The sequence below is a fragment of the Helianthus annuus genome, chromosome 7 (genome assembly GCF_002127325.2).
Source record: "Helianthus annuus cultivar XRQ/B chromosome 7, HanXRQr2.0-SUNRISE, whole genome shotgun sequence".
NCBI lineage: Eukaryota > Viridiplantae > Streptophyta > Magnoliopsida > Asterales > Asteraceae > Helianthus > Helianthus annuus.
In genome coordinates, this window is record NC_035439.2 from 48,961,513 (window position 1) to 49,105,691 (window position 144,179).

At 38.6% G+C, this 144,179-nt stretch overlaps 3 protein-coding genes and 2 long non-coding RNA genes across 35 annotated transcripts; 4 read left to right on the top strand and 1 right to left on the bottom strand.

The window, feature by feature from the left end:
- Positions 1-33,985: 33,985 nt before the first annotated feature.
- On the top strand, positions 33,986-34,921 carry LOC110919037. Its single transcript, XM_022163316.1, has one exon. The coding sequence runs from the start codon at positions 33,986-33,988 to the stop codon at positions 34,919-34,921; it is 936 nt and encodes a 311-aa protein (XP_022019008.1).
- Positions 34,922-35,585: 664 nt separating this feature from the next.
- On the bottom strand, positions 35,586-37,223 carry LOC110919036. Its single transcript, XM_022163315.1, has 2 exons — positions 36,867-37,223; positions 35,586-36,677 (listed from the first exon to the last, which is right to left on the bottom strand). The coding sequence occupies exons 1-2, from the start codon at positions 37,221-37,223 to the stop codon at positions 35,586-35,588; spliced, it is 1,449 nt and encodes a 482-aa protein (XP_022019007.1).
- Positions 37,224-56,863: 19,640 nt separating this feature from the next.
- Positions 56,864-61,677, top strand: LOC110917713. Of its 28 annotated transcripts, none has more exons than XR_004863417.1 (15): positions 56,864-57,325; positions 57,471-57,542; positions 57,630-57,701; positions 57,792-57,904; positions 57,992-58,055; positions 58,143-58,235; positions 58,483-58,634; positions 58,814-58,838; positions 59,000-59,305; positions 59,749-59,803; positions 59,944-60,091; positions 60,348-60,388; positions 60,477-60,609; positions 61,359-61,453; positions 61,549-61,677. It is a non-coding gene; the product is annotated as an uncharacterized LOC110917713 (long non-coding RNA). The 28 variants fall into 28 exon arrangements; XR_004863418.1 differs by having other exon boundaries at positions 60,355-60,388; XR_004863419.1 differs by having other exon boundaries at positions 60,355-60,388; positions 60,483-60,609.
- Positions 61,678-62,887: 1,210 nt separating this feature from the next.
- Positions 62,888-68,742, top strand: LOC110918038. 4 transcript variants are annotated; one of them, XR_004863425.1, is made up of 10 exons: positions 62,888-62,964; positions 63,068-63,152; positions 63,227-63,291; positions 63,359-63,484; positions 63,715-63,790; positions 64,599-64,788; positions 65,947-66,451; positions 66,534-66,761; positions 67,387-67,482; positions 67,953-68,234. It is a non-coding gene; the product is annotated as an uncharacterized LOC110918038 (long non-coding RNA). The 4 variants fall into 4 exon arrangements; XR_004863426.1 differs by lacking the exon at positions 63,227-63,291 and adding an exon at positions 68,407-68,742 and having other exon boundaries at positions 62,890-62,964; positions 67,953-68,037; XR_004863424.1 differs by lacking the exon at positions 63,227-63,291 and having other exon boundaries at positions 62,890-62,964.
- Positions 68,743-99,379: 30,637 nt separating this feature from the next.
- On the top strand, positions 99,380-100,282 carry LOC110919034. The gene has a single exon (XM_022163314.1). It carries the CDS (start codon positions 99,380-99,382, stop codon positions 100,280-100,282), a length of 903 nt encoding a protein of 300 aa, XP_022019006.1.
- The last annotated feature ends 43,897 nt before the right edge of the window (positions 100,283-144,179 follow it).

Below are 144,179 nucleotides of genomic sequence, written 5' to 3' on the forward strand. Positions count from 1 at the left end.
AGGTGACACATGGCTAGGTCTTGTCCTTTTTAGATTTTGCCATTTTATTATAATGGTAGATCTTATAATAGGAATGTTATTTTATTTATTTCACATTTTATGCTTATGCATATAATTAATAAAATTAAAATTTAAATCAACCATTCCATTAAAATTAAACAAGTAAAATTTTGCCCTAAACGGGACTTCTAAAGAAATAACACGCCGACGCAGGGGCTAAACAAACAAACATACCCACACAGGGACAACAGAAAGACATGCCCACGCAGGGGCAGAATACAGAAACAAAAGTCAACGCAGGGACTTGATTATAACAAATTAAAATAAATAAGGATTTTCAAAAATCCCTCTTCTTGCTCTTCCCCTTGATCAGGTCTGCCAAACCTTTGAAGAAGCCTCGGTTGTTCCTGCGCTCTGCTTGGACTTAACGCTCAACTTGGTCCAATATATCGAGAACCTCCTGTTGGCGTTCTGGCGGGATCAGTTGCAGCTGCGGCGGCTGCTGATGTAGAAGTTGAGGAAGTGGCGGTCGTTAGTACCCATAAGCTGGGTATCCAACTCCCCAAGGTGCTCCATAAGGTCCCTCCGGGTGGAGAGCATTGTAATCCCATGCCGCTTGGTAAGGATCAACCTCTACATAGTTGTCGTTGGTGTGGGCCGGCTGCTCAAAGGGATTATACGCCGCTGAGCCGGCGTATGTAGGAATTGGGTTACGAAAACCCAATGGTGGTGGCGCTACAGGCGTAGAGTCTATCTCCGAGATGGGGTTTGAAGGCCCTCCCGTATGCGGGTCTTCATGAAGCGGCGGGTAGTGGCTGCCACTTGATGGTTGAGGGGTGCTGATACGCACTCCTCCTTGCACGGACATCCGTGCGTTTGATCTTCGTCACCTCGGTGGCTTCGGAGGCGGCTGCTGTACTGGTGGTGGTGGTGGTGGAGTGACTGCCACAAAGCGAGAATCCTTAGAAGGATCCTGCTGCTGCTGCTGATGGGGCGAGGAGTGGTAAGAAGGTGTAAACACCCAATCATACTGGGTGAATCTCGCCTGATAACTATCTGGACCACGATAAGGTGATCCATGAAAAGAGGACCCATCAGAGAACTCGATGGGGTGGTTAGGGGTCCCGGTTGCAGGCTCGGCGGGATCCGTGTCCATTGCATGGTCTCCCGAGAAGTGGTCTTCAGGTCCGAGTGGGTTAAAATCCACTGGTTCTTCAATATAGTTTGCCGGGTTTAACCGGCTCTGAAAGAAATGTGTGGGGTCATTGAAGGAATGGTGCGAACTGGATCGCTGTAAAGGTATGAACGAGGGCTGCGGGTTCTTGGGCTCATTTTCTGATTGAGGCCCAAATGAATGGTGGTACGAGGGTGATGAACTGAGCGAGACGGATCGCCTCGCAGGCTCTACATAAGTCCTCCAGTGTTCCTGGGGACTGGTGCTCATCGTGATGGACGGCGTTTGTTTGTGGGAAGGTCCGGCCTCGTGGTCAAGCCCAGTGACGGGAGCCTTGCCCCTTCCCCTTCTAAACCTCGGCGGCATGATTAAATCTATCAACAAAAACAAAGATAACAACCAGAAATATATATAAAATAAAAGACAAAAATAAAACAAAACAGATTTTGTCCTATGTTCTTTGTCTAGACATGGAAATCGAGGAATGTGCAATTGTATAACTGAGATTAAACACAAAAGGCTAGTGTTTAATTCACTCAGTGTTGGCTCTGATACCAACCTGTCACATCCCGATATTTCCACGTATTACCGGTGGACCCGGTTGGGAGTATCGTGACGTAGTTGATATCATCATAATCAAACAACACAATATTAAATGCACAGCGGAAGCAAAAGATAGATTTATTTCAACCGAATAAAGTGTAATATTAAGTATCACAAAATGGCTGAAAAAGATCCACAGGCGGATCAAATAAAAAGGAAACTTTGTTCAACAGATTTAAAGGCATCTAAGCTTGCAAGACTTCTATTTGATGCTAGGAGAGGCCAATCTATTCCGATTAGTACCTGCACTTAGCCTTTTTGGGAAAATACGTCAGTTTACACTGGTAAATACAATTAACTGACTCATTTTGAAAACATTTATGAAAATTGATTTGAATGCACATGGAACAAAACTTTTATAACTTGGGATAATTATTTATATATAAACTTGTAAAAGAATTACATGTTTCTTATACGTTCAGTAGCCCGGGTTGACACTGGGTTAAAGATTAATAGACACACCACATGATATAGTCCCGCGGCGAGTTATTCTCGTAACCGGCGGTTATACCTTATTATTTATATATGCATTGGCGGGTGTATGCCTACACCCCGTGCTTAGGTCGTGGCCATTTCTGTCAATGATGCCAAGGATATCCGGGACATGGTCATTAACCCCCCAAAGGCTTTAAGCAAACAAAACAATTTAAACGGGTCATATCAATAAATTAACCTTCATACGATCAAAAATTCAATGCCCGACCAAGCGGTATTTTATATACCGTACCCAAGGCCCATATAAGGGAAAATAAGTTAAAAGTATTTACCTAAGCAAGTAAGATTAACAAATAGCAAATGCAAGTAGCTTTTACCGGGTCTCCTAATCTAGAACGAAGGTTTTTAATAACCTATTAGATTCCTAACGGGTCTTTAATTAAGCCTAAACATAGACCGGTTAGTTTTAAAGGAAGATGCGGTTTAAAACGCATGATTAAGTGAGGACCGGAATAGAATGTGATTTAGACCCGACAAGTTTGAAGACTTGTATAATATGGGTAAACTAAACACATTCTGGACTTTGAGACAAAAATGATAAGGTTTGACCCGTTTCGGTCAATTTATGCAAACTAATCACATAAACCAAATCGAACGCGAAATATGCATAACGGGTAACCATAAGAGTCATATACAGGTTTCCTAAGTTAATATGCTTTAAATATGTTGTGACATCAGTAAGATATCTTCTATTATGCCCAAAATGAATTTAAACTCAAACTATGCCCCGTATGGGCATTTTGGTCATTTTAAAGGTTATAAAAGAGTTTAAATATCAAACTGACTTACAGGTCTGATATAATCAGTAAAAATACTTAATTTAATAAGTTATAACAGTAGGGTATTACATATATGTGAAATTTATCATTTATAACTAAACTATGAACCTTAGGGGCATTTTGATAATTTCACATAAGCTTAAAAGGTCAAAACTGGAAATCTGAGTTTAAAACTTTTGCTTACTGTTAAAATATAAAAATTTACTGAAAATATTAGTAGGCATCAAATCTTATATGTTTAAAATAGTTTTAATACATACTATGCGTTAAAAACGCGTAAAAAGCGGTTTTAAGCGAATTTCCGGGTTTTATAAGAAAAACTGATATTTTTATTATTCCAGAAGGCTTAAAATAATTTATTTATGATATAAGATCAGTAGAAAAAGGTTTGGTATCAAAATGATTTATAAAACTCATTTTATAGGCCAAAAGGGAAAACCGGCAATTACCGAATCAAGCTTAGAACCCTATGTTATGCTCAGCCTAAAAATAAATAAAAAACTTCAAAAATCCCAAAATATTATTTTACATCAGTAGGTAAAAAGTTTGGTATCAAAAATTGGGTTTAGATAGGCTATATGCTAATTATGCCGTTTAATTACTAAAAAGCTTTTTATTTACGCTAATGAGCATAACTCTTAATCTAGACCTCAAACTTATGTCAAATTTTAGGGACAAGTCTATAAATCAGTAATGAAGGTTTCCATTCTTTTACTTTTTCAAAAATCACCTTTTAAAGGGCATAATAGTCAACATTTAAGCATTTAACGGAAACATGCATATGAATCGGATAACTAATGTACCAAGTTGTATAATCACAGAGGGTTATACTAACATGTAACCTGGTCCTAATAAAGCTCTAATGCATTTCTAAACTATGCTCTAATGGGTCAGAACTGAAAGTGAAAGAAAAAGTCAAATTATGCGACTTTCGGTTCCGAACCGAGCCTAAACTGAAAATTGTCGGGTTGAACATGTTTAGACATGTTCTTACATTAATTACCAAATTATATTAATGATAAAACAGGTTGCATGGCTTCTACATTGCTAATTATGCATTTATTTGAAAATAAGCTTTCTGTTGACTTTTTATAATTAGCTTTGACCCGACAATTGACCTACTTAGAATGGGAATCAGAGAGAACCCTTTTAAGGGTTTATTACCTACATAATTACCAACTCATAAGTACTTTCAATTTGAGATTTGACTGGACAATTTATGAGTAATTACGAAGTCAAACCTTAATTATGACGGTTTGACTTTAAGCTAATTAACAAAGCAAAACTAAATTAAGGAAGGTTAAGGACACTTACAAAGGTCCTAAGCACGACTAATGACTTTTAGAAATTGTCCTTGAGCTCCAGCAATCTCCAGAAGTTGAGTTGTGAAGGTTTTGAAATGCAAGTGTCCAAGGTTGCAAGTTTGGAGCTCTTATCTAGGAGATTTGATGCAAGTAGATCATGCCAAGCAAGTCTACAGATGTTATGGGATCATTACAGGTGCCCCTATTGCATGAAAACTGGTTGGTGCAGCTCCTGGTATGTAAAAACAAGCTTTTAAGTCGGTTAACAGGCCTGAACTGGCAGCTGTGTTGATTTTTGTTGCTGGCAGGTCGGACGCGGCCCGCGTAAGACCCATACATGTCTTACGCGGCCGGTATGAGTGTCCGGCTTCAGGTCAGCAAGTTTCATTTATTACATTTTGGCCCCTGATCCTTTTCAAACGTGGTTTTAACTATTTTTCTTGCATTTTTACCCCTTTAAGTTGATTTTTAAGGGCTCCAAAGCATAACCAAACACCGTTAAGTCCTCGGTTATCTTTTTGATCACCCGTAAGGCCCTAGATTTCAACGTTGACGCTTTTAACCCCTCGTATACGAATGTCATCATAACTTTCTCATACTTTATCGAAACCTTGTGAAATTTTTATCACTTATTCTAGTGAGTATAATTAACCGTTACAAAGCTTCGGGTTCGCTAGAAGGTCACTCAGAGCTATACTTTAAACATGTTGACACATTTAACCCCTGTAGTTTGTAAACTCTCACTTTCTTTCACAATTAGCTTCGTATGATCCATGATTCATTCGTTTAAGGGTATAAACATCGTGTAGGGTTATTTAAGGGTACATTTATCCATCGTTGACACTTTGAATCCTTTTACACACGTAGATTCTTTGTTTGTCAATATTAGTCCCTCTAAATCAATTCTTTACACGTTTAAAGTCCATGACACGTGTCGATATAATATTGGACATGAATTTTCGAGGTGTTACACAATCCTACACGTAATTCATTCTTATTTAGATCATAGTTCTTACATCCATAACGCTACTTTCAAATATCAATGCTAGTTCATATAACAATTGACAATACATTAATTTCGTCATGCAAAACCATTCGTTCATATTTCATCCAAAGCTACTTAAAATTATCATTGTGGCATTTCATCAAACACATAGAGTGCATACAACATATCAAGCATTGTGTACATGTATCTTATGCATAATTCCACTAGATAACAACATAATTCACATAATCAACTAGATTCACATGTCATATTCATTCTATATCATAATAATTTATCAATTATCCTATTACACATACATTCATTAATCAAAATTACTAAATTTATTTTACTTCAAGAATATCATATTACTAAAACAAGTGGGTTTCCCTTCAGTCCTTCTATGTTGTCGTGACACTTTGGTTACGAAGGTAAGGAAGAAGAGCGGCTGAAAGCCAATCGAAAACCGGCATAGAATGGAATTGATGAACAAATTCAAGCATATAACATCTTCTAATGATAATTATAATGCATACACAAGCTTAATTTCATACTAATTCACTGATTGATCAAAACCCATCTTCACTAACTAGCATTTAATCACGAAATTTAACTTACCCTATGTAGGAAACTCTTAGATGATAGAGAATTTGGTCACATGCATTCAAATTAGGTCCAGAAACACATCCAATTGTTGAGATTTGATGAACTAGGGCAAGAAGGGGTTTTTCCTTCCCTGCTTGTTATCTGCGTCGCACACCCACACTTCCCCCATGTTCATATTTTAATTTCTTATTTATTTACAAATTTTACACATTTAGTCCCTTAAGTTCATTCATGTTATCATTCTAGTATATTTCCTAACCTTTTTAAACTTCCTTGTTTATTTTAAACTTACTTAATATATTTTTTTTGGGTAAAGGGTTACCCCGGTGATTCTATTAAAACAACCGCAATTAAGTACAAGTAGTGAGGATGATCCACACTAGTTCATATATGGGACATGCCCCATATATGTAAACCACTAGAAACAAAATACCAATGACACCATAAAACCTAGTCTACTTTACATCATGAAAAAAATGACCAGTAGACAAAAAAAAAAAGAAACCAACAAGCAACGTTATCCTCCATCATCAAAAACGAAGTTGCACCAGAACAGCATCCCCATGACACGAACCAAAAACTGACTAGCCATTTGAGAACTTTGTGGAAGAGGTGCTTCCCCTGCTGTTGAAAACAAGGGATGTGTACCCGACGTCATAAATTCATTTGTTTCATTATAGGCTTCCACAACCTCCTCATCATCCGAATCACCTATATCATCCCTCAACCCCTTACCCGTTTGATGGGCCGAACCCTGCTCCTCCCTTAGAACATCAAACGGGTTCTAGGACTCTACACTAGTCGACGGATCCAACTTTTTTACCCCTCCATTCGATTTGAACCCAACCGGCCTCAAATTTCGGCTTAGCTTTGTTAACATGAAAACCAGATCTCCTAGCTGCTTTTTTACCATCCACATCCATAAAACCATCTGCATCCACTTCTGGAGTCTTCACCGGACCACGAGATTGCTTACCAACGTTTTGTTTCGGCGGTTTAGGAACAACCTTAGGAGATTTCCTAGGCTGTTTCGGGTAAGACTCATCAGCATGACCAAAGACCTTACAATGGTCACACCTATATGGACGCCATTCATATTCCACATTCATCTTCACTTTAAAAAAACCCTCACCTTCAAGCTCAGGCACCGCAATAACTATTTCCTCTTTGAAGGCATTCTCGGCTGAAATTTCGATCAAGGCTCTTGCATAACTGCTCCTACCCCAAGCATCCGTGCACATTGAGGTGGTATACGAATCCAACAATTTCGGCTCACCAATAGCCATAGCAATCATACTCAAACCATCTTCCGTATAGGCAACTATTGGAACATCATGAATTTTAACCCATACTAGAATCTTTTTAACTTCCTTCTTCTCTAGTCTCGCAGTAGGCGACCACACACTAAGGAAGAGAGGTTGAGAACGAATAATCCAGGGTCCCTCTTTGAGAACATTCAACATACCTTCTTTGTCCGCAAATTTGAAAAAGAAAAACCCGTTTGCATTCATCATAGACTTTTGCAGACCAAACTTCTTCCAATTGTTTTTCACAAAATACTCAACCACCGGATAAGCCACACGATCCCCCAAGAAATACCCATACAATGTATTTGCTAACCTGTCTTGAATTATTTTAACAGATTCCCGGGGGAGCACCACATCACAGCCATCTTGCAACACCGGACTCGCAAGAGTTCTGAAGTTGACATGCTTGGTCTTGGCTGCCACAACCGACTCAGCATAAGACCTTGGTTTCAATGCACTTCCCATGTCAGTTCGGACCTGACAACTTGCCTTATCTTCCTTGTTTTCCGAAGCCCTCATGTTTGGCTGCTCATTTACCGCAGGAACCTGAACCGTAGACTTGAACAATTCATCAATGATGTTGATTTTCCTAGGTTCCATTTGAGAAGTCTGAACACTACCCCGACGTGGCAGCCATTTATTACCCTCAACATCCATAACACGGCTGTCTAGTGTTTCAAAAGAAAATAATGACTTAGTACGATCATCTTGAGGAGGCATACCATCGGTTTTACCTTCATCCATGGAAACCCTAATCTGAAAACGAGCAGATTTGATCTACAAACCAGCCGACAATAAGCAAGTTCTGGATACAACTCCAATAAGCAACGTAAACAGAACCTTAAACTCGGAAATCTGATCTCTACGAACAAAAGAGGCCGAAACCCTAGCAGAATAGGTATGACGGCTGAACCAGAAAAAAGTAACCTGCCAAACCCTAGCAGCCGCCAACACAAAATCTTTCAAGCGCAGATGAATCAGCAACGAACTATGCAGCAACCCTTGTACATGCAACGAACGAATCTCTCTGTGTATACCCAAAACCAGATTATCAACAACCCGAAAAAGAAAACAGCCAAGTGTATAGAAGAAAACCATAACCCTACTCTCTAAAAAACGAATCAAGGAATGATAATATTGAATTGTAAGGGTAAATCAGAAATCATGAGACTCTAATCACACGAACAATCCCTATGATCATCCAGGAACACGATTTTTGGATCAGGTTAGAGAGGGGGCGCTTTTCTCCATCAGAGAGAGAGAAAACTAGGGTCCTGTTGGAGGGTCAAATTCGTCAGTCTTATATATTTAGAACACTTAAACATTCAAATAATCTTTTACATAGATTTTGGGGTGTTACAAGTCTACCCCCCTTAAAAGATGTTTCGTCCCCGAAACCGTAATACTTACCAAATAAAGATGGGTAGTGCTGTCGCATTTCTTCCTCCGACTCCCATGTTAGATCCGATCCTTTTCGATGTTTCCGTTGAACTAAGACTTGTCGAATGGCCTTGTTTTGTAGATGCGTTATTTTGGAATCTTTAATAGCCACCGACCTTTTAACATAGTTCATTTTCTCGTCCAGTTCGATATCATCAAGGGGTACATACGCCGTTTCATCCGTGAGACATCTTCGTAATTGTGACACGTGAAAAGTGTTATGGATTCCATCTAATGCCGGAGGTAATTCTAACCGGATGCCACTTTACCAATACGGTCCATAATTCTGAACGGTCCAATGTACCGAGGACCCAATTTTCCCCGTTTACGGAACCGTATTATACCATTCCACGGCGAGACCTTTAGGAACACTCGATCCCCTTCTTGAAATTCAATAGGGCGCCTTCTCTTATCTGCATAAGATTTTTGTCTGTCTTGCGCTGCCTTCAAATGAACCCGTACTTGATCAATCTTTTCATTTGTTATTGCCACAACATCTTTAGGAGCGAGTTCTCGTTGCCCGATTTCTCACAACATACGGGAGTTCTACACTTTCTACCGTACAACATTTTGTATGGCGCCATTCAGATACTACTTTGATAACTGTTATTATACGCGAACTCTACCAACGACAAATGGTCGTCCCAGTTACCCCAAAGTCTATGACACAAGCCCTCAACATATCTACTAACGTTTGTATAGTTCTTTCCGACTGTGGATGGTACGCGGTACTTAGTCGCAAGTTTGTGCCCACATCTTCGTGAAATCTACGCCAAAATCGAGACGTGAATCTTGTGTCACGATCCGACACAATAGACACGGGTACTCCGTGACGAGCTATTATTTCATTCGTATAAATCCCCGCCAACTTTTCAGACGAAATAGTTTCTCGTATGGGCAAAAAGTGAGCACTCTTGGTAAGTCGGTCAACTATAACCCAAATAGCGTCGTGACCTCGTTTTGTTTTAGGAAGCTTTGTAACGAGATCCATGGTTATGTCTTCCCCCTTCCAACCTGGTATCTCTAAAGGTTGCAATTTACCATACGGTTTTTAGTGCTCCGCCTTCACTTGGGAACATGTCAAACACTTAGCCACGTACTTAACAATGTCGTGTTTCATTCCAGGCCACCAATATCATTTTTTCAAATCTTGATACATTTTTGTTGCTCCGGGGTGTACCGTATAGCGAGATTTGTGGGCATCTTCTAGAAACAGTGATTTCACCTCACATAACCAAGGTACCCAGATTCGGCCATACCTGGTCATGATGCCATCAGCATTCATTTTTAATTCTCCAACTAAGCCTTTCATTCTTTCCTTTCTCGGATCGCTAGCATTTAAGGATTTTGTTTGGGCCTCTTTGATCAACTCCAAAAGTTTGGAGGTGACATTCATTTTCATTGACTTAATTTGTATGGGTGATGGGTATTCCTTCCGGCTTAACGCATTTGCTACAATATTGGCCTTCCCTAGGTGATAAAGGATTTCACAATCATAATCCTTAATTAATTCTAGCCACCTTCGTTGTCTCATATTCAAATCTTTTTGTTCGAAGAAATACTTGAGACTTTTGTGATCAGAATATATCGTGCATTTTGTTCCATACAAATAATGTCACCACAGTTTAAACGCGAACACTACTGCTGCTAACTCTAGATTGTGTGTTGGGTAGTTGCTTTCGTGTGGTTTAAGCTGCCTTGAAGCATAGGCTATCACCTTACTTTGTTGCATTAAAACAGCTCCCAACCCATGATGTGAAGCATTGGTATATACCACCAAGTCTTCTGTTCCTTCGGGTAAGGTTAAAACTGGTGTGTCAGACAGCCTACTTTTTAACGTTTGGAATGCTTTCACTTGCTCAGGCCCCCAAACAAATCTCTCATGCTTCTTTTTCAGTTTGGTCAAAGGTAATGCTATTCTGGAAAAATCCTGTACAAACCTTCGATAATATCCAGCCAAACTGTGACACCCCAGGAAAAACCAGGAAACCACGCAACTTAACTAGCTTCCTCAGTAAACACGTGCTAAATTTCGGGACGAAATTTTCTTAACAGGGGGAGAATGTGACAACCCTCAAAATTACATGTATTCCGTATGATTCACTACTGTTAATTAAAGTCATGTATTCCGTACAATGTATCAATGTAATTAAAGTGCTTGATGACTGTGTTGAGTTACATAACTATTTTCTGATTACTGCATCATACTTACATGTGTTTGTTAACATACTAGTCTCGTGCAGAAAATTGACTAAATAGTCCTGAATGTTTTCCTAAGTGTTAGGAATTAAAAGTGTTACAAAAATATATATAAAAGACACTTTACGGAATAATTAAACACTTCAACGGAACGGTATCCAACCGAACAACCAGACATTACCTGGGACACCAAATTTTTGCCAAACACATTGTTTAAATATTTCTTGGCTAGTCATGATCCCCGAACACTCTAACACCCACTAAATATCAAGTAACTAACATATGTAAGTATACACTTGAGATTTAACTAACCTTTACCAACTTAGTTGCAAAATTTGCATCCAACCCTGTTGGTGCATTCATCTGTTGTCTACGTCTTATCTCGAGTCTCGGTTTACTAACTTGAAGCTGAAAGTTTGAAGCTGAAAGTTTGAAGCTGAAAGTTTGAAGCTGAAAGTTTGAAACTGCTGAAAGTTTGAAACAGCTGAAAGTTTGAAATGTCCTGTCCGTTTGAAAGTTCCTGTCCGTTTGAAAGTTCCTGTCCGTTTGAAAGTGTTTCAAACGGAAGGGTCTTGTAGTATAAATAGGTTTCAAACTTTCACATTTGTAACTTTTCGGCTAGAGCAACGAAGTGCTGCCGAAGTGTTGTCAGGAATTATTGTACGAGGTGATTCAAGGTGATTTGTGTACCAGCTCATTTGAAAACATGGACGAAGATTTCTACAACGCGTTTGCTACTCCGTCTACTCCAACTGTCCTTGCTAAAAACATGAATCTAGAAAACGAAACGGGGACTGCACAAAAACCACCTAAACTCATGGATATTGATGATTATAATGTGTGGTCTGAACGTTTTGGAAACTGGGTTGAGGCTTATCACCTAGATGCGTGGGAACACACTGAGGAACAATATGTTAGGCCCACAAGAAACAATGTCGAAAATGGTGTGCCGTTAACACTTAGAGAAATGAGTTCGGAAGACAAAAAGAAATATCGAGATGAGAAACTCATGGTGAGTCTGCTTCAGCAAGCTATAAAAGAAGATATCTTGATACTGCTTCAACATGATGGAATTGCGTATTCAATATGGACAGAATTGGAAGCAAAGTTTATTGGAAGCGATGACATGCTCAAGAATCTTTTCAATACTCATGCTTTCATTGCTAATGCTTATGATTTGAAATGTGCAGAAAGAAACAGGAAAGTCATAGAAGCTGAAGTCGAAGCGATTGATGCTGAAGCAAGACGAAGAAAGCTTGAAGAAGAGGAAGAAGAGGAAGAGAGATTAAAAGCTGAGGCTAAAGCTGAGAAAAAGAGGAGAGCTGAGTTTTTGCAACCAAACAGGACAGTCAAAGAGGTTCCTGAATTTGAAGTGAAACTTGATGCAGAACCAGTTCAAGTTCCAGAAAAGTGCATGAACTGTGATTCGCTTATCAAGCAGAATAATGAGTTGTTGCACAATATAAACAGATTGAAAGAATCCTATGATACAATGAAGAGAGAAATCAACAAATATACGGATTCAGATGGTGAACAAGCTGTGGTAATGAATACATTGAAGATAGCGTACCTGAGACAGCTTGATGATGCAAATTTTCATATAAAGAAATGTGCTGATCTGGAGTTGGAGTTAGCAACACAAAAGATAGAAACTAAGAAAGTTAAAAAGCTATTAGAAAGCTACTCATGTTCTACTTTTGTTGTTGACAGGATTTATCCGGTTGTAGAAAATTTGAAGACGTTTGGAGAAGTGAAGACGTCCGAAGAAAAGAAATTTGTGACAAAAGACGAAGAAAAAGTGAAGACTTCTGGTAAGAAATCAAGTGTGGTCTACAATAGATGTCCGCCCTCGGTCGAAAATGGATATTCACCTCGAAATCCAAATTCCGAAAGAGTCAATAAGGCTATCAATTTACAATGGGAGTCTGGGCCGTCGGATAACTTGCCAGAAAGTATTGATGTCACGTACACGTCATCTGACACTGATCATGAGTCAAAGTTGATAAAAAGTGTGGTTGATCAGGTGTTGGATAAAGATGAGAGTGAGGAGTCAAATCCGGAGTCCAAACCAGAGTCAAAATCTGTGTCTAATACGTCAAAGCCGACAAATAAAAAGGACAAACGGGTTTATGATAAAGAGTTTTTACTTTCGAAATCTAATTTGAATGATGAATCATTCAAAGTGGCATATACTTTGAAAGATTCTGACAAATTATATTCTGATGAAAGTTTTCCAATAAGAAGTGTCAGATTTGAAATGATTCAAAAGGTTTTCAAAATAACAGAAATTAATATTTCTGAAATAAAAGATTTAAATCTTTAACAATACACTTCAAGAGTTCAACAAAGAATTAACAAGAAACTGGGTTACAATTGTGGTTATAGTTTCCAAAAGAAACCAAACCATAATCGTAATTTCAAAAAGAAAGGTCTTGGTTTTGTTCCACCGAAAAACTATAAAAATGAAAAAATGTATAAATCAAAAACTATGTTTGTTTCAGGGAAAACGTCAGAAGCTGAAAAAGAACAATCATTTAGAAAGCAGACGAATCAGGAATTCCTTGCCCAGAAGCAAGAAGCGTTAAAGAAGAATGTTGTTCAGAAGAAGATAGAAACCAGAACCTGTTTTCAGTGTAAAGCTGTTGGTCATGTTGCTAAAGATTGTCCAAAGACATTCAAGCCAAAACAGGAAGTCTCTGGTAAAATGAAAGAGAAGATTGTCGAGAAGACTGAACTGTAAACCCGGAAGTTTACTGGCTTTGAAAATTCAACTTTTGAGAAAGGAGAATGTTCAAAGAGTGCTTCAAAAAGGAAAGATAATATGCCAAATCAAAAATGGGTTGTGAAAGGTTCAGGTAATAGTTCTGGTGATGAATCTGATTCCATAAAATCAGAGGAGCCACGTGTTGAGAAAAAAATTGAAAGATCAGTTCCAACTATGAATGATGAAAATTTTCCACCGTTGCGTGTTGAAAATTTTATGAAGAAAGTTGGAAAAGTTGAAATTTCAAATCAATTTTATTCTGACAAGAAAAAATTCGATGTTGAAAAGACTTTCAACGGCAATGTGAAACGTATCTTTGGACAAATGGTCAACGGTAAGGCCAAAAGTATCGAAGATTTTTATGCTTCCAAAGGACGTGTTTACAAGTCTGTTGAAAGAAAAGATGAAAAAGATGTTGTTACACCCAAGGAAGGTCAGGCTTGGGTGGATATATTTTTCAAAGAATAAAAACCTGACTTGCCGGAGCTCCCAAGTTGGTAATCGTGGAGCATGAATCGGCATCATTCTTTATCATTTTTGAAAAATGTGTTTGAGAAGTTTTGCAGGATTTGCCGGAACTCCCAGGTTTGTAAGCGTGGAGTAGGAATCGGCACCTTGAGAATTCAACCAGTAGATGGTAATTGGTTGAAAAACAGGTTTGAGTTGTATGTTTGTGATTGTTATAAATGGTTCAGAATTTGAACTAGGTTGATCTTACAAGTGGTTAAATCAAGGTCATTAAATTGAACTTGAGTTAACTGTCATTCATAAACTTGGCAAACAATGTGATGATTTAATCCCCAATTTTACAAGTGGTAAAATCAATAAAACTTATTTTCCGAAAAAACCATTCTGATTAAAACAAACTTGAGTGTTTTGAAATCATTATAGGAAAATAGTTTTGTTGTGAGGGGGAGTTCTGATTGTTTAAGCCAAACGGATGGAGAATTGAAGCGATTCGATATCAGTTGTCATGTTCTGTACAGTTTGTTTTCAATTTTCATTAGATGTATTTGAATTTTAGGGGGAGTAAGAATTTTCAGAAAATCCAAAAACATCAGAAAAATTGAAAAAGACAAAAACATGATAAAACTGAAAAATGAGTTTTTGTTGCATAACAGAGGAAATGATAGTACATCAGTGGTCTATCACGACACGCTAAAGAAATGTATAGTCAAAAATGTGATAAACAATCTTACTGTGGATGTGTCAGTAGGTTTTCGCACATTTAAACTGTAACGAGATATAAACCTAAAATCAAACTTGCTTATTCTGTGGGTTAATAAAACTGCTTGGATATATAGGTAACCCCTGAAATCTTGTTTGAAAGGTCCCGTATTCTGAGATACTAGGTCTTTATACTCAGTGATATCTGGGGTATTATCCCGGGACTTCTGCTGTATGGAAATACTGACCTAGTCCCCGGATAATGCTTTCTGCAAAAAGCTTTGAAATATAAGCTCGCCCTCAGCAAGCTGATGAAACAATAAAATTGATAGTCGCTGCTGTTGTAACAAAAGATCCTCTAAAGGGGACCCACCAAAAGTCGAAGCCGTCATCTCTCTGCGTATATGGTTACGAATAGTCTTAAAGCAAACACTTAAAATGGATTCATGACAAGTTTTTGTTAAACATTTTCTTAAACCTAGGTCATGAATCCTATTTTTCATAAAACCTATGTACTCGCCGGCATTTTTATGCTGATGTATTTTCACATGTGTTTCAGGTACGATAGTTGATGATATTTGATGATGATATTGATGCATGCTCACATAGGATTGGACGAGGCCTTAGTGACCTTAAAAGATGCAAGACTAGTTAATTTTTGTTATGTTTCTTTATTGTTAAGACATTGTAACTCATTTAATTCAATAAAACGAAATTTGTTTAATCCATGGTTGTGAAACAATGATTCTGTTACAACACTCCCTGACATTTCTGCCACGTTTTGTTGGTTTACGTGGTCGGGGTGTGACAAACAACTAGTTGAGCGAGTTCACAGTAAGTAAGTTCGTAATAGTAAGTCTGTTTCGTAACGTGTGGCTCTACTGGGACAATAGTATTATCTATTGGTGGGGGTTTCCCATAGTTGCATATACACTAGACTATTCGTAACCATATGTGTTCTTCTTAACCCGAGAACTGTAGTACGTACAAGCTTTAATACCAAACCTGTTTTCTAACTTTACTAAACGTGTTCTAGCATGTTTAGCTCGTCGCTTTTAGATTTTTGCTTGTTTAGAGTCGTAAAGGTAAGCGATCTAATCAATCGCTTATGCTTACGAACCCGACCCAATTGGTCGATCTTTAGGATCCGACCAAACACTTTAGGTGACCATAGTTGTATAGGGAATAACCTTCCGAGGTTGTACCTTATGGTCACGTCGTTTAAGTAGTTGTATGATAAGTAGCTCCTATGCCTTAGGTAAATTACCAAAATACCCTTTTTGCGCTAAAATTCATTTTAAGCCTATGTAACGTAAATTTTGGTATCTAAACTGATTTAACAACAATATAAAACATGTTAAGGCATATCTTGCTTGTCATAGGACTAGTTAGGCATTCCGAATGCGTTTTACGCAAACGACGCGTTAAAGTGGCATAAGCTACCTAAACGGGTCGTAATGGGTCAAAAGCACTTAGGATAGGTTTCGTTTTAGTATGTAGGCTTTGTTAAACCATATTACATAAGTTCCCATACTTATTTGGTTTACAAACCCTCGTACTACCCGATCCTCCGATAGGTCCGTTTATTAATGTAGTTATCAATACTAGGTGCCGTTTGATTCCGTGCTCCCTCTAGCTTGCTTGGTAGTTGTTCAAGACTCCTAAGCACTCTCAAGTGAGTACATAGACCCCTCTTTTACTGTTTTCCAAACATTTTGGGGTGAAACACATGTGCCTACTTGTTACTTTCATGATTTCATGCTTTTATATCATATACTTGCTATGTTCACTAGTACACTATTAGTACATAATTTCATTATGTTTTTGCTATATATGCCCATTGTGTGCATACTTAGTACATCGTTTTACATAACATTTCATGCTATGTATGTTCATCATACTTAGTACATTTTACATCACATGCTATGTATGCCCATTGTGTGCATACTTAGTACATGGGCAATTTACATTGGTGGTTTATGTGGGTAAGTGATTTGAGTAACGAGACGTGTGTAATGTGATACAAGCATGGTGGATAAGCCGCTGGTACTTCCTATATATAAGTGCTTGTATTATATTACATGGCGTAGCGTTATTTAAATCATTCATTTGGATTTATACATTTTTACACAAATAACATATTTTTCACAAGACATTGTTTTACAAAACAGTTTGTTTTATACAAACTCATTTTTAATTGGTTATTCATTTAACCTTACATCATTCTTTTTAACTATACATATCTATCATCGATTTTCAAACGTTTTATAAAAGCAAACACTTAAAATGGATTCATGACAAGTTTTTGTTAAACATTTTCTTAAACCTAGGTCATGAATCCTATTTTTCATAAAACCTATGTACTCGCCGGCATTTTTATGCTGATGTATTTTCACATGTGTTTCAGGTACGATAGTTGATGATATTTGATGATGATATTGATGCATGCTCACATAGGATTGGACGAGGCCTTAGTGACCTTAAAAGATGCAAGACTAGTTAATATTTGTTATGTTTTTTTATTGTTAAGACATAGTTGTATCTAGGAGCCATGCTTTAAAAGGACCTCTTTCAATATTTTGGTAACAAGATCAAGCAACAATCCAATATAATATTAGCATATAATCTAAGAACAAGATTGGGAGTATGGTGAGGATGATTTTGTGGGTCCTTGGGACCGAATCAATCGCTTATGCTTACGAACCCGACCCAATTGGTCGATCTTTAGGATCCGACCAAACACTTTAGGTGACCATAGTTGTATAGGGAATAACCTTCCGAGGTTGTACCTTATGGTCACGTCGTTTAAGTAGTTGTATGATAAGTAGCTCCTATGCCTTAGGTAAATTACCAAAATACCCTTTTTGCGCTAAAATTCATTTTAAGCCTATGTAACGTAAATTTTGGTATCTAAACTGATTTAACAACAATATAAAACATGTTAAGGCATATCTTGCTTGTCATAGGACTAGTTAGGCATTCCGAATGCGTTTTACGCAAACGACGCGTTAAAGTGGCATAAGCTACCTAAACGGGTCGTAATGGGTCAAAAGCACTTAGGATAGGTTTCGTTTTAGTATGTAGGCTTTGTTAAACCATATTACATAAGTTCCCATACTTATTTGGTTTACAAACCCTCGTACTACCCGATCCTCCGATAGGTCCGTTTATTAATGTAGTTATCAATACTAGGTGCCGTTTGATTCCGTGCTCCCTCTAGCTTGCTTGGTAGTTGTTCAAGACTCCTAAGCACTCTCAAGTGAGTACATAGACCCCTCTTTTACTGTTTTCCAAACATTTTGGGGTGAAACACATGTGCCTACTTGTTACTTTCATGATTTCATGCTTTTATATCATATACTTGCTATGTTCACTAGTACACTATTAGTACATAATTTCATTATGTTTTTGCTATATATGCCCATTGTGTGCATACTTAGTACATCGTTTTACATAACATTTCATGCTATGTATGTTCATCATACTTAGTACATTTTACATCACATGCTATGTATGCCCATTGTGTGCATACTTAGTACATCGTTTTACAAGACATCTTATACTTGGTATCATGCTATGTATGTCCATCCGTCGCATACTTAGTACATTGTTTGTGCATTCTTACCTATGGTTTGGTTATTACATAATTCACTTGCTATACATGACATTTTGTTTACACATTACTTCATTGAATACCATCCCATGGTTTTGCAAAACCATGGGTGAAAACCATTAACACTTCAAAATGGACTAGGTTCATTGAATCTGCCAGAAATTTCAAAAATGGTCCATGCACTTGTAAAACTTGATTTTTTTGCCACTTTTAAACCCCTTTAACCTCATTTCAAGGCTCTAAAATGATATTAAAGTATAGGGAACTTAAAATATGCTCAAAGACATCACGGATGTCGGTTCGTTTGGCCGTACGGTTGCGTTATTCGGTTAATTACGACGGAAGTCGTAACGAACGCAAAAACGATCCAAGTTAAGCGACGAATGGAATTTTATCATGCCAATCACTAAAATAAAATATTTTAATGATTACATAAATGTTTGGATGTCCGGATATATTCAGGACGTAAGATATGCGCAAAAATGCAAACTTATGCACTTTTGACGCTTTTAATCTTTAGTGATCAATACAGTTTATTTTAGCATACCGAACCCTTCAAAGCCTATTTCTAAGCTATGTAAAGAATATTTAGGGCATATTTAACTTATGATCAAGTTCCGGAAGGTCTGTTACAGTACAAATTGACATACTTTCGCAGTTTGTCCAATTTAGTCCCTATAAGAGAATAAACTTGATTTCGGCATACCAAACCATCCAAAACTTATTTCTAAGTTATGTAATGGTTATTTAAGGTATGTTACGCCTATTTCACTATTCCGGAGTGTTTGTTGCATTAAACTGGTTATATTTACGCATCAGATCGCGTATAACCTTGCAGAAAGCGATTTAAAGCCCGAAATCGAACAAGAATTGATACGTGCAAAAGATACACATATTTATACAGATCCAAAGTATGAAATACAATATTTCATTGGCTTGGTATTTATTTGATGGTGGTGGTGACACAGGTGTCACAGTCTCCTCTACTTTAGGAAATTTCGTCCCGAAATTTATTCGTAGGAGTCTATCTGTAACCTTGTGTCAAATAGCCACCAAAGATATGCAAGGCAATATCCTGTCATTTCCTTAACGGAGACTCTTCAGAAATGGAAATGAAGGAAAAATCAGGGATATTCATTTCCCTTCGAGGGAAAATTTTCAGAAATGAAAAATGCACAGAATGAGTCATTTTCCTTAATGGGTATCCTTCAGAAACGAAAATGAACGTAATGAGTCATTTTCCACAATTTCTTCAGATACGAAAATGAACGGAATGAGTCATTTTCCACAATTTCTTCAGAAATGAAAATGAACGGAATGAGTCATTTTCCATAATTTCTTCAGATACGAAAATGAACGGAATGAGTCATTTTCCACAATTTCTTCAGAAACGAAAATGAACGGAATGAGTCATTTTCCACAATTTCTTCAGATACGAAAATGAACGGAATGAGTCATCTTCCACAATTTCTTCAGATACGAAAATGAACGGAATGAGTCATTTTTCACAATTTCTTCAGAAACGAAAATGAACGGAATGAGTCATTTTCCACAATTTCTTCAGATACGAAAATGAACGGAATGAGTCATTTTCCACAATTTCTTCAGAAACGAAAATGAACGGAATGAGTCATTTTCCACAATTTCTTCAGATACGAAAATGAACGGAATGAGTCATTTTCAACAATTTCTTCAGATATGAAAATGAACAGGGTTAACTCTAGATACACGACAAAACTTGTTGTGGTTTCTGTGCACTAAATTCCATAATTATGTATGCATCCATAATTACGTAATTCCTTGCACAGTCCGCACAGTTTGTTTTGTAATGTTTTGGGGAAGAATATCAAACTTGTGATGAGGGTGACTAGACTACCATAGGGTCCTTTTAATTAGGTCGACAGATGATCTTTTTAACTAGGCCACCAAGGAGTCCTTTCAGCTATATCATCACATGATATATTCCTAACTAGATTTTTGGATCAATCTGTTTAACTAGACCACTCAAGGGGTCTAATTATGGAATAGTACAATATAATCCAAGGGTCTTTACTATCACGTAAAAGCCCATTGAGGATTTAATATAGTACCTTTGGATATCCTACTATGAATCCCTTATACGAATGATATGGAAGATTCTACAAGGAATTGGATAACAAAAACTTGGATTACACCGAAAACATAAAAGGGAACACATAAGCACATAATCACATAGTTGCTTAACTCAGTTATTAATTTGTTATCTTTGGACGCGGATACTTAAAGTACACCAGGAATCCAATCTGTGGATTTCATTTGGCACTTTAATCATTTTCAAGAATCTATCTATGAAGATAGAGAAATCTTAATAGGAATTCGGCTTTGTCCTTATTGAATTGTAATGTACGTATTGAATCATACAGAGAATTCAATTAAGGACTCCGATGAATGTTACTCACCCACAAGGATCTAATTATGAGGATAGAAAGATCCTATATGGATTTTGGAGTTTGTGTAACGAGAGGTGTTCCGACACCTTGCACTAGGCGTGCTTACGTCGATACACAAGGTAGAAAGTTCATGAGGTTGAGGCGCTAGATATTCCAAGGCAACATATGAAGAAGAAATTGAAGGTTAAGCAGCAGCAGGGTTTGTAATAGCTTTGCTTTGGATTGCAAAGCGGCACATGTTAACCAAATGTCCCCATCGTCTACTGTGGGTACATTTGAAACAGGGTATTCGATTCGGATGATGACGGTGGCATTGGTTGCACCAAGGAGCAGTTCCCTTATACAGCTTCATCCCTGAGGCGAGTCATGGTGATAGCTAAATCAACGGTCCTCTAGAGTACGACGCCTATTCGCTGGGTAATTGCAGCACCAGGTTTAGACATTTGAGTATTGTTGCGATGAAAAGGCATCTAGAAGACAATGGAAGGCATAGGAGGAAACAAGCAAAAGATAGTCAAAAGAGAATGACAACGCATGAAGATTATGACCCTTTGTTTGTTACCAAAGGCAAACAAATGAGATAGTGACTAATCAAAGTAAGCAGGTCAATATAATGTATCGCGAAGACATGCTCGCCTATAAGTGGACACTCACCCCAAGAGTTCCCAGGTAAGAGTGACTGGTCCGATACTGCGGATTTGTACGAACACTCTAGCCTTAGACAGAAGACCCAGGGTACAGGCACCCACTCTTCCAGTTTGCACGTGTTCACATTATTTAGACCCAAACCTTGACGAGTTTGAAAACTCAAAAGGCACTAAGCCAAATATGAGTCAAACTGGAAGGGTTCAAAACCTTATAATAAATCATCCTAGAACAGATGATTAGTTTTCAAGGCAGATCAAATTTATGTTCTTGTTATGGTTGTCACCTAAGGATAAGTGACGGTATTGTTTTATGACTAAACGCAAGTAAACTCGCGTTAGGGTCCTAGGAAGGTTATAGTCTAGGTCAAAGCATTACTAATAACCTAATTCTCTATAACCATTGGCTCTGATACCAACTTTTCTGTCACACCCCGACCACGTAAAACAACAAAACGTGGCGGAAATGTCGGGGAGTGTTGTAACAGAATCATTGTTTCACAACCATGGATTAAACAAATTTCGTTTTATTGAATTAAATGAGTTACAATGTCTTAACAATAAAGAAACATAACAAAAATTAACTAGTCTTGCATCTTTTAAGGTCACTAAGGCCTCGTCCAATCCTATGTGAGCATGCATCAATATCATCATCAAATATCATCAACTATCGTACCTGAAACACATGTGAAAATACATCAGCATAAAAATGCCGGCGAGTACATAGGTTTTATGAAAAATAGGATTCATGACCTAGGTTTAAGAAAATGTTTAACAAAAACTTGTCATGAATCCATTTTAAGTGTTTGCTTTTATAAAACGTTTGAAAATCGATGATAGATATGTATAGTTAAAAAGAATGATATAAGGTTAAATGAATAACCAATTAAAAATGAGTTTGTATAAAACAAACTGTTTTGTAAAACAATGTATTGTGAAAAATATGTTATTTGTGTAAAAATGTATAAATCCAAATGAATGATTTAAATAACACTACGCCATGTAATATAATACAAGCACTTATATATAGGAAGTACCAGTGGCTTATCCACCATGCTTGTATCACATTACACACGTCTCGTTACTCAAATCACTTACCCACATAAACCACCAATGTAAATTGCCCATGTCTAAACCGTTGTCAAATGTCAATCAAGTAATGTGTAAACAAAATGTCATGTATGGCAAGTGAATTATGTAATAACCAAACCATAGGTAAGAATGCACAAACAATGTACTAAGTATGCGACGGATGAACATACATAGCATGATACCAAGTATAAGATGTCTTGTAAAACGATGTACTAAGTATGCACACAATGGGCATACATAGCATGTGATGTAAAATGTACTAAGTATGATGAACATACATAGCATGAAATGTTATGTAAAATGATGTACTAAGTATGCACACAATGGGCATATATAGCAAAAACATAATGAAATCATGTACTAATAGTGTACTAGTGAACATAGCAAGTATATGATATAAAAGCATGAAATCATTAAAGTAACAAGTAGGCACATGTGTTTCACCCCAAAATGTTTGGAAAACAGTAAAAGAGGGGTCTATGTACTCACTTGAGAGTGCTTAGGAGTCTTGAACAACTACCAAGCAAGCTAGAGGGAGCACGGAATCAAACGGCACCTAGTATTGATAACTACATTAATAAACGGACCTATCGGAGGATTGGGTAGTACGAGGGTTCGTAAACCAAATAAGTATGGGAACTTATGTAATATGGTTTAACAAAGCCTACATACTAAAACGAAACCTATCCTAAGTGCTTTTGACCCATTACGACCCGTTTAGGTAGCTTATGCCACTTTAACGCGTCGTTTGCGTAAAACGCATTCGGAATGCCTAACTAGTCCTATGACAAGCAAGATATGCCTTAACATGTTTTATATTGTTGTTAAATCAGTTTAGATACCAAAATTTACGTTACATAGGCTTAAAATGAATTTTAGCGCAAAAAGGGTATTTTGGTAATTTACCTAAGGCATAGGAGCTACTTATCATACAACTACTTAAACGACATGACCATAAGGTACAACCTCGGAAGGTTATTCCCTATACAACTATGGTCACCTAAAGTGTTTGGTCGGATCCTAAAGATCGACCAATTGGGTCGGGTTCGTAAGCATAAGCGATTGATTAGATCGCTTACCTTTACGACTCTAAACAAGCACAAATCTAAAAGCGATGAGCTAAACATGATAGAACATGTTTAGTAAAGTTAGAAAACAGGTTTGGTATTAAAACAAACGGTTTTAATACTCTAGAGTAGTTTGGTTACAAAATACGCGAGAAAACACATTCTGGCCGAAACTACGACTCGTCACTGAGCCTAGATAACGTGGTAATCAGTAGGTATAGTCACTAGGGACTATAACCATCGTGATTACGCTCACGTTATGAAGTTCAAACGAACTTCGCATGGACCTCTATGCGTTGCGCATGAGGTTTGGGAGAGCATTCGGGTGCATGGAGAGGAGGTGGATTGGGTTAATTTGGTTTGGTTCGGTCAATGTATTCCGAGACATTCTTTCCACTTGTGGCTAGTAATTAAGAATAAGCTAAAAACGCAGGATCGAATGGGAATTTGGGATGCTGGAAGCGCAACTAATTTAAATCTGATGTGTTGCCCTCTATGCAATCAAGGTAAGGATTCCCGGGACCATTTATTTTTTCGGTGCTCTTATGCGTTGCAAGTGTGGAACCGGGTAAAGGATATGGCTTATATGGAGTTGGTTGATGATCAGTGGGACTCCATTATTGCTTGGCTTGCTCAAAACGCTATTAATAAATCAGCGGAAAGTATTGTCAGTAAGTTGGTGGTGGCTGCCTCGACGTATTTTATATGGCAAGAACGGAACAACAGGTTGTTTTCTTCAAACCAGCGAACCGCTAATATGATTGCAAACATAATTCTTCATACAGTTCGCCTAAAGCTGATGACTTTCAAGGCTGGTAAAGGTCTGAAACACCCGCTGATGCTGGAGAGATGGAAGTTCCAAGTCAAGGCGTTAAGTATAGACCCGGGCTAGAGCTTCGGTTTAGATTTTTTATTTTTTTAGTTGCCATTGTGTTTTTGGCTTCGGGTTGTGTTTGTCTTTGGTTCGTAGATTGGTTTTTTGTTTTAGTGGGTTTGTTGGTTGTGCTAGTCTTGGTATGCCAAGTCTAGTTCTAGTGTGCTATGTCTGGTACACTTGCGTTATTCTTTATTCATTTTAATAAAATTCTCCGGGGTAACCCTTTACCCAAAAAAAAAACTTCGCATGGACCATAAACTGGTCAATGCAGAAAGTCAAACGCAGTTTGACTTAAAGGCTAAAACGAACGAAAAACGCGAAAGAAAACTTACAGAAGGTCCCCGCAAGCTCTTGATCCGATTTACTCTCAGGTATGAAGCATAAACTTCAACTTAGAGAGCCAAAATCAGATTCAAGTATGCTTTGGGAGTGAAATGGGTTTGGGTATTTATTGGAATTCAAGTACCGTTAAGATCGTTCGTCAAAAAACGTGCTTTGATCTAGACCTTATATGTGGGCACATGGTTTTCAAAAACCATGGGAGCCCCTAATGTGGACTATGTTCATTGAATACCATCCCATGGTTTTGCAAAACCATGGGTGAAAACCATTAACACTTCAAAATGGACTAGGTTCATTGAATCTGCCAGAAATTTCAAAAATGGTCCATGCACTTGTAAAACTTGATTTTTTTGGCACTTTTAAACCCATTTAACCTCATTTCAAGGCTCTAAAATGATACTAAAGTATAGGGAACTTAAAATATGCTCAAAGACATCACGGATGTCGGTTCGTTTGGCCGTACGGTTGCGTTATTCGGTTAATTACGACGGAAGTCGTAACGAACGCAAAAACGATCCAAATTAAGCGACGAATGGAATTTTATCATGCCAATCACTAAAATAAAATATTTTAATGATCACATAAATTTTTGGATGTCCGGATATATTCAGGACGTAAGATATGCGCAAAAATGCAAACTTATGCACTTTTGACGCTTTTAGTCTTTATTGATCAATAAAGTTTATTTTAGCATACCAAACCCTTCAAAACCTATTTCTAAGCTATGTAAAGAATATTTAGGGCATATTTAACTTATGATCAAGTTCCGGAAGGTCTGTTACAGTACAAATTGACATACTTTCGCAGTTTGTCGAATTTAGTCCCTATAAGCGAATAAACTTGATTTCGGCAAACCAAACCATCCAAAACTTATTTCTAAGTTATGTAATGGTTATTTAAGGTATGTTAAGCCTATTTCACTATTCCGGAGTGTTTGTTGCATCAAATTGGTTATATTTACGCATCAGATCGCGTATAACCTTCCAGAAAGCGATTTAAAGCCCGAAATCGAACAAGAATTGATACGTGCAAAAGATACACATATTTATACAGATCCCAAGTATGAAATACAATATTTCATTGGCTTGGTATTTATTTGATGGTGGTGGTGACACAGGTGTCACATTGTTGACTCTCTGTTACATGCCTTGCAGGTCGTTAGGTATACTTGGAGCTTTCACCAGGAGGCGCGGTCGTTGTGGACAAGGATCGTGAATGCTTGATTTAAACATGTTGGGTCTAATTACATTTACTTCATGTTGGGCTTTTACTCATTTGCTTCCGCTAAACTTTGTTATTATACTTATGTTTTGGAACACCTTTCATACGGATTGGTTTGGTCTAATTACATTTACTTTTACTATTTACATTGTTCTATATGATTGGTGGCTTGATCCTGGTCAGTCACGCTCCCAAGCGGTGATACTCCGCAGGTGGATTTTGGGGGTGTGACATATATAAAAGACACTTTACGGAATAATTAAACACTTCAACGGAACGGTATCTAACTGAATAACCGGACATTACCCGGGACACCAAATTTTTGCCAAACACATTGTTTAAATATTTCTTGTCTACTCATGATCCCTGAACACTCTAACACCCATTAAATATCAAGTGACTAACATATGTAAGTATACACTTGAGATTTAACTAACCTTTACTAACTTAGTTGAAAAATTTGCATCCAACCCCCCCCCCCTTAACAGAATTCGGTCACAAGGACCCAGAAAATAATCCTCACCATACTCCCAATCTTGTTCTTAGATTATATGCTAATATTATATTGGATTGTTGCTTGATCTTGTTACCAAAATATTGAAAGAGATCCTTATAAAGCATGGCTCCTAGATACAACATTACTTCACAAAAATTCACCCCACTCACTCTCTCTTCCTCCCTCTCGGCTCACTTGTGACCGCCACCACCTCCACCATTTCACCACCACAATCTTCCATTTCCAAGTTTCATTCAAAGCTAGAAGTTGATTCGAGGAAGCTTGCAACTTGTAGATCATCAAGGAGCTTCATACATTGCTTTTCACCATCATTTCTCTTCATCTTTTTCTAGAGATTCTTCCCTAGCCTTTGTGCTAGTAGTAAGTTCTTGTTAAACTCTTATTCATCTTGTTTTACGGTTAAAAATTGTAGTATGATAAGTATGTTTAAAACACTAAAGAACAAGAACCAAGAAGATGAACATAAAGCTTTACATGAAGATTTACATGATGAAATGTTGTAGTAGGATGTTGTAGTGAACATGTTGTTGATTGTATGATGATTCTTGGATATGTGGTGTTAATCCCCATATGGATCTTGTTAAATGATGTTTAGGAATATGATTTAACAAGACTAGGAAGATGATTATGTGAAACATAAAATAATCATCTCCTAGTTAAATATGAACTTGATAAAAATAATTTTTCTTGAAGAATAAATAAACAAAGTGAGTTGGTGATCATGTAGATCCGGGTTTTACAAAAGGCTTTTCTAAATAAACCAAGTTCAAGAATAGATTTTAAAAAGATTATGACATCTACATACACTTACACCATTTTGGGAATGAAATAAGTGTAGAAATCTTTTATTTACAAGAAGAGTTCGAAAGATTAATTTTTGTAAAAATCGTTTACAAGTTGTAAACACTCAACTCTTTTAAGAAAACGATTTTTAAAGAAATGAATACACTTTGGAAGGTAACTAAGACCACTAAACACCTTACCAAGTTACTACATTTTCTTATGAAAACTCAAGTTCATGTTACTACATAGAGTGCATTGTTTTCACACTTGGTGAATGTAATATTGTTTAGTGAATGATTGATGATTGTTGAATAATTTTTGGAAAAGAAAATGATATGCTTAATAGCATGGACACCTCCATTTACAAAGGAAACTCTGGCGAAATTTTCTAAAAATTCCAACACATAGAAAATATTTTTCTAAACAAGCGTTACAAGTACATTTTATAACTTGTGTTTCGAATATAAACTTCTCCATAATTTTTGTAACAAAATACAAAGTGTCGGAGGTTGGTTTTTGTAAATAAAAATGGGTAAATATATATTTAGAATATACATCTTATACTAGAACACTTGTGTGGATACTTGTATATTTTGTGAGATAATTATATTACTTTAGGGTAAAATAATGTAACTTAACGATATAACTTGACATTTGAATTATGCGGTATGTGATGGAAGTAATGAATAGATAAACCATACGTAGGATACGTGTTATGCATGAGAAACTGATTGGTATCTGTACCTTATTAGGACATGCTTGATTTCCTGATTATTTGAGTAATTAATCTAACCGAGCAAACAAAGGTGAGTTCACACACTTTCTAAGGCATGGGATTCCCGGTGGTTTGGAATGGGTTAAAGAATTTAAAACGGAATCTACATATCCTCCTTGGGTAGGATATGTACGGCCATCCTCCATAGGTAGGATGCCAATATTAATCATGCGTATTCTCCTTGGGTAGAATACATACGTTCGTCCTCCTTGGGTAGGACAACAACCTTAAAACTTACTAGACAAAACTCTATCATGAAGTCCCTCATTTTATATCGACTTAATCGCCGAGGCCAATTGCGAGCGGGTCATTAGTTAATAGCGCTATTAGGTTTAACAAACCTCACACCGTGCCAGTCGGACGGGCGTTTACTAATGGGCTATGGCAAAGTGTCAGTGATGATACACACTGATGTTGGGCATAACTTATTTTCGTTAGTAGTCGATATGGTAACGGTCTAGTAGTTCTCATGGGGAAGCCCCCACTAATTATGGATATGGTTTGGGTAATAAAAAAGGAACTGGTTAATCATACTTTCAACTATGGGGTAACCCCCACGGCAAGTAAGCCAACGAAAGACAAACCACGTTTTCAGTAACAACTTAAAACTAAATAACCAACCGTGAATTCACTCAACTTTGTTGTTGACTCGTTGTTACATGCCTTACAGGTCGTTAGATGCTTATGGAGCTTGCACGAGAAGGAGGTCGTTGTGGGATGCGGACTGTTATGTCTCGTACTTAATAACTAAACTTTATGAACTTATGGAACTTATGTTTTGGATCTTTAAACTTATGAACTACGAACTTATGTTTTGGTTTCACGTTTTATGCTTCCGCTGTTTAATCTGAACTTGGTTAACTTAAAGTTGGTTACTCTCTTTGGTCACCAATTGTATTGTGGTTGGTTTTTATTTACTTAATTACGTCGTTCAATATGATTGGTGGCTCGATCCTAGTCACGTCACGCCTCCAAGCGGTGATACTCCGCAGGGTGGATTTTGGGGGTGTGACACAAACCCATAAAACTTCTTACTTCACTTTGGTTCTTTGGAGGAACCCAGTTCATAATGGCCTCCACTTTAGTTAGGTCCACTAAGACACCATCCTTATTGATGACATGGCCGAGAAATTACACTTCTGTAAGCCAGAAGGCACACTTCGAATACTTTACGTAAAGCTTTTCCCTCCGAAGAGCTTCTAATACTTCTCGCAAATGGTTTGCATGTTCGGCTCTACTACGAGAGTAAACCAAAATATCATCTATGAATACTATTACTGACTTATCCAACATGGGCCGGCATACTCTATTCATAAGATCCATAAATGCGGCCGGTGCGTTAGTTAGCCCAAATGACATTACTAGAAATGGCTTGTTTATTGCGGGTTTGTTCTTGTCGGCTGTTTAGGGTTTTTGCTGATTCTTTACGTTTGCATGCGTTAAGTTGACGTGTAATTCCTATTATAGATCCGAAAGATAATATTCCTAAAGATGATAGGGGTAAGCCGCCATTACCTGTTAAGAGCATTGCTGCGGAAAACCCTAGCAGAGATAATGGCTTGGAGGATTTAGGGTTTAAGTCTTTTTCTGAAAAAATGTATGGGGATGTGTTCATTAGCTTGAAGCCTTTGGGTGCTCAGGATCTGAGAGATAAATCTCCCATGTTTGCTAAACCTCTGAATATTGATGGGAACACGTTGCTGCCTAGACGTGGTGTTATACGGAATGAGAAAAGGGTAATTAACGTTATTGATGAATTGGAGAAGGTGACTGTGCCTTTGCAGACACCTGATGCTAAAGCTAGTTGCCAAGATGATCCGAGTGTGTTAGTGACAAAGATTGTCTCTTATGCTGATAAGGTTCAGTCTTCTGGCGGAATTAAAAGGGTGGTTAACTTTAGGCTGATCGAGGCTCAAGAGGTAATGGAGAATGCTGATATTGTCATCCCGAAAGAAGCGGTTCGGAAAGTGCAGGATAAGTTTACTAATGTCTTATATGGATATTTTTTGGGTAGTAGACTTCCGTTTCCTGTGGTAGAATATTATGCAAAAAATGTCTGGAACAAGTATGGATTTTCTAAGGCTATGATGAACTCCAATGGGTTCTTTTTTAAGTTTGATTCATCTGAAGGAATGAACAAGGTCCTTCAAGGTGGTCCTTGGCTTATCAGGAAAGTCCCGTTATTTCTCAATGTTTGGACCCCGGCAGTAACACTTAGAAAGGATGGGATCAAATCGGTCCCTGTGTGGGTCAAGTTTCATAATGTGCCTATTGCTGTCTACACTGATGATGGCCTGAGTCTTTTGGCATCGAAGATTGGGAACCCGAAGAGGTTAGACAACTACACTGCTGATATGTGTCTTGATAATTGGGGTAGAACGAGTTTTGCTCGTGCTATGATTGAAATTTCAGCTGATAAGGAATTGAAAGATCATGTAGTTGTAGCTGTTCCGAAATTGGTTGAAGAGGGTTATGTTATGGAGGAAGTCAAGGTTGAATACGAATGGAGACCAAAAAGATGTGCTACTTGCTGCCTATTTGGCCATGATGGTTCGTCGTGTCCGAAGGTACAACCGGAGATGCCCAAAAAGTTTCCATCGATCAGGATGGTTTTGTGACTGATAAAAGGAAAACGGCTAAACACGTTTTTCCACAGAGGAAGAAAAAGGCCAAATTTGTTTATAAGCAAAAATCTACTACTTCTGGGGCTGGCATGAGTAAGGGTGTAAATGGAGGTAATGGTATGTCTGGTGCTAGTACGTCTGGAACGAAACAAGATGAGGAGCTTCTCAATAGGGATGGCACGACTAAGGGTGTTAATGGAGGTAATGGTAGTAATAACAGTAGTTTAAAGATCCAAAACTCGTTTTCTGCGTTATCTAGCGACGATACTTTGGAGGGGGTTCCCTATATGAACCTGAGTTATAAGAATGAGCCGATACGGATTCCAAATGATGATGAAGGTGTTATAGATGACCTACATACTGAAATATCAGAGTTTTATGGCTGCCGATATGCATACTAAACCATCTGAGGGGGCAAGCACTCCCGGTCTAAAGGGTGTTAATGGGTAGCATAATGGTTTGGAATGTTAGGGGTTTGAACCACCCCCTGAAACAACGTGAGGTTCGCAAATTAATTTCTGAAAATCATCTTAATGTTTGTGCTGTTTTGGAGTCGCATGTTAACACCTCTAATCTGGATAGAGTTTGCAAAGGGGTGTTCAGGAGCTGGGATTGGTATTCTAATAGCAGTACTTGTTCGAGGGGAACTAGGATTATAGTGGGCTGGAATAAGGAGTTAGTGGACCTTATGGTGATCCATCAAACTGACCAGGTGATCCATGTGCAATCCCGTCTCAAGTCCGATGACAAGATCTTGTTTTGTTCGTTTGTTTATGCCGAGAATAAGTACCAAGACAGAAGAGAACTATGGGAAAACTTATGTATGCACAAAAACTTTGTTAGAGATAGGCCGTGGGTAGTGATGGGGGATTTTAACTCGGCGTTATCTATGGAAGATTGTATAGTTGGCTCTTCTACTATTACTATTGGAATGAGAGAGTTCTATGAGTGTGTCCAATGTAATGAGCTGGTTGATATCAAGAGCCATGGAATGCATTTTACCTGGAATCAAAAACCGAAACAAGGAATCGGTGTAGTTAAAAAGATTGATAGGATCATGGGGAACATCCAATTCTTGGATATGTATCCGGATGCTTATGCTCTTTTTCACCCTTTTCGTATCTCGGATCATACTCCTTGCATACTATTCCTATCCAGCTATAAACATAGTCGGCCAAAACCCTTTAAGTTTGCTAACTTCCTTGCAACTAAAGAGGGTTTTATCCAATGTGTTTCGAAGGAATGGAGTAACGAGGTTCAAGGGGTAACCATGTTTTCGGTTGTAAAAAAGCTCACATCTTTAAAATCTCCCCTAAGACGTCTTCTATACAAGCAAGGTAATCTCCATGAAAGGGTTAAGACTTTGAGGTTGAAGTTAGATGAAGTCCAAATGGCTATAGATGCTAATCCGTTTGATGCTGGCCTTAGAGAGGAAGAGTCTATCCGTCTTAAAGAGTTCCGTTCAGCTGCTTATGACGAAGAGTGCTTTCTAAAACAAAAAGCTAAAGCGGACTGGTTGGCGGCGGGTGATTCAAATTCTAAATTTTTCCACAACTGTGTGAAAACGAGGAACGCTTGCAATAAGATCCTCCAAATCAAAGATGTTCACGGAAATCAGTTCAAGGGAGATGATGTTTATGCTGTGTTGGTTAACCCTTATGCTGAGTTCTTGGGCACGGTCCATAACGTGGAAAAACTAGATGTTAATGGCTTATTCAGTACTAGGTTGGATTCCATGGTTGCAACCTATATGATTCGTCAGGTTACGCGGGAGGAGGTAAAAAGTGCAATGTTTTCTATTGGTGAGAATAAGGCCCCAGGTCCGGATGGGTACACTTCAGCGTTCTTTAAAAATTCATGGGAGATTGTTGGGGATGAGGTTACGAAAGCTATTTTGGAATTCTTTAACAATGGGAAGCTGCGGCAACAAATCAATCACACCATCATAGCGTTGGTCCCAAAAGTTACTACCCCTAATTCGGTAAGTGATTATCGGCCTATTTCGTGTTGCAACGTGCTTTATAAGTGTATCAGCAAAATAATTACTGATAGAATCAAAGGTAGTCTGGATTATTTGGTTAATATTAGCCAATCTGCATTTGTCCCTGGTAGGAAGATATCAGATAATATCCTTCTTACTCGGGAATTAATGCATAACTATCACCTGAATGTTGGGCCTCCTAGATGTGCGTTAAGATTGATATTTAGAAGGCTTATGATACGGTCAGCTGGTCCTTTCTGGAGGATATCCTGATTGCGTTTGGATTCCCTCCCATAATGGTTAGTTGGATTATGACATGTGTTAGTACTGTTTCATACTTTTTGAGTATTAATGGTAATCTTCACGGGTATTTCAAGGGCAAACGGGGGTTGAGACAGGGAGACCCGATATCTCCTTATCTGTTTACATTGGTTATGGAGGCTCTTTCGATTTTACTACATAATGTTGCTTCCTCGAGTAATGCATTTAGATACCATATCCACTGTAAAAAACAGAAGATTATAAATGTCACTTTTCTTGATGACCTGTTCATTTTTGTGAATGCTGATGCTGTATCTGCTAAGATATTGAGAGATGCTCTTAATCGGTTTTCTATGGTCTCGGGCCTGATCCCCAATATGATGAAAAGCACGGCTTTCTTTGGTAACGTTCCTCAATCTATTAAGAGAGATATCCTGAACATTATGCCATTCCAAGAGGGAGTACTTCCTGTCCGTTATTTGGGAGTGCCTCTAATTTCATCTAAGCTCTCGTATAAGGATTGTAAGGTTCTGGTAGAGAAAATGGAAAAGAAGATTGATAACTGGACGACCAAGTCTCTATCTTTTGCAGGAAGATTACAGTTGGTTAATTCGGTCCTTTCGGCGATGTATATTTACTGGGCTACGGTATTCTTATTACCTGCTAGAATTGTTACAGAATTGGAAAAACGTATGCGTGATTTTCTATGGTCTGGCAATTATCATAAGACTGTGAAGCCAAAGGTTGCTTGGAAGGTTGTTTTGTCTCCCGAAGGATGAGGGAGGTTTGGGTATTCGCAGCGTATCGGATGTAAACAAGGCCCTTTTATCTTCACATGTCTGGAGCATTCTTTCCAATCGGAAATCTTTATGGGTCCAATGGATTCATACTTATAAGCTTAAGGGTCGGAGCTTATGGGAGGTCCCGTGTAGAGGCCGTATGACATGGGGATGGCGTAAACTCCTTGCTAATCGGAGCCTCATCCGTCCTTTCATGTGGAAAACTATAGGGAATGGTGCTGAAACTAATGCTTGGAGTGATACCTGGAGCAACGTGGGTCCTCTTCGTGCTTTTATTACTCCTAGACTTATCGCTAATGCAGGCTTCAGCTTGCAATCGTCTATAGCTGATCTGGTGTCTCAAGATGGGCAGTGGTGTTGGCCGACTGCTTGGTTTAACCTGTTTCCAGTCTTAATTAACCTGGTGGTTCCTACTTTATGTGACAATTCTCGAGATCGGTTGGTTTGGAAAGACTTGGAAGGGAACAACCGTCCATTTTCTTCTTGGGAGGTTTGGAATAATATCCGGCATCATGCAAGTAAAGTGCAATGGGGGAATATGGTTTGCTTTAAACAATGCATTCCTAGACATGCGTTCCATGTATGGCTAGTTATTCAAAACAAATTGAAGACACAGGACCGGCTCTCTGTTTGGGAAGCGGGAAGTGAAACTAATTTGAACCTAATGTGCTGCCCTTTATGCTGTTACAACAGAGATTTGAGAGACCATCTCTTTTTTGAATGCTCTTTTGCTACGCAGGTTTGGAACAATGTTAGGTGTCTCACCAATATGGAAGATGTTAATGGAAGCTGGAACGATATTATGGCTTGGATAAATCACAATTCGTCCTTACAGAAGCCTGACAATGTTGTTAGTCGGTTGGTGGTTGCGGCTGCTACCTACTTTATATGGCAAGAACGTAACAGCAGGTTGTTTTCTCGGAACCATCGTACGGCTATGGTAGTGTCTCAGGAGATTATCAATACTGTTCGGCTGCGGCTTATCTCTCTCAAGTTTAAACGAAGATTTGATAATGGGAGCTTGGTGGAAAAGTGGAAGATTCCTAGAAACAATTTAGAGATTGATCCCGGCTAGATAGTTGTCTTTGTTTGTAGTTTGTTTTTGTTTTGGCAGTGCATGTTTGTTAGCTGGTTTGTGGCCTGTGAGCCTAGTTGTGTCTGGTTGGGATGTTTGTTCCTAGTGTTGGTATGCCTTCGCTAGTTTGGGTGTGGTAGCTCAGCCACACTTCTGTTTTTATTGTTTGATTTATAAAATTCACCGGGGTAACCCTTTACCCCGAAAAAAAAAATAGAAACTCGTAATGTCCATATCGGGTTCTAAACGCAGTTTTCGCAACATCTTCCTCTCGTACCCGTAGCTGGTGATATCCCGAGCGCATATCGATTTTCGAAAACCAGCTCGCGCCTTGTAGTTGGTCAAAAAGATCATCTATTCGGGGTAAAGGATATTTATTTTTCACTGTCAACTTATTCAACTCTCGATAGTCGATGCACATGCGCATCGTACCATCTTTCTTTTTTACAAAAAGTACCGGGGCTCCCCAGGGTGACACACTCGGGCGTATGAAGCCCTTATCGAGCAATTCTTTTATCTGTGTCATTAGCTCTCGCATCTCCGCGGGAGCTAACCTATAGGGAGCTCTAGCCACTGGCTTGGCGCCCGAATTTAGTTCAATTCGGAATTCCACCTCTCGCTCGGGTGGTAACCCCGATAATTCATCCGAAAACACATCTAGATATTAGTTCACAACTTCAACTTCTCCAATTTCAGGTACCATCTGTCTTGTATCTACAACGTAAGCCAAATACGCCTTACCCTCATTTCTTGCGTACTTAACCGCCTCGACAATAGTACACAGTTTTGTCTCTAACTTTCTTTCCCCACGGGTACTTATTCGAGCCCCATTAGGTGACAACACATGAATAACTTTCGCCTCGCATCGTATTTCCGTGTGATAACGGGATAACCAATCCATTCCTACTACTGCTTTAAATTCCCCCAAAGTCATAGGAATAAGATCTATTTCGAAATCTTCGTTTTCTATGGTGATCTTACAATTTTTACAAACTTTGCATAACAAATAACTTTTGCTATCCGCTACTTCTACTTCTAAGGGTACATGCATTCGTTCCTTTCTAAATGAGGGATACCACATAAGTTCGTCTGACAGGAAAGGTTTACTAGCACCAGAATCGAATAACACATTCACGGGTATCTGGTTGATTAAGAAAATAACTGATACAACATTCGGTGAAACCTTGGCTTCCTCGGTGGTAGTCTGAAACATCCTCCCTCGAGCCTTCTGATTTTCATTCTTCTTTTCATCCTCCTGCCCCTTTTGTTTAAGCTTTGGACATTCGGCTTTGACATGACCAGGAGTGAAGTAATTGAAACACGTCCTCCCGGGACTAGGGTACTTATAATAAGGATGCCCCTCTTGACCACAGTTATAGCATCCCTTCTTTCCCAATAGACATTCTCCGGTGTGAAGCTTTCCACAAGTTTTACATGGAGGAATACTACTTTTGGATCCTCCCTTATTTCTAGTGTCGTGCTGCTTAGGCTTCTTGGATGGACTCGTAGTCGCCAGCTTTTCAGCAGCTCTTTTTTCCCCCCTCTCCACTTGTCGCTTCAGCTCTATCTCTCTATCCCGGGCCAAATTGATAAGTTCACTCAAAGTTTCACACTTCGAGGGGGTAATGAAGTCCCTATACTCGGCCTTCAACATACCGTAATACCGGTTTATCTTCATCCTTTCATACTTGACAAAATCATCACAAAACTTTAGCTTATCAAAGAATATGTTGGTGATTTCATCAATGGATTCATTCTATTGGCGAAGATGCAAGAATTCATCTTGTATTCTATCAATTGTCGATTGCGGGCAATGATGCTTCAGGAACGACTCCTTGAATTCTGGCCAAGATAGTGTTTGGAGTCTTTCTTTACCTAACTCTTTACATTGGGTATCCCACCAATCTTTGGCTTGTTGCTGAAGCTAACCCGTAGCAAACATTACTTGATCTTCTTTCTCACATCGGCTACATATAAACACGGCTTTGATGTTTGCTATCCATCTTTGACACTTTATCGGATCCACCTCCCCATTATATGAAAAAGGATTACATGCCATAAAATCCTTATATGTACACCTTCGTTCCTTACTTTTAGTCCTAGACCCTTCAATCATTTCCTTTAACTCCTCAATCTTGCTAGTCATCATCTCATCAACAACCCCCAAGACACGACTTTCGACTTCTTGAGCTAACTTAGGAAGGTTGGCATTCATAACCTTTTCTACCGCCTGCATCATCTTATTATCGAATGCCTCTTGTCGTGCTACTTCAGCATCATCTATATTACTCGTGTCCGTCATCTACATAAAACATTCATTCTATATATTTTAGAATTCCTTTTCATACACCTCTTCGACACATACATACTCATTCTATCATACTTCATTCCATTTTGCAATTCATACTTTATACATTATCATCATCGATGATAATGTCGTATTTTTTAGATCATATTCATTGATCTTATCAATACATACTTTCTTTCTTAGTATAAAATTTTCTTCAACATTCTTGATACAAAATGACCTTAACAATGGATTACGGGGCCTTAGAAACTAATTAAAGGAAATCCCATAATCAAATCAGCAACATAAAAGAAATTTGCCAGCTTTTGGGTCCCTGGCGGGCCGCGTAGACCCACGCTTGATCTTAGGCGGGGCGCAAGATAGCCACTGTAAGCTACGGTGACCACCGTAGCTTATGGTGCTGACTGATTCGTTACGGTGTCCAGCTACTGTCTTACGACAGCCCCCTTTTTGCCCAGTACCTACCGTAGCTTACGGTGGCCAGTGCCCAGCTAAAATGACCCAAATATTCATATTTGCAACCGTTCCGAACCGTTTCCGAGCACGGTTTTAATTCCGTTAATCCCTGGAAATCCACGTACACCATTCATTACTATAACTACATTCAAAACTCTTTCTAACCTTTCTATTACTTTATAACTCGTAACATTAATTACTATAGAATTTTCTTAAAATTTTTACCTCTTTTTGCGTCTCGGAGCGAACACACCCATTCTTGCGAGCTTTCGGCTTGAGTCCGAGCACTACATTGTGTTCGAATCCCTTAAACCTAGGCTCTGATACCAACTTGAAACGCCCACTTTTCCCACATTTGAAAAAGATAACAATAACGTACTAATTTTAACAAAAATTGGGCATGACCCGTTTGTATCATGAGCAAATTCCCTGTTTACAATTTTTCAACCACTTAACTACGACACATTCCGTAAGACATAAAGAGACCATAACATTCCAAACTACCATTCAAAACATCAAGTTTAAGGTACTTAAAAATATTTACAACCAACGTGTTAAAGTTCGAAAGCTTCAAACATAAACTATTTTAACAAAAGCTTTTAACCATTAAAGATTCTACAAAAGTTGCTGAAGCGCAACAAGGGCGATCAAGGTGTGTTCGTATCCGAGCGAGGCAATGACATTTAAGATTGAGTTTTACCTACAATCATTACAACAAAGTACATTAGCGTACAATTCGTATATCAACTAATCATGTTAATAAACTTGGTGATCTAATAATCACCATTTAACTCTTGTTGCATACATGGCTAGTTATTCTTACCGATTCATTCTATCACAATCCGTTTTCACGGATCATCAAGATAACATTCCAATCATTCTTGTTCCAACTTTCCAATCCATTCAAGTCGGATAAACATAAACTATTTCTCATTCAATTCCATTAACCCATTTAGCACAGATTATTAAGAAAACTTCAACTTAATTTATTCTCATTCTAACCCAAACCGGCCATTTCACCACGGACCGTTACGGATTCCTACTTTCGCGTTCTCAATTAATACAATTACTTCGTTTAGGTAACGAATAATAATAGAAACCAACTACTAAGCAAATACTATTAATGATTGGATGAACATGTAAGTAACGAACTTACCTCGATCTTGAGCCTTTGTTTGTGAACCGGAACTAGCTCCTTCTTCTTTCAATCCTACACGTAATTCATTCTTATTTAGATCATAGTTCTTACATCCATAACGCTACTTTCAAATATCAATGCTAGTTCATATAACAATTGACAATACAATAATTTCGTCATGCAAAACCACTCGTTCATATTTCATCCAAAGCTACTTAAAATTATCATTGTGGCATTTCATCAAATACATAGAGTGCGTACAACATATCAAGCATTGTGTACATGTATCTTATGCATAATTCCACTAGATAACAACATAATTCACATAATCAACTAGATTCACATGTCATATTCATTCTATATCATAATAATTCATCAATTATCCTATTACACATACATTCATTATTCAAAATTACTAAATTTATTTTACTTCAAGAACATCATATTACTAAAACAAATGGGTTTCCCTTCAATCCTTCTATATGAACAAATTCAAGCATATAACATCTTCTAATGATAATTCTAATGCATACACAAGCTTAATTTCATACTAATTCACTGATTGATCAAAACCCATCTTCACTAAGTAGCATCAAATCACGAAATTTGACTTACCCTATGTAGGAAACTCTTAGATGAGAGAGAATTTGGTCACATGCATTCAAATTATGTCCAGAAACACATCCAATTGTTGAGATTTGATGAACTAGGGCAAGAAGAGGTTTTTCCTTCCCTGCTTGTTGTCTGCGTCGCACACCCACACTTCCCCATGTTCATATTTTAATTTCTTATTTATTTACAAATTTTACACATTTAGTCCCTTAAGTTCATTCATGTTATCATTCTAGTATATTTCCTAACCTTTTTAAACTTACTTGTTTATTCTAAACTTACTTAATATATTCAGAACACTTAAACATTCAAATAATCTTTTACATAGATTTTGGGGTGTTACACTGAAGAAAGAGAAGCTCTATGCAAAGTTCTCAAAATGCGAATTTTGGATTCGCGAGGTACAGTTCCTTGGTTATGTGGTGAACGAGAATGGTATCCATGTGGATCCAGCGAAGATCGAAGCGATAAAGAATTGGGAAGCTCCCAAAACACCGACTAAAGTTTGACAGTTTTTGGGATTAGCGGGCTATTACCGAATATTTATCGAGAATTTCTCCAAAATAGCTCAACCGCTAACTTCCCTTGCTCAGAAAGACAAGAAGTACGACTGGGGAGACAAGTAGGAAGAATTATAAATAGCTCAACCGCTAACATCATCGCTTATGCATCACGACAATTGAAAGTACATGAGAAGAATTATAACACCCAAGACCTGGAGCTAGGCGCGGTGGTATTTGCCTTGAAGATTTGGCGACATTATTTGTATGGTACTCGATGTACTATCTTCACAGATCACAAGAGTCTGCAGCACATATTTGATCAAAAGGAGTTAAATATGCGTCAGCAACGATGGGTTGAGTTGCTGAATGATTACGACTCTGAGATCAAGTGTCATCCTGGAAAGGCAAACGTGGTAGCAGACGTATTGAGTCGAAAGGAAAGGGTGAAGACCCTAAGGGTTCGAGCTTTAGAAATGACAATTCGGACGAATCTCACTTCACGCATACATGACGCACAACAAGAAGCCCTTAAGAAGGAAAATCTTAAGGTTGAATATCTCTAAGGCATGGAGAAGAAGCTGGTGCCAAATGAGAAAGGAACCTTATACTTTATGGGACGCATTTGGGTTCCGCTCTATGACGGTATTTGAGAGGTTATCTTTGACGAAGCTCACAAGTCGAGATACTCGATCCACCCACGATCGGAAAAAATGTACCAAGACTTGAAAGAGTATTATTGGTGGCCAAAACTCAAAAGCAACGTTGCCGTTTATGTTGGAAAATGCCTAACCTGTGCTAAGGTCAAGGCCGAATATCAGAAACCTTCCGGTCTATTGCAGCTACCTGAAATACCCGTATGGAAGTGTGAGCAAATTTCGATATACTTCATAATGAGATTACCCAGGACTCCTAGAGGGCATGATATGATATGGGTAATAGTGGATCGATTAACGAAGTCTTCACACTTCCTGCCAATTCGGGAGAAAGATAGCACTGGAAAGTTGGCTGAACTATACCTTAAGGAGATAGTTGCACGTCATGGAGTGCCTATCTTGATAATTTCAGACAGAGATGGACGATTGGTATCAAGGATCTGGAAATCCTTTCAAGAGGCACTTGGATCTCAATTAGATCTAAGCATGGCCTTCCACCTACAAACAAACGGTCAGAGCGAACGGACCATACAAACACTGGAAGATATGCTTCGCGCATGTGTTATGCATTTAGGCAGCAATTGGGATACTCAGCTACCTTTAGTTGAGTTTTCCTATAATAACAGCTACCATACGAGCATAAAAGCCACACCGTTTAGTTGTGATAAACGGTATTTTTGAAACCAAAGAATCGGTAAGATGTGAATTTTTATAACTATTACAAAACATATCATATTTTGTCAAATAGAAAATATATTATTTTTGAGTGGAGAAAAATATATATTTTCTTAAAGAATTCAAAAATATATTATTTTGGTGAAAACTAGAAATATATATATTTTCTAAGTTTAATCTTAAAAATATATTATTTTTGTGATAGATATGAAAGTATACTTTTTTTTTCCAAGTAGAGTTTATAAATATTTTTCTATAAAATTCTCTTAAAATATGTATATTTTAAGAATATAAAGTTGGTGATTTTTAGTTGTATAAAAATAATATTCTGGAAAATAATACACAAATTAAGTATAACATACTTAATAAATACAAGAAAATACGTATTCCTATACGTATAAATACATACCGGAATACACCACCAATACTTGGCAAAATACGCAAATACAAGTATACCTATACTTGGAAAATACATATGTTAGAAATACATGACAGAGCAAGTTAAAAATAAATATATTATTCTTAACAATATTCCAAATAATTGGATAAAAATAGTTTAAGTTAAAATATCCTTATTTTAACTAATAATTATATAATTTGGAAATATATAATGTACATCAAAACGTGTAACTCAAAGTATACCAAAATCCCAAAATTAAGTCTTAATAAACAACAAAGACTAGGAGTCGTTACACGACCTAGGCGTCTAATAAAAATGGCACGTGTGTAGGTAGTTGTACGACCCGAGGAAAGGATCTTTGAGTTTACAGAACACCAGATGCAAACCTGTGAGTTCATGTCCCCCTTTTCTTTTAACTGTTTACGGATTTATAACTTTCGGGGGTGAAATACATGTTTCAAATGTTTCAATGGTATGGTTTAGCTAAGGAATGAACTGTTAGATCACGTGGATGGTGTAGTATCTCTCCTAAGTGCCATTAATCTAGTATAGATCGAGGGGCATGAGTGGTAGATCTATCTGGGTGTAGCGAGCCCCACCCATGGGTCCTTGTGTGGTCGCATGTGGTGACTATGTTGTTCCCGCCGGATGGACCGGAGGAAATTCGCTAGGTTTGAGCACTTCCTACGCACCACACATATTAATGTCCTTGCAAAACATTAATGATCTGTTCATAGACGCTTTACATACCGGTTATCAAAGGAATTCTCTCAAATGTTTACAAGTTATTAGGTGCTCACATACAAAACACATTGTCACACCCTGTCTTTTGCGGAAGCGTGATTATGTGTGACTTGCTTAATATCATTGCATTCAACCATAACAAACATATATATGATAAAACTAACGATGTTCATCCATTAAAATAGTTTAAAACATCACAAACAACATTGTCTTAAAACGTAGACTTCAAATCCGAATTACAAACCATGCAACTTGTTTTAGAGTTCCATAAGGACTCGACAAAAGATACTACAAAAAAGAACAGGTTTAGGACCATGTATCCTGTCCAAGATAAGATACACAACCCCAAACCCTTAGAGACCGGAGGACATCTTTTATTCCAAACAACCCTTGAGAACATCCAAACGCCCGCCAGATCCACATTTAATTTCCGGAAATACATGTAGTTTGAATAAACTTTGTAACCATCATAAGTAAGTACATATTTGTAAAACTCTGGTATGAAAGCAACAAGGAACATATCGATTAATGATTTGCAAGGTCATTAATATGTGTGCAACGGCGTAGGAAGGCTCAGTCCTTTGCGTATTTTGTACCGGGCCTCCCGGCTGGAACGACATAGTCACCACATGCGGCCAACTTGCGGACCCATGGGTGGGGCTCGCAACACCCAAATAGATCTATCACTCATGCCCCTAGGTCTTTAACAAGGATTAATGGTCTCAAGATAACGCCTACCCATTCACATGATCTAACAGTATTTTCCTTACTAACCATACCATTTGTAATCATTGTATCATTTGTAACACGTATTTCACCCCCGACGTTATAAAACCGAAAACAGTTAAAAGAAAAGGGGGACATGAACTCACGGTTTTGCGTTCTTCGTAATCAAATGTAACTCAAAGCTCCTTCGGGTGTACACGACTACCTACAACGTACTAAGGTCTATCAGACGAGCGGGTCGTGCCTTGACTTAGTATTATTTAGTGTCTTCGAGTTACGTTTCATTGTGTCCTTAATATTATTCCAAATTGTATAATTATTTGTTAAAATAATAAATATTTTAACTTAAATTATATTTATTAACATTTTGGAATATTTTTTAAAATAATATATTTTAACTTGTTCTCTTCACGTATTTATACATGTATATCCTTCCCAAGGACGGGTGTATTTGTATTCGTATTCTTATACTTGTATATTTTTTCCATGTATTGGTGATGTATTCCGGAGTATATTTATACGTACGACAATACGTATTTTCTTGTAATTGTTAAGTATTCTTTATACTAAATTTTTTATTAATTTTTCCGAAATAATATCTTTAATAAAATTACATCAATATATATTTCCAAAATATATATTTTAAGAAATATTACTTAGAAAAAAAATATTTATAATTTTTCCCTTGGCAAAAGTATTTATAAATTTCATACAAGTCTCAAAAGTAATATATTTTCAAGTTTATTTAAGAAAATACATTTTCTTCCAAAAATAATGTATTTCATGTTTGTTTGAGAAATATATATTTTCTTCCAAAAAATAATACATCTTCTAATACTTCCAAGAAAAAATATATATATTTTTTTATTTGCCCAAAAATAATATATTTTCTCCTTGTAAAAAATATGATATATTTTGTAATCATTGTAAAAATCATATTTTTGTTTTCTTGGTGTCCAAAATACTTATTACCAAAATATACTTATGAATAAATTTCCGGAATATTTTGTAAGTTATATTCCATTGTTTGGTTTCACCAATATTTTCGATATTCTTTGTATATTCATTCTGATGGAATTTTGGTAATATTTTGGATTGTAATTTTTGGTATTTTGATGAGTTATATTATTTCAAGTCCTAAAATAATATAACTAATACACATAATATACAAATAATCACACACATGATGGCTTCTAAATATATATTTCCTAAACACATATTTAGTCACTTTTATTTATAAAAACCAACCTCCAATATTTATAATTTTTGTAACAAAAATTATGGCAAACTTTACATGAAAACTTATGGTTAAAAATATACTTGTAAATATTTGTTTAAAAATATTTTTCTAAGTGTTTAATTTTTAGAAAAATTTTGTCATAGTTTCCCCTAAAAATGGAGGTTTCCATACCTTCAAGGCATATCATTTTCTTTTGTAAATCAACACAATCAACCAACAAATCAATTTATACTTACCATCTTGCCAAAAAACAAGCATAAACTACTAATTCATGAACTTGAAAATTTAGAAAAATTTGTAGTAACTTACTAGTGTGTTTACTAAGTCTTGTTACCCTTTAAAGTGTGGTTGTTTCTTTAAAAACATCATTTTTAAAGAAGTTAGTTCTTTACAACTTATAATCACATTTTCTAAAAATGCTTCTTCTTGGATTTTTCTTGTTACATAAGTGTTTCTACACTTGTTTAACCTCTAAAAATATGGTTGATTTCTTTAAGAACCAAGATTAAGTAAAATTTGTATTTTTAACTTGATTTCTTGAAAAACCATCCTTGAAATCTTAGATCTACAAGACTTACATCTTACTTTAATCATCATTTAACAAGAAAACAATTTTTTCTTTCAAGTTCATGTCTTTCATGAGGATGATCTATTAATCTCTAACAATTTCATCCTCTCTTCTTGCTAGATTATGTTTTTAATCATCATCTAGCAAGATCATATGATGATCTACATCATTAACATAAACAATCAATCATCAAGTAGCACATTCAACACCAAACAACATGATTTCTTAAGATATTAAGCTTATGTTCATGTTTCATGTTCTTGTTTCTTAGTGTTCTTCAAGATTAACTTCATGTATCTTCTTTTAACCAACAAAATATGATGTAAAATGAAGAGTGTGATGTTTTTACCACTAGCTCAAGGCTAGGGATGATCAAGTGAAGAAAAGAAGTGGATTGTTGGGATTGAACCCTATCAGAGGATCATATAATTAAAGCCAAAACTGGATCAGAGCAGTGGATCCAAAATAAGCAGAAGTTATGTTTACATTCTGTCCCCTTGAAAGTGGTTTCAACATCTGATGACCTCCATCCACTGATCCTTTACAACAACTGCTGACCACGTTAAAGGCTGATGAAGACTAAAGCCCTGTTGATCAATATACTGCTATGGGTCAAGCACTGCTGAAGTTATCAAGTACTACTGGAGTCACAACAGTGGAAGGATAAAACAGTAGTTTAGTCTTTTCTTATGTAATGTATTGTAAACAGTAGATAGCATAGCAGTGTTTGTATTAGATCAGTTGCTAGAGTTTGTTAGGATGGGATTCATGTGGATCCATCCAAGGTCGACTCGATCAAGAACTGGCCTGCACCCCGTACACCAACAGAAATCCGCCAATTCTTGTGTTTGGCAGGATACTACAGAAGGTTCATCAAGGATTTCTCTAAGATTCCGCAACCTCTCACTTCGCTAACTCAGAAAGGTATCACCTATCGTTGGGGTGATGCACAGGAATCTGCTTTTCAGCACTTAAAAGACAGACTTTGTAGCGCGCCTATCCTCTCATTGCCTGAAGGCACAAATGATTTTGTGGTTTATTGCGACGCTTCCATCCAAGGACTTGGTTGCGTGTTGATGCAACGTGACAAGGTCATTGCCTACGCATCGCGCCAACTTAAAGTTCAAGAAAATAACTACACTACGCACGACTTAGAATTGGGAGAAGTTGTTTTCGTTCTTAAGATATGGAGACACTACCTGTACGGTACCAAGTGCACCATTTACACCGATCACAGGAGTCTCGAGCATATCTTCAAGCAAAAGGAGTTAAACATGCGACAACGTCGACGGGTTGAGCTCTTGAATGATTACGAATGTACGATCAAGTACCATCCAGGCAAAGCCAATGTTGTGGCCGACGCCCTCAGTCGAAAGGATACTATACCTAAGCATGTACGCACGTTACAGCTTACCATTCACTCTAGCCTTCCGGCTCAAATACGAGATGCTCAGGTTGAAGCATTGAAAGCAGAGAACATCAGGGCTGAGTCCTTACGAGGATCGAGGCAGCGGCTAGAACAAAAGGAAGACGGCGCCTACTACGTAACAGGTCGCATCTGGGTTCCACTCTATGGAAACCTACGCGAACTTGTGATGGATGAAGCGCACAAGTCTCGTTACTCAGTACATCCTGGTTCAGATAAGGTGTACCACGACCTAAAGACTACATACTGGTGGCCTGGTATGAAAGCCAACATAGCAACCTACGTCAGTAAATGCTTGGCTTGTGCTAGGGTCAAGGTCGAATATCAGAAACCATCAGGCCTACTTCAACAACCTGAGATACCTAAATGGAAAAGGGAGCAAATTTCCATGGATTTCGTTACTGGCCTGCCTAGATCTCAACGCGGAAATGATACCATTTGGGTGATCATGGATCGACTGACCAAGTCTGCACATTTTCTAGCTATCAAGGAAACGGATAAGTTTTCTACTCTAGCAGACATCTACCTAAAGGAAGTAGTATCAAGGCACGGAGTGCCAACCTCCATCATTTCTGATCGTGACTCACGTTTTACATCTGAATTGTGGCAAGCTATGCACAAGTCCTTTGGCTCTCGATTAGACATGAGCACGGCATATCATCCATAGACGGATGGGCAATCTGAACGCCCCATCCAAACCCTTGAAGACATGCTTAGGGCATGTGTAATCGACTTCGGTAATGGCTGGGAAAAACATCTTCCGTTAGTGGAGTTTTCGTATAACAACAGTTACCACACCAGTATCCAGGCCGCTCCATTCGAGGCATTGTACGGACGGAAGTGCCGATCACCTCTTTGTTTGGTAGAGATTGGCGACAGTCAAATCACAGGCCCAGAACTTGTAGTAGATACAACCGAGAGAATTACTCAGTTACGACAACGAATGGCGGCAGCTCGTGATCGTCAGAAAAGCTACGCTGATAAGCGAAGGAAACCACTCGAGTTCCAGGATGGGGATCGAGTGCTACTTAAAGTCTCACCTTGGAAAGGTTTAGTTCATTTTGGCAAACGAGGCAAACTCAACCCGCGATATGTTGGACCCTTCGAAATCATTGAGAAGATTGGCAAAGTGGCCTACAAGCTGAATCTACCGGCAGAACTCAGTGGAGTTCACAATGTTTTCCATGTGTCGAATCTGAAGAAGTGTCTGTCAGATGAGACCCTCATAGTTCCCTTAAAGGAGCTCACTCTCGACGACCAACTACGATTCGTCGAGGAACCAGGAAAAACCAGGAAACCACGCAACTTAACTAGCTTCCTCAGTAAACACGTGCTAAATTTCGGGACGAAATTTTCTTAACAGGGGGAGAATGTGACAACCCTCAAAATTACATGTTTTCCATATGATTCACTACTGTTAATTAAAATCATGTATTCCGTACGATGTATCAATGTAATTAAAGTGCTTGATGACTTTGTTGAATTACATAACTATTTTCTGATTACCCGGGACACCAAAATTTTTGCCAAACATATTGTTTAAATATTTCTTGGCTAGTCATGATCCCCGAACACTCTAACACCCACTAAATATCAAGTAAGTAACATATGTAAGTATACACTTGAGATTTAACTAACCTTTACCAACTTAGTTGCAAAATTTGCATCCAACCCCCCCCCCCTAACCGAATTCGGTCCCAAGGACCCACAAAATAATCCTCACCATACTCCCAATCTTGTTCTTAGATTATATGCTAATATTATGTTGGATTGTTGCTTGATCTTGTTACCAAAATATTGAAAGATATCCTTATAAAGCATGGGTCCTAGATACAACATCACTTCACAAAAATTCACACCACTCCCTCACTCTCTCTTCCTCCCTCTCGGCTCACTTGTGACCGCCAACACCTCCACCATTTCACCACCACAATCTTCCATTTGCAATTTTCATTCAAAGCTAGAAGTTGATTCGACGAAGCTTGCAACTTGTAGATCATCAAGGAGGTTCAAACATTGCTTTTCACCATCATTTTTCTTCATCTTTTTCTAGAGATTCTTCCCTAGCCTTTGTGCTAGTAGTAAGTTCTTGTTAAACTCTTGTTCATCTTGTTTTATGGTTAACAATTGTAGTATGATAAGTATGTTTAAAACACTAAAGAACAAGAACCAAGAAGATGAACATAAAGCTTTACATGAAGATTTACATGATGAAATGTTGTAGTAGGATGTTGTAGTGAAAATGTTGTTGATTGTATGATGATTCTTGGTTATGTGGTGTTAATCACCATATGGATCTTGTTAAATGATGTTTAGGAATATGATTTAACAAGACTAGGAAGATGATTATGTGAAACAAAAAATAATCATCTCCTAGTTAAATATGAACTTGATAAAAATAATCTTTCTTGAAGAATAAATAAACAAAGTAAATTGGTGATCATGTAGATCCGGGTTTTACAAAAGGCTGTTCTAAATAAACCAAGTTCAAGAATCGATTTTAAAAAGATTATGACATCTACATACACTTACACCATTTTGGGAATGAAATAAGTGTAGAAATCTTTTATTTACAAGAAGAGTTCGAAAGATTAATTTTTGTAAAAATCGTTTACAAGTTGTAAGCACTCAACTCTTTTAAGAAAACGATTTTTAAAGAAATGAATACACTTTGGAAGGTAACTAAGACCACTAAACACCTTACCAAGTTACTACGTATTTTTACGAAAACTCAAGTTCATGTTACTACGTAGAGTGCATTGTTTTCACACTTGGTGAATGTAATACGTCAATGATTGATGATTGTTGAATAATTTTTGGAAAAGAAAACGATATGCTTAATAGCATGGACACCTCCATTTACAAAGGAAACTCTGGCGAAATTTTCTAAAAATTCCAACACTTAGAAAATATTTTTCTAAACAAGCGTTACAAGTATATTTTATAACTTGTGTTTCGAATATAAACTTCGCCATAATTTTTGTAACAAAATACAAAGTGTCGGAGGTTGGTTTTGTAAATAAAAATGGGTAAATATATATTTAGAATATATATCTTATACTAGAACACTTGTGTGGATACTTGTTTATTTTGTGAGATAATTATATTACTTTAGGGTAAAATAATGTAACTTAACGATATAACTTGACCTTTGAATTGTGCGGTATGTGATGGAAGTAATGAATAGATAAACCGTACGTAGGATACGTGTTATGCATGAGAAACTTATTGTTATCTGTACCTTATTAGGACGTGCCAAATTTCCTAATTATTTGAGTAATTAATCTAACTGAGCAAACCAAGGTGAGTTCACACACTTTCTAAGGCATGGGATTCCCGGTGGTTGGGAATGGGTTAAAGAATTTAAAACGGAATCTACATATCCTCCTTGGGTAGGATATGTACGGCCATCCTCCATAGGTAGGATGCCAATATTAATCCTGCGTATTCTCCTTGGGTAGAATACGTACGTTCGTCCTCCTTGGGTAGGACAACAACCTTAAAATTTACTAGACAAAACTCTATCATGAAGTCCCTCATTTTATATCGACTTAATCGCCGAGGCCAATGGCGAGTGGGTCATTAGTTAATAGCGCTATTAGGTTTAACAAACCTCACACCGTGCCAGTTGGACGGGCGTGTACTAATGGACTATGGCAAACTGTCAGTGATGATAGACACTGATGTAGGGCACAACTTATTTTCGTTAGTAGTCGATATGGTAACGGTCTAGTAGTTCTCATGGGGAAGCCCCCACTAATTATGGATATGGTTTGGGTAATAAAGAAGGAACTGGTTAATCATACTTTCAACTATGGGGTAACCCCCACGGCAAGTAAGCCAACGAAAGACAAACCACGTTTTTGGAAACAACTTAAAACTAAACAACCAACCGTGAACTCACTCAACTTTGTTGTTGACTCGTTGTTACATGTCTTACAGGTCGTTAGATGCTTATGGAGCTTGCACAAGAAGGAGGTCGTTGTGGGATGCGGACTATTATGTCCCGTACTTAATAACTAAACTTTATAAACTTATGGAACTTATGTTTTGGATCTTTAAACTTATGAACTACAAACTTATGTTTTGGTTTCACGTTTTTTGCTTCCGCTGTTTAATCTGAACTTGGTTAGATTAAAGTTGGTTACTCTCTTTGGTCACCAATTGTATTGTGGTTGGTTTTTATTTACTTAATTACGTCGTTCAATATGATTGGTGGCTCGATCCTAGTCACGTCACGCCTCCAAGCGGTGATACTCCGCAGGGTGGATTTTGGGGGTGTGACAGTCCACATCACCCCACAATCCATTTCAGAAGTATTTGAACTCGATGATCAGCAAGGTAAAACTTTCTTTCCCAAATACGAGTATCAAATTGATTTTCTTGAGAGGGGGTATGCAGAAGAGATGAGGAGGGATACCTTACAAAAAGGTAACTTTCCTCCTGCAACAAGATTTTTATTCCATACCCTCTTGATGTGTGTTTCAAATAAAATAACTGCTTTTAATGAGATACCATTAAAGATTCAATACCTGGGATATGCTATTTTACAAGATGAAAAATTTAATTACTCTCAGGAAATCTTTGATGACTTGGTCAAAAATGTTTCTGGAAAATCATTTTTATTATTTCCAAGGTTCTTAAGTTATTACTTTCAAAAGAAATTTGGAAAGGATGATGCTCATGTGCTCATCCAAGGTGATTCTTTTCAAATAAATAGCTTAACTGCTGAAACATTTACAAGATTAGCAAAACCTTCCAAAACAAAAGCAGAGGTCCCTGAGCAGAATTTAGCAGCTACCACTGCTCCTCAGGTATCTGCTGCTGAGTCCACTGCTCTAGGTGATCACAGCAACAAACAACTGCTGTGAAACCCACATCTAAAATCACCAAAAAGCCAAGATAAAAGAAAACACAAAATCCCCCCAAACCTACAAAAAAGGCAACTCTGGAAGATGAGATCCCAGAGTAACTGCCAGTGACAACACAAAAGTCATAAGAAACCACTACTGCTACTTCCTCATAGCAGATTGTAGAAAGATCTCAACCCATTCCTGTAACTCCTCCTGCTTCTTCTCAAAAAGAACAGGTTGTAAGAATGGAGACACCACAATATGATGCTCTGGAATCACTTGCTTCCATCATCCACAGCCCACTGCCCGGGGCAAATTCCCTTTCTACACCCAACCTCACATCCACAATTCCCCCACAAACAAAGCTATTGTTGGATGCTCTTGATTTGAACCAGACACAAACCAGTCCTTCTCAATCACCTGTCAATGAGCACATACCTCAACAAGTGACTGGGTCTGATGTTTCAGTCATTGCTAACCCACCAACAACACCTGAGGAGGTTACACCCCTTGAGTTACAAATAACTCTTGGTGGTAGTCCAAGTGAAGCAGCCACTACAAGTGCTGAACCCACTGATTTGCATTTGGACAGTGGTTACATCAATAAGACTTCCTTGGAGACAATTTCTTCTCTGGGAACACTGGTGTATCCAGCCTTCACTGGTTCACTAAAAAGTGTTTCTCAGTTTGAAGGAAGAAGTCCCTAGTTCCAAGAAAAAGGGGCATCAGTGGATGACTTTTGGAATACATTCCCTGAGTCAACCACTGTCAACCACTGAATGTGGGAAATCAGATGATCCTATTATGTTGGGTGATGGGTTAATGTACCAAGAATTGACAGCTTGAGTTGATAAACTGGACACTTCTGTTGCAGAAATCAAAGACATGCTGCAACAATTGTTGAAAGTTCAAAAGGTACCCACTACTGCACCAACTCCAACAGCTGCTCCATCATCTGCTTCTTCAACAGATGAGTTGTGGAGTTTATTTCAACCACTGCTCCAACATTAAAGAGAATTAGTTGATCAACAGCATGAGATTCAAGTCCAAAAGATCAGAAATCTCACGCAGTCAAGGTTTAAAGACACCCAGGCTAACATCAAGGCTATAAAGGCCCATTTGCTGAACACCACTGGCACTGCACCTCCCACTGTTATCTTTGTGGATAACCCTCCTACTGATAATGCCAAAAAGGGGGAGAAATTAAAGCAGTTCAAGAAGAAAGCGTATGAAGATGGCCTCTACATTGAACCAGATAAGTTAAGTATGCTTACAGACATTCCCTTGCCAGATGGTAGTAAAAAGACTGTATGTGACCACAAATGCACTGACTGAAGCAAAAGCAAGTGTAAAAAGGGATAAAGAGGCTAAGGATAAATCCAGGTGGGAACAGGAGAAAAGAGTATTTATGGAGCTGAATGAGCAGGGTATTTCTGAGCCAAAGGATGATAAAAATCCCGAGCCAAAAGAAAGAATCCCACTAGAAAAGTGAGGAAACCCAAACACATACCATCCAGACCCACAAAGCAAACTCATAAACCTACCAAAAACATCACACATCAATCTTCCACCCAAACAGCTATTGTAACACCTACTGTATCAACAATTGTTGGTACTTCAGTGGTTTCAGCAGTTGTTGAACCAAAAACCACCACTTCAACTACAACAACTGCTCCCACTTCAACCACTGCCCCACCAAAAATTCCATCACCACCAAAAATAATCTCACCACCATCACCTCCTGACAAAAAGCAGAAGACAGCTGATGACATCATCAGTTGTAATGGCAACAGTGGTTGAAACACCAGTTGTTTCAACAATTGTTAGTCAACAACCTTCCACTACAATAACCACCACTCAAATCACCACCACTGAACCATCCAAAACATCATCAGCCTCTCCTCAACCAAAAAGGAGAAGGTTAATCCTGAAAGATGATGATCCTTCACCATCACCAACATCTTCACAACCTTTGTCACTTGTCACTATACCAAACCCAGTGCCTCTCTCTTCAGCTCAAGTTCAAAAGCCAATCACTGACATTACTCCTGCAGGTGTCCCATATCCTCAAGAGCTTATAGCAGTCAGAGAAGAGATCAAATCCTTCTACTTTGAGGATGATCCTGCTAAAAGGAGTTTGCCATCAGTTGAAGGATATCCCAGGCCTAACAACATTGAAGAATACTTGAAAGTTAAGGCTCAACAAGCAGAGGATATCTCCAAAAGAAATTCACAAGGAAAGTCTGACAAAGAAATTCAAAGGCATTATCAATTTCTGCTCACACAAGTCAGATCTTTGGAGCAGTTTGCAAAAAATGTATGTCAGCAAATATCAGAAAGAGCAGATGAATCTTTGAGAAAAGACTATATTGAAAACATCATGGCTTACAAGAAATACAAGGGAGAAAAATACATGTACAAAGAATGGACCATTCCTGAGCTTGAAAGTGAAACAGCCAGGATTCAAGACATGATCAAAAACAAGGTTAAACATACTCCTCCTGATTGGGCAGAATACAAGCAGAATGTACCTGATAAAGTACTGGAGCTGAAGAGAATGAAAGAGGAATTGATCACTGCTGATTTTGGGTCAAGAAACCAAGTGTTGAGGTGGAAAGAAGACAAAGTCAGGGCCACTTACAAAAAGTTGGAGGAACTAAGGAAGAAAAATCCAAAGGTTCCACAAAAACCTGACTATCCTAAAGCAGAGGTTTCAACAAGACTACCAAAGCTGCAAGTCAGGAAAGCCACTGCTCCACCTGGTGCCATTCTTTATCAAAGAAGAAGGCAAAACCAGATGGATGTCGAAATAGCAGAGGATAGAGCTGCTGGTAATGAAGTTATAAAAATGGTTATCAAACAAATGATGGCTTATATTCCTGAACTTGCTCAAGCTCAAAGCACTGCTCAATCAGTCATCACCAGGCCACCATCTCCCAATTCCTCATCTAATAAAAATCTCCCGAGAAAATGTGACAACTGTCAAAAATCCAGGTATCCGTACAATTAATTAATCTTGATTAATGCTTAATGACTGTGCTGAATTACAAATTAACTGCTTTCTGATTACTGCCATACACATACATGTGCATCATACATTATTTAATGTCATATCAATACATTATTTGATGCACAAAGCACAGTTAGCACACGTATCTAATAAATCAGGAATATGCTGACAGAATTCAGTACATAGACAGACGGTGTGTTGAGACACAGAATGAGCAAGAAACCAAGTGCTACACTAGTATAGAGTGTAGGGAAGTAAGGACCACAAAACTGCTTTTCTAGGTGATAGTTTAAGTGCCGGAAAGTGCCTAAAACTCACCCAAAGTGCTGAATTCAGCAAAATTCAGCATAAATCAGCATTTTAACACATTAATATTATGCAAAAACATGATAAAATGGCCCTGAATGCTTTCCTAAGTGTCGGGAATTAAAATTGTCACAAAAGGGTACATAAAGAACACTAAACTGTAAGTTTATCACTTTAACGAATCAGTATCCAATCGAACAACCGGACACTGCCCGAAACACCAAATTTACACTAGAAGCACTGTTTTAATGTTTCTAAACTAGTTATGATCCCCGAACATCATAACACCTCCTAAAAATATCAAATAACTGAAACACGTAACGAACACTTGGATTTGAACTAATTTGAAACTAAAGGGTTAAACCTACAACTAGACATCCCCCCCCCCACCTATGGACGGTCATGCTTGGCCCCATGCCTTCAAGATTTTATTTCTATATTATACTAGATCTTGTTGTGCTTTTTAGAACATATTACACATAAGATAAATGGAGAACATGGTTTATTTAAAGACATGAAAGGTTCATGATCATATTACTTCACACACTTCACACTTGATCTCTCTCCCTCTCTTGCTCCCACTCTCGGCCGAACACTAGCACAACCACCACCATCATCATCCAACTTTCTTCATCCATTCCAAGATCATACAAGGGTGTTAGAGTCCATACAAGGAAGCTTGGTGGCTTTGGATGTTGAAGGACCTTCTCTATTTGCTTTTATCCTCTTGATTTCTACTCTTGATCGTCCCTAGCCTTGTGCTAGTGGTAAGAATCTTAATCTTGCTAGTTTACTTCCCTTTTTAGTGGTTAATGATGAATCATGATAAAAAAATATCAAGAACACTAAAGAATCATATGAAGTAAACATGAATATAAGCTTGTTTAGTAAAGATATCTTCATGAATATAAGTTGTTATGCTTGTTGATCTTTGATTGTTTGTATAAGTGATGTTAATCATCATAAGGTCTTGCTAAATCATGATTAAAAACATAGTTTAGCAAGATGTGAAAGTATAAATTATTGTAGGATGATGGATCATCCACACTTAAAGCATGAACTTGAAAGAAGTAATGTTTTCTTGAAAAACCATGATTAAAGTGAGTTGTTGATCATATGGATCTAAATATTTGTAAATGATATATCAAAGAAACCAAGTTAAAAACATGAGTTTCATATAAACTTGGTTCTTACATAAACAAACACTATTTTTGGTGGTTAAACAAGTGTAGAAACACTTGTGTAACAAGAAAATTTCATAAAGAAACATTTTTGTAAAACATGATGACAAGTTGTAAACATCTAAGTCTTTCAAGACTGATGTTTTTAAATAAACAACCCCACTTTAAAGGGTAACTAAACTCACTACCAAGTTACTACAAATTTTCATAAACTTTCAAGATCATGAAGTGGTAGATTAAGCATGATTTTGGCAAAATTGGTAAGTATAAGTTATTTAGAGTTGATTGTAAATTGATTGTGATGATTTTACAAAAGAAAATGATATGCTTGAAAGCATGGAAACCACCATTTTTAGGGGAAACTATGTCAAAATTTTCTATAAATATTAAGACTTAGAAAAATATTTTTAAACAAATATTTATAAGTATATTTTCACCATGAGTTTTCCATATAAATCTTGCCATAATTTTTGTTACAAAAATATAAGTATTGGAGGTTGGTTTTTATAAATATAAGTGGCTAAATATATATTTAGAATATATATATATATATATATACATACAATAAAGACACAATGTGTGTGATTATTTATATACTTTGTGTAATAGTTATATTATTTTAGGGCATGAAATAATGTAACACATCAAAACACCAAGAGATACAATCCAAAACATTACCAAAATTTCAAGGAATAAATATATAAGTTACACACAAAATATTGGCGAAACCGAACAAGAAATGTAACTTACAAAATATTCCGGAACTTAATTCGCAAGTATATTTTGGTAAATAATATTTTGGACACAAGGAAACGAAAGTATGATTGTTATGATTATCACAAGAGTATATCATATTTTGACAAGAAGGAAATATACGATTTTTGGTGAATAAATATATATATATATATATATATATATATATATATATATATATATCTATACTACTTTAATAAACATATAGGAAGGGCAAGAATGGTCATTTGCCATTGTACAACCATTTCAAGCCCATTGTACAACCATTTAAGCATAAATATGTTGAAAAATTATTTAACACACGGTATGGATCCTAACCGGATCTCTTTGACCCGTTTCACTTTTATGGATCCAATATAAACTTTCTTTCACTCCTTTCTAAACCCTAAATTCATTTCATCCACATCCGCTCCTCCTTCTTTCTCTCTCTGGTGATTTTCAATTTAGGGTTTCACGAGATCTGTGGTATGAGATCTCACCAGATCCAACAATGGTGTGGTCTGTAAAAGTGGTCGAGTACGCTTCAAGATCAGTCGATTTGACCAGAGGTTGAACTGGATAATGTTGACCCATTTTCTTCTCTTCCTGATCGAATATGACCTTTTTTTCTCGAAACCCTACTCATTCATTCAGATTCCCATCTCCCTGCTTTCTCTCTCAAATGAGATCTAGGGTTTCTACATGTGATTCAAGATTTTGCTTTCACTGCTTTCTCTCTCAAACGAGATCTAGGGTTTCTACATGCGATATCAGATCTGGCTTTCACAGTTCGGTTCGACACTTCCATGGAACCAAAAACTCCGAGCCGAGAGCGTTGCAGATCTACAAGTTGGAGGTGGTTTTTGGTAGTTGGTAGGCTTCATTCTCTCTCTCAAATTCCTTTGTCTCAGATCTACATGAATTTTGATTATTTGTCTTAGATCTACATGGATTTTGGTGTGTTATGGTGTATATTATTTTACATCAGGTTCTTGATTTTTTTTTCTAAACAATTTAGGTACTAAAGATGTTCGGGTGGTTAAACACTTCTCAATCACCCGGTTGGAAACACAAGAATCATCAAGGAAGGGTTAGTTTAATTTTGTGTTCGGATATCAATGTCTGATAGTATAGCCTTACTTAATTGATTATCTGTTTTTTGGGGATTTTTACGCAGGTTACAAATTAGGGTCTGGATGTTATTCAGACTAATGTTTTCTGGAATGGGCATGAACCACAACCTGGTAAAGTAAGTAATTTTTTTATTTTTTTTTTAAAGTGTGTTTCTTTAAAGGAAAGTAGTTATTTTTTGTTTATTAACTTTCATGTTTTTTTTCAGTATTATTTTGAAGACAGGTATGATCTGGTTAAGTTCATTAACCTAATTAAGGAAGCTGGACTATGTGTTCATCTCAGAATAGGCCCATATGCTTGTGCTGAATGGAACTTTGGGTATTATTCATAGAACTTCATGAATTCTTTGCAGATTTATTTATTAAAAAAGACCCTAAATTACCATTTTTGCCATTGTGTTTACAGGGTATTTCTTGTGTGGTTGAAATATATGCCAGGAATAAGTTTTAGAACAGAATGCTCCTTCAAGGTCTCATTCTCAAATTGCAACAAAAATATAAAATTGTTTATGTTTTTCCAAATTATATGTTATGTTGATTTAGTTTATGCATTTTAGGCTGCAATGGAAAATTTTACAAGGCACATAGTGAATATGATGAAATCAGAACGCTTGTATGAGAATTAGGGCGGTCCGATTATTTTATCTCAGGTAGTCATAATCACTTATTTACTCTGTTTTTGTAGCATTAATAAGTGGTAGCAACATGAATAAACTGTGCAAGTAGTCAAACGGGTCACGTGAGCATTCCCATAATTTGATGTCCCTTTTGTAAAATTTATAAGGGTAAATCACGTTTTACGCTTTTAAGTTACATCGGATGTTCTTTATAATATTCACTGAAGTTTTTTGCAATTCATATTTACAAGAAAGTAAATATTGCTTTTGTTACTCACAGATCAACACTGGCAATGGTTTTTACTGTGACTACTTCCCTCCTAACAGTGATTCCAAACCGAAAATGTGGCCCGAAGCGTGGTCTGGATGGTAACGTGATATTTTACGCAGACCGGTCTCCGTCTTCAAAAGGTTACTCACAGTCTTGCTCAGGTATTCCGCCGTATGATTTTCTTCATCCCGGTTAACGCGATATTTGTCCAGTTTATTCTTTGATTCAAGAATATTATTATAACATAGACCCATTCTTTGCTTCTGCATTCTCACACAAACTCACATCAATGCTTTTTGGAGTTTGAGTTTATTCTGATGCATTTAATGTGTCAATACAGGTTGGGCCTTGTTGCAACAATAAAGGTATGCTTTTATTGGCAGTATCATATAAATGGAAATAATAATCAGTGGCGGTGTCTTGTTTTATTTTCCATTTAAAGTCATTCATTTAATGTTGTCGCTTATCCCCCCATGACATATATTCATTTGTGTGTTGTTGTTGGTCTTGTCTTTTGACTTTCTAGGAGCGTGCTAATGAGATATTTAAGAAGGTCAAAGACCAGAAGTCAAGTAGGGGAAGAAACCAAGACGCCATATAGGCGGCCTGTCTTTACACCGCTTGCCGTCAAGAAGACAAGCCACGCACTGTAAAGGGTATAAACAATCCACATTAGTTTAATCGGATGCTTACTGGTCTCTGTTTATATGAACTGGATTTTCATTGTCTTGAACCAGTGTTCAAATAGAAATCTGTTCGGTTGCCAACAGAGCCACCAAGAAAGAAATTGGACGTGCAAAAGAATACATTGCTAATTAAACTGAACTTTTAGGTGCATTCTGTTTATACCATTATATTGTCTTTTTTTTATTTGGGTAGTGTTTGCCTTAAATTAAGGGAGCTTAAGACCTTGGATGTCACACTTGGTGTAAGCTTCGGTTGGCCCCTATAGCTACCCTTAAGGGATCATTGTTCTATAACTGCCTATCATCTTGTTTTTATTTGCAGTAAGTTATGTAGGTTAAGTTACAGGATTATACTAAAAAGTAAGAAAATAACGCCTAAGAGGGAGTTATTTTTTATTTATTGATTTATTAAAAAAAATAGATCATTTCAATCATGATGATACATGTAGCCATGACCACTCGAGTTAGGTAAGATTGCTGTTATTAGAAAAAAACACCTATATCTATACTATATATATAATGCATATCTATACTATCAAATGATGTTGGATATTTGATTATCAGTTTCTTATTTGATGTTTGTTTGTAGGTACTGAAGACATTAATAAGTGATGAAGTGATATCTTGTGCGGGGATTCAACGAGGTATAGTTTTGATGTAAATTTTATGTTTTAACAATTATAGTTCCGTAGTGGTCTCTTTTTTTTTCTATTCAAGGGGTGTTTGGTGTTTGGATTTGGATTTTGTCTTATGAATTGATATTTTTTAATGTTTTGAAATACAGAATTTGGGGCAGTGAGTAGGCCTGGATCGAGATTGGGGAGGGAAAACGAAACGAAAAACCCTAATCGATTGCTGATTGTTTCTCCCCACGGTAACTCTGCGTCGTTGCTGATGGTTCTTGCTTTTCCGTCTATGCCACCTCACTCCTGGTATTCTTCATCCAGGTCTTTATATTTAAAGATTCATTGTCATTTGAAGTGGTATTCTCAATCCATGTCTTTATTATATGGGGCATTTAATTCATTTTTCTGCAATTTTGGGGAAATTTCAACTCTTTCATTTTGATTTCATCATTTCTTGTTGGAGAACTATGAATTTCGTGATTTCATTGCTCAATTCATTTTAAATATAGCATTATTCCCAATTTCAAGTAGGTTTTTGATCTGTTTTTGTGTTCCCTCTAAGTCTAAAGATACACATGCACTTAGACTCCTTGATGATCAAAGGTGAGTATTATGTTATTGATCAGAAACAACATGGATGAATTAAACAAAAAATAAACTTAATCTGATCTTTTTTGTTGTCATTACAAAGGGACAGCTGTAGATGAACTCATGAACGTGGTCTATATGCTCTTTGATGGATTGGAACCTGGAACATCAACTGTTTCAGTTGTCACAAGAAGAATATTATGACCATTGGAGCTCAAGACAGCTTGCTGCAGCTGGTTTGCTTCTATCTAAATCTTGCCTTGAATACTTGATGCATAAATTGTTTTATTTATCAGCATATATCGTCTTAACTTTGATGGGTCAAATTGGTAAATGAAAAAATATAGCGAAAAAGGAAGCAAGACATATAAATTGAAAGTGTCCTAAAGCATTATTCTTAATGCACACACGTGTACAGCCTATGAAAAATATGGCTTGCTATTCCAGTTTAGTTTTGCTTTTTATAGCGTTCGATGCTAATGTTCTCTTTCATATATGAAAAGTTATAAGCTTATTATTTTGATTGTGGTTAAATCATCACTATAGGTTTGTTTTTATTTTTTTAAACTAAATCCATAGATATACCTTTATGGCTTTATTTAATTTTAATTTTGGTAAATTATGAGGTGGGGTGTAATATTGGATTATACCGGTGTAACTAATTGTGGATAGATTGTTAGCTTCCCTGGGGTTAGAAACGTTGTTCGAGTTTAACTTCTTTGTGTTTTTTTAGAAGAAAAGTGAATTATTTGGGGTATGTCATATGCTAATAATTCTCTTTTATTAGTCCAGATTGTTTATTATATGAAAAATATTACGTCAAGAGATCCCCAAATGGTGCTTTAAGAAATGTATTATGTATGCGAGGAAACCAAAAGTTTGTGTTAAAACAATAGTTACAAACTTCCTTCCCACATTGTTTTCGTGCATGCTATTTTTAAAATTTTAATTAATATAATAGTTCTTTACTCTTTGATCCGTGAAGCGAGCCAAACTTATCGAAGCAAGGCATACTAAGAATCAGAGGACGAGAAGAAAGGAGAAAGAGGCGCAGGCGCAGGAGAGAGTATACCTTCTTTGGTCTTTGCCTATTCCGTTAACTATTGCTTTTGTTAGAACTGAAATATACATTATGCTCTTCAAGAACACTAATTAGGGGTCATGTGTAATTATAGGATCAACCAACATGACAAGACTGGGTCCTTTGAAATCAATTTGAAACTAAGTTTTTTTTTCTCTTTTGTATAATTATACTGTATAGCCTTGTACATATATGAAATCTTATAAAGTTGACTTTGTGATGATTTGGCATTTTGTGTTAGACGGTAATGTGATGATGTGTGTAGTTGTAATACATGGTTTAACAGTTATACCATTTGTTGACGTGGTAGAAGCTTTGAAAATTAGATTCTCACACCGGATTAATAAGCACAATTTATTAACTAGAACTTCACAAGTTTTTTTTTAACGGTATAGATCGACTGGTAAAAGATCCCCTACAGCCCTACTAAAGTTTGGAACCGCCCAAGTTCGAATCTCCTTCCCATCGGTGCGTACGGTTTGCTGGGCCGACACACATAGTGAAGGTCGAACCTGGTACCCCACAGAAGAAAGCCCTTGGGGGAAAACTCCTGATCGCTTCCAAGGTTTATAAGAACTTGATTTTCACAAAATGGTGGATGAGAACTTGATTCTATGGGGTAAAATATGAACATTCCACACAGTTTGTTTAGAGCATTCACATTTGTTTAATTTTTTAAATGATATGCCATGGATGCACATTGGCAGGACAACGCTATTCAGACCTTCCCTTAACCGAAAATTTAGATTTTAGTTATGACCCAACTGAATTGAACCTTCTCATACACGCCTTTAGAATTATTAACAAGTGTTGTGTTTTCCGTTGTATCGCGAATTTGGTTTGGTTATGGCTCAAAACTGAACCGCCCCGTACATAGCCCTAAGCTCATCAACCTAAGTGATATGTTTCCCGTCGCATCGCGCGGGTAAACGACTAGTATATATATATATATATATATATATACTACGTTAATAAGCATATAGGAAGGGCAAGAATGGTCATTTGCCATTGTACAACCATTTGAAGCCCATTGTACAAGCATTTAAGCATGGATGTGTTGAAAACTGGTTTTAACACGCGGCCAATAAAAGAACTGGGGTCATCGAAATTAGGGTTTGTTGGACAAAACAATCGCCGCTCCTCTTCTCATCTTCTCACTTTCTCCCTGGCGATTCTAGGGTTTCAACACCAGATCGACTTCTCTCTTCCTCATTATCATCACGTGAGGAACTCTCCGACACAAGACCGACTTCCTCATTATCATCACCACCATTTCCTCTCTTTCTCCGGGCGATTCTAGGTTGTACATGTAGCAATCGCTTCAAGATCTACGCTTCCTCAGTGATGAATCTCTCTAGATCCGACACCAGATTGGTACCATATCTTTTTTTTACCATATCTTTTTTTTTTGTTATTTGAATCGGATCTATGAAATATTTCAGATCTACGGTTTGGTTGTGGGTGGAAGATGATGAAGATATCATAGATCTACCGTTTGGTGGCCAGATTGGTACCGTTCTTTTTAACCTGATCTACCGTTTTTTTTTTGGTTTTTCTGTAGTTTATGTTCATACGCTGTTAGATTTTATGTTAGATCTGTGTAATACTATCAGATCTGTGTTGGAGGTTAAAGAATGGGTTCAAGCTCAGTTGGGTTGGATTGAAGAAGAAACCAGACGTTTAGCTTCCATTCAAGAGGTTTGATTTTTTCTTCAAGAATTTATTATCATATGGGTTTTTGTTTTAAGTTTGCTTGATTATGTATGTTTTAGACTTCATTTAAGCTGTTAGACAAAGCAATTGATTCTAGAATCAACTTCTTTGATTCGGCTGAAATGTAAGGGTTTTCTTTTTTATGTAAGTTTTTAGTAAATAATGAATAATATGGTTTGAGATTTGTTAAGGTATCCGGTGCCGCAGCGGGCGGAAAGTTATGGATGCAGTGAAGAGTATTTTGGATGGTGGATTAGAGAGAGGAAAATGGGTGTTTGAATCAATTATGAAATTGAAAAGCTCTGTTTGCCACAAAGGTTAATTTTATCTATTTAGTCCTTTGCTGTAAGAATATGATATGCAATGTGTTTTATAGATTTGTTCAACTGCAAGTAATTTGTAATTTATATAAACAAATGATATGTGTTGTTGGATATAAAAAGAAAATGGCTACGTCATCTGAGCTCATGTGTTACTTTTGTCCTGCCCCGTTCAATCAATTTCTAAGATAAAAGATAATTTGACCTAACCAAACTGTGTTTTGCAGGCTGCGTATTGCTTGTCAGCTGTTTCTACCGTGTTGCTTGGTTTCAGGCGTTATTGTGCAGAATGAAGTAAACCTGGTAACTTTACTCTTTTAATGTTGTATGATAATTGATGCCTAAATGTACAATGTTGGGCGTTTGTAGGGTATTCGCTTACTCTGATGTTACTCCTTTAATCTAGAAGATAGTCTTAGAAGAGTTGAAGATATAGTCCCACAAACTATTAGTTCTCAAGTAGCAACAAAAACTTCAGTTACTGCACCTTTTGAAGGCAAAATTTGTTTTGAAATATTGATTTGGCTAGATACTTGGGTTGGATAACGGGTCAAAACAGGTTCTGTTTTGAGACGGGCTGTATTAGGTTGGATTGAGTGAGATGGCAGGTTAAATTGGGTAATGGGTCAGACGGATTGAGTGAATCGCAACAAATCACTTTCAATACGGGTCAAAACGAGTCGGTGGGTCGTCTCACCTCGCAAACACCTTTATTATATATTTCATAATAATTAATGCTCAAACACGAATAAATACATCTTTGTATAAATTGATTAAGAAACTGTATGCACTAAACTTACACTTTCGTGTACTTTCAAGTTTCAACCCATTTGACAATTTGACTCATTTGACCCATTCCCTTTTTGCACGTTTATGTATTATTTTGGCTTATTTGACATGTTTGTGAGTAAACATAACTCAAATATAACACTTTCATAAGTTAATTTAGTCTAAATTGCCACTTCTAGATTTTGTTCCAGTAGATTAAAAATTGGTTTGGTTTAATATGAAAATTTGTTAATTTGACCTCAAAAGTCAAAATTTATGTTTTTTTTCCTTCGACTCTCTGTTTGCATGTTTAATTGTTCTAACAAAAAACATCCTTTTACAGTTGGGATCTGCGGAATTCTTTATGAAGGAATCAAAGTTTTTAATACACGGAAGCGGTAAAGACAATCCCTAGGCGGTACCTCACCGCCGACTAGCGCCTAGCGCCTTCTACAACATTGAATCCTCCAACGGGATTCGTGTTTGAAAAGCAACAAATGCGAGGATTATATTTCAATCAATCTCCCGCAAAGGTATAGACGTGCTTATTTTTCTATGTTGTTCATGTAAGTTTGTAAATATAAAAATAATCTCACAGAAAATGATAAAGATTTGAAATATAAGCATAGGTGAAATGCATCAAGATGATTTTTGAAAAATATATTAATATAATTAAATCAAGAGAACAATACACAATCTTGAAATACCTGATCAAATGAATGGTATTTGCCTGTTTATTAAGAAACTGTTTGCTTTAATTTTTTGTATATACCAAACACAAAGAGTAAATTACAAGGATGGTCCTTATGGTTTACCAAAATTTTGGATTTGGTTCCTAGCTTTCCAAAAGTACACAGATGGTCCGTGTGGTTTGCACTTTGTGACGCATTTAGAGTATGATGTTACCATGAGTCGGTTTTCAGTAAAGTAACTGGTATGTTGCAAATCGTTACATGTGATAATTCTATCTCGTCATAAATTTTTGGTACTGCAACACTTAAGTGTGTATAGTTTAAAAGTTTGGGAATGGAGATGAAAGTGATACCTGATGTTTGTTTTAAGGAGAATTTTTATCAAACCCTTGAGATTAGGGTTTTTTTAAACCCACCCAATGTGGTGGCTTCTATATTTAATTCCAAAATGCATTTTCGTCATTGAGGTTTGGCCAGTTTTTTTGTGACTTTCGTCCAAAGGTTTGTTTTTCTACATTAGGATCCAAAAGGTTTGAAATCTTGCAAATTTCATCCGGCCCGTTAACTCCATCCATTTTCCCCGTTAAGTCAGGGGTATTTCTGTCTTTTCTGCCAATTTAAAGGGCAATTCGATTATTTTCACTTATGTTAAAAGATCGAATACCCCTAAAAAGACCGAATTGCCCTTTAAGTTAACAAAAAAGACAGAAATACCCCTGACTTGATGGGGGGATGAAAATGGCAAGATTTCCAACCTTTTGGATCTAAATGCGAAAAAACAACCCTTTGGACGAAAGTCGCAAAACTGGTCAAACCTCAGGCTCGAAAATGGCATTTTACTCTATTTTTAATTTGTGCTTCATTGCTTACTGTTTTAGTTTTTTTTTCTTGATTTTTTGCTTACATTTTGCTCGATAAAATCTGATTAGTTTGAAGAAATATTTGCTGAATGATGATTAATTGATTAGTATAATCATATGTTTTGTTCATTCTTTATAGGAGGAACAACGATTCAATGATTGCAACTGTTGAATCAACAAAACTAGATTATGAATGGAGGAACGACTGAACAAAACATGTTGGAGCTGATTCATTCGCCTTGGCGAAGGGATCCAGTTTGTGAGGTGCGGTGTCTTGGCGTTCCGACTGTCGACATGCGAACCCTCTGTCGCGTTCTACAAGTTTGTTCAGACAATTTTGATTCATCACTTAGGTTCAGTAAGTAGATTAAGTTAACTGTTTAAGTGAAGCATTTATGGTTAATGTTAGTTGAAATGAAAGGAGAAAACTGGTGGTAAGATTCTTCTTAGGACTGGTGGTGTGTTGTATCTTTTTCGGGGTAAACATTATGATCCGCACAACAGGCCGAAATACCATGTGATTCTGTGGAAGCCTGCAACTCCGGTTTACCCAAAGCTTATACAAGAACCGGAAGGGTTGACAAAAGAAGAAGCTGATGAGTTGAGAATGAAAGGGAAAAAACTTCCCCCGATTTGTAAACTAGGTAAAGTTTAACGTCTAGAGTTACATATTTGCGCATTGGGTTTATTATTTTCTGAGTTCTCATATATTAATGACTAAACCAGGTAAGAACGGTTGGAGAGTAGAAATGTCTCACAACTGTTGAGGATCCGGAGGTGGCGGAGGGCGCTTGGAGGTCGTGGTCGCTCTGGTGGTTCTGATTTGAAATGCTACCAGTGTGGTGACGTTGGCCAGTTTGCTCGTGAGTGCCGTGGTGGCGGTGGTGATAGACGCCGCCGCCGCGGCCGTAGCCCAGTCAACAGGTACCGACGGAGTCCTAGCTACGGTCAGAGGTGAGATTTCTGAAACACAAGATTATTTTTTTTGTTTTGTTACTTAATTGCCATATAATGTTTATTCACTTTGAATTTTTAAGAAGCATTATTTTTGTAGCAGTCTGGAACCTTATAGTTTGGTAGCAATCAAGAACCCTGTAGTTTCACTATTCAGATTCTAGAAATAGTCAAAACCCTTAAGTTTGACATCTAAGAGGTTTTGGTTCTTGTTTTTGATTTGATGAGAGAAAATATTATAATTTTGAGATAACAACTACATGTTCCAATAGGACTCAATGATATTGTGTAATAATGTTTTGTAGAGGTTCTAAATCAACATGTCTTGTTAGTGTGCTTTTTATTCCCAGATGTTCGGGTGCCCTTTGGGTTGTTTAATCGGGTTCCTTGGGTCAGGTTTTTGGATGGGAAATATTAAACCCATATATAATCCATTTTAAATTTGGGTTAACCGATTTTGCGTGTTGATTTGTCTTCAATCACGTGTGAATAATACTGCACATGAAGTTTTTAGATGGGCTCGGCATCCCTACTGAAGATGTTCTGGTTGATCAGTTTACTTCTCCAGACACTCATAATCCATTTTTTAAAATTATACCACTTTGTTCTCCATTGGGTGATGCAGATCCTACATCAAGCTTTACGATTCTCCACCAAAATCATCAACCGAAGAAGACGATGAGCTAGCAAAATTTCCTGCTTCTCGGAAGAAGAAATTGAGGTAAGATTTAAATGTTAAACTATAATCGGTTTAGGCTGGGAACGGTGGGTAAGCTTCCTTTGGGTGGGCTTTTGAGTAACAATGAGCCGGGTATTAACGGAGCTCAGGGGTAATCTGGAATTCTTTTCAAAATGTGGTTTTTTTAATGGTGTTAAGGCTGCAAAATAGAGTAACTGTCAACGAAAAGGGCAGTCGACTTCAAAGGAAGGGATTCACTGCATTATCTATTCTCTTGGAGAATAAAAGTAGGTGAGAACATGGATTGTATGTCCTTCCAAGTGCTGGTGAATCTTTGTGGTATATCTTGGTCAGCCGTCGTGTACTTCCATATATTAAGATTGCGGAGGTACTACGTTTTAAGTCATGGTCGGGATGACTAAAACGTGTTTGACAACCCGAGATATTTGGTAAATTATTTAACCTTTATGATTACAACTTTTATTTATGAGTTTTTGTTAACTTGTTTGCAGGTTGAAATTCTGACTGTGATGCCTAGCAAGTCATTTTTTATTCAGATGGGATCTGCAAATTATTAATTTGACATGCTCAAATTGGGTAAGAAGATATGTAGTATTGATGTATAAGTTTAATGTTATTTTAGTTTTATTTGAGATGAAAAAGTAACTTAGTTGTGGGTGAATTATGGATTGAAATGAGTCTCCTCTACCAGCTGATAAGAATAAGATAAGACTAAATAAATGATGAATTGTTGGTTTTACCATATTAAGTCGTATCCCCTGCTTTTCATGGTAGTTTTTTAATTCTTTGCACTTACCTGGGGTAGTTAATAAAAGTATAAAACAGAATGGTTTCATCTTTAAATAAAACTTATACAACATGAATGCTATGTTTTAGAAGTTCATTCTGGCTATTAGATTTGTCGTAAGCTATTACTAAATATTATTCTAATGGTACAATCTACAGAGGCAGGATAGTGGTGGAGAAGACGAAAGGAAAGAAGGCAGAGGTGGTGACGAAAGAGTACAACATTAATCTTGACAAACGGCTGCCTGGATGGTATATTGTTTATAGTGGTTGATTAAAATTTTCGAGTTCTGTGTTGGATTTTTGATATTCTGATGGCTTGATTCACTCTTTTTGATGTTCGATTGCGTCTAAAGTTGTGAAAATTTTAATCGCAGTTGCGATTCTGTTAAAATGTAGTTATGTCTACTTGATGTGTGGATCAATTGTACACAATTTGTAGGGTTTTAATTTGTTTATTGGTTATTGCTGATGCTTTATTAATTTGGATGCCAATCTGGTTTACCAATCATGTGATGAAGTCCAGAATTTGTACTTGTTTGTTTCTGTAGGAGTCTCTTTCTAAAGTGCGGAAAATCCTTCAAGTTTCAATTGGTTTTCTTTTCATTTGGTTTCTTTAACCTTTGCTGTAAGCAAAGTGTAGCTGGAATCATTTGGTTGTATCAGTTTAGTATGCAAAGTATAGTCTTTTAGATCCTGCATTAATATGTAGGCAAAAGATCAAATACAAATAATCTTAACATACTAAACATACAAATTGAAGGAAAATCCAAAAAGACAAGGTGGCATTTTTGTAATTACCACCAACTATCAAAGTTACAACCAAAAATACCTAAAAAAACACAATTTTTTTTTAACAGTTTTTATTAAAAAATCGCTACATTTCGTTAGCAAAAAAAAAAAATTTTTTTTTTTGGCTGCTACTAAAAGTAGCGATTTTTTAATAAAAAATGTTAAAAAAATAAAATAAAATAATTTGTGTGTTTTTTTTTTATTTTTTTAGATTTTTTTAGGTTTTTTAGGGGGTTTAGTTTTTAGCATTTTAGCTTGGGGGGGGGGGGGGTTAGGTTTTTTTTAGGTTTTTGGGGGTGGGGGTGGGGGTGGGGGGGGGGAGGTTAGGTTTTTTGGTTAAAGTTCTTGTACAAATAATCTTAACATACTAAACATACAAATTGAAGGAAAACTCAAAAAGATAAGGTGGCATTTTTGTAATTATCAATAACTATCAAAGTTACTCTACAAATATACCTAAAAAACCTAACCACTCCCCCCACCCCCAAAAAAAACCTAAACCCCCCACCCCCCACCCCCCAAAAACCTAAAAAAAACCTACCCCCCATACCCCAAAAACCTAACCCCCCCACCCCCCAAAAACCTAAAAAAAAAACCTAACCCCCCCCCACCCCCAAAAACCTAAAAAAACCTAGGCAAAAGATCAAATACAAATAATCTTAACATACTAAACATACAAATTGAAGGAAAACCCAAAAAGACAAGGTGACATTTTTGTAATTACCACCAACTATCAAAGTTACAACAAAAAATACCTAAAAAAACACAATTTTTTTTTAACATTTTTATTAAAAAATCGCTACATTTCGTTAGCAAAAAAATAAAAAAAAATAAAAAAATAAATTTTTTTTTGGCTGCTACTAAAAGTAGCGATTTTTTAATAAAAAATGTTAAAAAAATAAAATAAAATAATTTGTGTGTTTTTTTTTATTTTTTTGGATTTTTTTAGGTTTTTTGGGGGGTTTAGTTTTTAGCATTTTAGCTTGGGTGGGGGGGTTAGGTTTTTTTTTAGGTTTTTGGGGGTGGGGGGGGGGGTTAGGTTTTTTTAGGTTTTTGGGGGGGTGGGGGGGGGTAGGTTTTTTATAGGTTTTTGGGGGGTGGGGGGGGGTGGGGGTTTAGGTTTTTTTTGGGGGTGGGGGGAGTGGTTAGGTTTTTTTAAGTATATTTGTAGAGTAACTTTGATAGTTATTGATAATTACAAAAATGCCACCTTGTCTTTTTGAGTTTTCCTTCAATTTGTATGTTTAGTATGTTAAGATTATTTGTACAAGAACTTTACCTTAATATGTAATGGATGCTTCAATTTTGTTTGAAAATATTTAATAGTGCATGATGTTTCATTCTCCCTTAAATTTTGCGTTTGTTAACTATATCAATTGTCAGTACCGTACATGTGAAGAAATGAACGGGAGAAATACTGACCGAACATCGGTACCGGTTTGATATTTTTTTAATATAACCTTAATCACACTCCTATACTTTAAATCATGTGCGTTCGTCAAATATAACAATTGCTGGCACCGTAGAAGTAATGGACCGATCGGTGATAAGAGCCATGTCTCGACTAGAGTCATGAGGACGTACGGATACACGGCTCTCGAGTATCTAGCCACCGGTATGCACATGGGTTTATGTCAAAAAATCCAAAATTTTGTTCTTTATCGCTAATCTTTTTCGTGTTTTTCCCGTTATAAGTCATTTAACGTCTAAGAGTGATGTCTACAGCTTTGGGGTGGTTCTTATTGAAATGCTCTTTTTGAAATGCAGTCGCAGCGAGCGCAGCTGCAACGAGGTTAATGCGTCCAACAATACGCGGTGGTTGATGCAATTGATTTTTATCTGTCCTATTTGGCAATTAAGGTTACAAACCAAATTGTCATTGAGCATGGTGTAGATTTTATATACAATAGGCTTTGACTAAAAACTGTTGACTTGAATTTTAACTTTGACTTAAACTTGCAATTTGAACCTTGATGAGCGCCTCAAGGCGCGGCACCCAAACAGATGGTTTTTTATATCCAGACCTGTCCTGGCCTGAACACATTCTGACCTGCCACCCCGCTTGACCTAACCCGATGTGCTAATAAATTTGAGATGTTATAATAGCGGGGGCACTTGGTTCCAACCTAAACTTTACTCTTATTTCTTTTGGTATTTTGGAATTTATAATCGTTTATTGTTTCATGGGTGATATAACCGGAAGCTTGGATGCAAAGAAGGCTTTCACAGAAGCACTGAAAATTCATAAGAAGTATCTGAACATGGCAAAGTACTCTAAGGAACCAAAACGATACAGGCGTACTATACAGTAAATTACGAAGTGATTGATAAACTAACTATAAACAACCCCCGTACATAGCCCTAAACTCACCAACCTAAGTGATATATTTCCCGCCGCATCGCGCGGGTAAATGACTAGTATATATATATATATATATATATATATATATATATATATATATATATATATATATATATATATATATATATATATATATATATATATATATATATATATATATATATATTCCTTGGAATTATTGGAAGATATATTATTTTTGGGAAAAATACATATTTTCTTGAGTAAACTTAAAATACATTGGTTTTGGATAAAAATAAGTTTATATATATTTTCTAAGTTAGACTTGAAAATATACTATTTTGGAACCACAAATATTTTTGCCAAAAGAAAAATTATAAATAATTTTTCTAAGTAATATTTCTTAAATATATATATTTTGGAAATACATATATTGGTGGACTTTTATTAGAAATAATATTCCGGAAAGTATAATATAAATTCAAGTATATGAATACTTAATGAATACTTAATGAATACAATAAAATACGTATTCTCACACGTATAAATACTCACCGGAATACGACCTCAAAATATGGCAAAAATACACATGTATAAGGTACCCCCGTCCTTGGGAAGGAAATACAAGTATTAATACTTGGGAAGTATTAAGTTAATATATATTGCTTAACAATTATTCCAAAATTTAATAAATATAATTTAAGTTAAAATATTAATTATTTTGACAATAATTATATAACTTGGAAGAATATCAGAAGCGTAAAAGAAACGTTAATACCAAGTCAAGGCATGGCCCGTTCATCTGATAGACATTAGTACGTTGTAGGTAGTCGTGTTCACCGGAGAAGTTCGAGTTACGATTGTTGAAGACGCAAGACTGTGAGTTTCGTGTTCCCCCTTTTCTTTAACTGTTTTCAGTTTTATAACTTCGGGGGTGAAGTACATGTTACAATTGTTTACAAACGTTATTATTTGGTATGGTTAGCTAAGGAAGGGTACACTTAGATCATGTGAGTGGTGGGCATAACGCTTAAGGCCATCAATCCTCGTAGTAGGACCGAGGGACATGAGTGATAGATCTATTTGGGTGTAGCGAGCCCCGCCCATGTTGGACCAGGGTTTGGCCCATGGGTAGACTATGTCTTACAGCCGGAAGCCCGGTGCAAATCAGCTAGCTTTGAGCTCCCTGCATCACGTCACATATATTAATGGCCTTGCAAACCATTGGTGATTTGTTTTTCCTTGTTGCTTTCATACCGGGATTTATAAACATACATACATACATACATACTTACAGTGGTTTCAAAGGTTTATACATAAACACAAACAAACATACGAACTCGCTCAACTTTTGTTGATGTTTTCAAAATACATGTATTTCAGGGAATTAGTAAGTGGATCTGGCGGGCGTTGGAAGTTTTCATGTTGCGTTGTGAATAAAGATGTCATCCATGGTTTTGAGGTTTGGGTTGGGTGTCTTATTCCTGGACGAGACACGTCTTTCAAACCTTGGTTTTATTTAATATCTTTTCATGAGTCCTTAGTGAACTCCTAAACAATTCGTATGGGTTGTAACTTAAATTTGACTTTTATGTTTAAACAATGATGTTGTGAAGTTTTCAAACTTATTTAATGGATGACAAATCTATGGTTTTTATCATATAGTGGTTGTTATGATTGAATGTAATGATATTAAGAAAGTCACACCATAATCATGCTTCCGCAAGTCAGGGTGTAACAGCTTGGAATCAGAGCTTCGATTGTAGCGAACTAGGATTCCTTCTCGAGTCTAGACTACAATCCTTAGGGCTCTCACAAAAATGTTTTCACAACATATTTTCATTGCATACACGAAACGCCCAGATCCAGGGAGACAAACATTTTTACAAACAAAAGACACGAAATACACTTCAAAATTTATGATTATGGTTCAGTCTAAGAGACTGGGTAGTTCAGTCTTTGAGACTGGGTGGTTCAGTCTGAGAGACTGGGTAGTTCATTTTGAGAAACTAGGAGGTTTAGTCAGAGAGACTAGGTAGTTCAGTCTGAGAGGCTGGGTGGGATAGTCTGGGAAGACTAGGATGGATACGTGAATAAATGTTTATTGATGATTCTTGCTATATGTGTTGGGTTTTTTCACATGTTTATCAAATCTATTTTATCCGTATAAAATATAAAAACGCAGCGGAAAATATTATTTAAAACATGTTTACTTTCAAGATATAAAACCCAATCCCGGATCCATATACAAACATGCATGCTATCAAAATTAAAACACAACCATAGAGTGTTTAGAATACTACCTTCCAAGGAGTAAAGGATATGAAGATGATGATGCTTCCTGAACGGTTGCCTTCAAGTGTAGAAGACCTCAAGCTTGTATACCCCAAGCATTCCAACAAACACCTTATGTTTAGCTAGGATTTCTACACTTATGAACTCACTAAAGTTCCCTCTAGAAACCCTCATATGGCCGAAAATAAGAAGGACAATTTTGAGTTCATGCACTTGATTTTCATACTTGAAAAGCCCTCTTGATCAACCATCTTATGGCCGAAAATTAGAAGGATAATTTTACAAGTTCTTCACTTGAAAAATGATCTCCTCAATTTGCACTCTCTTGGCCGATTTTTTTAGCATCATTTCAAGTCTTGTCTTCCATTTTTTTTGTCATAAAATGGTTATAATGATCAAACATCATATTGCTAGTAATCACCAAATAAACATCAAGTAATCATCAACATGACCAAACCAACTTCATTTAACCATGAGTTCATCTTAGTTCATCATCTTGTTACTTTATGTTCAAGACTTTTGTTTGTAATCTTTTAGAGTTCTTAAGATTTCATCATACCATAACTATTAACCACTCTAAACATGAAGAAAAAGAGGATTCAAGAGACTTACTACTAGCTTTTAAGCTAGGGAAGATCAAGAGGAGAAATGAGGTGGTTAATAGCAAATAGAGAAGGTCCTTCCACTTCCGAGAGCACCAAGCTTCGTTGTATGACCCGTAGCACCTTTGTATACTTGTAGATTGGATGAGAATGAACAAATGATGATGATGGTGGTTGTGGGGGGCTCACGACCGAACCAAGGGAAGAGGGAGGGAGAGTTTGAGGGTGTTGGTGATGTGAGGATGTTAAGAGTGAGGGACTTGTGGTTTAAATAGACTTACTTCCAACATGTCTACACCCATTGGTCCTTATGTTCACTTATTAGGGAGACAAGATCTAATAAAATAAACAAAGAAAATCAAAGGGGTGGGGCCATACTAGAACCGGTTATGGGGGGGGGGGTGGCTTAGTTGATTTGCAATGGGTGGTTAGTTGATTTAGTTAGAAATCAAGTGCTTAGTTAGTGCATTATGGTGTGTTAAGCAATATATAGTTTGTTAGGGTGTTCGGGGACCCTAACTAGCTCAGAAAAATAAGAACAATGTGTTTGACAATATTTTTGTGTTCCGGGTAAAGTCCGGTTGTTCGGTTTGATACTGTTCCGTTAAAGTGCTTAATTAATCCGTAAAGTGTCTTTTATAATATTTTTAGTGACATTTTTGTTTTTCAACATTGAGGAAAGCATATCGGACTATTTAGTAACTTTTCCGTACACTACTAGTATGTTATCAAGCACATGTAAGTATAGCACAGTAATCAGAAAGCAGTTAAGTGATTTAGCACAATCATCAAGCACTTTAATTATCATTAATAAATTGTACGGATACATGGAATTATGAGGGTTGTCACACACATAACTTAGATAAACCTTTAATTTGTTTAAGGGTTTATCGCCACAGTCTCAAGGCTTAAATGTATGCATTTTCACAATACCGCATAGATGTTTGTATCAGTATAGCATGCATTTCCACAAAACATAACTTTGATTTAAACTATGTTTTACTTCAATACCCTGTTTTGTGCATTTTTACCTATGGTTTAGTTGATATATTTCACTTGCCATACATGACATTTTGGTTTCACATCACATGATTTACATTTAACACATGGACATTTTTGACATTGGTTATACATTACATGATTTACATTTTGACATAAACATTTTGACCTGGCTTACACAATAACATTTGACAATTGGTTTAAACATGAACAATTTACATTGGTGGTTTGTTTGGGTAAGTGATTTAAGTAACGAGGCGTGTGTAATATGATACAAGCATGGTGGATACGCCGCTGGTACTTCCTGTATATAAGTGCTTGTATGATATTACATATTGTAGCGTTATTCAAATTATTTCAATTTAGACATATAACATTTTACATAAATAACATATTTTTCACAAGACATTTACAAAACAATTTGTTTTATACAACTCATTTTACTTGGTTATTAAATCAACCATACACCTTTCTTTTATATAATCTGGTTTCTTATCACATTTTCATATGATTTATAAAAGAAAACATTTAACAAGATTCATGACTAATTTTTATTAAGCATTTCTTTAAACTTAAGTCATGAATCCTATTTTCGTAAAACCTATGTATCTCATAGGCATTTTTATGCCGACGTACCTATTTTCACATTTGTTTCAGGAGCTAATGCATAGGGTTGTTCAAGATACACTAGGGTGGACTCGGGCCTCAGTAACATAAAAGAAGCAAGATTAGTTTTAAATAATGTTATGAACTCTTGTTTCTTTCGTTTAAAAGACAATGTAACTCTCTTGATTGATGAATAAAACATAACTTTAATTACCATGGTTGTGGAACAATAATTCTGTTAAAATACTCCCCGACGTTTCCGCCAGGTTGCATGTTATACGCGGTCGGGGTGTGATAGAAGAGTTGGTATCAGAGCCAATGGTTATAGGGAATTAGGTTATTAGTAATGCTTTAACCTAGACTATAACCTTTCTAGGACCCCAACACAAGTTATCTTGTGTTTAGATCTTAAAACATGCACTTCGCCTATCCTTAGGTGATTGCCAAAACAAGAACCCAATTTTCCGAAATGATTTTTGAAAATCAATCATCTGTTTTTAAATGATTTATTATAAGGTTTTGAACCCTTCGATTTTCAGAATGATTTTGAAAATTTAATCATCCATTTTTGAATAATTCTTTTGGCCTTGTGCCTTCCAAGTTTTCAAAATCTCGTCAAACTTTTGGGTTCTAAATAGTGTGAACACGTGCAAACTGGAAGGGTGAACGCCTGTACCCTGAGTTTTCTGTCTAAGGCTAGAGTGTTCGTACAAATCCACATAATCGGACCAGTCACTCTTACCTAGGAACTCTTGGGGTGAGTGTTCACTTATAGGGGAGCATGTCTTCACGATACATTATTTCTGACCCATTTACTTTGATTAGTCACTGTGTGTCGTTTGTTTGCTTTGTGATACGGACGAATGACCACCATCTTTGCTTTTGTCGATTTTGTTTTCATCTCATTCTTTTCATCTAATCATCTCACTCGTTTCCTCTCATGTTTCCTCTTTTAGAACGCCTCCTCGAAGCGAAAATCCGCTATCTAATGCCGAAATGCCAGATATCATGGGGCAGTATATGGCCGCTGTACTCCCAGACATTATTGCTCAAGTGAACCAAGCCAACAATAACCAAAATGCTCCATGCAATTTCAAGAGTTTCAATTCGGTTAAACCACACAAGTTCAGTGGTTCTGAAGGGGCAACTGGGCTCCTTCAATGGTTCGAGAGCATTGAGAGTACGTTTCGTCACGTTCAGTGTCCAGAAAATCAGAAAGTCGAGTTTGCTTCAAGTGTATTTCAGAAGAGAGCTCTTACATGGTGGAACAGGGTTATGAGAGACCGTGGTGCTAAGGTTGCGTTAGCACAAACTTGGGCTGAACTTAGAGCTCTTATGATGAGGGAGTTTTGTCCTCGTCATGAATTAAGGGCTTTAGAAAGGGAGTTTGATGATTTGAAACATGATAGTGGTGAGCACCGAGCTTACACTGACAGGTATGAGGAGTTGAGCTTACTTTGCCCTACCATGGTTACCCCACTTGAGAAAGCTATCGAGAGGTATATTGATGGTTTACCTGACTCTGTACAAGACATCGTCACTGCTAGTAACCCTACCACAGTTCGTCAGGCAATTGAGTTAGCTGCAACATTGACAAAGTCGCAGGTTCGAAAGGGTAAACTACACAGGAAGGGTGACAAGGGCAAGAAACAGTCGTCTGATAAGGGTGAGAGCAAGAAGGGTAAGAATAAGAAGGGCAAGGATTCGGGTTCCTCGAAGGGGTCTGGGAAGCGTAGGGCTTCCCAGAATTTTGCTGTCACTGCTCAAGCAAACCAGGCAGCTCCCAACCAAACCGCACAGCCTCCAGCTAAGAAACGGTATGCGGGGAATGCACCTTTGTGGAATAGATGCAATACGAGACAGTAGTAGTATATTACATGGTGGAACGAGGTTATGAGAGACCGTGGTGCTGAGGTTGCGTTAGCACAAACTTGGGCTGAACTTAGAGCTCTTATGATGAGTGAGTTTTGTCGTCGTCATGAATTAAGATCTTTAGAAAGGGAGTTTGATGATTTGAATCAGGATAGTGGTGAGCACCGGGCTTACACTGACAGGTATGAGGAGTTGAGCTTACTTTGCCCTACCATGGTTACCCGACTTGAGAAAGCTATCCAGAGGTATATTGATGGCTTACCTGACTCTGTACAAGACATCGTCACTGGTAGTAACCCTACCACAGTTCGTTAGGCATTTGAGTTAGCTGCAACATTGACAGAGTCGCAGGTTTGAAAGGGTAAACTACACAGGAAGGGTGACAAGGGCAAGAAACAGTCGTCTGATAAGGGTGAGAGCAAGAAGAGTAAGAATAAGAAGGGCAAGGATTCAGGTTCCTCGAAGGGGTCTGGGAAGCGTAAGGCTTCCCAGAATTTTGCTGTCACTGCTCAAGCAAACCAGGCAGCTCCCAACCAACCCGCACAGCCTCCAGCTAAGAAACGGTATGCGGGGAATGCACCTTTTTGCAAAAGATGCAATAGCCACCATCAGCCGCAACTTCCGTGAAGTTTCTGTACCAACTGTGGGAAGTCGGGTCATCTTGCTGATGTTTGTCGTTTTGCTTAGAATCAAGCTACTCGTAGTCCAGCTCAACAGGTTGCTCAACAGCAAGCACAAGCTGCACGACTTCATTTTCCTCCTTAGTATTTGCATTAGTATTAGTATTAGTATTAGTATTAGTATTAGTATTAGTATTAGTATTAGTATTAGTATTAGTATTAGTATTAGTATTAGTATTAGTATTAGTATTAGTATTAGTATTAGTATTAGTATTAGTATTAGTATTAGTATTAGTATTAGTATTAGTATTAGTATTAGTATTAGTATTAGTATTAGTATTAGTATTAGTATTAGTATTAGTATTAGTATTAGTATTAGTATTAGTATTAGTATTAGTATTAGTATTAGTATTAGTATTAGTATTAGTATTAGTATTAGTATTAGTATTAGTATTAGTATTAGTATTAGTATTAGTATTAGTATTAGTATTAGTATTAGTATTAGTATTAGTATTAGTATTAGTATTAGTATTAGTATTAGTATTAGTATTAGTATTAGTATTAGTATTAGTATTAGTATTAGTATTAGTATTAGTATTAGTATTAGTATTAGTATTAGTATTAGTATTAGTATTAGTATTAGTATTAGTATTAGTATTAGTATTAGTATTAGTATTAGTATTAGTATTAGTATTAGTATTGTATTAGTATTAGTATTAGTATTAGTATTAGTATTAGTATTAGTATTAGTATTAGTATTAGTATTAGTATTAGTATTAGTATTAGTATTAGTATTAGTATTAGTATTAGTATTAGTATTAGTATTAGTATTAGTATTAGTATTAGTATTAGTATTAGTATTAGTATTAGTATTAGTATTAGTATAGTATTAGTATTAGTATTAGTATTAGTATTAGTATTAGTATTAGTATTAGTATTAGTATTAGTATTAGTATTAGTATTAGTATAGTATTAGTATTAGTATTAGTATTAGTATTAGTATTAGTATTAGTATTAGTATTAGTATTAGTATTAGTATTAGTATTAGTATTAGTATTAGTATTAGTATTAGTATTAGTATTAGTATTAGTATTAGTATTAGTATTAGTATTAGTATTAGTATTAGTATTAGTATTAGTATTAGTATTAGTATTAGTATTAGTATTAGTATTAGTATTAGCATTAGCATTAGTATTAGCATTAGTATTAGCATTAGCATTAGCATTAGCATTAGCATTAGCATTAGTATTAGTATTAGTATTAGTATTAGTATTAGTATTAGTATTAGTATTAGTATTAGTATTAGTATTAGTAGTATTAGTATTAGTATTAGTATTAGTATTAGTATTAGTATTAGTATTAGTATTAGTATTGTATTAGTATTAGTATTAGTATTAGTATTAGTATTAGTATTAGTATTATTAGTATTAGTATTAGTGCCATAAAGCTTTCTTCACATGCCGCACCAGTATTAACTTCCACAGGTTAATCAAACCCTTCTCTCTCTCTCCTTTTGGCGATTTTTTGCTCTTCATGAAACCCTAGATTTTTCTTCATGATCTTATGTATAACAATCTGTTATTAGAGTTTGATTCGTCAATACTCTAGAACGAACTTGTTAGCATTTGTGACTGATTAGGAATTAGGGTTTTTCTTTGTTTGTTTTCTTCAATCGCCGCTCTAGGGATCCGGTTCGAAACCCTGATTGATTAAACTAGTTGTTGTTGATTGCGGTTAACTGAGATTAACTTAGCTAGATTGATAACACTTTTATAATCGGTTAAGGGTGGATTTTCGGCTCTAGGGTTTAAAGGATTAGGGTTTACGTGTGCGACGGCTGATAATCTGGTTGTTTTCTTGTGTTTTCCTTTGCATGGTTAGTGTGGTGTTGTTCTGATGGAGAGAGTTGCGGATTCGGGTGGGGATGATTACCCCAATCTGGGTAATTTTCAAAACTTACATTACGATTCTGAGGAAACTCCAGGTACAGCTCCTATTCGCGGGATAGGTTTGCGTGTAACTAACATTGAAGGTAATCCTCTCTTGCCTAGGAGGGGAATATATTCAACAAACAACCCGTCAATACTTGATGGTTTAGAGGCTATTTCGAAACCAGTGGAGTTGGATTTTGGGGGGGGGGGGTAGTTCGAACATGTTTCATGCAAATCATATGGCAACTAATTCTTCGTTAGAGGGGGATGAATTGAATGCGATGAGCAACTTGGGTAATAAGGAAAAGTCTGATGTCTTCAACACAACTTTTGCTGAAAAACTAAAAGGTGGAATTAAGCCAAGTAGAGTGAATTTCCGGTTCCTAAAGAATGAAGAAAATCAAGGTAATGCGGATGTCACAATACCTTTGGAATCGGTTAAGAAGGTTCAGGAAAAATGTAGTAATGTCCTCTATGGGTACTTCTTGGGTAAAAGACTAGCCTTTCCGGTAGTAGAATATTTTGTTAAGAATCGATGGAAGAAGTATGGCCTTCAAAAGAGTATGATGAATGCAAAAGGTTTCTTCTTCTTCAAATTTGAGTCGAGGGAAGGTTTGGAGCAGGTTTTACATGACGGGCCGTGGCTTATTCGTAATGTTCCCATTTTTCTAAAACCATGGTCATCTGAAACTGAGATAAAAAAGGAAGAATTCAAAAAGGTCCCAGTCTGGGTGAAAATGCATGATGTTCCGTTAGCGGCTTATACCGAGGATGGTTTAAGTTTAATAGCTTCTAGGATAGGATCCCCGAAACTCTTGGATAATGAAACATCAAATATGTGTTTGGAGTCTTGGGGCCGTAGCAGTTATGCTAGAGCGGTGATTGAATTGGACGCTGAAAAGAATCTAGAAGAGACTGTCTCGGTTGCTATCCCAAATGTTGAAGGTGGTGGATTCTTGTTGAGTGTAGTCAAAGTAGAATATGAATGGTCGCCGCCGAGGTGCTCGACTTGTTGTGTTTTTGGCCATACAAAGGATAAATGCCCTAAGGAGGTTAAGACTAACACACAAGATAACAGGAAGGGTAAGGAGCATACTGATGAAGATGGTTATATGGATGTGAATAAGAAAAAAGCGGCTAGGAAAGGCATTGTAATCAAAGAAAAGCCTAAGTTTGAATACCGGCCTATTCAAAAACCGAGTAACCTGGTTATTAATGAACCAAACTCTCGTCCGGGCATGTCTAAGACGGCTGAACTGAATTCTCGGCCTGGCTCTTCAACTGTGGCTAATGCGCAAGGTAACACTCACACGAGGTTTAATTCTCGAAATGATGCAGCTCAGGGAAGTAGCATAAAACTTGGGAATTCGTTTGGATGTCTGGATTCAGGTGAGGCCAGGGTAGAAGATGATATATCGGATGAGGAAGAGGTGATAGAAATTAATGAAACGTCAGAGTTTATGCAAGCGGGTAATGAAAAAACAGGGGCAAGCACTCCTGCTGACAAGGTTATTAATGGATAGTATTGCTTGCTGGAACATTAGGGGCTTGAACCGTCCCCTGAAACAAAGAGAGGTTCGTAGTGTCATTAATACCAATAATATTCAGGTGTGTGCTATTCTGGAATCGCATGTTCAGGTTTCAAATCTGTTGGGAGTATGTCAGAAGATTTGTCGTTCTTGGAATTGGTCTTCTAATGGTAGTATTTGTTCGAAGGGCACACGCATTCTCTTGGGTTGGAATAGAGATTATGTTGACCTCATGGTCTTATCAATTACTCCTCAAGTTATGCATGCTCAACTTGTTTTCAAGGATATTAATAAAGCTATGTTTTGCTCCTTTGTGTACGCGGATAACTATTATATGGAACGTCGGAAACTATGGGAAAGTCTATGTTTACACAAACATTTTGTCCGGACCAAACCGTGGGTTATTATGGGAGATTTTAACTCTTCATTGTACCTAGAGGATATGGCAATGGGATCTTCTAAAATTACAATTGGAATGCGAGATTTCAAGGAATGTGTTCAGAATCTGGAGGTTTTTGATGTGAATAGCTCGGGTTTTCATTATACCTGGAGCCAAAAACCAAAAAAGGGATTGGGTATTTTGAAAAAGATTGATCGTGTTATGGCTAATGTATATTTTACGGATGACTTTCCAAGTTCTTGTGCGGTTTTTCATCCGTATAGAATTTCTGATCATACGCCGTGTCTTCTTAAGCTTCCGGGTACGAGAAGTAGCAAGCCGAAACCCTTTAAATTCCCGAATTTTTTAGCTTATAAAAAGGAGTTTGGTGAAATTGTTAAATCTGAATGGAGAAAACAAATTGAGGGGGTGCCTATGTTTAGAGTAGTGAAAAAGTTGAGAGCTCTTAAACATCCTATCCGTAGCCTTCTATACAAACAAGGCAACGTTCATAAAAAAGTGAAGTCATTACGAGAAGCTTTAGATGAAGCTCAAGCTAAAGTGGATCAAAACCCCGCGGATGAGGAATGTAGAAAAAGGGAATCGGAATTACTGGCATCGTTTCAAGAAGCTCTTATGGATGAAGAAAGGTTCTTGAGTCAAAAAGCAAAGGTCGAATGGTTGAAGGTGGGTGATTCCAATTCAGCGTTTTTTCATAATTCATTGAAATGTCGAAATCATAGATGCCGTGTGGATATTATAAAGGATACTGATGGAAACTTGTATGAGGGAGCCGAGGTTCCCACCGCTTTTGTGAATCATTTCAGCAATTTTCTTGGTCAGAAAGGAAATACAACTCGGAAGCCAACTCCGGATTTATTTCCTAACATGCTGGATCCTTCGGCAGCTGAGCATATGGTTCGAGAGGTGACGGTAGCTGAAATTAAGTCGGCTATGTTTTCTATAGGTGATAATAAAGCTCCTGGACCGGATGGGTATTCATCGGCTTTTTTCAAAAAAGGTTGGCCGATTGTTGGAGAAGAGGTATGTACTTCTATAAAGGATTTCTTCATTTCTAATCGATTGCTTCAGGAGGTGAATCATACAATTATTGCCCTTATTCCAAAGATTCCAACTCCTAGTATGGTTACTGATTATCGCCCTATCTCGTGTTGTAATGTGCTATATAAGTGCATTACTAAAATTCTATCGAATAGAATTTTAGAGGGCCTTGATAAGCTGGTAACCTTGAATCAATCAGCGTTTGTGCCCAATAGAAGAATTACGGATAACATATTGCTAGTTCAAGAGCTGATGCATAATTATCATCGGGAAAGTGGTGCTCCTAGATGTGCATTCAAAGTAGATATCCAAAAAGCGTATGACACGGTAGACTGGGATTTTCTGGGTGATATTTTGAAGGGATATGGTTTTCATCCAACTATGGTTGAATGGATTATGAAGTGTATTTCTTCATCGTCTTTTTCAGTCAGTGTGAATGGGAATATTTTTGGTTATTTCAAAGGCAGGAGGGGTCTTCGTCAAGGGGATCCCATGTCCCCGTATCTTTTCACATTGGTCATGGAGGTATTAACGTCTATGCTTCAGCGAGCAACGACTATTGAGTCAGCATTCAGATTTCATAAAAAATGTGAGAAACAAAGAATCGTTAATTTGTGTTTCGCGGACGATCTTTTTTTGTTTTCTAGAGGGGACGTTAACTCTGTCAAAGTCATTATGGATGGGCTGAACAGGTTTAAGGATATGTCTGGCTTGATTCCGAGTCTCACGAAGAGTACGGTGTTCTTTTGCAATGTTCCGAATCAAGTTAAAAGCAATATCCGCTCTATCATGCCGTTTGAGGAGGGCTCATTACCGATCAGGTACCTAGGCGTTCCTCTTATTGCTTCAAGGCTTTTATACTCGGATTGCAAAGTGTTGGTTGAAAAGATGGAGAACAGAATTACAGATTGGAAAGCTAAATATCTATCCTTTGCGGGTAGATTACAATTAATTATTTCTGTGCTTTCGTCTTTTTACATTTACTGGGCTTCAGTGTTCGTTTTACCAGCTAGTATCGTTAAGCAACTTGAGCAAAAAATGCGGAGTTTTTTATGGTGTCAAGGGCACTTCGTGAAAGGTAAAGCAAAAGTTTCTTGGAATGTTGTTTGTCTTCCGAAATCTGAAGGGGGTTTGGGGGTTCGTCGCATTGCGGATGTGAATAAAGCCTTAATGGCTTTTCATATGAATAGTATCTTGTCGCGAAGGAAATCTCTATGGGTGGAATGGGTATACTCTTATCATTTGCAGGATAGAAGTTTGTGGGATATTCCTAATCCAAATAATGCTTGTTGGAGCTGGCGAAAATTACTTCAAATGAGACCAACTGTCCGAAAGTTTTTTGTGTCCAAAATAGGCGACGGTCGAAGTACTTTCTTGTGGTTTGATAATTGGAATGATCATTGCCCTCTTAGCTCTTATGTTACACCTAGACAAATGCGACAAGAGGGGCTCTCCATATACACTAAAGTTGCTGATGTGGTTCAAGATAATACGTGGAGGTGGCCAAACGCTTGGCGGGACGTGTTCCCTATTCTATTTCAGCTTCCTCCTATTTCTATTGAATCTCACAAAACCGATAGTATCATGTGGAAATATAACAATGATTCAATGGAATCTTTCGCAACCAAGGTGGCGTGGAATTCTTTAAGGAGAACCGGACAACAAGTGAACTGGTATAATATGGTGTGGTCTTCTTTTAATATCCCTAGACACGCGTTCCTTTGTTGGCTGATATATAAAAGAAAACTAGCAACTCAAGACCGAATTCAAAGGTGGAATAATGCTATGGGTAAGGTAAGTATGATGTGTTGTCTCCTTTGTAATAGAGGGTTGGAAACTCATGAACATCTCTTCTTCGAATGCACATACACTAAACAGATCTGGTATTCAATAAGAAAGAAGATAGATATGGCACATATTGATGAAAAATGGGATGAAATCATGGCTTGGATTATCCCTAATGCAAAATCTAAACGATTGATTTGGGTGAGTCGCAAGTTAGTGGTGGCGGCCATGGCTTACTTTGTATGGCAGGAACGGAATTCAAGATTTTTTAATAATCAATTACGTCCGCCGGAAGTATTAGAAGATATGATTGTTGAAACAGTCCGATTGAAGCTGCACTCGTTCAAGTACAAAGTAAATGAGCAGGTTTCAAGACTTTTGAAGACATGGAAGATATCATTGCTGGAGGAGTCCGACCACACCTAATATAATCTCTTAATAGTTTTTCTGATGTATAGTTGATAGGTGTTTGGTGCGTTGTTTTGCTTTTTAGCGTGTTTACTTTAGTGTGGCATGTCACACTATTGAACTAGATTGGTACTCTGCCAATCTACTTGTATCTGTTTTGGTTTATAGTAATACAATCACCGGGGTATACCCTTTACCCAAAAAAAAAAAAAAATAGTATTAGTATTAGTATTAGTATTAGCAATGTATTATTAGTATTAGTATTATTAGTATTAGTATTAGTATTATTAGTATTATTAGTATTATTAGTATTATTAGTCTTAGTATTAGTATTAGTATTATTAATATAAGTAATATTAGTATTAGTCTTAGTATTAGTATTAGTATTATTAATATTAGTATTAGTATTGTTAGTATTAGTATTATTAGTATTAGTATTAGTATTATTAGTGTTAGTGTTAGTGTTAGTGTTAGTGTTAGTGTTAGTGTTAGTGTTAGTGTGAGTGTGAGTGTGAGTGTGAGTGTGAGTGTGAGTGTGAGTGTTAGTGTTAGTGTTAGTGTTAGTGTTAGTGTTAGTGTTAGTGTTAGTGTTAGTGTTAGTGTTAGTGTTAGTGTTAGTGTTAGTGTTAGTGTTAGTGTTAGTGTTATTTGTATTAGTAGTATTATTAGTGTTATTAGTCTTAGTATTAGTATTAGTATTAGTATTAGTATTAGTATTAGTATTAGTATTAGTATTAGTATTAGTATTAGTATTAGTATTAGTATTAGTATTAGTATTAGTATTAGTATTAGTATTAGTATTAGTATTAGTATTAGTATTAGTATTAGTATTAGTATTAGTATTAGTATTAGTATTAGTATTAGTATTAGTATTAGTATTAGTATTAGTATTAGTATTAGTATTAGTATTAGTATTAGTATTAGTATTAGTATTAGTATTAGTATTAGTATTAGTATTAGTATTAGTATTAGTATTAGTATTAGTATTAGTATTAGTATTAGTATTAGTATTAGTATTAGTATTAGTATTAGTATTAGTATTAGTATTAGTATTAGTATTAGTATTAGTATTAGTATTAGTATTAGTATTAGTATTAGTATTAGTATTAGTATTAGTATTAGTATTAGTATTAGTATTAGTATTAGTATTAGTATTAGTATTAGTATTAGTATTAGTATTAGTATTAGTTTAGTATTAGTATTAGTATTAGTATTAGTATTAGTATTAGTATTAGTATTAGTATTAGTATTAGTATTAGTATTAGTATTAGTATTAGTATTAGTATTAGTATTAGTATTAGTATTAGTATTAGTATTAGTATTATTAGCTAAAGGATCCGAATTAAATTAAATACGGATGATTAAGGATTCCGGATACCACACATTCTGAATCCTGCAAGTTAGGATAGCTGAAGGATTCGATTTCAAACAAGTATTACTGAATTAGGATCCGGCTAACACCCGTACTGAATACTTCTACTAGGGTTGCTATAGGATCCGAATCCAGCCGAGCCTTATTCATTTTTGATTTACTCTTTGTTTGGTTGCTATTGGATCCATAAACTACCCATTATGAATCATGCAAGCTAGGGAAGCTACAGGATTCGATCTCAACCGCGTCTGGATGATTCTAGATCAAGATATCACCCGTTCTGAATCCTTCTTGTTAAGGATGCTACGGGAACCGAATCCAATCAAGTCATGATGATATTCAAATCACTCTTAGTTTGGTTGTTGTTGCATCCATACACCAGTCATTCGGAATCTTGCAGGCTAGGATAGCTAAAGGATCCGAATTCAATCAAATACGGATAATTTAGGATTCCGGATACCACACATTCAGAATCCTGTAGGTTAGGATAGCTAAAGTGTGACACTTGTGTCTGTAATCATTTTAAACAGTTCAGTTATCAATAGAACAATGTTATTTGATTTTTGTTCAATTTCAAACTCTATATCGCTTTCTGGAGAGTTATACGCAAACCGGTGTCTAAACGTAATCAGTTTAACACGACAAACACTCCGAAACATCAAAATATTCTTAACATACCTTAAATAACCTTTACATAACTTAGAAATAAGTTTTGAAGGCTTTGGTATGACAAAATCAAGCTTATTCGCTTACAGGGACTAAAATCGACAAACTGCGAAAGTATGCTGATTCGTACTGTAACGGACATTCCGGAACATGACCGTAAGTTAAACATACCCTAAATATCCTTCACATATCTTATGAATAGGCTTTGAGGGGATTCGGTGTGCAAAAATAAACTTTTTGGTCATTCAGGGACTAAAAGCGTCAAAAAGTGCATAAGTTTGCATTTTCGTGCATATCTTACGTTCTGATTACATCCGAACATCCAAAAATTTATGTAATCATTAAAATATTTTATTTAGTGATTGGCATGAGAAAAATCCATTCGTCGTGCAATTTGGATCATTTTTCGCGTTCGTGCGTATTTCGTCGTAATTAAGCAAATAACGCGTCCGTACGACCAAACAAACCGACATCCGGCATATTTTTGAGCATGTTTCATGGCCACTATGTTTAGGCATCATTTTAGGGCCTTAAAGTTGGCTTAATGGGCCGTAGATGTGTTGGAATTGTGCTTAAACCATTACAGGGACCATTTATGCAATTTATGAAACTCAGTTTGCTGATCTGAAGTCCAGGCGGGCCGGGTTGGCCTTACCTGACTCCTACGCGGGCCGCGTATGTCACACCCCCAAAATCCACATGCGGAGTACCACCGCTTGGAGGCGTGACTGACCAGGATCTTAACCATCAATAACATTGAACTCATAAGCATAGGTAAATAATACTTTCACTAATAAACAACAAGTGTTACAATGTTACAATATTTCACAGTTTACAGCGGAAGCATATTTAACTCGTTAAGTGTTTATAAAACCATATGTAAGCTCTTAGTCTTATATTGCGTTTCCATGTGCCTCGACCCATGACCACTCCAGCTTCTCAGACAGCAAGTTCCTTTGATATGCACCTAAAGGCCTGCAAGGCATGTAACAATGAGTCAACAACAAAGTTGAGCGAGTTCACAGAATGGGTGTTCGTTTTAAGTGTTTTACGAAAACTTAGTTTGTCTTTAGCTGGCTCACTTGGCCATGGGGGTTTCCCATGTTGAAAAATATGTTTAACCACGTGGAATAACAGTTTACCCTGTTTCCCGAACATGTCCATAGATGATGGGGGTTTCCCATAGTTAAAATATGTTTTACCAGTTTACCCTGTTTCCCAAACCTTTTTACGATATTTAGTGGGGGCTTCCCCTGTTTGTATATACCTGACTAGTGGTAACCATAAGTGTTCTTCTTAACCCGAGAACACTAGTACGTACAAGCTTTACGTAGGTTTTACGTAAGTGTCCTTCTTTACCCGAGGACAGTGGTACGTGTGGGGTTTACGTAGGTTTTACGTAAGTGTCCTTCCTGACTCCGGAAGACAGTAGCATGTGTGAGTTTACGTAGGTTTTACGTAAGTGTCCTTCCTGACTCCGGAAGACAGTAGTATGTACTTGTTTACGTAGGTTTTACGTAAGTGTCCTGCTTAACCCGAGGACCATGGTAGATAGTCTAGTAACCGTGTAAGTACGAGAAATTGTTCAATTCCATCATTCAACCCATTCCCTATCCCCGGGAATCCCATGCCTTGGTAAAGAGTGTGAACTCACCTTGGTTTGCTCGGCACATACACAGAAAGGTCAATCGAGCTAGTTAAGGCTAACCACGTCCTAACATGGTTACCATACAAGTCAGGTCTAGGTTCAAGTAAAGCACGTATGATTACACATAGTCTAACAGGTTATTAACACGTATAACACATTAGCAGTCAAATTCATAACATACTAATCACTGGTACGATTTAATAGATTGGGCTCGCCCAAGTCTAACAGCCTTGTGCGATTCACCCGTTGAAACCCAACAGTACCCGGCCCAATATCCAGAAAGCCCAAATACATCTATATACATATACACGGCCCAACATATAAGTAAATAGTCCATCTTGTGCGATCCATACATCTTGTGCGACCAGCCTTGTTACCCAGCCCAATAAATATACATACGGCCCAAAATAACAAACAGACAAACAATCTTGTGCGACTCAATTGTCCTTGTGCGACTAGGGACCTTTTGTGCGACCAAGAGGTCTTGTGCGCATGGTTTAACATCCGAATATTATGTCATTCGGTTACAATATTCAATGGTCTCCAAATTTATCATTTATCAATTAACACAAATCACAGATTCTCACCAATCCTTAATCGATCAAATAAATAAATCATCAATTAATATGAACCCTAATATCATAACAACTCATCATCATTTCAATGCAGGAAGCCATCATATCTATTCTTTTTATCAAAGTCAAAAGGTCACCTAAAGTCTATGTATTTAAAAGAAATAAGCTACCATCCACCAACCCAATTGTTGTCGGTCATGCATATCCGAATATTTAATAATACTTGCATGTGAGTCTGGTGATTTAATTGTCAGAATCATATGTAATAATATTTAGGATATGTCGGCCATTAAGGAATTGCACATTGAATCATTATTGTTTGAATGAATATACAACCAGAAGATTATATTTCATTTGGAGGCACAATCTAACAAGTGTTACTACCAATGAGATCCATTACATCGGATACATCATATAATATCAAAACTAGACCTTATCATACAATAACGACAATCAATATTATTATGATTATTTTTTTTAATTACGAATAATACTCAACTTGGTTTCATTGTCACTAAACATGTAAACAGTCAAGAGTCATTATGGTGAATCACAAGTTAATATACCGATTAATTCCATGACCCGAGAGATGATACTTCGAAGATGATGAGATCCGATGAGGGTTGTCTGCCGTCGCCAAGAAAGAGGCTCTAGGGTTTTTCTAACTAATCATCTACGCGACCTACTGGGTTATAAAAGAAGATTATAACAAGTTGGGCCTTATTGGGCTTCGGCGAAACGGTTGGGCCGGCGAAACAAATCCTGTTTCGTTGAGCTATGTTTGACGAATCACACCCTTGTTTCGTCGGAGAAGCGTATGGCGAAACAGTCATGGTCAACGTGCAATAAACGCGAAAGTGAAAGTCGGAAACTCGAGTTGTCACATTATCCCCAACTTGAAAGAAATTTCGTCCCGAAATTTAGCATGCGGTTACTGATGAAACTAGGTAAGTTGTATCGTTCACTGGTTTTCCTGGGGTGTCACATCATCCCCCCATTGAGTTGGAATTTCATCCCGAAATTCTGTAGTAGCTTCAGCCTCAGTAATGGTTGCACGGTTTTCGAATAACTGGGGATACTTGAGTTTCATTTGATCTTCTCGTTCCCAGGTATACTCTGGGCCACGACGGGAGTTCCAACGAACTCGAACAAGTGGTATTCTGGTGTGCTTGAGGACCTTAACATCCCGGTCTGTGATTTCAACAGGTTTCTCGACGAAGCGCAACTGCTCGTCGATAGTGAGTTCCTTCAAAGGAACTATGAGGGTCTCATCTGACAGGCACTTCTTAAGATTCGACACGTGGAAAACATTGTGAACTGCCCCTAGTTCTGTTGGTAGGTTCAGTTTGTAGGCCACTTTGCCTATTCTCTCTGTGATTTCGAACGGTCCGACATACCGCAGATTTAGTTTGCCCCGTTTGCCAAAACGAACCACACCCTTCCAGGGTGAAACTTTAAGTAAAACCCGGTCCCCGACCTGAAATTCCAAAGGCTTCCTACGCTTATCAGCGTAACTTTTCTGACAGTCCCGAGCTGCCGCCATGCGTTGTCATATCTGTGCAATTCGTTCCATAGCATCAACTACAAGTTCTGGACCCGTAATTTGACTATCACCCACCTCTGCCCAACACAGAAGTGACCGGCATTACGTCCGTACAATGCCTCGAATGGAGCGGCTTGAATGCTGGTGTGGTAACTGTTATTGTATGAGAACTCCACCAAAGGGCGATGCTTTTCCCAGCTGCTGCCGAAATCAATAACACATGCCCGAAGCATGTCTTCTAGGGTTTGAATCGTGCGCTCAGACTGCTCATCCGTCTGAGGGTGATATGCTGTGCTCATGACTAGCCGCGAGCCAAAAGCTTTGTGCGTTGCTTGCCATAGTTCTGATGTGAATCGTGCATCCCGATCCGAAATAATAGAGGTGGGCACCCCGTGCCTCGAGACCACTTCCTTCAAGTAGATGTCTGCTAATGTGGAGAACTTGTCCGTTTCTTTGATTGCCATGAAGTGTGCAGACTTTGTGAGTCGATCCACGATCACCCAAATAGTGTCGTTCCCACGCTGGGATCTAGGTAGGCCTGTAACAAAATCCATGGAAATTTCCTCCCATTTCCATTGTGGTATCTTTGGTTGCTGAAGTAGACCTGATGGTTTCTGATATTCAACTTTGACTCTCGCACAAGTCAAACACTTGCCGACGTAAGTCGCGACGAGGGCTTTCATGCTAGGCCACCAATACGTAGTTCTGAGATCGTGGTACATTTTATCCGACCCTGGATGTACCGAGTAGCGAGACTTGTGCGCTTCATCCATCACAAGTTCTCGTAGACCGCCATAAAGTGGGACCCAAATACGCCCCGTTACATAGTAAGTGCCGTCTTCCTTTCGTTCTAATCGTTGCCTTGAGCCGCGTAAGGCTTCAGCCTTGACGTTTTCTGGTTTCAATGCTTCTACCTGAGCATCTCGTATCTGTGCAGGAAGACTGGACTGGATAGTGAGCTGCAATGCTCATACACGCCTAGGTGTAGTATCTTTCCAACTGAGGGCGTCAGCCACATCATTGGCTTTGCCTGGATGGTACTTGATGGCGCATTCGTAATCGTTCAGTAGTTCAACCCATCGACGTTGACGCATGTTCAATTCCTTCTGCTTGAAGATATGCTCGAGACTCATGTGATCGGTGTAAATAGTGCACTTGGTACCGTACAGGTAGTGTCGCCATATCTTGAGCGCGAAAACAACAGCTCCCAGCTCTAAATCATGCGTCGTGTAGTTCCGTTCGTGAACTTTAAGTTGGCGCGAAGCGTAAGCAATAACTTTATCCCGTTGCATCAATACACAACCAAGCCCCTGTATCGATGCGTCACAATAAACCACGAAGTCATTTATGCCCTCTGGCAAGGAGAGGATAGGTGCACTGCAGAGCCTATCCTTTAAGTGCTGATAAGCGGTTTCCTAGGGATTACCCCAACGATAGTGACACCCTTCTGTGTCAGTGGTGTAAGCGGCTGTGCAATCTTCGAGAAATCTTTAATGAACCGTCTGTAATAACCCGCCAAACCCAAGAATTGGCGTATTTCCGTTGGTGTACGCGGTGCAGGCCAGCTCCTGATTGAATCTACCTTGGATGGATCAACATGGATCCCATCCTTGTTTACCGCGTGGCCTAGGAAGTGGACTTCACGAAGCCAGAAGTCACATTTTGAAAACTGGGCGTACAGCTGTTCTGTTCGAAGGAGCCTCAAAATAAGTCGCAAATGCCGTTCGGGTTCCTCCTGACTCTTGGAGTAGATCAGGATGTCGTCGACGGATACAATCACAAGCTTATCTAGGTAGGGCTTGTACACTCTGTTCATATGATCCATGAAGGCCGCCGGTGCGTTTGTTAACCCGAATGGCATGACAAGAAACTCGTAGTGGCCGTAGCGAGTTCTGAAAGCTGCTCTGGAGACGTCCTCAACCTGGACTCTCAGCTGATAGTAGCCTGGCCTCAGGTCTATCTTGAAGTAGTAGCTTGACCCTTGCAACTGGTCAAATAAATCATCAATTCGGGGAAGAGGATAGCGGTTCTTCACTGTCACTTTGTTGAGTTTCTCGATAATCGTAACGCATGCGAAACAACTTCTCTTGTTGAGTATAACGGGCTCCTTAAAGCGAAAATTGGGGCTGACAAAGCTCGAGTACAATAATTTCTGGAGTTGATTAGACAGTTCCTACAACCTTCCTGACGTAAGGTAAGATAAGATATACCAATAACGAGGGTTACTTCTAGCATGACACAGGTCTGACATCCCACCTGTCGATGTGTAGATAAACCTGTCAGTTCTTCGGGTAACATTTAGGGAGAAGTCACGAATAGTTGGTGGATCCTCGATCCTCCTTTCCTTAGTCTTGACATCCGTGTTGAGGGTTAACATTGCGGGGTAATCCTTCCGTAGACACTCCTGGTCCTTCTTGCTGAAATGAAGTTAACCGTTGTTCCACTCTGACACGCTGCAGTAGGTAACGTTTCTTCGCACAAAGTTTTCTTCTCACTGGGTGTATGCATACGATATCTGGGTAGCCAATCCACACGGCTACCGCATCAAATCTATCAACGGTAGCAGAAGAAGGGTCGACGTTGATCACTTGTCCCACAAGGTCGAGTTTGCATTCCTACACCCATATGAGGTTTCAATGGGCTCGCCATCTGCCGTTTCCATAGCAGGTTCGGTTTCGAGATGTACCAGGGTTGAGCCGAACTGTGACGAAGTGATTTATTACTATGGGCACGAAGGCCACCATGTTGTTACAATCTTGGCGTTGTCCACACCAATCCTAAATGCCCATCGCGAGTACCACATCCAGTGTTGTTGCTACTGCTACTAGAGTTCCCAAAACTGTCATTGTTCCTTGGGTTGATGACGTTTTAACTTAATCCGTACTGAGGTCCGTAGGGTGCTACGCTCATCCTCCTGTCCGTCGTCGTTGCGTGTGGTTCAAGTAGTTCACCGTCTGATACGAGGGTATTGCAGAAGTGATCACATTTCGGGATCGGAGACGTCAATCCATGAGTTTCAATAAACGAGAAGGAGTAGGAAAGGTATCGTTCAATCATTCGACGTGGGGACATCCAACTCAGGGACGTTCGTATAAGCACCTAACATTCTACACCGTTCGCTAGGTGTTCAAACGGGTGTTCAGGTAACACTCGACAACATCGAGTTTCGAAAGTATCCAACGATAAATGAGAAGTTTGCGTTTAAGTTTGAGTAGGGAGGCAATTACTGCTATGGCCCCTATAGGTTGGTTATGTTTCACACTAATCAAATAACGGGACAGAACCCCTTTTCCACTTGTTAAGCCTTACTGGGACTCACATGCACCCCACAATATTATTATGTGTGCACCCATAATAATATTGCGATTTGCATGTTCATCTCAGCTCCTCTTAACTCATGTCAAATGGTTCCCCACACTCGAGTAGGAAATCAAAGAGTATCACATAGCGTAGGTTATGTAGGTTTAGGGAAAGACCACCCTATCGGTCACTTATTTCTTGAAAGTGTTCATGAATTCATATCGGTGTGCTAAACGTGCAATCACATGCAATATCGTATGTAGGTGTTCACTAGTTATGTAGTACAATGAGTATAAGAGAGACGAACCTTGCAATCTGGAGCTGAGTGTCATGGTCGTATTCCCGTTTTCAGAATCTGTCCGGTTATAGTCTGGTTTTACAAAAACAGTTTCCCCTTTTTAAAACCAAGTTCACTATAACCAATGGCTCTGATACCAATCTGTCACACCCCCAAAATCCACATGCGGAGTACCACCGCTTGGAGGCGTGACTGGCCAGGATCTTAACCATCAATCACATTGAACTCATAAGCATAGGTAAATAATACTTTCACTTATAAACAACAAGTGTTACAATGTTACAATATTTCACAGTTACAGCGGAAGCATATTTAACTCGTTAAGTGTTTATAAAACCATATGTAAGCTCTTAGTCTTATATTGCGTTTCCATGTGTCTCGACCCATGACCACTCCAGCTTCTCAGACAGTAAGTTCCTTTGATATGCACCTAAAGGCCTGCAAGGCATGTAACAACGAGTCAACAACAAAGTGAGCGAGTTCACAGAATGGGTGTTCGTTTTAAGTGTTTTACGAAAACGTAGTTTGTCTTTAGCTGGCTCACTTGCCGTGAGGGTTTCCCATGTTGAAAAATATGTTTAACCAGTTTGCTCTATTTCCCAAAACATATCCATAGATGGTGGGGGTTTCCCACGTGGAATAACAGTTTACCCTGTTTCCCGAACATGTCCATAGATGATGGGGTTTTCCCATAGTTAAAATATGATTTACCAGTTTACCCTGTTTCCCAAACCTTTTTACGATATTTAGTAGGGGCTTCCCGAGGACAGTGGTACGTGTGAGGTTTACGTAGGTTTTACGTAAGTGTCCTTCCTGACTCCGGAAGACAGTAGCATGTACTTGTTTACGTAGGTTTTACGTAAGTGTCCTGCTTAACCCGAGGGCCATGGTAGATAGTCTAGTAACCGTGTAAGTACGAGAAATTGTTCAATTCCATCATTCAACCCATTCCCTATCCCCGGGAATCCCATGCCTTGGTAAAGAGTGTGAACTCACCTTGGTTTGCTCGGCACATACACAGAAAGGTCAATCGAGCTAGTTGAGGCTAACCACGTCCTAACATGGTTACCATACAAGTCAGGTTTAGGTTCAAGTAAAGCACGTATGATTACACATAGTCTAACAGGTTATTAACACGTGTAACACATTAGCAGTCAAATTCATAACATACTAATCACTGGTACGATTTAATAGATTGGGCTCGCACAAGTCTAACAGCCTTGTGCGATTCACCCGTTGAAACCCAACAGTACCCGGCCCAATATCCAGAAAGCCCAAATACATCTGTATACATATACACGGCCCAACTTATAAGTAAATAGTCCATCTTGTGCGATCCATACATCTTGTGCGACCAGCCTTGTTACCCAGCCCAATAAATATACATATGGCCCAAAATAACAAACAGACAAACAATCTTGTGCGACTCAATTTTCCTTGTGCGACTGGGGACCTTTTGTGCGACCAAGAGGTCTTGTGCGCATGGTTTAACATCCGAATATTATGTCATTCGGTTACAATATTCAATGGTCTCCAAATTTATCATTTATCAATTAACACAAATCATAGATTCTCACCAATCCTTAATCGATCAAATAAATAAATCATCAATTAATATGAACCCTAATATCATAACAACTCATCATCATTTCAATGCAGGAAGCCATCATATCTATTTTTTTTATCAAAGTCAAAAGGTCACCTAAAGTCTATGTATTTAAAAGAAATAAGCTACCATCCACCAACCCAATTGTTGTCGGTCATGCATATCCGAATATTTAATAATACTTGCATGTGAGTTTGGTGATTTAATTGTCAGAATCATATGTAATAATATTTAGTATATGTCGGCCATTAAGGAATTGCACATGGAATCATTATTGTTTGAATGAATATACAACCAGAAGATTATATTTCATTTGGAGGCACAATCTAATAAGTGTTACTACCAATGAGATCCATTACATCGGATACATCATATAATATCAAAACTAGACCTTATCATACAATAACGACAATCATTATTATTTTTTTTAATTACGAATAATACTCAACTTGGTTTCATTATCACTAAACACGTAAACAGTCAAGAGTCATTATGGTGAATCACAAGTTAACATACCAATAAATTCCATGACCCGAGAGATGATACTTCGAAGATGATGAGATCCGATGAGGGTTGTCTGCCGTCGCCAAGAAAGAGGCTCTAGGGTTTTTCTAACTAATCATCTACGCGACCTACTGGGTTATAAAAGAAGATTATAACATGTTGGGCCTTACTGGGCTTCGACGAAACGGTTGGGCCGGCGAAACAAATCTTGTTTCGTTGAGCTATGTGTGACAAATCACACCCTTGTTTCATCGGAGAAGCGTATGGCGAAACACACTTGTGTTTCGTCGGGTTGTTCAAACTCTTAACAGATAACAAGTTCATGCGATCAAGTACTTTACACATATTCATCACATAGAAATTCAGCATTCATCTCACTTATAATCCAACGTACAGTTACAATTTAAACAAATCAAACAACTAAACAGTCAAGGTCAACGTGCAATAAATGCGAAAGTGAAAGTCGGAAACTCGAGTTGTCACAACGTACTAGCTACAGATCTGCACCGATTCATTTTTCCAGCTGTTTACAGTTGTTCCAGCTGTTTAGGGGCCTTGCACATGGTATTTTCGAAACTATGGGCCATTTTTGGGGTGCCCATGGTATTATAAAACCATGGGTGCACTTATACGGTCGAGATCCAAGCTCGTTTTATGATGAACGATCTGAACGGTTGTGCAAAAACTATATAAACCCCACCCCCCATTTGCTCAAACCCACACTTTGATCAGATTTTTCCCTAAGTTGAAGGATAAAACCTTCATACCTGGGAATTATTAGATCAAAACCTCCATTCTTGGACCCGTTGTAAGTATTCTTTCGTTCTTTTACGCGTTTTAGCGCGAAAGTCAAACTTTGTTTGACTTTCAGCATTGACCAGTTTACGGACAACACGAAGTTCGTTTGAACTTTGCAACGTGAGCGTAATCACGATGGCTATAGTCCCTAGTGACTATACCTACTGATTACCACGTTATCTAGGCTTAGTGACGAGTCGTAGTTTCGGCCAAAATGCGTATTCTTGCGTATTTTGTAACCAAACTACTTTTAGGTATCAAGACCCTTTGTTTTGATACCAAACCTGTTTTCAAACTTCGTTAAACATGTTTTAACATGTTTAGCTCGTCACTTTAGGTTTAGTGCTTATGTAGGGTCGTAAGGTAAGCGATCTAAACAACCGCTTATACTTTCAAACACGACCCGTTTGGTCGATCATTAGGATCCGACCAAACACATTAGGTGACCACAGTTGAATAGGGAATAACCTTCCGAGGTTATACCTTACGGTCACTTCGTTTAATTAGTTGTATAATAGGCAGTTTATATGCCTTAGGAAAATGACCAAAATGCCCTTTTTACGCCAAAATTCATTTTAAGCATATGTAACATAATTTTTTACTAGTGGGATTTTTAAAAAGGGGCGACTTTGGCGATTTGGTGAAACCCTAGACGATCCAATCAATCCTTGATCTCGATTGATATTGGTTAGTATCTAAGGATTTCGATTTCAATCTTTAATCGTTTCTTTAGGTTCTAATCACTTGAAGTCGGCAATTTTCAAGTGTATCGGATTAGGGTTTGTTGTCGGCGCTGTGTTTCTGGAGTGCATACGGGGTTTTTCGGCAATACATCTTCAGAAAACGGTGCTGATTAATCAGTTTGGTTTGCAGTGATTCAGATTAGGGTTTGTTATCGGCGCTGTTTTTCTGGCTTGCGACGATTCTGGTTAGGGTTTGGCAGTCAATATTCAGCAACAATTAAGTCTAGGGTTTTGCGGCGTCTTCCTCACTCTTACATCCGATTAGGGTTTGCGGCTGAATACTCTTTCATTCTGATTGGCGGCAGGTTGATTGGTGGTTTGACGGCTACTAGGGTTTATTCAGGCGGCTTGTTTCTTGAACGAATCCTGGCTGCTAGTGATCAGTTTTAATGGATGAACGCATGAAACCTGGTGGAAGGCCACCACTGTCATTTAAGGAAATTGCGGATCGAATTCTTGATGTTGATGGGAACAATATTCAGCCAAGACGTGGTATCAACATCATCGATGAACTTACTAAGGTCACGGCTCCGGTTCAGGTGGATAAACTGTTCTCGCCTAGGTGTTCATGGAGTGAATTTGACAACTCCATTGGCTGGTAACTCGATTTCAAAAGTATCTGGGGCTGCAGAACCTTTATCATTTGCTAGTGTTGTGAACACCGCAAAGGAGAATGTAAAGGTTAATTTTCGGATGATGGAATCTAGCGAGTCGGTTGATGGAGCTGATGTCGTCATTCCATTGTCTTCGGTTAAATAAGTCACAGACAGGTATGCTAACACGTTGTATGGATATTTTCTGGGTAAACGGCTGGCTTTTCCTGTAGTGGATTATTTTGCAAAGAACAACTGGGTTAAATATGGTCTTTCTAGACTAATGATGAATGCGAACGGGTTCTTTTTCTTTAAATTCAAAACAAAGGAAGGGATGGATAAATTGGTGGAGGATGAACCTTGGTTGATTAGAAATGTTCCGATAATTTTGAAGGAGTGGTCGGCCTCTGTCAAGTTGGAAAAAGAAGCTATAAAGGCTATCCCAGTTTGGGTTAAGATGCATGAAGTGCCGTTAGCAGCATATACTGAGGACGGTCTTAGTTTGCTCGCTTCTAAGATAGGGGTGCCTAAGATGCTTGATTCGTACACTACTACAATGTGTGCTGAGTCATGGGGAAGAAGCAGTTATGCTAGAGCTCTCATTGAAATTCAAGCCGGGGCTGAGTTAAAGAGGAGTGTTACTGTTGCAATCCCGTCTTTAGAGGGTAAGGGTCACTCAATGGAGGAGGTTAAAATAGAATATGATTGGGAGCCTTTAAGGTGCTCATCTTGTTGCGTGTTTGGTCATGATGATAACTCGTGCCCAACGAGCACTCAGGTTGTTTCGAGTGGGGATTCTGGAAAGAAGATTGATGATTTTCGGGTTGTGGGTGCAAAGAAGAAGAAAGCTACTAACCAAGGTCTTCATATGAATAATCAGAAGCCTAAGGTAGTGTACAGACCAGTTGTAAACCCTAAACCAATTTCGTCCTTGAAGAAGCCAATGAACAATCAGGTATCAACGTCAAACCCATTTGATGTTCTTAAGGATGATGATGGTGGTCAGGGAGGTAGTACTGTGGGTCATATTGAGAAGAAGGCCAAGCAGATTAATGACAAGCAAGATTCAGATGAGGATGAGGTTGAGGAAGTCTACAATGAAACGAATGAATTTATGGTTTCGGGAACACATCCTTCATCGTCTAGAGCCCGGGCAAGCAACTCATCCACAAAGGGTTCAAATGGCTAAACATATTGTGATTCGAGTCAAGGGTTTGCCGGTTTGTGGCAACTTCATCTTTGATGATGGAGGTTGAGTCGTTATTGGTTTCGTGTTTGGTGTTTGCCTACTTTATTTTCATGATGTAATGTAGGCTAGGTTATGTTGTCTTAGTTTTGTTGGTTTTGTTTTGTTTACATATACGGGGCATGTCCAGTATATGAATTAGTGTGGAACTCACCATCACTACTTGTACTTTATTGGGATTTTTTTAGTAGAATCACCGGGGTAACCCTTTACCCAAAAAACATAATTTTTGACTAAGAGGTAAAAACTTCTGGGTTGCTTGGATTTACTCACACAGACTAAGAGGTAAAAACTTCTGGGTTTGCAATACGGTTTCTAATTGTTGTTGGAGCTGGCGTAAACTCTTACAGCTTCGCACTATTATTAGAAATTTTGTATGGTCAAAGCTAGGTGATGGCAACAACACTTCAGCTTGGTATGATTACTGGTGTCAAGTGGGGCCGTTGGGTAACTTTGTGTCGCCTAGAGCTATTGCTTCGGTAGGGTTCACTACTACGTCAACGGTTCAAGAGGTTCAGTTAAATGGAGTTTGGCGTTGGCCGGCTGCTTGGAGAGATCTTTTTCCAGTTTTAAATCAAATTGATCATGTTCATACGGTCCCTAATGAGCGTGATCGGCTGCTGTGGAAGGATGGCGATGAATCTTTTGAGTAGTCTTCATCTCAAGTTTGGCATTCGATTCGGCTTCGAAATCAACAGGTGGATTGGGTTAAGTTTGTCTGGTTCCCACATTGCATCCCTAAATATGCGTTTTTTATGTGGTTGGTTATCCGACAAAAGTTATTGACTCAAGATAAAATCCTTCAATGGGATATCTCGAGAAGGAAAAACATGAACATGATGTGTTGTCTACTGTGTTACGCGGATGTTGATTCAAATTATCACCTATTTTTTGAATGCAGCTATTCATTACAAGTCTGGAACATGGTTCAGTCCAAAGGTGGTATGGAGAATGTAGGTCCATTTTGGGATGATATTATCGAATGGATGGCGGCACGGGTTCATTCAAAATTAGCCGCTACTTATGTTAGTAAACTGGTGCTGGCTGCGGCTTCATATTTCATTTAGCAAGAGCGGAATTCGAGACTATTCAAGAACCAAACAAGACCTCCAGAGGTGCTAAGTGACGTAATTCTGCAAACGGTTCGGTATAAGCTAATGGTTGTGAAGTTCAAGAACTCTGTGAAGGTGCGAGAGCTTCTAAGCGCTTGGGGGATTCATGGAACACTCTTGACTGATGAGTGAATTGGCTTAGTTTGGTTGTCAATTTTCTAGATGTTAGTCTAGTAGTTTCTATTGTTTTTTGGTTTGATGTACTTTCATGGGGGTTGTCCCATGTTTGAACTAGTATGGATGCTCCATACTACTTGTTTTGTATTGTTTTGTTGATATACAAAATCACCAGGGTAACCCTTTACCCAAAAAAAAAACTTAATTTTTGATGTCTAAGCTGATTTGGCAATAATATTAGACATGTTACGGCATATTTTACTTGTCATAAGACTAGTTAGGCGGTCCGAACGCGTTTTACGCAAACGACGCGTTAAAGTAGCATAAGCCACCTAAACGGGTCGTAATGGGTCGTAAGCACTTAGGATAGGTTCCGTTTTAGAATGTAGACTTTGTTAAACCATATTACATGAGTTCGTATACTCATTTGGTTTACAAAACCACATTCTATCCGATCCTCTGATTTAGGTCCGTTTATTAACATAGATACCTATATTAGGTGCCGTTTGATTTCCGTGATCCCTCTAGCTTTGCTTGGTTGTTACTCAAAGACTTCTAGGCAATCTAAAGTGAGTACATAGTCCCCTCTTTTACTGTTTTTCAAACATTTTGGGGTGAAACACATGCCTACTTGTTACTTTTGTGCTTTCCATGTTTTCATATCATACTTGCTATGTTCATTAGTACACTATTAGTACATGATTTCATTATGTTTTTGCTATGTATGTCCATTTAGTGCATACTTAGTACATCGTTTTACATTACATTTTATGCTATGTTTGTCCATTTAGTTCATACTTAGTACATTGTTTTACCTTACATTTCACGCTACGTATGTCCATTTAGTGCATACTTAGTGTAATATTTTACATCACATCACATGCTATGTATATTCATTCGTTGCATACCTAGTACATTTGTTTTTCATCACATGCTTACATTTTGGTATGACATTTGGTTTGTGTAAATGGGACCAAAATACATTCATTAACATTGATCACGCCGTTCGTTAGTAGGTAGTGGTACCATAGGAATTGACAACTCCCGTTCCTGACATCCTAGGTATGTTTGGATGAAAGGAATGACCGAATTCGATACACATAACTTAGATAAACCTTTAATTTGTTTAAGGGTTTATCGCCACAGTCTCAAGGCTTGAATGTATGCATTTTCACAATACCGCATAGATGTTTGTATCGGTATAGCATGCATTTCCACAAAACATAACTTTGATTTAAACTATGTTTTACTTCAATACCTTTGTGGCAACTCGAACATTTCAAGTTAGTGTCGTTTGGTTAGTGATTCTAAAACTCTCATTGTTTTCCCTCTCTACGCAATACTTGATTTTGAAATGTTATATGCTGTGTGTTAACTTTAAACGTAACTGACACCTGAGTGCGTGCGGGGTACGAATAACTTGAGTCACATTCTTAGGGAAACTCACACAAGTACAATATAAGTGATCATGGGCTGTTTACTTGGGTCCTGTTACTCACACATAGGCCGGCCAGGGAAACAATTGTCACACGTTCACTTATTGAAAATCATTCACATGATCACATATTGAAACAGTAGTGGGCCGGTTAGTGTAGATTGTATGCCCTCAAGGATTACGTTGATTATTGGCATATTTCACAACAAACCCTACTTAGCATATTATACAACCAACCCTACTTCCTCCTCCTCCTTGAATCGCGAACGACAGTAGCAACCCCCCCTCCCCCCTCCCCCTCATGTTCGAGTTACATCTTAATTAGCCAGATTTCCGGTTAGTTTTTTTTCTCATTTAGTAATCTTTATGTTAGCGTGACCGTGAATGTTTAGATGAGGTTGATTAGGTGCTGATTATATTGATCATATGTATGGGTGTTACGTTGTGTTGCAAGTCGTTCAGTAGGTTAGGATTCTTGATGATCCGTTAAATGTTGGTATTGCTTATTAGTGTTGAAATCTGATAACTACATGGTCTAAATATGTTATTAAGCGTGCAACTGAAACTGTAAGTGATGATATAATCTTTGTTTGCGATATGGGTATTGATCATCGGTTGTAATTACAAAAGTATATAGTGATTGTGATGATGAAAGTTCTTTTGTGAATGCATGGGTTCTATCGATATTGAAGATAATATTGAAGAAAGGCATGCTAATGAATCAGTGAGTTAGGGACGTATACGTGTATGATTGTATAACATTACATGTGGGATGTTTGAAAAGTGCAGCCAATTTGGATAATTAACACTTCATGATGTCGGCCATTCAGTGGAATGTGCAGCCAACTTGTTAATATTTTGCATGAATAATTAATGGGATATAGTTTGCTTAGTGCTCTCGTTAATCGAGGGATAGGGGTGGATAATATTGAAACTTGGACTGCTACTGTGTAGTTGATGATGATGATTAGAGTTCATAACCGATTGAGTAATGATTCACTAGACTTATGTGAATGATAATGGTTCTAGAAGGTTGAGGCTTGTAACCGATTGAATATTATAACGGTTTAAATTTGATGAGATGATTATGTAGGTTGATCTGATTGGAAGGTGACATTAATGATGATTTGTGTATATGATAGATAAGGAATCGAATGTAACTGTTTGACCAATAAATTATGGCATTAAATAACAATATTTGCACACTCTAAATTGCACAGCGAAGTCGAACACCCTTAGTCACGCACTTTCTTTTCTGGTATACTAGTGGTATGTGTGGTAAGTCGCACACTTGAGTTGTTTGTTGCATACTCGAGTTGTGGTCGCGCAGCCGTTGGGCCTGTTATACTTGTTGGGCCGCACACTAGATAGTGGGCCACAAACTTAAACGAATTACACACCATATGATGATCGCACACTAAGTCTGATGTCGCACATTTGATTAGGTTCTTGCATAACAGTTGGACTAGTATGATGTAGAATTTGAAACATGACTAATTGATTTAGTAATGGAATATTGTTTGACTGTATATATATTTATATATGGAAGGTGTTTAGTAGTGTTCATAATGAGATATGTGCATGGCTAGGTGATTTGCATGCAAACTGGTTTGTTGCGTGTTCAACTTTAAATGTGTAAACATGACTTTATTTCTGGAATATGTACAGATGTCTGATTGTTTATGCCAAACTGATTGTTGTATGGTAACCATCTTAGGGCTGGGTTGGTCAAATTGTGTTAAACAAAGTAACTAATCCTACCGAGCAAACCGAAGGTGAGTTCACTACATTCGAGCATGCGTCCTAGTGGTTGGGGACAGTCAGTGGGTATCCCGTGGAGGGATAAGTCTTTTGGGTAAAAACGGGTATATTGGTTAATATTCTCACCTATCATTCTTGTAAGTCCCTTATTTTGTTACCTGGAGGGTAACGGGTATTAGTTGGTAGCGCTACTTAGGTTTGACACCCTCACACCGCTCCTAGGGAGGACGGATGTGAACTAATGACCCAGTCGGGCCCAGTACTGGATAGGAGTACGTGGGAAAGGGCAGTCATGTACTTCAGGAGCCGTCTTGTTCGGAATTGGGATATTAACAATATTACCTGCATTGGTTATTGAACTGTTTTACATTCAACTGGTAACAAATGTTTTCTTAAACTGTGGACTCGCCAGCTTTGTCTGATACAGTTGTTACATGCTCGCAGGTCGTTAGGGGATGGAAACAGGAGCTTGCTGGCTGGAGGACAGGAGTGGTCATGGTCACACTGATGGGCTCATTTGTTAAACACTTATTTATCATGTTGATTAGTATTACTTTATGATACAATAATGCTTCCGCTGAACTTGATGGTTTTTGAATTACTTATGTTTGGATTTTATTACTATTAAATGATGAAACTTTATTTTTAAACTAATGGATTTGATGTAATTAGTGGCTCATTACTAGTGGTCACACGCCTAACAGGGACAGACCCTAAGTGGTAATTTGAGGGTGTAACAGTTTGGTATCAGAGCTACTGGTTATAGTGAACTTGGTTTAAAATGTTTTTATAAAGCCAGACTATAACCGAACTGATCCGAAATCGACCATGACACTCAGCTCCAAACAGCAAGGTTCGTCTCTTGTTTACTATTGTGCAGTATCTCTAGTATTTGCTATTAGATAACATTACATGTGAATGCACACTTGGCACAATAGTATTAACTTATATGATGACAACCCACGATACGTGTTTTAAGGGTGCAACCTTTCTTGAACTTTCATGGCCTATGTTGTAGTGTCACCTACTTTATTGCTTGGATTCGGGAACCTTTCTAACACGAATTGAGTGGAGCTGAGATGAACATGCAAATTGGATTATTATTGTGGGTGCACACATAATAATAATGTGGGATGCATGTGAGTCCCAGTGAAACTTGACAAGTGTGAATAGGGTTCCGCTATGTTAGTTGATGTTATGCTAGAATATAGAAATCTGTGGAGATCATAGTAATGCTTGCCTCCTACTTGTACTTGCATGTTGAATCTTTCCTTTTATTATATATAGAATCATGAGCAGACGTGGCAGACGTAATGGTGGACGTGGTGGAGGCCGCGGTGGTGGACGTGGTCAGATTAATATGACTCAAGCTGAATTAACGAACCTAATCAATGCACAGGTGGCTGCAGCCTTAGCGGCTTACCAGGCCGGTCAGCCGGCGCCGTAGAATCCGCACCATCCACCTGTTTGCACATTTAAAACCTTCATGGATTGTAAACCGCAGACCTTCAATGGGACTGAAGGGGCTGTAGGACTCTTGCGCTGGTTCGAAAAGGCAGAGTCCGTATTCGCGATGTGTAACTGTTCGGTTGGGGACAGAGTGAAATTTGCTGCGGGCACGCTCGAAGATGGTGCCCTGACCTGGTGGAATGCCCAGGTTCAACTGTTAGGCATCGAGGCGGCGAACGCCACTACGTGGGACGACTTTAAAGAATTGATGAGGGAGGAATATTGTCCTCGTGATGAAATACATAAATTAGAAAACGAGTATTATGATCTGAAAATGGTGGGATCCGAGATTGAAGCATACGTGAAACGGTCGTATGAGTTGGCTGACTTGTGTCCGAATTTGTCTCGACCTATGCCTCGAAGAATTGAGTTGTTTATCAAGGGATTACCTCCACGGGTGAAGGGTTTGGTTACTGTGGCAAACCTTAATAACTTAACTCAGATTGTCCGTTTGGCTCACAAGATCGTTGATCAAGAGGTGGAGAGCAATTCACTACCACTACGTATTTCTAGTACTACTACAGCCGCTACTACTTCCACTGCACCTGCTACTGATAGCAAGCGTAAGTGGAACGATATGGACAAGGGGTCCAACTCTGCACAGCCTCAGAAGAAGACGGATACTGGCAGCAACCGTAGTTTCAACCAGTCATCGTCAGTGAATCAAAACCAGAGTAACAAGTCAGGGCAGGGATCTTATGCGGGGAAGCTACCTTTGTGCAACAAGTGTAATTATCATCACAAGGGACAGTGTACTCGGGTTTGTCATCGGTGTAACCGATCAGGGCATGTGGCTAGGGATTGTAGGGCTACACTTCCAGCTCAGCAGCAGCCATCACAGCAGTCGGGTAGACAACAGACTCCGCAGAACCAGGGTACTCAAAAAGGGTGTTACCAGTGTGGGGCCGAGGGGCACTTCAAGCGAGAGTGCCCTCAGCTGAAGCGGAACACAGGGGGTAACAACGGGAATAACAATGCTGGAAACAATGGGGATAATGTTGCGCGTGGGCGCGGGTTTGTGTTAGGAGCTGGGGAAGCGCGGAACGACGGCAACGTGGTTACTGGTACGTTTTCAGTAAACGGTGAATTTGCTTCTATTTTATTTGACTCTGGTGCCGATTGGAGTTACGTGTCTTTGGGGTTCAGTTTTCAGTTAGGGTTAAGTCCTACACCTCTCGTAACGAAACACATAGTAGAGATAGCAAATGGTAAAACAATCGAAGCTTCGCATGTCCTAGTTGGGTGTAAACTCGATCTTCTGGGTAAAGTATTCGACATTGACCTACTTCCCATTACTCTTGGAAGCCTCGACGTGATTATCGGTATGGACTGGTTGTCCAAGTATCAGGCGGAGATTCTCTGTAAGGAGAAGATCGTACGTGTTCCACTCCCTAGCGGAGAATCTTTATCGGTTCAGGGTCATCGTAGTGGTGCCACAGTTAGCATTATTTCAGCAATGAAGGCTCAGAAGTGTCTGCGTAAGGGTTATCCTGTTATGTTAGCCCTTGTTACTGATTTGAAGTCTGATGAGAGGAAGATCGAGGATTTTCCAGTAGTTCGTGAGTTTCCTGATATGTTTCCTGAAGAACTCCCTGGTTTACCTCCACACCGTCAGGTAGAATTTCAGATCGACCTCGTGCCAGGAGCAGCCCCGATTGCTCGTGCTCCTTATTGTCTTGCGCCAGGGGAATTACAGGAGTTGTCAAATCAGCTCCAAGAGCTGTTGGATAGGGGTTGTATCCGACCTAGCTCTTCGCCTTGGGGAGCCCCTGTGTTATTTGTAAAGAAGAAGGATGGGTCCTTTCGGATGTGTATAGATTATCGCGAGCTCAACAAAGTGACGATCAAGAATCGTTATCCATTGCCACGTATCGATGATCTGTTTGACCAGTTGCAAGGGTCAAGTTTTTATTTCAAGATCGATTTAAGGTCGGGTTATCATCAAGTACGAGTTAGAGAGAAGGATGTTCCCAGAACAGCTTTTCGGACGCGGTATGGCCACTATGAGTTTTTTGGTTATGCCGTTTGGGTTGACCAACGCACCAGCGGTCTTCATGGATCTCATGAACCGCGTGTGCAAACCGTACCTTGACAACTTCATTATTGTCTTCATCGATGACATCTTGATTTACTCCAAGAGCCAGGAGGACCACGAGCGGCATTTACGTCTTACCTTGGAGCTCCTGAGGAAGGAGCAGCTTTACGCGAAGTTTTCTAAGTGTGATTTTTGGATTCGGGAAGTACACTTTCTTGGGCATATTATCAACGAGATGGGTATACATGTGGATCCTGCGAAGATCGATGCTATTAGGAATTGGGCGGCGCCAAAGAATCCTTCGGAGGTGCGACAATTCCTGGGTCTTGCAGGGTACTATCGTTGGTTTATTCAGGATTTCTCGAAGATTGCTCAACCTCTCACCTCCTTGACGTAGAAGAATGTGGTTTATTCTTGGGGAACAAAACAGGAGGACGTTTTTCAACTTTTGAAACAGAAACTATGTAGCGCGCGGATCCTATCTCTACCAGATGGTACCGAGGATTTTGTGGTTTATTGTGATGCTTCGATTCAGGGTCTCGGTTGCGTGTTGATGCAACGCGAGAAGGTGATAGCTTATGCTTCTCGTCAGTTGAAGGTGCACGAGAAGAACTATACGACTCACGATTTGGAGTTAGGAGCTGTGGTTTTCGCATTGAAGATCTGGAGGCATTATCTGTACGGTAACAAATGCACCATCTACACTGATCACAGAAGCCTTCAGCATATCTTCGACCAGAAAGAATTGAATATGCGGCAACGTCGTTGGATAGAGCTTTTGAACGATTACGAGTGTGCCATCAAGTATCACCCCGGGAAAGCTAATGTTGTGGCTGATGCACTTAGCCGAAAGGAGACGAAGCCTAAGCGCGTTCGTGCTCTGCAGGGAAAAACGACTGGTGGTGAGGTCTGACGGCATTTATTATTTCATGGAGCGGGTATGGTTCCTCTGTATGGTAAACTTCGAGAACTTGTGATGGATGAAGCGCACAAGTCCCGGTATTCTGTTCACCTGGGCTCAGACAAGATGTATCAGGATCTCAGGGTTATGTATTGGTGGCCAAAGATGAAGGCTCACATTGCGACGTACGTGAGTAAGTGCTTGACTTGTGCTAAAGTCAAAGCAGAGCATCAGAAACCCTCGGGTCTACTTCAGCAGCCAGAGATACCCACGTGGAAGTGGGAACAGATCGCTATGGATTTGGTTACAGGGTTACCGAGAACTCAAGCTGGAAACGATACTATTTGGGTGATTGTTGACCGTCTCACGAAGTCAGCACATTTTCTGGCAATCAAAGAAACAGACAAGTTCTCTCAGTTGGCAGCAGTATATCTTAAAGAGGTGGTTTCTAGACACGGGGTGCCAACTTCTATCATCTCAGATCCAGATCCGCGTTTCACTTCAGAATTATGGCAGTCGATGCATAAATCGTTCGGTTCACAACTCGATATGAGTACTGCTTATCACCCACAGACGAATGGTCAGAGTGAGCGCACCATTCAGACGCTTGAAGACATGTTGCATGCGTGTGTGATTGATTTCGGGAAAGGTTGGGAGAAACATTTGCCGTTGATAGAGTTCCCTTACAACAACAGCTACCACATTAGCATTCAGGCAGCTCCATTCGAGGCACTGTACGGGCGAAAGTGCCGTTCTCCTCTCTGTTGGGCTGAAGTGGGTGACAGTCAGATCACAGGTCCTGAGGTTGTACTTGAAACTTCAGAAAAGATTGTTCAGATCAGGAATCGTATGGCAGCGGCGCGCGATCATCAGAAAGCTACGCTGATAAGCGTAGAAAACCTTTGGAATTTGAAGTTAATGATCGGGTTATGTTGAAAGTTTCACCGTGGAAGGGCGTTGTACGCTTCGGGAAGCGTGGCAAGCTTAATCCACGCTACGTGGGGCCATTCAAAATCCTGGAGCGGATCGGTAAAGTTGCTTACAAGCTTGAGTTACCTGCGGAGTTGGGTAATGTTCACGATGTTTTCCATGTCTCGCAGTTGAAGAAGTGTTTGTCTGATGAGACACTAGTTGTGCCGTTGCAAGAATTGAGGATCGACGACAAGCTTCAGTTTGTCGAAGAGCCTATTGAGATCATGGATCGAGAGGTCAAAGTGCGTAAACACAATCGTATTCCAATTGTTAAAGTTTGTTGGAACTCAAGACGTGGACCGGAGTTCACGTGGGAGCGAGAGGATAAGATGAAGCTCAAGTATCCTCAACTTTTCCCTAATGACACGTCCAAATCTGGTAAAGCTGGTGAATTTCAGGACGAAATTCCTCTTCAAGTTGGGGATGATGTAACACCTGAGCAAAATCCGCAACAACCTTGAATTCTCACTTCATTCTTTCGTGCTTACGTGTCAAATTTCAGGACAAAATTTCTTTCAAGTTGGGGATGATGTGACAACTCGAACATTTCAGGTTAGTGTCGTTTGGTGAGCGATTCTAAAACTCTCATTGTTTTCCCTTTCTACGCAATACTTGATTTTGAAATGTTATATGCTGTGTGTTAACTTTAAACGTAACTGACAACTGAGTGCGTGCGGGGTACGAATAACTTGAGTCACATTCTTAGGCAAACTCACACAAGTACAATATAAGTGATCATGGGCTGTTTACTTGGGTCCTGTTACTCACACATGGGCCGGCCAGGGAAACAATTGTCACACGTTCACTTATCGAAAATCATTCACATGATCACATATTGAAACAGTAGTGGGCCGGTTAGTGTAGATTGTATGCCCTCAAGGATTACGTTGATTATTGGCATATTTCACAACAAACCCTACTTAGCATATTATATAACCAACCCTACTTCCTCCTCCTCCTTGAATCGCGAACGACAGTAGCAACCCCCCCTCCCCCTCCTGTTCAAGTTACATCTTAACTAGCCAGATTTCCGGTTAGTTTTTTTTTTCTCATTTAGTAATCTTTATGTTAGCGTGACCGTGAATGTTTAGATGAGGTTGATTAGGTGCTGATTATATTGATCATATGTATGGGTGTTACGTTGTGTTGCAAGTCGTTCAGTAGGTTAGGATTCTTGATGATCCGTTAAATGTTGGTATTGCTTATTAGTGTTAAAATCTGATAACTACATGGTCTAAATATGTTATTAAGCGTGCAACTGAAACTTTAAGTGATGATATAATCTTTGTTTGCGATATGGGTATTGATCATCGGTTGTAATTACAAAAGTATATAGTGATTGTGATGATGAAAGTTCTTTTGTGAATGCATGGGTTCTATCGATATTGAAGATAATATTGAAGAAAGGCATGCTAATGAATCAGTGAGTTAGGGACGTATACGTGTATGATTGTATAACATTACATGTGGGATGTTTGAAAAGTGCAGCCAATTTGGATAATTAACACTTCATGATGTCGGCCATTCAGTGGAATGTGCAGCCAACTTGTTAATATTTTGCATGAATAATTAATGGGATATAGTTTGCTTAGTGCTCTCGTTAATCGAGGGATAGGGGTGGATAATATTGAAACTTGGACTGCTACTGTGTAGTTGATGATGATGATTAGAGTTCATAACCGATTGAGTAATGATTCACTAGAATTATGTGAATGATAATGGTTCTAGAAGGTTGAGGCTTGTAACCGATTGAATATTATAACGGTTTAAATTTGATGAGATGATTATGTAGGTTGATCTGATTGGAAGGTGACTTAATGATGATTTGAGTATATGATAGATAAGGAATCGAATGTAACTGTTTGACCAATAAATTATGGCATTAAATAACAATATTTACACACTCTAAATTGCACAGCGAAGTCAAACACCCTTAGTCGCGCACTTTCTTTTCTGGTATACTAGTGGTATGTGTGGTAAGTCGCACACTTGAGTTGTTTATTGCATACTCGAGTTGTGGTCGCGCAGCCGTTGGGCCTGTTATACTTGTTGGGCTGCACACTAGATAGTGGGCCACAAACTTAAACGAATTACACACCATATGATGATCGCACATTAAGTCTGATGTCGCACATTTGATTAGGTTCTTGCATAACAGTTGGACTAGAATGATGTAGAATTTGAAACATGACTAATTGATTTAGTAATGGAATATTGTTTGACTGTATATATATTTATATATGGAAGGTGTTTAGTAGTGTTCATAATGAGATATGTGCATGGCTAGGTGATTTGCATGCAAACTGGTTTGTTGCGTGTTCAACTTTAATTGTGTAAACATGACTTTATTGCTGGAATATGTACAGATGTCTGATTGTTTATGCCAAACTGATTGTTGTATGGTAACCATCTTAGGGCTGGGTTGGTCAAATTGTGTTAAACAAAGTAACTAATCCTACCGAGCAAACCGAAGGTGAGTTCACTACATTCGAGCATGCGTCCCAGTGGTTGGGGACAGTCAGTGGGTATCCCGTGGAGGGATAAGTCTTTTGGGTAAAAACGGGTATATTGGTTAATATTCTCACCTATCATTCTTGTAAGTCCCTTATTTTGTTACCTGGAGGGTAACGGGTATTAGTTGGTAGCGCTACTTAGGTTTGACACCCTCACACCGCTCCTAGGGAGGACGGATGTGAACTAATGACCCAGTCGGGCCTAGTACTGGATAGGAGTACGTGGAAAAGGGCAGTCATGTACTTCAGGAGCCGTCTTGTTCGGAATTGGGATAATAACAATATTACCTGCATTGGTTATTGAACTGTTTTACATTCAACTGGTAACAAACGTTTTCTTAAACTGTGGACTCGCCAGCTTTGTCTGATACACTTGTTACATGCTCGTAGGTCGTTAGGGGATGGAAACAGGAGCTTGCTGGCTGGAGGACAGGAGTGGTCATGGTCACACTGATGGGCTCATTTGTTAAACACTTATTTATCATGTTGATTAGTATTACTTTATGATACAATAATGCTTCCGCTGAACTTGATGGTTTTTGAATTACATATGTTTGGATTTTATTACTATTAAATGATGAAACTTTATTTTTAAACTTATGGATTTGATGTAATTAGTGGCTCATTACTAGTGGTCACACGCCTAACAGGGACAGACCCTAAGTGGTAATTTGAGGGTGTGACAACCTTGTTTTGTGCATTTTTACCTATGGTTTAGTTGATATATTTCACTTGCCATACATGACATTTTGGTTTCACATCACATGATTTACATTTAACACATGAACATTTTTGACATTGGTTATAGATTACATGATTTACATTTTGACATAAACATTTTGACCTGGTTTACACAATAACATTTGACAATTGGTTTAAACATGAACAGTTTACATTGGTGGTTTGTTTGGGTAAGTGATTTAAGTAACGAGGCGTGTGTAATATGATACAAGCATGGTGGATACGCCGCTGGTACTTTCTATATATAAGTGCTTGTATGATATTACATATTGTAGCGTTATTTAAATTATTTCAATTTAGACATATAAAATGTTACATAAATAACATATTTTTCACAAGACATTTACAAAACAATTTGTTTTATACAACTCATTTTACTTGGTTATTAAATCAACCATACACCTTTCTTTTATATAATCTGGTTTCTTATCATATTTTCATATGATTTATAAAAGAAAACACTTAACAAGATTCATGACTAATTTTTATTAAGCATTTCTTTAAACTCAAGTTATGAATCCTATTTTCGTAAAACCTATGTATCTCACATGTATTTTTATGCCGGCGTACCTATTTTCACATTTGTTTCTGGAGCTAATGCATAGGGTTGTTCAAGATACACTAGGGTGGACTCGGGCCTTAGTAATATAAAAGAAGCAAGATTAGTTTTAAATAATGTTATGAACTCTTGTTTCTTTCGTTTAAAAGACAATGTAACTCTCTTGTTTGATGAATAAAACATAACTTTAATTACCATGGTTGTGGAACAATAATTCTATTACAACACTCCCCGACGTTTCCGCCACGGTTGCATGTTATACGCGGTCGGGGTGTGATAGAAGAGTTGGTATCAGAGCCAATGGTTATAGGGAATTAGGTTATTAGTAATGCTTTGACCTAGACTATAACCTTTCTAGGACCCCAACACAAGTTATCTTGTCTTTAGATCTTAAAACATGCACTTCACCTATCCTTAGGTGATTGCCAAAACAAGAACCCAATTTTCTGAAACGATTTTTGAAAATCAATCATCTGGTTTTAAATGATTTATTATAAGGTTTTGAACCCTTCGATTTTTAGAATGATTTTGAAAATTTGATCATCCATTTTTTAATAATTCTTTTGGCCTTGTGCCTTCCAAGTTTTCAAAATCTCGTCAAAGTTTTGGGTTCTAAATAGTGTGAACATGTGCAAACTGGAAGGGTGAATGCCTGTACTGTGAGTTTTCTGTCTAAGGCTAGAGTGTTCATACAAATCCACATAATCGGACCAGTCACTCTTACCTGGGAACTCTTGGGCTGAGTGTTCACTTATAGGCGAGCATGTCTTCGCGATACATAATTTCTGACCCATTTACTTTGATTACTCACTGTGTGTCGTTTGTTTGCTTTGTGATACGGACGAATGACCACCATCTTTGCTTTTGTTGATTTTGTTTCATCTCATTCTTTTCATCTAATCATCTCACTCGTTTCCTCTCATGTTTCCTCTTTTAGAATGCCTCCTCGAAGCGAAAATCCGCTATCTAATGCCGAAATGCCAGATATCATGGCGCAGCATATGGCCGTTGTACTCCCAGACATTATTGCTCAAGTGAACCAAGCCAACAATAACCAAAATGCTCCATGCAATTTCAAGAGTTTCAATTCGGTTAAACCACCCAAGTTCAGTGGTTCTAAAGGGGCAACTGGGCTCCTTCAATGGTTCGAGAGCATTAAGAGTACGTTTCGTCACGTTCAGTGTCATGAAAATCGGAAAGTCGAGTTTGCTTCAAGTGTATTTCAGAAGAGGGCTCTTACATGGTGGAACGGGGTTATGAGAGACCGTGGTGCTGAGGTTGCGTTAGCACAAACTTGGGCTGAACTTAGAGCTCTTATGATGAGGGAGTTTTGTCGTCGTCATGAATTAAGGGCTTTTTTTATTTTTGGTAAAGGGTTACCCCAGGATAGTGGTGATTTGAAACAGGATAGTGGTGAGCACCGAGCTTACACTGACAGGTATGAGGAGTTTAGCTTACTTTGCCCTATCATGGTTACCCCACTTGAGAAAGCTATCTAGAGGTATATTGATGGCTTACCTGACTCTGTACAAGACATCGTCACTGGTAGTAACCCCACCACAGTTCGTCAGGCAATTGAGTTAGCTGCAACATTGACAGAGTTGCATGTTCGAAAGGGTAAACTACACAGGAAGGGTGACAAGGGCAAGAAACAGTCGTCTGATAAGGGTGAGAGCAAGAAGGGTAAGAATAAGAAGGGCAAGGATTCGGGTTCCTCGAAGGGGTCTGCGAAGCGTAGGGCTTCCCAGAATTTTGCTGTCACTGCTCAAGCAAACCAGGCAGCACCCAACCAACCCGCACAGCCTCCAGCTAAGAAACGGTATTCGGGGAATGCACCTTTGTGCAATAGATGCAATAGCCACCATCAGCCGCAACTTCCGTGCCGTTTCTGTACCAACTGTGGGAAGTCGGGTCATCTTGCTGATGTTTGTCGTTTTGCTCAGAATCAAGCTGCTCGTAATCCAGCTCAACAGGTTGCTCAACTGCCTGCTCAACAGCAAGCACAAGTTGCACGACCTCATTTTCCTCCTGGATCATGCTATTATTGTGGAGACCTTATTAGTATTAGTATTAGTATTAGTATTAGTATTAGTATTAGTATTAGTATTAGTATTAGTATTAGTATTAGTATTAGTATTAGTATTAGTATTACACTAGTACTAGTACTAGTACTAGTACTAGTACTAGTACTAGTACTAGTACTAGTACTAGTACTAGTACTAGTACTAGTACTAGTACTAGTACTATTAGTATTAGTATTAGTAATAGTAATGTATTATTAGTATTAGTATTTTTTTGGGTAAAGGGTTACCCCGGTGATTTTATATATTCACAAACACAAAAAACAAGTAGAGAGGGGACATCCTCACTAGTTCACTCAAGAGACATGCCTCAAGAGCGTAAACCAAAACAACTCAACAAAAACCAAATACAAAGCGACTAGACTACCATCTAGAAACAAAGAAAAGACACAAACATGCTTTAATCAACCTCCATGGTCGTTCATTACGTCTTCATCAATCCCCCATTTCCTAAGTAAACACTTAACATTCGCACATGGTTTGAACTTCACGCCCATCAGTTTGTATCAAACTATCTTTAGGATTACTTCACACATTGCCTCCGGTGGGCGAGTTTGATTTTTAAAGAGCCTAGCGTTACGTTCTTGCCAAATTATGTAAGCTGTTGCACCTACAAGCAGACGAGCCACGTAATTAGATGCCGTCTTCGAGCGACTTCTCGTCATCAACCAGTTGACAATCGAAGACCATTTAGGATCAACATCAACCATATCAGCCTTATCACTAACCGACTTCCACACCTATGATGAGAACTTACATTCAAAAAAGAGATGGTCATGAGAATCGACATCTGCATAGCATAAGAGACAGCACATCATATTCATGTTCTTCCTCCTAGATAAGTCCCACTTTAAGTGTCACACCCTGGCTTTGCGGAAGCGTGGTTAATTTGGTGTGACTTCTCAATACCATATCTTAATCATAACAAAGCTATATGAATTAAAAATATGCAAGAATCATCCATTAAGTTTTAAAAGCCAAATACAGTACCATTGTTTTAACGAGAACACGCCCTAACAACCATAACCTTGTTCAACAAACAATACAAACTCAAACATATCATAAACACAGTTTAAGGACTGTGACTTGTCCAGGAAAGACTCACATTCCCTAAACCCCGGATGACCTTGGAAACTAGTGCAGCGGGAAAACGCGCCATACCGTGCCAGATCTTTTAATTCCCTGAAATACATGTAAGTTGAAAAATCAACAATAATGTTGAGCGAGTTCATGTGTAAGTGAGTAAATAAACCTTTGTATTTATCAAAACCCTGGTATGTAGCAAATAAGGAAAAAGAGATCACCAATGGTTTGCAAGTCCATTGATATGTGTGAGTGCAAGTAGGAAGACTCAACCCTTGCGATTTTGCGTCGGGGCACAAAGTCACCCCGAGGTCCGTTATGCTGGACCTGGGGTTGGGCTCGCTACACCCAGATAGATCTACCGCTTACGTCCCTCGGTCCTACAATGAGGATTAATGGCCTCCAGTTCCCGCCTACCCACTCACATGATCTAAGTAGTAACCCTCCTTACGCTAACCATACCATGTAAAAAGTACTCGTAATCATAGTAACATGTATTTCACCCCCGCAGTTTAGAAAACTGAAAATAGTTAAGAGAAAAGGGGGACATGAACTCACAGTCTGTGCGTCTCTACCAAGTACTCCGAATCAGGCAGCTGTGCAACGACCTACATGTACTAATTCTATTAGACGGATGGCCGTGCCTTAGCTTTATAGTTTAAGTTTTTGGGAAATAGTTAGACAACTATTTCGTGTTTACATTTTGCATGTACTTGGTAGTTAATCTCCTTCCCAAGGATGGGGGATTTAATACATGTGCGTTCGAATTACACCATTAAGTCTCACATAATATATTCATTTCCAATTCCAAAATATAAATATTTTTCTCAAACATATTATATTTTCATTTCACATTATATTTCCCCAAAAATAATACGTTGATAAAATATACGATCATAATTATTTCCGTATAATGCGTAAGTTACGTTTTAGCAATCGTGTGGTAATAATAATTACCGTTGTAACTTATATGTTTATCGTGAAAGTGTTTGTATTATTTTGGATCTGTCATCGTTCGAAATATTATTTTTATTCTAAAAATAATATTTATGTATTTTCACAAAATAATCATAAACAGTGTGGTGAAAATATATTCACCGAATGTATATTTATCACGTTTAGTTTTATGAAAATCCCACCTCCGAATATTTGTAAATAAAGTCGTGGCGAAATATATTTTGAAAACATGTCAAAAATAATTCTAACGCTTGTAGTGTAAATAATTCTAAGTGTTAAGTTTTTAGAAAAATTTCGCCAGAGTTTCCTCTGTAACTGGAGGTGGCCACGCTTTCAAGCGTATCATTTTCTTTTACAAAATCAATTCCAACAACTTCTTTATTCAATCAAACAATTTCCGACACATCAACTAGTCGACAAGTATGTAAATCGCATAATCGCATGAACTTGTAATTTTTCCGAAACTATAGTGTAAATCCCATTATATTTTGTGGATCTTTATATAAAGTAGATCGATCTCGTAAAAACCTCATTTTTAAAGTAAATCCATCTTTACAACTTCTCGTCATCTTTTACAAAGTTTGTTATCTTGTCGAACCTTTCATTTCACAAGTGTTTACACACTTGTGGTTTATAAAAATACTTGTTAGTGTAAGGTCCGTCTTTTAGGAAACATGTTTTCTTTAATACGTGGTTCTTTGAAAATACCACTTGCAGATACGTAGATCTGCTAGTTTTAAACACTATTTTCCAAGTAAAAATACTTTTACACAAGTTCATGTTTCTTGTGTGGTAGAGTTTCACCTTTTAACCCTTGTCCCATTTAAAACAAGCTTATGTCAAGATCCATGATCTTAACCAAACCGGGTTAAATGGTGATCCGAGCTACCACAACGTAGATCGGGTCTAGGTAACCACAAATTTCAGTTACTACAACTTTTACACAACTTATATGGTTTTAACCAACAATACTTGTAATTTTAGTGGACTTTAATGCTTCAAAATGCAAGATTCCGAGTTTTAATCATCATATATCTTATTAACCACCTTAGATTAGTTCGAGTACGAGTTTTAAGCATTATACCTCTAGCTCGAGGCTAGGGAAGAATCTATGTGAAAGAGAGGTGGATAAAAGCGAGATAGAGAGGTCCTTCGCCTTCCGTTTGCTCCAAGACTCCTCGTATGCGACCCTTAACACTTGTAGGTGATTGAAATGTGATGATCAAAATCGAAAGTGGGTGGGGTGTGCAAGAGGGTGTTCGGCCGTGAGCTATGTAGAGCAAGAGAGAGAGTTTTGTGTTGTGAAGCTTGGAGTGAATGATCTTGTGTATTAAGTTGATTACTTATAGACTTAAGCAAGTTCTTGATCCAATGGTTTTAATGTTCCCTAGATATTAAACATAATAGAATAAAATAATCAAAGGTTGTACAAGTCTTGGTCACATAGTGACCGATCGGCCCAAGGGGGGGGGGGGGGGGTAAGCTAGTTCGATTTCAACTAGAGGTTAAGTATTTAGTTAGGTTAAACCAAGTTAGTTTAGGGATTAACTTGGTTAGTGGTGTGTTGTGCTTTATAGCGGGTGTTAGGGTGTTCAGGGACCCTAACTGGCTCAGAAAAAGACCAATAATATTAATGTCAAAAATTTCATGTTCCGGGTATAGTCCGGTTGTTCAGTTGGATAGTAATCCGTTAAAGCGCTTAATAAAGCTTTAAAGTGTCCTTAATAACATTTTTAGTGACACAATTTATTTCTCAAAGTGTCGGGAATATTTCCTCATGTTTTGGCACTTTATTAGTTAGCCAGAGGCTGAAATGTTAATTAAAGTGCTGTGTTTTGTGCTCGGTGTATGTTTTAGGCACATCCAGTCACTGTAACTTATTCCTAGAGACGCAGTTCTACAACCCTTGTATCCCTACACTCACTATGGGTGTAGTAAAATATTTCTGGCTCATACAGGCCTTAGAGGCAGTGTCTGCCTGATGCTGGCTTTATCAGCATGTTCAATAGGTTATCTGTTCATAGTGCTACTGTGCTTTTGTGCATCATGTTTGTCACTAGAGTACAGCATGTAAATAATGTAGTGACGGAAATCAAAGTATGATGCAGATATGTACAAGTATCAATAGTCAAGTAGCAGTTAATCAGTAATTTCAAGTAAGCACAGTAATTAAGCAGTAATTAATTGTTAATTAAATCGTACGGATACCTGGTTTAGTGAGGGTTGTCACATTCTCCCCCCGTTAGAAAAATTTCGTCCCGAAATTTAAGTTCTGCTTGTAGAAGCAGGGTTCTTAGGAAATAAGTGGGGGTATTTCTCTTTCATTCGGTCCTCACGCTCCCAGGTGTATTCAGGACCATGGCGGGCATTCCAACGAACTCTAACGAGCTTGACACTGTTCCGGCGGGTCTTGTTCACTTTCCAATCCGTGACCTCAACAGGTTCTTCAACGAAATGGAGCGTGTCGTCAACGTGAATTTCGTCGGTGGGAATGGCAACGGTAACTTGTGTTGGACTCCTCTTCAGATTGGATACATGAAATGTATCGTGAACACCATTCAGTTCGGCAGGTAGGTCCAACTTGTATGCTACGGTCCCAATCCTTTCCAGAATCCTGAACGGACCAATGTTTCGCAGATTCAACTTTCCACGTTTCCCAAAGCGTGCCACACCCTTCCAGGGTGATACCTTCAACAAAACCATATCACCAACCTCAAACTCTAGAGGTTTCCTTTTTAGATCCGCGTAGGATTTTTGTCGGTCACGAGCCGCACTGATGCGATCTCGGATCTGTGCAATCTTATCGGTGGTTTCCTGAACCACGTCAGGACCAACCAACTGTCTATCACCTGCGTCAGACCAACAGAGCGGTGATCTACATTTGCGCCCATATAAAGCTTCGAATGGCGCGGCACCAATACTGGTGTGGTAATTGTTGTTGTATGAAAACTCGATCAAAGGTAAATGTTTATCCCAGCTATCGCCCAAATCCATCACACATGCTCTCAGCATGTCTTCCAGCGTCTGTATCGTCCGCTCGCTTTGGCCGTCGGTCTGCGGGTGAAAAGCAGTGCTCAGATTCAACTTTGAGCCAAAAGCTTCCTGGAAGGATTGCCATATCCTCGATACGAACCTTCCGTCTCTATCGGAGATGATTGAGAGAGGTACTCCATGGCGTGTAACAATCTCTCTCATGTAAATTTCAGCCAATTTGCTCGTATTATCCTTCTCGCGGATAGGTAAGAAGTGTGCTGACTTCGTTAAGCGATCCACTATTACCCAAATAGTGTCATGGCCTCTTGGCGTTCTTGGCAACTTCGTAATAAAATCCATGGAGATTTGTTCCCACTTCCACTTGGGAATCTCTGGTTGTTGCAGAAGTCCTGAAGGCTTCTGGTATTCCGCTTTGACCTTAGCGCAAGTTAAACATTTGCTCACATAAACAGCCACGTCGCCTTTCATCCTGGGCCACCAATAATAATCCTTAAGATCTTGGTACATCTTATCCGCTCCAGGGTGGATAGAGTACCGCGACTTGTGAGCTTCATCGAAAATAACCTTCCTTGTTTGGTACCAATAACTTCTCCATCCCACGGAGATACTGTGACAACTGTGCTCTGTAATCTCCGTACGATGAAAAACAATGTTGATTATTAATAAAACAATGTGCTTTGGTGTTATTATATGTGTTTTGTGTGTATTTGTGTTTGGTAATTTTACAATTCGATTCGATTCCAATTTCAAGCTCTAAATCGCTTTCTGGAAGGTTATACGCGCACTAATGCGTAAATATAACCAGTTTAATGCAACAAACGCTCCGGAATAGTGAAATAGGCTTAACATACCTTAAATAACCTCCACATAACTTAGAAACAAGTTTTGGATGGTTTGGTGTGTCGAAAACAAGTTTGTTCAATCGCAGGGACTATTTGTGTCAAATTGCGAAATTATACCGATTCGTATAGTAACGAACACTCCGGAACTTGATCATAAGTTAAACATACCCTAAATAACCTTTACATAGCTTAGAAATAGGCTTTGAGGGGTTCGGTATGCTAAAATAAACTTTATTGATCAATAGGGACTTAAAGCGTCAACAAGTGCACAAGTTTGCATTTTCGCGCATATCTTACGTTCTGAATACATCCGGACATCCAAAAATTTATGTAAGCATTAAAATATTATGTTTTAATGTTTGGCATAATAAAAATCCATTCGTCGCGCAATTTGGACCGTTTTTGCATTCGTTACGACTCCCGTCGTAATTAACCGAACAACGCAACCGTACGACCAAACGAACCGACATCCGAGATATTTTTGAGCATGTTTTGAGTTCCCTATACTTTAACTTCATTTTAGAGCCTTGAAATGAGGTTAACGGGGCTTAAACGTCTCAAAAATGAGCCGAAATGCAAGTTTTGCAAGTTCAGGGGCTAAACTGTCATTTTATGAAAGTGCTGGTCTGCAGGTCCCTTACGGACCGTATGGGCATGTGCTTACGGTCCGTAAAGCCTCCCCAGATCAGCAAACTTTATTTTTTAAAACCCAGCTGTTCCCCATTGTTTTGCACATGGTTTGAGCAATCTATGGGCTGGTTTTTGATGCCCATAGTATTCCAAATCAGTGGGTACAAGTGTAGGGCCGAGATTAAACGCTTGGGGAACAAGAAACGATCCTAACGGTTGTGGATTTCCTATAAATACCCAACCCAACTTCATTTCTCCCCACTTGAATTCTGAGTTTGTTCTCTAAGTTGGGGTGTTTTAGCACTTCATACCTGAGAATACTCGGAAGTTCAATCTTGCGGGGACCTTCTGTAAGTTTTCTTTCGCGTTTTTCATTCGTTTTAGCGTTAAAGTCAAACTGTATTTGACTTTCTGCTTTGACCAGTTTATGGTCAACGCGAAGTTCTTTTGAACTTCATAACGTGAGCGTAATCACGATGGTTATAGTCTCTAGTGACTATACCTACTGATTACCACGTTATCTAGGCTCAGTGACGAGTCGTAGCTTCGGCCAGAATGCGTTTTCTCGCGTATTTTGTAACCAAGCTACTTGTAGGTATCAAAACCGTTTGTTTTGATGCCAAACCTGTTTTCTAACTTAACTAAACATGTTTCGACATGTTTAGCTCGTCACTTGTTAGTTTTGTGCTTTTGTAGAGTCGTAAGTCAAGCGGACTAAACACCCGCTTAGACTTTCGAACACGACCCGTTTGGTCGATCATTAGGATTCGACCAAACATGTGTTGTGACCATAGTAGCGTAGGGAATAACCTTCCGGGGTTATACCTTATGGTCACTTAGATTTGATTAGTCGCATGATAAGTAGTTTATGTGCCCTTGGTAAATTACCAAAATACCCTTTTTATACATAATTGGTAATTAAGCATATGTAACTTAAATTTTTGACACGTAACTGATTATGTAACATAATTAAACATGTATGGGCATATAATACTCGTCATAGGACTAGTTAGACGCCTCGAACGCGCTTTTGCGTGCACGACGCGTTAAAGTAGCGTAAGCTACCTTAATGGGTCGCGATGGGTCGAAAGCACTTAGGTTAGGTTCCGATTTAGGATGTAGGCTTTGTTAAACCATATCACAAGAGTTCCAACACTCATTTGGTTTACAAGACCTCATTCTATCCGATCTCCCGAATTAGGCGCCTATTGTTTGACTAGTGGTTCGATTATTAGGAACTACTTGATTTCTCTGGTTTGCTCGAGTTTGTTGAAGTTCTATCTGATCGAGGATACTTTGCACTACATGTGAGTACATAGTTCCCCTATTTTACTGTTTTAAACGTTTTGGGGTGATTCATATGTATCAAATGTTTTCAAAGTTTAAACGATGGTTTCAAAAACGATTAATACGATTTTACTAAACTAATAACGATTTCGATAAGGTGTACACGACTTGTTGGTTGTAATTACATAACGAATGACATTCATTAGCATTGATCAAGCCGACCAGTATTAGGTTATGGTACCATAGGATCTGACAAATCCCGTTATTGCACTGCACCCATAGTTATGTGTGGGGGTTGTGGGTAACGACTGAATCTGATGATTGTTAACTTACCCTTTGGTGGTTTGTTAATACGAAACGAGAAACGAGTTAGACGAGTCACGAAGGTTTGAATGTTGTTAACGAGACGACCAAAAGTAGTTTCACTATTAAAAACGAATACGATTTGGAAACGAGTAAACGATTTGGAAACGAGTAAACGATTTGGAAACGATTTGGAAACGAGTAAACGATTTGGAAACGAGTAAACGATTTGGAAACGAGTAAACGATTTGGAAACGATGTTAAACGATTTCGATAAGCGACTGGTTTTGGTTAAGTGTTTAGATAACGAGACGGGGGTAATGTGGTGAAAATATGGTAGATACGCCGCTGGTACTTCTTATATATAAGTGTTTTCATCATATTACATACCGTGGCGTTATTTAGTTCACTTGGGTAAACGATATTTAAAACGATGTCACACAATGATGTTTTACAAGATGTTTTCCTAAAAACAAAATGTTTTGGGGTTAAGAATTATGGCTACGAGATTTTATAAACTTAATCAACTAGATTTGAGTTGGTTAACTATGTTGCAATACACTTTTCAAAACGAGGTTTGTATTTCGACTCTTGTAGTCTAATAAAGTATTGCACCATACAAACAAGCCATGATTCCAATACCCTTATAAAACCTATGTACTCGCCAGCAATTTCTTTGCTGACTTTGTTTTTACATATGTTTCAGGTGTGGTTGAATGATGTGATTTTCTAGGATGCATGCGTCACGTAGGACCTGGACGAGGCCTTAGTGACTTTAAATCTATGATAGTTGATAAGAAACTTGTTTGTTTTATGATTAAGACAATGTAATGTTTGATATTATCAATAAAACGAAACTATTTTTGAATCCATGGTTGTGAAACGATTGCTTCTGTTACAACACTCCCCGATGTTTCCGCCACGGTTTGTTGTCCTACGTGGTCGGGGTGTGACAGAAGAAAGTTGGTATCAGAGCCAATGGTTATAGGGAATTAGGTTATTAGTAATGCTTTGACCTAGACTATAACTTTAGGACCCTAACACAAGTTTACTTGTGTTTAGATTTTAAAACAATACCGTCACCTATCCTTAGGTGATAACCACAACGAGAACACAAATCCGAATTTGCTTCGAAAATTAATCATCCGTTCTAGGACGATTGATTTCTAGGTTTTGAACCCTTCCAGTTTGATTCATATTTGGCTTTGTGCCTTTTGAATTTTCAAAATCTCGTCAAAGTTTGGGTTAAAATAATGTGAACACGTGCAAACTGGAAGAGTGAATGCATGTACCCTGAGTTTTCTGTCTAAGGCTAGAGTGTTCGTACAAATCCACATAATCGGACCAGTCACTCTTACCTGGGAACTCCTGGGGTGAGTGTTCACTTATAGGCGAGCATGTCTTCGCGGTGCATTATTTTGATTCATTTACTTTGATTAGTCACTGCGTGTCGTTTGTTTGTTCGAGGTAACGAACAAATGATCGCCTTCCTTGTGTTTTGTCAATTGATCTTTTGCTCTTCCTAATTATCAACCTTACTCGTTTCTCATATTCCCTTGTTAGACAATGCCTCCACGACGTGAAGCACAATCCTTCACCATTGAAGAAATCGCAGCCCTAGTCTCTCAGCAAGTGGCTGCTGTGCTTCCCGGTGTTGTAACTCAAGTTCATGAGATATACAACAATAACAATAATAACCACAACAACGCGCAGTGTAATTTCAAGAACTTCAATTCTGCTAAGCCTCTTAAGTTTTCTGGGTCGCAAGGAGCAACTGCGCTCCTACAGTGGTTCGAGAGTATTGAGAACACATTCAGGCATGTGCAGTGTCCGAATGCACGTAAGGTTGAATTTGCTACCAGCGTGTTTGAGAAGCGAGCGCTTACCTGGTGGAATGGTATTATGCGCGATAGGGGTGCCGAAGTGGCGTTGGCACAAACATGGGATGAGCTTCGGGCTCTCATGATGAGAGAGTTCTGTCCCCGTCACGAGATTCGAGCTTTGGAGTGAGAGTTTGACGATTTGAAACAAGATGGGGCTGAGCACCGTGCGTACACGGATCGCTTTGAGGAACTCAGTCTATTGTGTCCCACCATGGTTACCCCACCAGAGAAAGCAATCGAAAGATACATCGATGGTCTACCCGATTCTATGCTGGATATTGTGACTGCTGTTAATCCTACTACCCTTCGCCAAGCAATCGAATTGTCTGCTACCCTAACTGAATCCCAAGTCAGAAAGGGTAAACTCACTCGCAAGGGTGACAAGAAGAAATCGTCTGATTCTGCGAAAGACAAAAAGAAGGGTAAGGGTAAAGAAGGTGAGTCGTCAAAGAAATCAAGGAAGCGAAAGGGTGCCCAAAACTTTGCTGTCACCAATCAAACTGCTCAGAACCCACCGACACAACCTCCTGCGAAGAAAGCATATGCTGGTACCGCACCTCACTGCACTCGATGTAATGGTCACCATGTTGCCCAACAGGCCTGTAAACAGTGTGCTACGTGTGGTAGACTTGGGCATTTAGCCAATGTTTGTCGTTCAGGACAAAATCAGGTCGCCCAGGTTCAAGCTCCGGCACAAGGGAATGCTGCTAGATTCCCACCAGGTTCATGTTTTAATTGTGGAGAGTTTGGCCACTTCCGCAACAACTGTCCGAGGCTGGCAAATGCTAATGCAAACCCAAATGTGAACGCCAATGTGAATCCTGCTCGAGGGCGAGCTTACAACTTGAATGCAAACGAAGCGAGGGCTGACAACGAGGTTGTCAATGGTACGTTTCTTGTTAACAATCAACCTGCATCTGTTCTTTTTGATTCTGGTGCCGATCGAAGTTTTGTTTCATTATCTTTTGAGCCTTTGCTTGCGATACCTAGAACTAAATTGAGGAAACCCTTGTCTGTCGAAGTTGCTTCTGGTAAACCTCTTGTTCTCGATTCTGTTATTCGTGATTGTCATTTGAACCTTGATAACTACCTCTTCCCTATCGACCTCACACCAATGCAACTTGGAAGCTTCAACATTATCGTTGGAATGGATTGGTTAACCAAACACCACGCTGAGGTGGTTTGTTTTGATAAGATTGTTCGTATTCCCCTTCCGTCTGGCGATGTTTTGGAGGTTCGTGGTGAGAAACCTTCAGGGGGATTGAAGCTTATGTCGTGTACAAAGGCCCAGAAATATTTGAGAAAAGGATATGTTGCTTTTCTAGCACATGTCACTGAGGAGAAAAGCAAGCGCAAGAGTATTCAGGATATTCCGATTGTTCGGGATTATCCAGAGGTGTTTCCTGATGAACTGCCTGGTTTGCCTCCAGTTCGTCAAGTTGAATTCCATATCGACCTTGTACCTAATGCCAACCCGATTGCGAAAGCACCTTATCGTCTTGCACCATCAGAGATGCAAGAATTATCGAAACAGCTTCAAGAGTTATCTGATAAAGGATTCATCTGTCCGAGTTATTCACCTTGGGGAGCTCCTGTCCTCTTCGTGAAAAAGAAAGATGGGTCTTTTCGAATGTGTATCGATTATCGTGAGCTTAACAAGCTTACCATCAAGAATCGATATCCCCTACCTCGAATTGATGATCTCTTCGATCAGCTGCAAGGTGCTTCATGTTTTTCTAAGATCGATCTGCGTTCTGGGTATCATCAACTTCGTGTTCTCGAAGAAGATATCCCCAAAACTGCTTTCCGCACGAGATATGGGCATTACGAGTTCACAGTCATGCCTTTTGGCTTAACGAATGCTCCAGCTATCTTTATGGACTTAATGAATAGGGTTTGTAAACCTTATTTAGACAAGTTCATTATTGTGTTCATCGACGATATTCTCATTTATTCAAAGACTCGAGCCGATCACGAGCAACACCTTCGCTTAACGTTGGAACTCCTGAAGAAGGAACAACTTTTCGCTAAATTCTCCAAGTGTGAATTTTGGCTTAAAGAAGTGCAATTTCTGGGTCATATAGTCAATGAGCGAGGTATTCATGTGGATCCATCCAAGATTGTTGCTATTAAGGATTGGTGTACGCCAACGACACCTACAGAGATTCGATCTTTTCTTGGTCTTGCTGGATATTATCGTCGATTCATTTCCAATTTCTCAAAGATTGCGGTTCCACTCACTGCTTTGACTCAGAAGAATAAGCCTTTTGAGTGGGGACCCAAGCAAGAAGAAGCGTTTCAAACGCTGAAGCGGAAGTTATGTAATGCTCCTGTTCTATCTCTGCCCGATGGAAACGATGATTTCGTTGTCTACTGCGATGCATCTAACTTAGGCCTTGGTTGCGTCCTCATGCAACGAGGTAAAGTTATTGCTTATGCATCTAGACAGTTGAAAATCCACGAGAAGAACTATACAACTCACGATCTCGAGTTAGGAGCTGTGGTTTTCGCGCTCAAAATCTGGAGACATTATCTTTATGGCACGAAGTGTGTGGTTTTCACAGACCACAAAAGTCTCCAGTATATTCTTAATCAGAAAGAGCTGAACATGAGGCAACGACTTTGGGTGGAACTCTTGAACGACTACGATTGCGAAATTCGCTACCATCCTGGTAAGGCGAATGTCGTAGCCGATGCGCTTAGTCGAAAAGAGCGAGTCAAGCTTCATTCCGTTCAAACTCTATCAGATCTTCAATCTCGTATTCTTCAAGCTCAGCAATTTTGTGTTTCACAAAATTTGATAGGTATGGAATTACCACATCAGCTTGAGCTCAAACTCGAAGCAAAAGGCGATGGTTTGCTTTATTTCAAGGATCGTTTGTGGATCCCGAAGCAAGACGAACTCCGCACCCTAGTGATGGACGAATCTCACAAGTCTCGATATTCTATCCATCCTGGTGCTGATAAAATGTACAAGGATCTTCGTACTAAGTTCTGGTGGCCTGGTATGAAGAAAGATGTCGCCTTGTATGTATCGAAATGCCTAACTTGTCTTAAAGTCAAGGCTGAACATCAACGACCTTCTGGTTTGCTTGTACAACCAGAGATACCGGTTTGGAAGTGGGAGAGCATTGCGATGGATCTCATCACTAAGTTACCGCGTACATCTAAAGGTCATGATGCTATTTGGGTTGTTATCGATCGATTAACGAAGTCAGCTCATTTTCTCCCGATTCGCGAAGACCTATCTGCTGATAAACTTGCAAAGATTTATGTTGATGAGATTATTTCACGACATGGTGTTCCTTTGGATATCATTTCCGATCGTGATGCTCGATTTTCATCTCATTTCTGGAAAACCATGCAAACTGCTATGGGAACCCAACTAAATCTAAGCACTGCTTATCATCCCCAAACAGATGGGCAATCCGAAAGGACGATTCAAACTTTGGAGGATATGCTTAGAGCATGCGTGATAGACTTTGGTGGTAGTTGGGATTCTCATCTGCCAATGATCGAGTTCTCTTACAACAATAGTTATCATGCTAGCATTAAAATGGCACCATTCGAAGCTCTCTACGGTCGAAAATGCCGTTCACCTGTCTGTTGGAACGAGACCGGTGAAGCTCAGCTTACTGGACCTGAGCTCATTCTAGAAACAACGGACAAAATCAAGAAAATTCGCGATAATCTTGTGACAGCTAGAAGCCGTCAAAAGAGTTATGCGGATTTAGGACGCAAGCCCATGGAATTTCAAGTCGGAGACCGTGTCCTACTCAAGGTTTCACCTTGGAAAGGAGTCGTGAGATTTGGAAAGAAAGGAAAACTTGCACCTCGATATGTAGGACCATTTAAGATTGTGGAAAGAGTTGGGAAAGTTGCCTATCGACTAGAGCTACCTCCAGAACTTGGAAATATTCATCCGACTTTTCACGTGTCCAATTTGCGAAAGTGCTTAGCTGACGCTGATCTTCACATACCTCTCGACGAGATTCAAATCGATGAAACAATGCACTTTGTCGAGAAACCCGTGGAGATAGTGGACCGTACATTCAAGCAGTTGAAGAACAAACGGATTCATTTGGTTAAAGTTCGTTGGGAGTCCAAACGTGGCCCAGAATTTACTTGGGAACGTAAGGATCAAATGATGACCAAATATCCACATTTGTTTCCACAAGCTTCCTCTAGTTAAAATTTCGGGACGAAATTTCCTGAAGTAGGGGAGACTGTGACAACTGTGCTCTGTAATCTCCGTACGATGAAAAACAATGTTGATTATTAATAAAACAATGTGCTTTGGTGTTATTATATGTGTTTTGTGTGTATTTGTGTTTGGTAATTTTACAATTCGATTCGATTCCAATTTCAAGCTCTAAATCGCTTTCTGGAAGGTTATACGCGCACTAATGCGTAAATATAACCAGTTTAATGCAACAAACGCTCCGGAATAGTGAAATAGGCTTAACATACCTTAAATAACCTCCACATAACTTAGAAACAAGTTTTGGATGGTTTGGTGTGTCGAAAACAAGTTTGTTCAATCGCAGGGACTATTTGTGTCAAATTGCGAAATTATACCGATTCGTATAGTAACGAACACTCCGGAACTTGATCATAAGTTAAACATACCCTAAATAACCTTTACATAGCTTAGAAATAGGCTTTGAGGGGTTCGGTATGCTAAAATAAACTTTATTGATCAATAGGGACTTAAAGCGTCAAAAAGTGCACAAGTTTGCATTTTCGCGCATATCTTACGTTCTGAATACATCCGGACATCCAAAAATTTATGTAAGCATTAAAATATTATGTTTTAATGTTTGGCATAATAAAAATCCATTCGTCGCGCAATTTGGACCGTTTTTGCATTCGTTACGACTCCCGTCGTAATTAACCGAACAACGCAACCGTACGACCAAACGAACCGACATCCGAGATATTTTTGAGCATGTTTTGAGTTCCCTATACTTTAACTTCATTTTAGAGCCTTGAAATGAGGTTAACGGGGCTTAAACGTCTCAAAAATGAGCCGAAATGCAAGTTTTGCAAGTTCAGGGGCTAAACTGTCATTTTATGAAAGTGCTGGTCTGCAGGTCCCTTACGGACCGTATGGGCATGTGCTTACGGTCCGTAAAGCCTCCCCAGATCAGCAAACTTTATTTTTTAAAACCCAGCTGTTCCCCATTGTTTTGCACATGGTTTGAGCAATCTATGGGCTGGTTTTTGATGCCCATAGTATTCCAAATCAGTGGGTACAAGTGTAGGGCCGAGATTAAACGCTTGGGGAACAAGAAACGATCCTAACGGTTGTGGATTTCCTATAAATACCCAACCCAACTTCATTTCTCCCCACTTGAATTCTGAGTTTGTTCTCTAAGTTGGGGTGTTTTAGCACTTCATACCTGAGAATACTCGGAAGTTCAATCTTGCGGGGACCTTCTGTAAGTTTTCTTTCGCGTTTTTCATTCGTTTTAGCGTTAAAGTCAAACTGTATTTGACTTTCTGCTTTGACCAGTTTATGGTCAACGCGAAGTTCTTTTGAACTTCATAACGTGAGCGTAATCACGATGGTTATAGTCTCTAGTGACTATACCTACTGATTACCACGTTATCTAGGCTCAGTGACGAGTCGTAGCTTCGGCCAGAATGCGTTTTCTCGCGTATTTTGTAACCAAGCTACTTGTAGGTATCAAAACCGTTTGTTTTGATGCCAAACCTGTTTTCTAACTTAACTAAACATGTTTCGACATGTTTAGCTCGTCACTTGTTAGTTTTGTGCTTTTGTAGAGTCGTAAGTCAAGCGGACTAAACACCCGCTTAGACTTTCGAACACGACCCGTTTGGTCGATCATTAGGATTCGACCAAACATGTGTTGTGACCATAGTAGCGTAGGGAATAACCTTCCGGGGTTATACCTTATGGTCACTTAGATTTGATTAGTCGCATGATAAGTAGTTTATGTGCCCTTGGTAAATTACCAAAATACCCTTTTTATACATAATTGGTAATTAAGCATATGTAACTTAAATTTTTGACACGTAACTGATTATGTAACATAATTAAACATGTATGGGCATATAATACTCGTCATAGGACTAGTTAGACGCCTCGAACGCGCTTTTGCGTGCACGACGCGTTAAAGTAGCGTAAGCTACCTTAATGGGTCGCGATGGGTCGAAAGCACTTAGGTTAGGTTCCGATTTAGGATGTAGGCTTTGTTAAACCATATCACAAGAGTTCCAACACTCATTTGGTTTACAAGACCTCATTCTATCCGATCTCCCGAATTAGGCGCCTATTGTTTGACTAGTGGTTCGATTATTAGGAACTACTTGATTTCTCTGGTTTGCTCGAGTTTGTTGAAGTTCTATCTGATCGAGGATACTTTGCACTACATGTGAGTACATAGTTCCCCTATTTTACTGTTTTAAACGTTTTGGGGTGATTCATATGTATCAAATGTTTTCAAAGTTTAAACGATGGTTTCAAAAACGATTAATACGATTTTACTAAACTAATAACGATTTCGATAAGGTGTACACGACTTGTTGGTTGTAATTACATAACGAATGACATTCATTAGCATTGATCAAGCCGACCAGTATTAGGTTATGGTACCATAGGATCTGACAAATCCCGTTATTGCACTGCACCCATAGTTATGTGTGGGGGTTGTGGGTAACGACTGAATCTGATGATTGTTAACTTACCCTTTGGTGGTTTGTTAATACGAAACGAGAAACGAGTTAGACGAGTCACGAAGGTTTGAATGTTGTTAACGAGACGACCAAAAGTAGTTTCACTATTAAAAACGAATACGATTTGGAAACGAGTAAACGATTTGGAAACGAGTAAACGATTTGGAAACGATTTGGAAACGAGTAAACGATTTGGAAACGAGTAAACGATTTGGAAACGAGTAAACGATTTGGAAACGATGTTAAACGATTTCGATAAGCGACTGGTTTTGGTTAAGTGTTTAGATAACGAGACGGGGGTAATGTGGTGAAAATATGGTAGATACGCCGCTGGTACTTCTTATATATAAGTGTTTTCATCATATTACATACCGTGGCGTTATTTAGTTCACTTGGGTAAACGATATTTAAAACGATGTCACACAATGATGTTTTACAAGATGTTTTCCTAAAAACAAAATGTTTTGGGGTTAAGAATTATGGCTACGAGATTTTATAAACTTAATCAACTAGATTTGAGTTGGTTAACTATGTTGCAATACACTTTTCAAAACGAGGTTTGTATTTCGACTCTTATAGTCTAATAAAGTATTGCACCATACAAACAAGCCATGATTCCAATACCCTTATAAAACCTATGTACTCGCCAGCAATTTCTTTGCTGACTTTGTTTTTACATATGTTTCAGGTGTGGTTGAATGATGTGATTTTCTAGGATGCATGCGTCACGTAGGACCTGGACGAGGCCTTAGTGACTTTAAATCTATGATAGTTGATAAGAAACTTGTTTGTTTTATGATTAAGACAATGTAATGTTTGATATTATCAATAAAACGAAACTATTTTTGAATCCATGGTTGTGAAACGATTGCTTCTGTTACAACACTCCCCGATGTTTCCGCCACGGTTTGTTGTCCTACGTGGTCGGGGTGTGACAGATACTCTTCTTCAAGGTTTCTCTCCTTGAGAGCTTCTTTCTGCGTGGCACGAATGCGCAGAGGAAAATCGGTTCGAACAACCATTTCCAAAGCCCTAACCCTTATGGGCTTGATCCTCTCTTTTCGACTTAGGGCATCGGCGACCACATTCGCCTTCCCTGGATGATACTTTATCTCGCAGTCGTAATCGTTCAACAGCTCTACCCATCGTCTTTGCCTCATATTCAACTCCTTCTGGTTGAATATATGCTGGAGGCTCTTGTGATCTGTGAAGATTGTGCACTTCGTACCATAAAGGTAGTGTCTCCAGATCTTTAAAGCAAAAACTACTGCGCCAAGTTCCAAATCGTGTGTGGTATAGTTCTTTTCATGCACTTTTAACTGACGCGATGCGTAAGCAATAACCTTTTGGCGTTGCATCAACACACAACCCAATCCTTGACGCGAAGCGTCGCAGTATACCACAAAATCATTTGTACCTTCCGGTAGGGCTAAGATTGGCGCGTTGCAAAGCTTATCTTTCAATATCTGAAATGCTTCCTCCTGTTTGATTCCCCAATCAAACTTCTTATCCTTCTGCGTGAGGAGCGTCAATGGTTGAGCGATCTTTGAAAAATTCTCAATGAATCTTCGGTAATAGCCAGCCAAACCCAAGAATTGCCGAATCTCGGTTGGCGTCTTTGGCGTTTCCCAATCCTTGATCGCCTCTATCTTGGTTGGATCCACGTGGATTCCATCTCCATTCACCACGTGCCCAAGGAATTGGACTTCTCGCAGCCAAAACTCACACTTAGAGAACTTGGCATACAACTGTTCTTTCTTTAGCAGCTCAAGAATGGCTCTTAAATGCTGCTCGTGCTCAGCCTTCGTTTTTGAATAAATCAAAATATCATCGATGAATACAATCACGAACTTATCCAAGTACGGCTTACAAACTCGATTCATCAAATCCATGAACACTGCAGGTGCGTTTGTCAAACCAAACGACATAACGAGAAACTCGTAGTGTCCATATCGAGTTCTGAAGGCTGTCTTCGGGATACTCTCCTCCTGTATCCTTAACTGATGGTATCCAGATCGGAGATCGATCTTGGAGTAAAAGCTTGAACCTTGAAGTTGGTCGAACAGATCGTCAATCCTTGGCAGAGGATATCTATTCTTGATCGTCAGCTTGTTCAATTCTCTGTAGTCAATGCACATACGGAAAATACCGTCCTTCTTCTTGACGAACAAAACTGGAGCTCCCCAAGGCGAGAAGCTCGGTCGGATAAATCCCTTGTCTAACAACTCTTGAAGTTGCGTCGACAGTTCCTGCATTTCAGACGGAGCAAGTCTGTAAGGTGCCTTAGCCACAGGCGCGGCGCCTGGAACTAAGTCAATGCGGAACTCCACTTGCCTTTGAGGCGGCAAGCCAGGCAAATCTTCTGGGAAGACTTCTGGGTACTCCCTCACGACAGGGATGTCTTCGATCTTTGGTTCTTCAGCTTTCTTATCCACAATGTGTGCCAGGAAAGCAACACATCCTTTCTGCAAACACTTTCTTGCTTTCAGGCAGCTAATAATCCTCAACGGCGTCTCACGCTTCTCTCCATGAACAACAATGGTCTCACCATCATCGGTTGGGATACGAACGACCTTCTCATGACAAACTATCTCGGCCTTGTTACTCGATAACCAATCCATTCCTACTACCACGTCGAAGCTTCCCAACTGGACTGGTAGTAGGTCTAGAGCGAACTCGCGCTCTCCCAGTTCGATTACGCAACCTCAAATCACCTCATTAGCTTCTACTAACTTCCCATTTGCTAATTCGATCGAGTACGGAGTATCTAACTTACTAGCGGCTAAACCAAGCATGTTCTTAAATTCTAACGACACGAAGCTATAATCGGCGCCAGTATCAAAGAAAACGGATGCATAGCGTTGGTTTACAGGGAACGTACCAGTGACAACATTGGGATCCTGGCGCGCTTCCCTTGCTTCTATGTTGAAAACCCTTCCGCGGGCTTGGTTCAATTCTGGGCAATTCCTTTTGTAGTGCCCAGTGTCACCGCAGTTGAAACATCTGGGCCTCTGCCCATTTCCACCACCGTTTCCATCTTGATTGTTCCCCTGGTTATGATTCATAGTGCCCGCTTGGTTTGCATGATTGACTTGATTCCCATCACCTCCATTGTTTCCTTGTGGCCGATTCCCAATACCACCACGATTATTCCTGTTCCCAAATCCTCCTTGGCCTCCCCGGCCAGCATTAGCCCAACAAGAATCCTTCGAATGACCAGTCTTTCCACAAGCTTCACATACTTTTGGCCCGCATCGACCAGAGTGATGGCGTTGGCAAGAGTTACATTTGGGATGGGCACCCATATATCCCTTACCTTTCCTCCTACCACCAGCTGTATCCTGAGCTGGCATACTTGATTCCCCTTTCTTAACCACCACCCCGGTGCCCTGCTTGAAGTTTGAAAACTTCCGCTTGTTCCCTCCAGATGACTCCACATGAGTCTCTTTCTACTTGGGCTCAACTTCATCAAACTTGTTCAAACGAATTGCCTCCTCTGTGAGAGCCTCGCTCAAATCAATGGCTTCAGTGATAGTCGCAGGTTTGGAGGAGGTCACCATGCTTATGATTTGAGGAGCTAATCCCCAAATGAAGCGTTCAATTCTTTTGAACTCAGGAGTGACCATGTAGGGTACCACATGCGACAAGTCGTGGAATCTCTGAACGTACTCTGCTATCTTTGGGACCTTCCATTTTCAAATGCCAGAACTCGGTCTCCAATCTCTGGATTTCAGCGCGGGTACAGTACTTTTTGCGCATGAGTTCCTTGAGTTCGGTCCAGGTCAGCGCGTAGGCAGCAGCTTCGCCAAGTGTCTGTACTTGCAAGTTCCACCAGGATAGGGCTCCATCCAAAAATAGCCCAGAGATATAAGTGACTTGCTGATCCAATGCGCATTTGCTCATGCGAAGAACGGATTCCGTTTTCTCAGCCCAGCGGACAAAAGCGACAGCACCCCTGTGCCATCAAAGTTTACGGGCTTACAGTCTAAAAACTGCTTGTAGGTGCACCCATGAGGTGGATTGTTATTGTTGCCAGTGTTGCCAGAGTTGCTTCCACTCATTCCTCCTTGAGAGGCAGCATATTGAGCGATAGCAGCAGCAATGACTTGTTGTAGTTCGGCCTGGGTCGTAGGCATTTGCTGTTGTTGACGTCTTGGCGGCATCTTCTAAAGATGTGTTTACGTCGGTCAGGCCATAGTAAAGCGTACGTATATAGTAATAGTAATAGCACATAACATCTCATGTTATCAATACTTCACAAATACTAATCACACAACATCCCATGTCACAAATATTATACACACAACATCCCATGTCATAAATATTATACACACAACATCCCATGTCATAAAAATATAAATAAGCAATCAAGCGAATCAAATGTGATGAGAATACTGCGATTGCCATATATATCGAGACCACAACGTAAGTGTATCAGTACATCATTGTGTCATACAATCATCAATCAACTAGGGGCTACATCACCCCTGTCCAAAAGCTATATCAAGTCAGTGTCAAATACATCAAATACATGTCATCAAAAGTCAGAATCATCATGTAGTCTCCAAAAAGGCTGTGCAGTCAAAAGCAATCGCGGTCCTCTCACCAACGTCTACCCAAACAGTACTGATGAGGTCTATACAGATGGCGGTGGAGGAGGGGGGAAAGTGAGTGTAAATCAAGCGACGTAACTGGAGCCAGTCCTCCTCCATAGCTCGCTGAGTACGAATGATAGAAGCAACCTGCTGCTCCAGTGTAAGGAGGTGGGCAGCATAATCTGGGGGTAATGATCGAAATGGCTGCAGAGGAGAGTGTGTCTGACCATGGCACTGGCATGGTGGCAGCTGAGCTCTCTCAAGCTCCTGGATACGCTGCGTGTGTGACTCGTGCTGAAAAACGAAAGACATCAAAACGTCCTCAATAGTGTGACCCACATGGAACGGATGGTATGGATCAGTCGGTGGCATGACAGGCGGTGAGGACCAGAGCAAAGGCTCACTGGTGGGGTCAAACGGTGCCACATGAAATGGTGAAGCAGAGGGTGGAACAGATAACATCTGGGGCATGAAGGGGATAGACATCGGTACGTGCCCAAAAGGATGGGCTGAAGAACCCTCTCCAGGCCTCGCTGGAGGTACAAACTGAGGAACCTGAAAAGAAAAATCAACATGTCGTGTAACAGGGATCTGAGGGGGCAAAGGTGGAACATCCTCATAAGCAGGTATCCAACCGTGCTGTGCATGCTCATCCGGTGGATCCATGTGGTCTGCAAACAGTGCATGCTCAGGCTCAAGTGGAACTGGATCAAGTGGGGGAGCAACAAAAGGGTGAACAGGTGCAATATGCTCAACAGGATGGTCAATAGGTATATCAGCAATAAGAGGTGGATCGACATGATTGGCAGCGATAACATGATCACCCTCCAGATGATCATCGACAGGCGGGTCAGCTAGAACAGGCTCAACAGGGATGCCAGCATGTACGGGGTCATGCTCGGGCATAGGATCTAGAGCAGCTGCCTGCTCAGGAGCCAAGGCAGGCTCATGGTCATCAAAAGCCATCTCGAAATCGAACTCGGGGTCAATAGGATCGCCTGGGTCAGCTGGATCCTTCATGGGCTGATCCATCGGTATGAACTCTATATCATGATCCGGGACGAATCCCGGAGGAAAGATGGGATCAGAATCCTCTATGTCATCATGGTCAAACGCAAAGATCGGAATAGGTGCAGCAGAGGATGCCTGGTCAGGATCCGAGTCGTGTGCAAAGTTCTGTGCGCTCACCTCGTGAGATGGTGCGGATGCCACAGACTCAAAGGAGTCTGGGACCGGTGAATGCGCGGGTGAGTCCTCGGCAGGAGCATCAGCGATCATCAGAAGATCGCCAACAGGAAGTAGGGCTGCGTCCGGGATCTCATCCTCGATAGGCTCATCCTCAAACAGATCAATATCGCCGTCAGCCTCGGCGTCAAGAAGTAAGTCATATGCTGGATAAACGGCTAAAGGTATAGGAGCCGGAATCACTACTAGAGGTAGGTACTCAGCGGGAGGGTCATCTGCAGGCTCATCAGCACCCTCGGGTAGTGCGAAGGCCTGGAAATCGTCATCGTCAGTGCTGGTGTAGTCAGACGTGTGCACCTCGTGCTCCGAGGATGGGAGGTCATCAGATACTACAGGTAGGGGTCCAGTGGTGTCCGAGTCGCATATGCATAAACATGTCGCACGGCACAGGCGATTCATGATGTCAGTAACATAAACACAAATATGCCCAAATAATCAGTCATACAATCAAGTAATCACATAAGTCACCAAGTAAGAAATCACATAATTCTCCTAGTCCCACTAGCCTCCCAGTCTCCTAGACTGACATTCCTAGTCCCACTAGCCAATTCTCCCAGCCTCCCAGACTGACTCCCTAGTCTCACTAGCCAATTCTCCCAGCCTCCCAGACTGACTCCCTAGTCCCACTAGCCAACTACCTCGATCTATTAGATCGAGCCTCGGCCTCCCAGACCGAGCCTCAACCTCCCAGACTGAGCCTAAAAATAATAAATAAAATGTGCTCAACATTTGTTTATAAAAAGGTTTTGGATCTGGACTTAAGTGGTATGCAGTAAAAATGTTTTCGTGAGAGCCCTAGTGATCATAGTCTAGACTCGAGAAGGAATCCTAGTTCGCTATGATCAGAGCTCTGATACCAAGCTGTCACACCCTGGCTTTGCGGAAGCGTGGTTAATTTGGTGTGACTTCTCAATACCATAGCTTAATCATAACAAAGCTATATGAATTAAAAATATGCAAGAATCATCCATTAAGTTTTAAAAGCCAAATACAGTACCATTGTTTTAACGGGAACACGCCCTAACAACCATAACCTTGTTCAACAAACAATACAAACTCAAACATATCATAAACACAGTTTAAGGACTGTGACTTGTCCAGGAAAGAGTCACATTCCCTAAACCCCGGATGACCTTGGAAACTAGTGCAGCGGGAAAACGTGCCATACCGTGCCAGATCTTTTAATTCCCTGAAATACATGTAAGTTGAAAAATCAACAATAATGTTGAGCGAGTTCATGTGTAAGTGAGTAAATAAACCTTTGTATTTATCAAAACCCTGGTATGTAGCAAATAAGGAAAAAGAGATCACCAATGGTTTGCAAGTCCATTGATATGTGTGAAGTGCAAGTAGGAAGACTCAACCCTTGCGATTTTGCGTCGGGGCACAAAGTCACCCCGAGGTCCGTTATGCTGGACCTGGGGTTGGGCTCGCTACACCCAGATAGATCTACCGCTTACGTCCCTCGGTCCTACAATGAGGATTAATGGCCTCCAGTTCCCGCCTACCCACTCACATGATCTAAGTAGTAACCCTCCTTACGCTAACCATACCATGTAAAAAGTACTCGTAATCATAGTAACATGTATTTCACCCCCGCAGTTTAGAAAACTGAAAATAGTTAAGAGAAAAGGGAGACATGAACTCACAGTCTGTGCGTCTCTACCAAGTACTCCGAATCAGGCAGCTGTGCAACGACCTGCATGTACTAATTCTATTAGACGGATGGCCGTGCCTTAGCTTTATAGTTTAAGTTTTTGGGAAATAGTTAGACAACTATTTCGTGTTTACATTTTGCATGTACTTGGTAGTTAATCTCCTTCCCAAGGATGGGGGATTTAATACATGTGCGTTCGAATTACACCATTAAGTCTCACTTAATATATTCATTTCCAATTCCAAAATATAAATATTTTTCTCAAAAATATTATATTTTCATTTCACATAATATTTCCCCAAAAATAATACGTTGATAAAATATACGATCATAATTATTTCTGTATAATGCGTAAGTTACGTTTTAGCAATCGTGTGGTAATAATAATTACCGTTGTAACTTATATGTTTATCGTGAAAGCGTTTGTATTATTTTGGATCTGTCATCGTTCGAAATATTATTTTTATTCTAAAAATAATATTTATTTATTTTCACAAAATAATCATAAACAGTGTGGTGAAAATATATTCACCGAATGTATATTTATCATGTTTAGTTTTGTGAAAATCCCACCTCCGAATATTTGTAAATAAAGTCGTGGCGAAATATATTTTGAAAACATGTCAAAAATAATTCTAACGCTTGTAGTGTAAATAATTCTAAGTGTTAAGTTTTTAGAAAAATTTCGCCAGAGTTTCCTCAGTAACTGGAGGTGGCCACGCTTTCAAGCGTATCATTTTCTTTTACAAAATCAATTCCAACAACTTCTTTATTCAATCAAACAATTTCCGACACATCAACCAGTCGACAAGTATGTAAATCGCATAATCGCATGAACTTGTAATTTTTCCGAAACTATAGTGTAAATCCCATTATATTTTGTGGATCTTTATATAAAGTAGATCGATCTCGTAAAAACCTCGTTTTTAAAGTAAATCCATCTTTACAACTTCTCGTCATCTTTTACAAAGTTTGTTATCTTGTCGAACCTTTCATTTCACAAGTGTTTACACACTTGTGGTTTATAAAAATCATACTTGTTAGTGTAAGGTCCGTCTTTTAGAAAACATGTTTTCTTTAATACGTGGTTCTTTGAAAATACCACTTGCAGATACGTAGATCTGCTAGTTTTAAACACTATTTTACAAGTAAAAATACTTTTACACAAGTTCATGTTTCTTATGTGGTAGAGTTTCACCTTTTAACCCTTGTCCCATTTAAAACAAGCTTATGTCAAGATCCATGATCTTAACCAAACTGGATTAAATGGTGATCCGAGCTACCACAACGTAGATCGGGTCTAGGTAACCACAAATTTCAGTTACTACAACTTTTACACAACTTATATGCTTTTAACCAACAATACTTGTAATTTTAGTGGACTTTAATGCTTCAAAATGCAAGATTCCGAGTTTTAATCATCATATATCTTATTAACCACCTTAGATTAGTTCGAGTACGAGTTTTAAGCATTATACCTCTAGCTCGGGGCTAGGGAAGAATCTATGCGAAAGAGAGGTGGATAAAAGCGAGATAGAGAGGTCCTTCGCCTTCCGTTTGCTCCAAGACTCCTCGTATGCGACCCTTAACACTTGTAGGTGATTGAAATGTGATGATCAAAATCGAAAGTGGGTGGGGTGTGCAAGAGGGTGTTCGGCCGTGAGCTATGAAGAGCAAGAGAGAGAGTTTTGTGTTGTGAAGCGTGGAGTGAATGATCTTGTGTATTAAGTTGATTACTTATAGACTTAAGCAAGTTCTTGATCCAATGGTTTTAATGTTCCCTAGATATTAAACATAATAGAATAAAATAATCAAAGGTTGTACAAGTCTTGGTCACATAGTGACCGATCGGCCCAAGGGGGGGGGGGTAAGCTAGTTCGATTTCAACTAGAGGTTAAGTATTTAGTTAGGTTAAACCAAGTTAGTTTAGGGATTAACTTGGTTAGTGGTGTGTTGTGCTTTATAGCGGGTGTTAGGGTGTTCAGGGACCCTAACTGGCTCAGAAAAAGACCAATAATATTAATGTCAAAATTTTCATGTTCCGGGTATAGTCCGGTTGTTCAGTTGGATAGTAATCCGTTAAAGCGCTTAATAAAGCTTTAAAGTGTCCTTAATAACATTTTTAGTGACACAATTTATTTCTCAAAGTGTCGGGAATATTTCCTCATGTTTTGGCACTTTATTAGTTAGCCAGAGGCTGAAATGTTAATTAAAGTGCTGTGTTTTGTGCTCGGTGTATGTTTTAGGCACATCCAGTCACTGTAACTTATTCCTAGAGACGCAGTTCTACAACCCTTATATCCCTACACTCACTATGGGTGTAGTAAAATATTTCTGGCTCATACAGGCCTTAGAGGCAGTGTCTGCCTGATGCTGGCTTTATCAGCATGTTCAATAGATTATCCGTTCATAGTGCTACTGTGCTTTTGTGCATCATGTTTGTCACTAGAGTACAGCATGTAAATAATGTAGTGACGGAAATCAAAGTATGATGCAGATATGTACAAGTATCAATAGTCAAGTAGCAGTTCATCAGTAATTTCAAGTAAGCACAGTATGTGACAACCCGAACTCTTGAGGTTTGTGTTACCTGATTTCAAGGCTTGTACGGTTATGTCCTATGTCCCACTGCATATAAATCCAGTGTACGATACGTAAACATGTGATGGTTTTATGCAATAGTGTTATCCGCTAAATCCAGTCACACACTACCTTATGTCTCGACCCCCCCATGTTATGGCCCACAACCATCATATTTTTATTAATTCTTTTGGGGGTCAATCTTGGCAGTCATATCACGTGGACTTGTTTGAGGATTTTTTATTTCAAAACAAATCACATGATCCATCACCATTATTATGTTGGTGGTTTATGAATTGAAAAAGGAGGAATAGACGTGAGCATAAATTGGGACGATATAAATAAGAGGTGGATTTATGTGAGAAGGTTTTGGTTCTACCAGTCAACAACCTCACATGCAGCCGCATCTTGGATTTGAGGGAATTAAACTTCATTTTTTTGGGTCTTGACTTGTGGCAGCAACAATAACACAACTTTTGAGAGCAACATTTATTATTTTTAGTGCTTTTCATCAAATGTCAAGCTCGACGAAACTAGGATTTTCGTCATCGCTTCCTTCGACGAAGCTTAGTCTTTCGTCGGTAAGATTCGTTCCCGCGTTAGGGCTCTCGGCCCAGTTCCAATCAAAACTCAAGTGGGTTCGGCCCACTAGTGATCACATAAAATAACACCCGGTTCTCATTTATCCTGCACGCAACACCTAGAAACAAAACCCTAGTGCCAGTCTTTTCCTCTCTAGTGTGTGACGGCAACAAGTACTATCGGTGCTCTCTCCTCCATTCGCTCGTGTCTCTCCCTAATCGGTACGTAATCGATTCAAGTTCCTGTTAATATTTGGTTATGTGAATGATCGTTGAATGATGATTATTACATGAGAATAAGGAGTTTGGTGGTAATCTTAATTACGTATGTGGCTTGACTAGCATGCTGATGATTGTATTAGTTTTGTATGTTAGTGGGCTATGTTGACTATAATATGATGATAATAGTAAGTGCTCTAGGGTCACGTAAAGAAGTCATGGTAATCAAGAACTCTAAAACTGTTTTGCTATGGCTGGTGATGACAAACTGTGATGTTGATCTAGAAAGTTGTTAATAGTATCTATCCATGATCTTGATTTATGTGATGATTCAAAGTATGTGGTAAATGAATGTAATGTCGATAACTATGGCAATAGCACAATAAACACATAATTGTTATATGATCTGTAGTAAACTTTAGTTCATGAATTAGGTATGCATGATGACAAACGATCATGGAGAATTATTATATTATTTGATTTGATTGTATAATTAATTATGATGGTTATTGCTTTGAATAAGTAACTGAAATTGGGGAATGTGGGTTG

Bases quoted from the DNA above. Each gene is read 5' to 3' on its own strand.
- LOC110919037 (XM_022163316.1), top strand. From the start codon at position 33,986: ATGACATGGGGATGGCGTAAACTCCTTGCTAATCGGAGCCTCATCCGT.
- LOC110919036 (XM_022163315.1), bottom strand. From the start codon at position 37,223: ATGACGGACACGAGTAATATAGATGATGCTGAAGTAGCACGACAAGAG. The intron at 36,678-36,866 runs GTAATGTTTGCT...CTTCGCCAATAG, and splicing joins GATGTGAGAAAGAAGATCAA to AATGAATCCATTGATGAAAT.
- LOC110919034 (XM_022163314.1), top strand. From the start codon at position 99,380: ATGAATGCGAACGGGTTCTTTTTCTTTAAATTCAAAACAAAGGAAGGG.